The sequence below is a fragment of the Megalobrama amblycephala genome, linkage group LG16 (genome assembly GCF_018812025.1).
Source record: "Megalobrama amblycephala isolate DHTTF-2021 linkage group LG16, ASM1881202v1, whole genome shotgun sequence".
NCBI classification, from domain to species: Eukaryota; Metazoa; Chordata; class Actinopteri; order Cypriniformes; family Xenocyprididae; genus Megalobrama; species Megalobrama amblycephala.
Genome location: NC_063059.1, coordinates 15,198,346 through 15,342,524, shown reverse-complemented (window position 1 = coordinate 15,342,524; position 144,179 = coordinate 15,198,346). Strand labels below are relative to the sequence as shown.

Sequence of the window (144,179 nt, the reverse complement as noted above, 5' to 3'; positions counted from 1 at the left end):
CTGTGTATTTGTACTAGAATTGTCCTAATTTTGCAAACAAACAAAAATGTATCACATTTAAATGCATAAAATAATTAATTTTACATTCTGGCATTAATGTGCTGTTGACTTCTGCATCAGCAATATTTGAATTCAAAAGAGAATACTTTTTCCCCCTTTGTACTGAGTTTAGGTATGATAGAACTGTTGCAATTATTTATTTTGACAATATAGAAAGTTAAACATTTAGTGTTTACTTTTTTGGTTAGTTTTTGAAACAGACAAACTCAGAATTGTTGAAGTTCATTGATTATTCAAAAAATTCAATGAAGGTTGAATAATCTCTGAACTACAGTATGTAGTTATCTGTCTCATCCATGAAGATGCAACAATCGAGAACAAGCTATTGGGGGTTCTGAGAACCAGAATTGACAGAACGAGTTAAAATTTAGCTATAGTGTGAGCCCCTTTATTAATATGCCTGCAGGTGAGGAATGATTAAAAAAAAAAAAAGGTCAAATTCACTCAGCATTCCATGATCTAATTCACTATCTCAATTACAATTAAGTACAAATTAACTGTATTCAGTTGTGTTGTATAGGCACAGTCCAGTACATTATATTCAGACTCATTTTTATGTTGAAATAATGAAGATTTCTGTGCCACCCCGGACTCGTTGCTGGCCCCTGCCTGGCCACCCCTGTGAAAAAATCCTGGCTCCGCCACTGCACGAGTCCCGGAGCTGTTGGGCCATCACGAAGGGCCGGCCGGACTCGCCCAACTCCAGGGAGCGGAAGCGCTGTCTGTGCTGCTCCGGGGTCCAACCGACCCGCTGGATGATGGCCCGCTGAAAAAGAAATGTTAATTAATTAATTAAAAAATTCCATCACAAAAGATGCACATCATAATACACACTGACCATTTTTGGGTCATTATTCTCTATTTGTAGAGATACTGCTAGAGAAACCACTTCTCTTCCTACATCAGTAAAGGACCAGGTCTTATTTTCAGTGAAATAATATGGAAAGAAGAAATGAACTTGGGGAGAGAGGATGCCTTCAAATTATAAACCGCACAAAGATATGACTAATGGCTCTGTCAAAAATGATAATGCTATTAAAACTATTTTGAGGCTGTGTTGAAGTGGAAGCCATAGCTTATTAATTCTGGAAAGCGTTACCAAAAAAACAAAAAACATAACACATGTTATAATTGATTATCAACACGGAGTGATGGGACCGATGCATACAGCTGTTTAACGGGTTCGTGTTGAAGAGTGGCTAACAAAGTAAACTTTTTACATAATGTTCTCTTTCTTAAAATGTAAGAAAGTGTAAATGTCAGCATCATGTTTGTGTAAAGAATGAAGTCTGTCAGGTAAAACAAGAGCTTATTGACGCAGTTCAGTCAAACTCTATTTTATTATAGCAGCAGGAGCAGGATTATGTTCATATTTAGTGGATACGTAGAGTTACGCTTCAACTAAGTTTAATGCTGCAACACAAATATATTTAGTAGCACGTAAGTTGTAACTTTGTGCCCATTTATGCCAAAATTAGGCTACGTTGTAACTTACGCAAAACTGGTGCATTATATAATTAGAATATAAGAAGTGAAACTAGCAGTTCAGTAACTGAAGTATGTGTAACGGAGGCCAGCTAGTAGTTGCTGTGCGAGTAAACCTCACTCCTCTGATCTCAAGAGATGCTCTAGCGACTGACGCTAGAGGTTGCAGCCTTTAGCCTCCTCGTTAGAGCGTCCGACTCCCACACCAGAGACCTGGGTTCGAGGCCCGTGCAGAGCGGGGCGAGTAGGACCTGGGTCAGGGGTTACATATGTGCTCTCATAACTGTGACGTGAGGCCTGAATCCTTTTAGGGTGAACAGAGAAAGATCACACGATAAAAAGAGATGTTTCTAGAATCTCACAACTGGTATCTGGTGGTAAATATCTGCAAACATTTTATTATTTAAAAATAAATGCCTCATGACTTGACATTTCACATTTGGTTTCATCTTTTGGTTTCACACTGCATTTAAACATGCAATAAAACATGTTAAATAATGGCATAAGACAAACCTTGAACCTTGGTTTGACAAAACCTTCACTGCAAGTATAATTAAATATCAATCAATCAAATGACAATCAATCAATCAATCTATACAATACACACACATACACACAAATAAATAAAAATAATAACCATAATAATTATATGCTATTTCAGCTCTTGAGGAATGTGATATGTACAATACATTTTAGTATGTTACATAGCGCCCCCACTGGTTATCAGAGGAAACAAAAAAACATGATGTACTTATTCTATACGTATTGTATTTACAGTAAACTGTTATACATAATGTGACTCCACGTCTTCTGTATTTAAACTAGGATAATAACATAATAAGATAATAATTCCATTTCCATGCAATGTGCATAGTCTTCTTCTTTCGGCTTCCCCCTTCAGGGGTCGCCACAGCGAATCATCTCTCTCCACCTATCCCTATCTTCTGCATCCTCAACACTTGCATCCACTAGCTTCATATCCCAAAGAAAACCTCAACATCTTCAGCTCTGCTACCTCCTAACTCCTCAGTGACACTGTCTCTAAACCATACAGCATTACAGGTCTCACCACGGTCTACTACACCTTCCCCTTGATTCTCGCTGATATTTTCCCATCACACAGAGCTCCCGACACCTTTCTCCACCAATTCCAACCTGCCTGCACTCGCTTCTTCACCTCCTTCCCACACTCTCCATTACTCTGGACTGTTGAGCCCAAGAACTTAAACTCCTGTACCTTCTTCACCTCTTCACCCTGTAATCTTACTGTTCCACTTCCCTTCCTTTCATTCACACACATGTGCTCAGTCTAACTACAGCTGTCTCCAGCGCAAACCTCCACCTTTTCATGTCATCTGCAATGGAAATGTACATAGTATGTTTATTTAATTATTTTAATTTTTGAACAGGATCATGTTGCAATTCACAAGCAAACTAATAATAAATCTGTTAATATAAATGTAGCATTTATTTATTATTGTTTTTCTTATAATACAAAGTTATATCTAATCATTGCTTACAATATACAGATAAACGAATGAAAACAATACTGTGTACAAAAAGTTACATGAAAAGCTCTTTAAAAATCTATATTAGTCATAGATGATCAGTTAAAACAACAAAAACAATCAACATTAGGTCCCACTTTATATTAAGTGGCCTTAACTACTATGTACTTACATCAAAAAATAAGTACAATGTACTTATTGGGTTCATATTGAATTGCAAAACACATTTGCTGCTATTGAGGTGGGATACGGGTAAGGTTAGGGACAGCTTTGGTGGTATGGGTAGGTTTAAGGGTAGGGTCAAGGTGTAAGGGATGGGTCAACAGTGTAATTATAAATGTAATTACAGAAATAAATTACAGATGTAATTACATTTGCATGCAGGTGTTTTTAAAAAATAAGTACAATGTAAAAACATGTATATACACAATAAGTGCATTGTATCAAATGATTAATTTAAATTTAAGTACATAGTAGTTAAGGCCACTTAATATAAAGTGGGACCCAACATTAAAACAAGGGAAATTAAAACTCGTTCTCACAAATCAGAAATTACAGGTGCATCTCAATAAATTAAAATGTCGTAGAAAAGTTCATTTAGACGAAGAGAACATTATTAGAACATATGAATACGAGGTGATGATTTCATTCATTTTGTTGAAATATAACTGTATAACAGCTTTCCTGTAGTTCAGTGGTTAGAGCATGGCACTAGCAATACCAAGGTCATGGGTTCGATCCCAGGGATTGCACATACTCAGATACAAATGTATAGTAAAATGCAATGGATAAAATAGTATAATGCTTTGGATAAAAGCGTCTGCCAAATGCATAAATGTATTATACAGGTTGTGTATAAACACACGACAAAGAAGATACACATCAATAAGTCTTTACTTGATAATCCAAGGGATAAACAGAGATCCAGGCAGGAACACAAAACACAATGAACATATGGGACCCGACAATACACTCAGGAAAGAAGGAACTTATATGCACAGATGATTAATTCAAATGACAGACAGCTGTGATGATTGGGTTAATGTCCATGGTGACTGATTGTGGCGGGAAAACAGAACAAAGGAGAACATGTGATTAATGACAAAAAAGAAGTCTATGTGGTGATGGTGCGTTCAACTGAAGTTCCACTTCTGTTATTACACACACTCATCATGATGCAGAGGACGCAGCAAAGGACCAAGGCCAGGATATAACCCGTTACCTTAATTAAAAAAACAAAACAAAAAAAACATTGAACAAGTCAATAAATTCAAAACAATATTAAACAACTACAATATGCTATAATGTGTTTATGATCACAGGTTTATAAGCACAATTGTTTTTGTCAAAAATATTGAACTATTTCTATTCAGTTTATTCTTGCTTGACAAAACTTGGAATAGAGTGGGGTGAAAAATGCTTGGTACTTACCTTTGATTTGTTGATCATCTCTCTTGTGTAGGTATATTTTGATATATTGTGTAGATTAGATTCAGGTCTGCACCAACTCACACAATTGGGATGGACATCTGTGTCACAGGTGTAGGTTCCATTCCAGTTTGTCAGTCCACATGCAAGATAATCACCATCAATGAGAAACATACAGATCCACGCTAGAGATGGAATCAAGCGAATCATATGATAAGGAATTTGTTCACGCATAGATCTTTCTTTTTTGTTACTCGTAACTTGTTTTGCATTGTCCTGTTTTTCAGACTCTCCACTATCACTCTCTTCTTGAAATCTTAAAAATAGCTGCATCATTACCCCAGCAAAGACAGCAGGGACGATGAAGATTAGCAATGCTATAACTCGGTTCCACCAAACAATGCATGGGCATGAAAATTTCACACTAATAACCATCTGAAAACCCACTAACAATAAGCTCACTGGAGCAGTATTCAGGATAATAGTTTTGTTTTTTTTAAAAAAGATTGGAGACTCCATTTTCTGAGGCTTATACACAGCACAAGATGATCCTCTGGTGATCCTTTGGGTTGCTCCTGTTCCTTCTACTCTATGGAATGTGATCCGGTCCACAGGGTCCCCTGAAATGAACAGAATGCTATCATTACACACTGAACTGAACTGATGAACTTGCCGGACTGTGCGCTGATAGACTTTTTCTGTGAGGGCACTAATCAGCCATTCAAATCACAACTCATTCGTCAGTTTCTGGATTATGCTTTATTGACTGTTGGCTCTTCATTTACTGTGGGTGTCGCGGAGAAATGCGACACCACAGTGAATCATGTAATGGCTGCCGCTAAAGAGAACCCTCACAAAATAGCAGCCACAACAACAACACAAAGTCAAGCCACCGTTGATCTTCCAGAGCCCGCTCCAGCCCGTGAGTCCACTCCAGCCCTGCATGCTCTTCCTGTCAGTCCTGTCATGGCCAAGAGGGCTGTCTTCACATTCTATGTTTTGGCTGTCCTGCGTGCCTGGAAGATGCATTCAAGCTCTTTTGGCCATGGACCATTCTGCCAGCCTGAACCAGCTGTCGTCCCAGAGCAGCCCGCTAATCGCCCAGAGTCACGTCACGTCTCCGCTGATCACCCAGAGTCACGTCACGTATCGCTGATCGCCCAGAGTCACGTCACGTCTCCGATGATCACCCAGAGTCACGTCACGTCTCCGATGATCACCCAGAGTCACGTCTCCGCTGATCGCCCAGAGTCACGTCTCCGCTGATCGCCCAGAGTCACGTCACGTCTCCGCTGATCGCCCAGAGTCACGTCACGTATCGCTGATCGCCCAGAGTCACGTCACGTCTCCGCTGATCGCCCAAAGTCACGTCACGTCTCCGCTGATCGCCCAGAGTCACGTCTCCGCTGATCGCCCAGAGTCACGTCACGTCTCCGCTGATCGCCCAGAGTCACGTCACGTATCGCTGATCGCCCAGAGTCACGTCACGTCTCCGCTGATCGCCCAAAGTCACGTCACGTCTCCGCTGATCGCCCAGAGTCACGTCTCCGCTGATCGCCCAGAGTCACGTCACGTCTCCGCTGATCGCCCAGAGTCACGTCACGTCTCCGCTGATCACCCAGAGTCACGTCTCCGCTGATCGCCCAGAGTCACGTCACGTCTCCGATGATCACCCAGAGTCACGTCACGTCTCCGCTGATCGCCCAGAGTCACGTCACGTCTCCGCTGATCGCCCAGAGTCACGTCACGTCTCCGCTGATCGCCCAGAGTCACGTCACGTCTCCGCTGATCGCCCAGAGTCACGTCTCCGCTGATCGCCCAGAGTCACGTCACGTCTCCGCTGATCGCCCAGAGTCACGTCACGTCTCCGCTGATCGCCCAGAGTCACGTCACGTCTCCGCTGATCACCCAGAGTCACGTCTCCGCTGATCGCCCAGAGTCACGTCACGTCTCCGATGATCACCCAGAGTCACGTCACGTCTCCGCTGATCACCCAGAGTCACGTCACGTCTCCGCTGATCGCCCAGAGTCACGTCACGTCTCCGCTGATCGCCCAGAGTCACGTCTCCGCTGATCGCCCAGAGTCACGTCACGTCTCCGCTGATCGCCCAGAGTGTCACGTCTCCGCTGATCGCCCAGAGTCACGTCACGTCTCCGCTGATCGCCCAGAGTCACGTCTCCGCTGATCGCCCAGAGTCACGTCACGTCTCCGCTGATCGCCCAGAGTCACGTCACGTCTCCGCTGATCGCCCAGAGTCACGTCACGTCTCCGCTGATCGCCCAGAGTCACGTCACGTATCGCTGATCGCCCAGAGTCACGTCACGTCTCCGCTGATCGCCCAGAGTCACGTCACGTCTCCGCTGATCGCCCAGAGTGTCACGTCTCCGCTGATCGCCCAGAGTCACGTCACGTCTCCGCTGATCGCCCAGAGTCACGTCTCCGCTGATCGCCCAGAGTCACGTCACGTCTCCGCTGATCGCCCAGAGTCACGTCACGTCTCCGCTGATCGCCCAGAGTCACGTCACGTCTCCGCTGATCGCCCAGAGTCACGTCACGTATCGCTGATCGCCCAGAGTCACGTCACGTCTCCGCTGATCGCCCCGAGTCACGTCTCCGCTGATCGCCCAGAGTCACGTCACGTCTCCGCTGATCGCCCAGAGTCACGTCACGTCTCCGCTGATCGCCCAGAGTCACGTCACGTCTCCGCTGATCACCCAGAGTCACGTCTCCGCTGATCGCCCAGTGTCACGTCTCCGCTGATCGCCCAGAGTCACGTCACGTCTCCGATGATCACCCAGAGTCACGTCACGTCTCCGATGATCGCCCCGAGTCACGTCTCCGCTGATCGCCCAGAGTCACGTCACGTCTCCGATGATCACCCAGAGTCACGTCACGTCTCCGATGATCACCCAGAGTCACGTCTCCGCTGATCGCCCAGAGTCACGTCACGTCTCCGCTGATCGCCCAGAGTCACGTCACGTCTCCGCTGATCGCCCAGAGTCACGTCACGTATCGCTGATCGCCCAGAGTCACGTCACGTCTCCGCTGATCGCCCAGAGTCACGTCACGTCTCCGCTGATCGCCCAGAGTCACGTCACGTCTCCGATGATCGCCCAGAGTCACGTCTCCGCTGATCGCCCAGAGTCACGTCACGTCTCCGCTGATCGCCCAGAGTCACGTCTCCGCTGATCGCCCAGAGTCACGTCACGTCTCCGCTGATCGCCCAGAGTCACGTCACGTCTCCGCTGATCGCCCAGAGTCACGTCTCCGCTGATCGCCCAGAGTCACGTCACGTCTCCGCTGATCGCCCAGAGTCACGTCACGTCTCCGCTGATCGCCCAGAGTCACGTCACGTATCGCTGATCGCCCAGAGTCACGTCACGTCTCCGCTGATCGCCCAGAGTCACGTCACGTCTCCGCTGATCGCCCAGAGTCACGTCACGTCTCCGCTGATCGCCCAGAGTTACGTCTCCGCTGATCGCCCAGAGTCACGTCACGTCTCCGCTGATCGCCCAGAGTCACGTCACGTCTCCGCTGATCGCCCAGAGTCACGTCTCCGCTGATCGCCCAGAGTCACGTCACGTCTCCGCTGATCGCCCAGAGTCACGTCACGTCTCCGCTGATCGCCCAGAGTCACGTCACGTCTCCGATGATCACCCAGAGTCACGTCTCCGCTGATCGCCCAGAGTCACGTCACGTCTCCGATGATCACCCAGAGTCACGTCACGTCTCCGATGATCACCCAGAGTCACGTCTCCGCTGATCGCCCAGTCACGTCACGTCTCCGCTGATCGCCCAGAGTCACGTCTCCGCTGATCACCCAGAGTCACGTCACGTCTCCGATGATCACCCAGAGTCACGTCACGTCTCCGATGATCACCCAGAGTCACGTCTCCGCTGATCGCCCAGTCACGTCACGTCTCCGCTGATCGCCCAGAGTCACGTCTCCGCTGATCGCCCAGAGTCACGTCACGTCTCCGCTGATCGCCCAGAGTGTCACGTCTCCGATGATCGCCCAGAGTCACGTCACGTCTCCGATGATCGCCCAGAGTCACGTCACGTCTCCGCTGATCGCCCAGAGTCACGTCACGTCTCCGATGATCACCCAGAGTCACGTCTCCGCTGATCGCCCAGAGTCACGTCACGTCTCCGATGATCACCCAGAGTCACGTCACGTCTCCGATGATCACCCAGAGTCACGTCTCCGCTGATCGCCCAGAGTCACGTCACGTCTCCGCTGATCGCCCAGAGTCACGTCACGTCTCCGATGATCGCCCAGAGTCACGTCACGTCTCCGATGATCGCCCAGAGTCACGTCACGTCTCCGCTGATCGCCCAGAGTCACGTCTCTGCTGATCGCCCAGAGTCACGTCACGTCTCCGCTGATCGCCCAGAGTGTCACGTCTCCGATGATCGCCCAGAGTCACGTCACGTCTCCGATGATCGCCCAGAGTCACGTCACGTCTCCGCTGATCGCCCAGAGTCACGTCACGTCTCCGCTGATCGCCCAGAGTCACGTCACGTCTCCGCTGATCGCCCAGAGTCACGTCACGTCTCCGCTGATCACCCAGAGTCACGTCTCCGCTGATCGCCCAGAGTCACGTCACGTCTGATCGCCCAGAGTCACGTCACGTCTCCGCTGATCGCCCAGAGTCACGTCACGTCTCCGCTGATCGCCCAGAGTCACGTCTCCGCTGATCGCCCAGAGTCACGTCACGTCTCCGATGATCGCCCTGAATCATGTCAAGTCTCCGCTAATGGCCCAGAGTCTGAGCGCTCGCTGTAACAATGGCTTCAGCACCTGAACGTTTGGAAAGGAAACGAAATGATATATGGAAGCATTTCTGTTATATGTTATCTGAAGGGAAAACATTGTGCAATGTCACAGAACATGGAGAGAAGCCCTGTGGCTATAAATTATGCAGAAAGAATACCACAAATCTTAAAAGACACCTGAAGGCACATCACCCTACTGTTTATGCAGCCACTGTCATGGTAAGTACACTAACTGTTAAGTATTTTATCCAACTACTTTTCTTAACGTTAGATTAGTGTTACTGGACGTGTCAGCATAGTTAAATTCGCTAGCAAGCCATGTTGGCTTAGCCAAGAAACGGCTTTAGCCTGTTTTTGGCTATAGCCTGTTAACTTAGTTGTAATTGCAAATAGATAGCAAGCTATTTCTAAAATGACAGATTGATTTAATATAGTCATTTATAGTAAATAGCCTACTATAGTGTTTTTGAACCATACTATAGTAAATTGTAGTATACTCTATATATAGTATTTACAACACTTTGTTAACTGACAAACTAATAAATACTGTAGTATACTTTAGTTTTTAGTACAGTAATCTGTAGTGTATATTATAGTGTAATATACCCTATAGTTGTAGAAAACTTAGTACAGTATTGGGTGAAGTAATTTGTTTATATTACTATAGTTGTTAATATTACCACAGCAAGTATAGAATTACAACAAATTAATTCAAGTACTCTACTATAGTATGGTTAAAAAACAATATAGTATTTACTATAGTTTTTTTTTTAATTATATATATATATATACATATATATATATATATATATATATATATATATATATATATATATATATATATTTTTTTTTTTTTTTTATGTGGGGTGCTTATTGGCCACCCTAGTGAAAAAAAAAGTATACTTTATTGTATTTTAAATATATTCCCTTTTTCTATAGTACACTGCAAATATACTAACAAAAAATTTACTATCATTAAATACATAAAAAGTATATTAGTATCATATTTTCACAATACAACTTTTAACACACTTTAAAATAATTGTACTTTAGTATATTTTCAAAAAATATATTTTAGAAAAATATACTTGAAGCGTAAGTTCAGTTTATTTTTTAAAAGTGTATTTACCTGCACTTTATAAAAATATATTTGAGGTATATTTTACTGAAAATGATCATTGTAACAATGCACTGAAAGTATATTTAAAAAATGCATTATGTAATATCCTGAAGTTGTAGTGTATCTAATATTAAATTTGAGTATATTTTTTAAGTTTACTTCTTCATCCTTGGAATTCATTATATTACTTGTGCTTATTTATTTCAGTATGAATGCATTACAAGCCCATTTAGTATATGCAGTGTAGCCTATACAATTTCCAAATATCTGTAAATGTTTATTAAGTTTACACTGGCAGAATCATTTTACAATCGTACACACAAATCTATATTAAGCAACACACCAGCAGCACAAGTAACGTTACATGCGAAAAAATATGTCGAGTGGTTAAACTTATCGGAATTCAAATGTCTCTTCAACTTGGTCTGTGACCAAAGATTTTGTTGCTCATTGCCTTCAGCCAATCAGAGCTGCTGACTTCACGGTCCTCGTTTGAATCCCCTCGCTCAGTCAGTCAGGTGAAGTATAATGTCGCAATGTATAATTTATTTAATAAAACACTGAAAGCGCAATACATCGCTCAATCTTGGGGATTCTGACCAGTTCAATCAAGTGACATCGCAGCCTGACCGTGATGGCGACGACAACCGGCTAATCTAATGGCCTACGCGATCCTGAAAGAACCGGAGAAAAGTGCTGCTATTGGGAGGTAAGTTGTAGTCTACCAGTTAACAAACTTTATTTTATTTTCTTTAACAAACGGAGAGCAATATTTTGGCTTGATATCTCCTTTTTGAGTTTGTGTGTGGTGGTTTATGGCACGTTTGTATGCAGCACCAAAACATTCATATGATTGGTCAAATCGGCCCGTATTCTGTACGATATTAATTCATAAAGTGTTTTATGCTTGACTATATACCGAAAACAGTATCGACATGCCATTCTGATACAGTTCCCTGCTGCTAATCCTCATTTACTGTTCAAAAATAGTATTGGTTCAATGTAGGATTTAGACAGACTATTGTAAACATGAATAAAGAGTTGAACAGGTCTTATATCTTTGGTATATTCTGTCAACAGATGCTGTTCTTCACGAGTCTCTGCGGTCATCATTGTGCCATCAGACACAATGAGAAGCTCATCAGAAAATGGAATATAATGTGTCATTTGTATTTGTGTATAGAGGGTCACCATGGTCCAATATTTTTTTTTTTTCTTTAATGAAAAACATGGTAAGTTTTGCTGAATCTAAGTTTAAATAAAAACTATTGGATTTGTCAATGAAATATGTCTCTTCATTAGTGATGTTGTTACATTTTATTTATTTTAATGGCCTTGAAAACAAATGCATTCAACTTTGGGAAAATGTGTTAAACTGTATTTAAATAGTAGCACAATTATATTATTGTATTATGTGAGATTATGTAATTCAAAGTACAGTAGTCAACATTTGAAGTGGATCAAAAAAGTTCAGCAAAGTTGTCATAAGAAGAAGGTTTTAGGTGATTAAACTTTGGTGATTAAACTTTGATTAAAGGTTTTGATCCGCTTCAAATGTTGACTATATTATACAAAGTATAAGTAATAACAAAGTGTATTGTTATTGTTATATGCAAAGTGTCTACTGTGTTAGTATTTGGAATAAGCCAAAGGTACTGAGCATACAATATATACTATTACCTGTAAAATAATATATTCATTGTATATTGCTTGTGTTTTCTGAAGACACTCGTAATTATTTTGTAATGTACTTAAATCACAAATAAAGTGTACTTATAACACAAAGTGTACTCATAACAGAAATAAAGTATACTTATAACACAAATAAAGTATACTTATAATAAAATGTATATTTATAACACAAAGTATACCTATAATAAAATGTATATTTATAACACAAATAAAATATACTTATAACACAAATTAAGTACACTTTAATATCACTAATCAAGCATGTAATTAGTCCCTACACAGACATATACTTAAAGTGTACTAAGTATACTTGAAGTTGTTCCAATTTAGCACACATAAGTATACTAAATATACATAAAGTTGTGTTTTTTTACAACTTAATTACAACTAAAATATACTTAGTACAAAATTAGTTGTTTCAAAATAGCACACTTTAAGTTAACTAATCATTAGCATACTTGAAATATACTAATGATTAGTCTTGCTGCAAGTATACTTAGCATACTTTTTTTTTCACTAGGATATGTACGTATGCTTAGATAGGTAGGATAGTGTCATCATAATTTTAATGTAAAAATGTATTTTTGTTAAAAATAATTGTACTACTTGTGAGTAATATCTATAATATGTAATTAACATTAGCCTATGTTTAATTTCAATTCTTTTGTAGCTTTTAGGACACATTTTTAGGGAGTAATTACAAATCCAATCTTCTTTCTATTCACCCAGGTCCGAGAGAAGACTACACAAAAACAGAAACTAGGTGCAAAAACTCAATCAACTATCCCAGTGGCATTCTCATCAGTGTCAAAATATAAAGCACATTCGCCAGAAAAAATCTCTAAAGAAAAGATGATTGCCCATTGGATTGGACGCTCTGGTCTACCTGCTCGTACAGTTGAGGATGATGATTTTATCCTTATGATAGAGAGCATCGATAAGAAGTTGGCAGTGCCCAAGAAAACAAAAATAAACAACTTAGTTGACCAACTTTACAATGACAAAAAACAAAAATTCAGAGAACAACTTGCCACAGCTCGCAAAATAAACTTGGGGATGGACATATGGACAAAAAGAGGACTCACAGCATCATTTCTCGCCATTAGTGCATGCTACTTTTGTACTTTTGTAAAAGCAAAGCATATATTGCTGAACCTGGTTCAGCTGTCCCACCCCCACACAGCAGACTGTATAAATACTTGTGTTGACAGGTGCACACAGGAGTGGAGAGTACCAAAAAACAAGATATTAACTGTCATAACTGATAATGGTAGCAACATGGTTGCAGCATTCAAAAATACTCAACAGGATGACCACAGTAGCTGCACAGACAAAGAATCCCAGGAGGACAGTGAAGAACACTCAGAGGATGTCGAAGACCAGAGGTAAGCTCTTTTAGATGCTGATAACATTTTCAGTACCAGCCTACATTCTGTCTGTCAATGAGCTATGGTTAATATATTACTTATTACATTTTGTTGCTCATGGCAATTGAATGTCCTGTAGAGGATTAATAAAGTCTCTGTGTTTATTTTATGTAGGTTTGGAGCACTAGAGAGGATGCCCTGTGTTGTACATACCTTGCAACTAGTGGTCCACCTAATTCAGAAAGAAACAAGTGTCAAACGCCTCCTAGACAGAGTTCGACTACTTGTTAGGCTCTTCCGCAAGTCATCCGTGGCAACAGAGCAACTGCTCCTACCAGATGATAGCACGTCTTATTGATGCAAAGGACTCACTTACTCAAGTAGCTGATAGGATGGGCTGGGATTGTCTGCTGCCAAGTGAATGGCAAAGACTAACTACACTCAGAGATCTGCTCCTCACCTTTGCTGAGCACACCCAGATGCTCCAGAATGACACAATGTCCTTATGTCTGGTGGTGCCTGCACTCCTGGACCTGAGTGCTCACCTATCTGAGTTTCCCCAGACCCAAGGTTCTAGCCACAAGGACATAACTTCTCTGGCAAAAAAAGATGAAGGCAAACCCAGACCAACGCTTTAGCTGCTTCCTTAATCCCAGTGATTCAAAGTTCTCGCCCCTTGCTACTGCTGCATGCTTCCTCGATCCAACGGTCTCAGCTGATGCACTCATTGAAAATGATGACGAACACATTCAGGCGCTACTGAATAGTGCAGAACAGTACATTGCTCAAATGGTGTCCCTGTAATACAGGAGGAAGCTGCTGAAAATGAGGAAGAAGATGAGATATGTGAGGAACAGGAGGAGCCACATGCAAAGCGACCTAGATTTAGATTTCTAACAAAAGCAAGTGCAAAGTCAAACCAGCCATCTAGACCAAGCCACTGCCACAGAAAGCTCTGTGTCAGGCAAGAAATTCAAAAATACAAGGAGCAGCTGTCACAACCCATAAATGAAGAGACTGGCTTTGACTTTTGGGCTGCACATGGCTCTACTTATCCGCTTCTAAAACCCCTGGCCCAAGACCTTCTTGCTGTGCCTGCATCTCAGGCATTTGCTGAGAGAGTTTTTAGCATCACAGGTGACCTGAGTCAGGGCCGTCGGAATCGAGCCAGGTTGATCTTGGAAAGAAGCGCTTTTCTTAAAATGAACCTGCTAAAAGGCTCAAAGTTGTTATTATACTGACATCTTACTATGTCTGTTGTTTGCTTGAAGATGTCACCTCTGTGCTGATGTTAGGCCACTTTGTTGGCATTTGTGCACTTTGTTTCAACTTTTTATTTTATTTTGTAGGTAGCAGAAGGTTAAAGTAAGAGTTAAAGTAATGGGTTTGTGAACAAGTTGCTCACTTGCAAGTTATTACCCTCTGCCAATAACTTTTCACTGGCAATTTTGATCAATGTAGAGTATATAATGGTTACTGGTAGTTGAATAAGTCCAAAATAAGTAAGCCTGTAATTTTTTGTTTAAGATTTCAAATGTTGTTTTGCTTCCAATTTTGTGACCACCTTTTAGTGGTTTTATCACATTGAAATTAACATAACAAGTACTGTCCAAGTACTGTCTAAGTACTGTCCAACCCAGTTTTGGACTGGGGCTGTAGTCGTTAGGTGATAGGGCTAGGTAAATCTGTCTAAGTACTGTCCTCTTAAATGCACTGTCAGACAAAGGTTGTCAGACTCAGGAATATATTCATCAGCCACAGACTGCATCAGATGAACATCTGTGTGTTCTGTTCATTGCACTTTTATTTGAAGTTTCAAATAAATGTTGTTTTTCCATAACAGCCAAAGAAAAAAAGTTTTTTACTTGACTCTTGAGCTAAAATACTACTTTTATCTATTGTTAATGTATGATCCTACATTACAAATTAGCGGAAAGCCCAGATTATAGGCTATCCATAGTGCTACTGCTAAGAGTGCAGTGTCATAAGCTTCAGTTTCATAAGCTTAACTGAATTGGTCTAAAGAGAGAAAAATAATAATGAGTATTTTTGTCTATAGACTAGATATAAAATAGCTACCAAAATTAATGTTGGTAACTGCAGTTTGACTAAAAGTAATGACTAAGACTAAAAATGCAATGACTTTTCATTGACTAAAACTAGACTAAAATATTAAAGACTAAAATGACTAAAATGTGACTAAGACTAAAGAGCATTTTCGTCTGAAGAGGAAGACTAAGACTAATTAAAAATTGGCTGCCAAAATTAACACTGGTTTCAAGTGCTGAAAAAGCCAACATATAAATACAGCTCATAAATGTTTAAGCACAGACTCACCTCAGAAAAACAACTGCAGCTCAGTAATTGGCCGAAATGCTCCGTTCAACTTTTCTGAGACTCTCTACTCTTTCCTGTGGATGGCCTCTGACCTACTTTCTGTACAATCTGAATTTCTGTGCTTTGAATTTACAATATTGAATTTGATGTTCTGGATTTCTTCTTCATCTTGAAAACTTGAAGCTGTATTTTTAAAAACTGGATATTTCCGGTCTAAAATTTCAGAACGAAAAATCTGCTGTTTGAAAATACATGTCTATAAAATTCTGACATGAAAACATTTCAGTTGTGTTCAATTTCAAATGTTTAATATTCAAGTTTTAAAAAAAATCAAATTCAGAACTATTTTAAATGCCACATAATATTCAATTTTATTAAAATACACTTGTCTGTAATTCAAATTTACACAATTCAAATTCAAATAGTATTGTCATAATTCTAGCTCCATACTTTCTGGGCTCATCTGCTCGCATGATCGATGAGGTGTATCCTCCAACATTAGCTACTGTCTAATGCATTAAAACACGTTAAGCACTTCTGCATTGAGCATTTTAGAATCATTAATTTGCAGAAAAACATAAAACATAATCTACATTCTGAATAACCAAAAAATAAAAACTAAGCTCTGTTCTGGGAATGTTCCAACAGAACTAATATTCCCAGAACATCCCATGAATCAAAAATAATTAAATGGGTTTTAGTCGCCTAAAAGTGAAATAAATGTAAATGTAGAAAAGCCAAACCTCAGGAAATGTGTTCCGAACAGCAAACTGAGTGTTTCTGCTGGATAGTATATCAGAGATGTGTCTTGTTTTCTTGATCTCTTTTGATGTATTCTTTTTCCACTAAGTTGTGGGCTTAAAAAAGTGTACTCATGTTACGTAAGATGCCTGTCAGCCAATCAGAAAGGATCTGCATGTTACTGAGATGTCACATGACTCTCAGAAAAAAAACCCCACAGAAGTAATACCACAATTGTTCCATGTATTTCATCTTTCAGTTGTCTGTTTTAATCATTATCTAATGATTTGCAACAGTATCATTTTGTAATGACTATTAACTAATTGTTAATATAAAATATAATATAATAATATTATATGCCGGTGGCATAAATGTGGCTTGAACCAATTGCAAACATGACATACAGTTTTTAATGCCTCCAGGAGATTTTGGTAACATAATTATTAAACTTTTGTGGTATTCTTAGTTGACTGTGGCATTGACACTTACAACGTCAATATGCAAAGGTATTTCTATAAAACAGTCCCACTTCCTGTTTGGTACATGCCCTTACTAGTAATTTCATTTGAGGGTTTTCATGAGGACAGTCTTGAAACTTTAGTAAAATGATAAATGGAAAGTGAATCAGATTAAAACTGCACAAAGGTTCAAGAGAAGAGGTGCAAATGATCAGGTTTCAGATTCATTTGTGGTTCACATGAATGTCAGCCACTGAAATAATGCTGATGCATAAAGTTAATCTAAATTGTGATGAAGCTACACTAAGGCTTTTGGTTTAAAGTAGGATGAACTAAAGTCTCTGAAGAATGTACAAAAGCTGTCAATGAAGCAGCCGCAGCACCATTTACACACTAATATGTACCTTCAACTCTCCAGTCAAGTCAAGTCAAATTTATTTATATAGCGCTTTTTACAATTGGTAATTGTTTCAAAGCAGCTTTACATGTTAGAAGCACAGAAAAAAAAGAGAAGTGGTTATAAATAAGCTGTACAAGCAAGCGTGGTAATATGTAACATATACAAGATGGTGCAACATTAAGCCAATGTCGGCTGACTCCCAGGGGTGGAAAAAACCCCCTAGGAGAAAAACCCAGCGTGCTAACACTGGGAAAAAAGTCCTAGGAGGGAAAAAACCCCTTGGAAGATATATATAATATATGTAAATGGATATGGAGATCAAAATCTGAATTATACATTTTTATTATAGAGATTAAAAATAGATTATATATAAATATATGTAAGCGGATACGGAGATTAAAAATCTGAATTATAGATGCAGCCAGAACTGGATCTGTAGGCCCATTGTCTCCTGGGCTACGTTGTAGTCAGGTCCAGACACAGGTTCTCCATCTGATCTGGATACGGCCTGGATCCAGCACCCGGCAAACCTCAGGATAAGCAGAGAGACTGATATTAGCGTAGATGCCATTCTTATTCTGATGTACAGGTATATCTAGTGTTATAGGAAACGTTCTCGGTTCCGGCCGACCTAATTATTGCAGCGTAACAATCCTTTAACGGATTTGAAAAATGTTAATGTATTGATAATGTGTTATGTGTATGCAAGAGCAAAGAGATGTGTTTTTAGTCTAGATTTAAACTGACAGAGTGTGTCTGCTTCCCGAACAATGCTAGGAAGATTGTTCCAGAGTTTAGGTGCTAAATAGGAAAAGGATCTGCCGCCTTCAGTTGATTTTGATATTCTGGGTATTATCAACTGGCCTGAATTCTGAGATCGCAATAGACGTGAAGGACTATAATGCACCAAGAGCTCGCTTAGATATTGGGGAGCTAAACCATTTAGAGCTTTATAAGTAAGTAGCAAGATTTTAAAATCTATACGATGTTTAATAGGGAGCAAATGTAATGTTGACAGAACTGGGCTAATATGGTCATACTTTCTGGTTCTAGTAAGAACTCTAGCTGCCGCATTTTGGACCAACTGTAGTCTGTTTAAAAGCCGAGCAGAACAACCACCCAGTAGAGCGTTACAGTAATCTAGTCTTGAGGTCATGAATGCATGAACCAACTGTTCCACATTTGTCATTGAGAGCATATGTCGTAATTTAGATATATTTTTTAGATGGAAGAAGGCGGTTTTACAGATACTAGAAACATGACTTTCAAATGAAAGATTGGTATCAAAGAGCACACCCAGGTTCCTAACTGAGGACGAAGATTTAATGGAGCACCCATCAAGTGTTAGAGAGTATTCAAGGTTTTTTCGTGAGGAAGATTTTGGTCCAAAGATTAGGATATCAGTTTTTTCTGAATTTAATAATAAGAAATTTCTTGTCATCCAGTTTTTAATGTCAGCTATGCATTCTGTTAGTTTTGTGAATTTGTAGGTTTCGTCAGGGCGCGAGGAAATATAGAGCTGAGTATTGTCAGCGTAGCAATGAAAACTAACACCATGCTTCCTAATTATCTCTCCTAAGGGCAGCATGTACAGAGTGAAAAGCAACGGTCCTAGTACTGAGCCTTGTGGTACTCCATATTGAACTTGTGATCGATACGACATCTCTTCATTAACTACTACAGACTGATAACGGTCAGATAAGTAAGATTTGAACCATGCCAAAGCAATTCCACTAATGCCAATATAGTTTTCAAGTCTTTTTAAAAGAATGCTGTGATCGATAGTGTCAAAAGCAGCACTGAGATCTAATAACACTAATAGAGAAATACAGCCACGATCGGATGATAAGAGTAGATCGTTTGTAACTCTAACGAGAGCAGTCTCAGTACTATGGTATGGTCTAAATCCTGACTGGAAATCCTCACAGATTCCATTTCTTTCTAAAAAGGAGCACAGTTGTGTTGAAACTGCCTTTTCTAGTATCTTTGACAGAAAAGGTAGATTCGAGATTGGCCTGTAATTTACTAAATCTCTCGGATCTAGTTGAGGTTTTTTAATAAGAGGTTTAATAATAGCCTGCTTAAAAGTTTTTGGCACATATCCTAGTGTTAAAGATGAATTAATTAATTATATCAAGAAGTGGACCTACGACCTCTGGAAGCATTTCTTTCAGTAGTTTAGTCGGCATTGGGTCTAACATACATGTTGTTGATTTTGATGATTTGATAAGTTTAGATAATTCTTCCTCTCCTATAGCGGCGAATGATTCTAGTTTTGCCTCAGGGACACTACAGTGCACTGTCTGAAGCGAAACTGTAGACGGTTGCATGTTTATAATTTTCTCTCTAATATTGTCAATCTTGCAAGTAAAGAAGTTCATAAAGTCATTACTGCTGTGCTCTATGGAAACGTCAGCAGTTGAATCTCTGTTTCTAGTTAATTTAGCCACTGTGTCAAATAAATACCTAGGATTATGTTTGTTTTCTATTAAGAGATTTGAAAAATAAGTAGATCTAGCATTTCTTATAGCCGTTCTGTACTCAATCATTTTTTCTTTCCACGAAAGGCGAAAAACTTCTAGTTTTGTTTTCTTCCAACTACGTTCAGCTTTTCTCACAGCTCGTTTTAGATCCCGAGTGTGCTCATCATACCACGGCGTTGGATTAGTTTCCTTAATCTTCTTTAGACGTAAAGGAGCGACTGCATCTAATGTACTGGAAAAGAGAGAGCCAATAGTTTCTGTTGCAGCATCGAGTTCTTCTAAGTTGTCGGGTATACTAAGGCGATGAAACTGCTCGGGGAGATTATTTATAAAGCAATCTTTAGTGGTAGAAGTGATGGTTCTACCATATTTATGGCTGGGTGGTGGTTTTGTAGCCTTGGCTAACTGTATTATACACGAGACTAAATAATGATCTGATATATCATCGCTCTGCTGTAGAATTTCAACAGCATCAATATCAATTCCATGCGACAGTATTAGATCTAAGGTATGATTACGACAATGAGTGGGTCCTGACACGTGTTGTCTAACTCCAATAGAGTTTAAAATGTCTGCAAATGCCAATCCAAATGCGTCTTTATTATTATCTACATGGATATTAAAATCACCAACAACAAGGACTTTATCCGCAGCCAGTACTAACTCTGATAGAAAATCAGCAAATTCTTTGATAAAGTCAGTGATAAAGTTGGAATTTGTTGGGTTATTATTTTTTTTACCCATGTTCTGTCTTCTTCTAGCACTCTTGCTCTTCTTCATTGTAGTCTTTGTCTATCTCATCTCCGTTGGTGATTTCAACACGTTTTCTTCACCCCGTGTATCCTCTCGATAAGCTCTGTTGTTGGTGACAAAACATTCAGTTCAGTTTCACAACTTTTGCTCTTCTCATGCTGAGTCAAGTCAAATACATTTGCTTCTACATTAACACCATTTTAAGGATCAAGTCTTACAATATATGAATTTAAATATAGTTTTATTTTCTAATATCTACATCCGCTGTGATAAAGTAATTTTATCATTAACATGTTTCAGTTTTTTTATGATTATAAAACTTTCAAAAATTAAAAGCACCAAAGCTTTCATGTTTCCAGTGTCAAATAAAATGGCAGCAGCAACACTTGAGATCGATTCCCATCAATTCCCCTCACAGATCTCAAACTTTGACTTTTGACTTCACAATAATCAGAAACAGTTTTCACTCCAATCATTGAAACAATCACACAAACACATGCTGGAGACAGCAGTTACTAATGCGGCAAGTTCAAACTAGACTGACATTTAATGGATACGGTACAGTCACCAGTTGAAAAATGCCATTTTTTGCATTCATACTTTGGAGCTGTGACGAGAGGGCTATTGCGTAATCCAGTCAGAAATATTTAGATTTTCTAGGAATCTCTGCATCAGGATATGAAACTAGACTTATGCATATTCTTAATAAAGCAGCGTGTTATTCCCCTGAAGCTCTGTTCTCATGATAAGCATGCTTCATATCTGGATTCAACATGTAGTGGATGTTTTTCAGCTCATCAGTGTTTTTCAGCTCAAATAAATGGCAACTGAATTCACATTCAACAAGTTTCTTGGTTTCTTGGCACTGTCTACATATCTTTTCCTTTGGGTGTGTCATGTTCTCTGATATGTATCATCAACAGAATTCAGCCATATCCAGTGGAGATATCTGTCCATCAACAGCAGATCCTGCAGTGACAGGAATCAGAATCAGTGTGCTTAAACACAAGACATTGACATTGGTTTCAAGCTTCCAGTGCATGTACATAAATATACAAGACATATATTTAAATTTAAGAATAATAATATAAAAAAGTATAAAGACACGGATAGGTTTAGTCAGAATAAACATTGTACAGATAATGAACAGTTCTTCCAGTAACATTAAATGCTCATTCAAAGTTTTCTGGTCTTTAATAATGTTCTCAAGAGGTTAGCAATAATGTTATTTACTTTGTATAGAACTTTGTTTTCTGTAATGTTTTATTTAGACGCCCACCTAAAGGGCATTCCTTAACCTTCTGTATGCACTGCACTCTTTCCCTTTTGTAGGACAAACACCTTGATGTGGATATTTTCCTCCACAGTTCCTGCATTCTGTGTTAAATGTGTTAAATCTGTTGGTTTTTTAAATGCCCTCTGCTGCTTTTGGTTGTGATGCTGTGCTTTGACAGCAGCCACTGCATTTTGTTCAATTCCTGCTGCTTGTTGTTCAGAGATTTCTAATCAAGTCAAGTCTAGTGCTTTTTATAATGCAGACTGTGTCAAAGCAGCAACAGGAAAATTATGCAAGAATGTTTGTTTGAGCTGTACAGCAGCTCTAGAAGAAAATATTGTCATTGTCCAGTCACGAAGTTTTGCCTCTTTGTTGCATCTTTGTTTGAAACCCACAATTGCAGTTATTTGCAGAATTATCATCTTTACGTGGGTTGTGTAATGGCACGGCTCCTCAGCGTGGATGAATCTAATGTTTGCGGTCAATCACTACACCGGTGTGGATACTGAACTTCAGAATCACAGATTCTACAACTTGGAAGTATGACCAAAATAAGGATTTTCACTGGAAAATGTCATCTGAACAAGTAAGTATAAATCTTCCACTTTTGTTCTGACCAACTGAGGAAAAAAACATTACAATAAATCATGCTGCCAGTGATGATTAAATCTAACCATCACTTAGCTCGGATCACGTCAAACTGTGCAAATTATTATTACCGTTATACTTTGTTCTCAAATTGTTAATGTTAACAACATCAGCATTGCATGACTATGTGTATTTAGTGTGCATTAACTGTGGATTTCAAATTCTGAAGCCACTCCGCAGGCCGAAGACTTTTGCTTATATCTACGGGTGAATCTCCAGTTGTCACTGATGATTGTCATTTGGACCTTTCAGGATTACAATCCGCCATCAAAATGATAAGTTTAATTATTTAAGCTGCTGAGAGAAAACTTTATAAATGACCCACGACAGGCAGCATCCTCACATGATAGCTAATAGCTGGGATTCCTCCTTTCTGTTTACAGACGTGACATGATGCAAAGACGAACGGCTGTGTGTGAATTTCCAGTGAAAACCCACCAGTACCACTCTTATTATAATCCAGTTTGACTATTTCTTTTCATACAAAACTTCTTAAAGGCCCTGATATACTTCAAGCAAAGTTCTTTTTCATTCTTTTTTTGGGGGGGTAAAATGAAGTATGAAATGTGTGAGGCCACAAGATACTTCAAACGAAATGTGATGTGACGTCATTTCAAACTAAATCAGCCCGAAACGAGTTTTGTTTGGAGTTTGTTTTGGAAGTTCGAAACAGCTTGCCAAAGTGAACACCTTCTTACTGTCATTGGTCTGTGGCAATGAAGGTAGGTGTGCACTTTTCACATGGAAAATCTTTCCCAGGGCTGCGTTTCCCAAAAGCATTGTATGCTCTAGGGTGGGCAAACTCCCAGAAACTCCCAGGAATTACTAAGAAACTACAGGCAGGTGTGTTTGGAGCTAAACTCTGCAGAGCCGTGGCCTTTGCCCACTCCTAAGTTGATCGTAGAACAATTGCCACTAATGGTCTCTACAATCAACTTGCTTTTGGGAAACACAGCCCTGTTCATTTCACCTCACGAGTCTGTGGAAGTCCACAAGTGAAAACATGAACACACTGGAGAGCTGCTTGATATTAGAAAACAAAGTTGTACTTCTGAAGAAATGAGACACTGACACTGTTTTTCATGTTTAATATGGTAAAGCTGCTTGATTTCAAGCTATCTGTTGTGTAAAGTGCTATAATATAAACGTGACTTTACTGGAGGGCCGAATTACAGAATTCATGCAAACAAACATATCCACGATGCTTTTCTTCTGCTTTTCTTCTGCTTTACGACAGCAGTTGCTAATGCGGCAACTAGACTGACGTTTAATGGATACGGTACAGTCACCACTTGAAAAATGGCATTTCGCCACATAAATAATTATCGGGGTAAGAGATATTGATCTGAGATGGAACTGTTTTAAAATCGTACATATTTGTTATAATCCAACAGTGTATAAAACAATAGTCGCAATGGCAGCAGCTGCGCTTGCATGGAACAAGAGAGAGCGAGTCTGTGATACTGGATGACATAATTAAATAAATGTACAAAAAATATTGATTTGACTGAGTTTTAATAGCTCACCAAATGCAAAACTTCGATTAAGAAAAAAACGTTCAACTAGCAAGCGTATAGCGCTGCTGACTTCAGTAACCTGAGTAAGGCCTAACTGTATTTCTGAAGTACATTTGTTGCAAAAAATGTTTACATCAGGCCTCGTGATATTATGAAAGGATCAGATACAATATCAGATATTCTGACTTTTTTTTAAATTCATTATACAGAAAGTGTTTTGAGCTGTTATTTTGACTCACACAAACATCATAAATCAGCATATGAACCCCAACAATGGTGACAATCAACAAAAAGCTTTTTGTGACTCCATTGATGAGGTTCATACACTGAATATTGATGTCTGAGTGTCTACTGATCCTTTCAAAATATTAAAGCAGGGCAGGATTTTATGCAGTATTATCTAGCGCTACAGTAATGGACAATTAAGAAATCTAAATAACGCATTCACAGATCACACTCTGAATGAGATCAGGCATAATGACGTGATGATTGAATCATCACCAATAAGTGACCAACATCATCTGATCAGATTTTTCTTTTTCTTAACTTTTGCTACAACAAATGTGCTTCAGAAAACACACAGAGAAAAACTAATGTTAAAAACTCAAGGGTCAAGATCCCAAATAAAGCAAATGCTTACCTCCATAATGGTGACTTCAAACTTATTATTTTCAACTAAAAATAATACCACAATCAACTAAATAACTAAACCTCAGATAATTCTTAATAAGAAGCTTAGAATGAAATAAAGTCATACTGGATTGTAATAAGTGAGTATGCTGAGATCTAGAGAGATCTGTTAGTGTTTCTGTTATCTGAGTTTTGTGAGGTTATCTTTGTGCTGAAGAGTAGAGCCTGTCGAACCACTGATGTTGTGCTGCTTGTTCTTTTATTTAAAGGCAGTAACTGTGTAGCTGTTGATGCAGTGATACAGTCGTGACATTCGCTCATGCATGTGTGCTGTTAATTACAAAAGATTTACATTTTATAAAAAACGCTTCACAACAATAATCCAAGAGATATCTGTAAATTATGGTTGTTTTTTGAGACATTTTATGGAAAATTAGAATATAAATGAGTATATTTTTCTTTAATTAGACAGATTTTGTTTGGTAGCTGTTTTTGCCAGTCATTAATTGTTTTTTTTATGTTTTTAAATGATCTTTAATGCCATGAATTTCACCCTTTTTAACAATTTTTTTACAGTGCACATTGTCTCAAAAAAGATGCTGCAACGAAAATGAACAGAATAAGAACCAAATCCTTTGTACACCAGAGAATGTCTTAAAAAAACAGAAAAGTACTGTCAGATTAAAAAGATAATGTGTAAAAAAAACACTGTAATTTCACTGCAAATTGCCTCAAACCATTTGTTCAAAAACTAATATTTATATTGTGTTAGTAATGTGAGTACATTTTTAATGTGAAATTATTTGAGTTCACTAAACAAAGAAAATTTTGATACAATTTACAAAGTTGCCAATGTCTAGTGTTTTATAATCTGATCAAATGTTTAAAGTTGTGTAGTGTATCCCAGCCTTTAAAGCTCTAGAGACCAACTAGATTTTTTTCTTTTTCATTAACATTACAGCTGAATAAAATGTTCATACATCTTTTAGGACTTGACTCTCAAGTATCATCTCAGCTATTGTTGTACATGATTTGAACACGAGGACCTAAAGTTTCAGGATTATGATGAAGGCAAATAACATCCACATCATGAGAAAAGAGCCTATGGAACATACACTTTTTTTAAGAATATGCATAAATGCAGTTTCATATCCTGATGCAAACATTCTAAGGAAACCTAAATACAGTATATCTGACTGCATTATTATTGTGACATAAAAAAGCACACTTCCTCATCTATTGCTGTTGTCATCTGGCTGATGCCGTTTCTGATCTTCTCCTCTCATCGTTGATCCTGAGCTCCTGAAGAACCTCACAAAAGGACCACAAAAATCACAGGTTATTAGGAGGTAAAGTAAATTAACATAAGAGGTACACATCAGTGAACAGTACAGTACAGTCATTTTCCCCTTTCTTTATTTTGTTGTTTTGTTAGGACTGTTATGCCTGTTATGTCTCAGATTTCTTGTTGTCTTTCAGCATCTGTTCTTCATCTACTGGATCATCTGAGGGATTTGACTGAATCAAGATGTTGCTGATCACTGAAGCTCTTCTTCTCATTTCAGTTGCCTAGGACAGGTGAGATTGTGATCTAGTATGAATTACAGACATGAACACTGATCATTGATCATTATGATTCCTCTTGCTGCAGGATCACAGAACTGCTGCTGACGGAGAAATATTCCCGTTGGATATGGCGGAGAATTCGGTTGATGACCTTTATGTCGGCTGCAAAAAGAACATGTCAGACCGGGTCAAGACAGAATTGTTAGAAAGGGAACTCAATAACTCACCTGAATTTAAAACAGTCTGGCAGATTGGTGAAACGAATGCCACGATCCCAAATGATAACTTGACAGAGAATCATTCAGTTGCCATTTATGTATACACTAACTCACGTTTCAATCTATATCAGGTTTTCAATAATGCTGTTCGTACTGATAAACAAATTTACAAAGACAAGACATTCACATGGTATTCACTTTTCTTTTTGCTGACAGAAGCGATTCTGAAGGAAACACAAAATGGATGCAAGTTAACTTATCGTGGAACAAATGTTGAATTTAATAAGAATGTTCTGAACAAACAGGTTCGTTTTGGCCAGTTTGCTTCATCCTCTGTTGATCGTACAGAAGCAGAAGTGTTTGGAGATGTATCTTGTTTTGAAATCAGAACTTGTGAAGGTGTTGATCTGACAAAATATTCTAGTTTTCCTGAGGAGAAAAGAGGTGTTGATTCCTCCATATGAGAAGTTTAATGTCATTGATATCAAAACAAGAACAGATCATGAAGATCTCTGGTGTGAAACTGTGTACACATTGGAAAGCACTGGAGTAAGAAGTGACCTGAACTGTGCTTTCTTCACTAATCAAGTGGAGAAACATCAAACAACAGCATTTAACAATAATGTATTTTGCAGATGCATTCATTAACAGCTGCTTACATTGCATTCAAGGCATAGATTCCATCAGTCACAGCAGATTTTAAGAAGTTGCTTTGTGCAACATCAGATGAGGAGACACAGAGTCTATCTCACCGACAGAGAAATTCATTCAGGGCCCTATCCACTGAGGGGATATCGACACAACCCCACCGACAGTGAAATACACTCAGAAATTCACTCAGGGCTCTATCCACTTAGGGGACATCGACACAACCCCACCGACAGAGAAATTCACCAAAATGATCTGAAACGGCGCTGCAATTGGTTGTTGCATTCCCCAGGGATCAACGGTAGAATCCTCACTTTACTAAAGCCTTGCTGTAGAGTCTAAAATACAGTACTAATTCAAAATGTATACAATTTCATTTGATCTATTCCTATTCATTTAAATTCATGTTTATTTGTATTGCTTTTCACAAAGTATTTTTTACAGAAAATGCATATTTCTATGTTACAACCAAGAGTGTCTCGATTTCAAGGTTTTTAATGTCATGGTATGATATTGTGCAGCAGTAAATTTCTTTACTTAACTATATTAACACTTGTTGAATATGTGCTGGCCATATGCAGTCTGACTGAGAACAGAAACAGCTAAGATTATTCAATAAACTCATTTTTAACATCACATTATCTCCTGATTTTTGCTCTTCCCCTGTCTCTGTCTGTCTATTATGCTAATGGAAAATGTTAGCTGATGACTAGTTTTGGATATCAGTCACAATTTTAATTAAAAGGAGAGTTTAATGGTTTTGGGCATTAGAAAAGAAAAAATAAACTGGTTTTGGATATCAGACACATTATGTGTCCCTGATTCATTTCTTCAGTTACATAAACTTTTTATGCCTAGTGGGCTACCTGAGTAAAGTTTAATTCAAATTCACATTCATGAATCAAAACCCACAAGCTCTTCTTGATGATGATCTGAAGAAGAATCACAGTAAGAGCAGCAAACACTGCCATCTCAACAATGATCACAATCACTGCAGGAAACATGCAGGGAGTTCCTCAGGGACAGGGGCTCAAATGTAAAAAAGAAAAAAAGGGGGCAATGTAATATATATTATTTTAAATATGGTTATTTTTCTTACAAAAACGCATCGCTTCGCTTCAGAAGGCATTTGTTAACCCCCGGGAGTCATATGGATTCTTTCTTTTTTAATGCATAGATGCATTTGTTTTGTCTTCAGAATTTGGCCTACTATTCACAACCATTAGGGGAGTGCAGGGCACAAACTAACACGGGGTCAGTTGTAACACGCATGGTTTAAAATACTTCCACACGCTAGCATGAAGAAACTTGGCATATTTAGTAGTTGCCATATCGGCAATCTATAGAGAAACGATTGCGCCAAAATTAAAAATCTTTGGAAGATATCACTGAACATTTATTTAACAATAGCAAAAGTAAAATTAGTTGAAGTAAGAAATTTCTCATCTATATTTTTTGTTTTTATTTAAAATTAGACAAATCTGATATTATTTTAATCTCCAATCTGTTATTTAGCAGCTTGGGTAGTTGTTTAATGCTTCACTAACTATCTGACACTAACCAGGTTTAAATTCCAGTTGCACAGATAGGGTTTTTTGTAACACTGCTTTACAATGTGCCCCGCTATTAGAACTATACTATTCTATACAGTTACGATACAACTAGACACACACAGTAAAATAGGACTCTTTGAATCGGATTTGTTCAGTGTGGATGAAGAACAGCACAGAGGAGCAGAGAGAAAATAATATCTGGGTAAGGGAGAAGAATAGATGGAGGAAAGGAGAAGGGAGAAGAAGAGGTATGGGAGAGGAGGAAGAATGCTGGACTGTGCATCTCTGTTTTTTCCACTTACACGTGTAGAACATATATGAAAGCTTATTTCTGCCATGAATAGAAAATAAAAAAAGTTAATTCTGTGTTTATCTCACAATTCTGACTTTTAAACTCAGTTCCTATAGTTTATGTCACAATTCTGAGGAAAAAAAAATCTGAATTATGAGATGTAAAATCACAATTGTAAAATATAAATAAATAAATAAATAAATAAATAGAATTGTGAGATAAAAAGTCACAACTACCTTTTATACATTTTTTTATTCTGTGGCGATAAAAAAAGCTTCAACAGTAACCAAAGACCATGTCTGTTGGATTTGTTGTTGATCAATGGCAGATATTTCATGTTTTCATTTCAGTAAAAGCTTCATGTAAATCTTTTACTACAACGATTCCTCTACCACTGTTCATATATGCAGAATATGTGGTCTGCGTAGGGCACTAACTTACAAGGGGACACCATCCCACCCTCTATGAGGGCAACATCAACACCACACACCCTCAGAAAGAGATTTCAACCAAGGGGTCAACTGAAGTTCAGCATAGGAGACTCATTTGACCAGCAGCTGCCCTGAGCAATTCTGATACTTTCTTCTTCCTTTTTCTACTGCATAAAATATTGACTCACTTCTGCTGCCAAGAATGCACACATTCAACACCCAACCAAACATGAAGAAAGGCTTACATGCATTATATTATTACTGCAGTAAAAGGAAACTGAATTATAAAAACAATGGATTTCATATTTTCTGCAGGTAGAACTGAAACATGACAAATAAATGCCGTTTTCATAATGCCATCAACTGTTAGTATTTTGACAGCCATTGCGCTTTGATTGACTATATGTTCATGTTGGATAGAAAACTAGTGCTAGTGTTTTGACAGAACGACTCGATTTTGAATCAGGTTTGCTGTATTTTGATAGAGTTAGTATATGTTGAAAAAGGTTTTTAGCATTTTTTGAAATGTAGAGTTTGTGTTTATATAACAAAATATGGTTTTGGGCAGAAAATTAACTATTTGGCTAATTGTGTGATGTATTTGTGTTGCTGTGTTAAGAGTTTAGAAAAAGTACTTTAAGTATTACTAAACGCTTGTTAGCAATTGAAAAAAACTGTAACTTTTATGAATTTCTGCAACAGCTGCAGTGCTGTCCGAGCGGACCAGTACGTGCTTGTCTGACAGCAGCTCCTTGAAGCGGCTCAGTGCAAGACGTACTGCTTGCAACTCAAGGCAATTGATATGAAGGCAGTTGAGGCCCCGTCCACAGACCTGACACTGCATGCCCGTTGTACGTGGCACCCCACCCGGTGGCAGAGGCATCTGTTTGGACCACAGCATGCCTGGACACTTGTGAGTGCTGGGACCTGGCATAGCGGACGGCATAGCGGCCCGAAGTGGGGTCAGACTCCACGAGGTGACAATATGCATGGGAGACGGCACATGGGAGGAGGCCTCGACCATCACACTCGGGACCTGCTGGCGATGTGGAAGGGTGGAGTGGCAAAGCGGGGCCTCGCACTCTGGCAGCCGCGCCCTCTTGTGGCCTGGAGGATTGGGAAACTGCTCTTTTTGTGTAGAAGTGGGTACCGCTGGATTCCAAAGAGCCACGGCGGGACAGACAGACACACAAATTCCCCCCAGCCCTCCTCCGGGGGTGGGAGAGATGGTGTAATCCTGTCCTGAAGAGCAGAATCCTTCCCCTCCAGGTCGCCCATCTCAGGACCGCTTCCTCAATCTCTTGCCACCTGGCTTGGCTTGAGAGGGCAGGGCATTGGGGCAGGGCGCTGGGGACCACACAACCGCACTCAATAACGCACAGACGAAATGACATCTTGAAAAAGACGCATGGTCCGTCAGCTCTGGGTGCCAAAGCACCCAGGGATCAGTCGCGATGTGATCGGGTGCACCACTCCCCGATCACAAAGCAGTGAAACCGTCCCAAATCGAAACTTTTTTTTATATGAAAATAAGCAAGCTGAAAACACTCTTCCTGAAAAAACATATTACTTTTCTATAGCATTAAGCCCCTAATGTCATTGATTTGGTTTCTTATTTAACGTCCCTGTAAAGTCAATTCTGAGAATTGTTTCTAAACACGTTATAAATGTATTGCTGAAACACATTATAAAGACTGTAATTGTGTAGTGCTGAATTGTGAAGTTAGAGTGTTAAACAGTTTTTCATCAATTCTCTGTTCAGGATTTTATGGGCGGAGCTAAAACGGGTGTCCGAGGACGCACTGGAGCCCCCGAGCATAGCCCCGCCCCTAGCGCTACAGCGGTTCACTCGCTCAATCTCAAGTTATACAGCCCCTTTGCACATTTAGCTCGTAATGCCTTCGTCACACAAATGCATATTTCATGGTTGTTATAATATACAATAGAGCTCCTTCTCCTTATTTAAATTTCCTAAAACGATGATATGAAGAAGGGGTGGATTAATTTTGTTTCTAAAGTGATCGTTCTACACCGGATAGTTTTACAAACGTTCATCAGACAGCTGGGATTCACTGATAATCCGCTGTTATTGCTGAATAGGGCTGAACAGACTCGCCTCGGCCTTCATCCTCCCGTCCCACCGACAACTGATGATATGGAGCCGGACAGAGTCTCTCCCGTCCTGGCCTTCATCCTCCCGTCTCACGACGCCGACATCTGTCGACAACAGTCAGCAGTACGCGCCCACCAATGAGTGTAAGTTGCCGAGTTTGCTTATGCTATAATTAGTAGGTAGTCCACAGTAACTCTACTAAAATTTGTAACCCTCTAACGTGATTCTTTTGTTTATATGCATCAGTATGTTTGACTCATTAGACTCAAGTCAGTTGAGGCTGCAGCTCTCGTGAGTGGGTGTGGTTTCAGCGCCGACAGCGGACACGCCCCCAGCGTTTGAGAGCAGAGAATACTGCTCAATTTTTAAGAGATTATGATAACTTATTTCATTTACTTGCCAGTTTTTTTTAATCATTCATATTTGGCTGGGTGGTTAATAACACATTTTTCTGCGGTGTGAGAAACTCAGAACACATACTTTAAAATGACTTTACAGGGGCTTTAAATAAAAAGTAAAAAATATTTGCCTGTAGAATAAAAACACATCTTTAGCACACAGAATAATGTTCTGTAATTAGACTATTTTGTTGTTTTGATTTTTATAAGTGCACTTTTGAATGATTATGTAATTGTGGCATCCATAATTGTAATTGCGATTAGAAATTTGATTCATTGTGCAGCCCTACACATTACTGACTTGCATTATGAGTTGCTGTGATGAACTTAATCCAAGTTGGATCAGGATCAGCCTCCAACTTCAGTTTTTACATTGATTTTCGGTGTGAATTTTAAACCCAGCCATCAGTGTTTTGATGATTTTGGTTTTCATTGACAGTTGTCACTTTGTTCTTAAAAAAATTACAAAATGTATATGAATAAATATTTTCAAATTGAATATTTCATTGAGATCCAATGTGTGATTTGTGTTGTCTTGTTTTTATTGTTTTATTTTTGAGCAGTGTAGATTTTTTGAAGTAAATCTTTGTGTCTGGCATTCTTTTTAAGCTTGTTGCTGAGGTCATATTGAATATACTCACACTAAGCATTAAGCTTTTGAATCTCTACACCACATGCATGTGACAGACATATTATAAAGTCTAGCCTAGGTTCTCAGATACTGGGATTTCCTTCTCATGTCACTGAATTCTCCATTAACTACTCACCTGCACAGTTTGATTTTATATGGTATCATCGTAATCCTCAGCCATCAAAACATAGGGGTAGACATCACCTTTTCTGTGTTACCATGTTCGATTCTAGAGTACTAGTAAAAGTTAGAGTACTAGTTAAAGTACTCAGTAATATAACCACCCAGATGCTTTACAGGTGTAATAACTTTCACGGGATCAGACTGATGAAGCCTCTGTATGACTGAACGGTCTCACCTGTTTCACTTCATCAGTTTGAATTGAGGCACCATCTGCTGGACACTCAACAAACATCAACACTGGAAAGTAGCCTACTCTGAAATACATGTACGGACACTCTAGACCAGGGGTGTCTAAACTCGGTCCTGAAAGTTTAGCTCTAACTTGCCTCAACACACCTGACTGGAAGTTTCCAGTATGCCTAGTAGACCTTGATTCGCTGGTTCAGGAGTGTTTAACTGGGGTTGGATCTGAACTCTGCAGGATGGTGGCCCTCCAGGAGCAGGATGGACACCCCTGAGCTAGACCATGCATTCACACTCTTTTACTGGAGTGACGAGCTCTTCAGGGCAGGACTCAGCAGTTTACATCACTTACACCAAAAGAAACACAGCTTTCACATCCATGAGGTGAGGATTGTGGACAGAGAAAACTAACGAGATGCATGTGCCATTCATGTGAGGGTGGAGCGTCCCTCATTGAATAGAGGAGGGGTTTGAGACATCATGTGACTCACGTATATAACGCTGTCTTAGAAACGATGCCACGGCGCTGTGTGGACGGGTCAGTGTGCTCCACCGCGGGAGGAGAAGAGGCTCTACCATGAGCAGAGGAACACCATCTACTATGTGGTTAACCTAAGTCATGTGACTTCTATTTGTGTGCTGGTCATGTGACTGCAGCAGGTCCTTCACTTCCTGTGTTTTTACAACTGAGGATGGTGTTTGGATGAACACGTCGTTATGTAGTCCAGTGACTTTTAATAAAGAGTTTGTTTGAGCACTAATAATTTGATGATTTTATTTCTATAATTTAACTGCATGCAGGAAATTTAAAAATAAAGAAATGAAACTAACAGTAAATGTTCTCGTGTGCAAAAGTACATCCTTATAGACTGAGTTCAGATCAGATGTGTGTTGAGCCAGTGTGGTTTACAATATGAACTTTATCACACTGAAGAACAAGCTTCACAACCGCTGTCCTGTCAAAGCCTGATCTCTCTAATGTTAGTGGTTATGGTTATGGTTATTGTTATGGTTATGGTTATAGTTATGGTTATGGTTATGGTTATAGTTATGGTTATGGTTATAGTTATGGTTATAGTTATAGTTATGGTTATGGTTATAGTTATAGTTATGGTTATGGTTATAGTTGTGGTTATGGTTATGGTTATGGTTATAGTTATAGTTATGGTTATAGTTGTGGTTATGGTTATAGTTATAGTTATGGTTATGGTTATAGTTATAGTTATAGTTATGGTTATGGTTATAGTTATGGTTATGGTTATGGTTATAGTTATAGTTATAGTTATGGTTATAGTTATGGTTATGGTTAGGGCACATCACCATCAGATGCTCTTGAGGGACATTCCTATTACAGTTTAAATGTGTTGTAAATTACATTTGAGCATTAATGAAAAAGACAAGCAGCACTTCTCCATCATGCACTGGTACAGTGTCACTATATATAAATATACATATATCAACTCTAGCAGGATTTCAACACTTTAGTCGGTCAGACTAGAGGAAGTTCAGACACACAGGAGGAGCTGACAGTGTTTAGAGGAAGAACTGTAACTATATAACTATATAATGAAGAGAAAGACTGACAGAAACAGAAAATGGCTGATCAGTGTGATCTGTGTCTGCTGGGACTGATCATTCTCTCTTCACTTCTCACAGGTAAAGAAATCTGGATTTTCTCTAAAGACATTTAGTGGAATTAGTCTGGAAAGAGTTGATTTGAACATGCTCAGTTTATTCTTGCACACATTCACGCTGTGATCTCAGAGTTGTGTATTGATACATACAGATCATACTGTATTATTCCTGATACTGGACATAGAGTCACTCAAACATCTGATGATCAACAATTATCTTCATATTCAGAGATTTCAAGAAAAACACTTTATTCTGGAGAGTCTGATGATTGTGTTAATGAGGGAAAAAGACTATGATTTGGATCTTCTGCTTTATATGTTGGTATGTTTTACCTTCATTTATTAATATATAGCATTATGATCAGTTAGATGTACTTTTGTTTCAGGGTCCAGTGGAGTGGATGATCCTCATGTGTTCATCAGTTCTGGTGAAAATGTCCATCTGCCCTGTAATAATGCTCTTTCTGACTGTACATCAACTGTATGGAACTATTACAGTTTCAGACATTCAGCAGGAGTTGAACTGATTACTGGAGGGATAAAGAAGAAAGACATAGAGAGACATGAGAGACTGAGTCTGGGGTCTGACTGCTCTCTGAACATCAAGAACATCACAGAAACAGATTATGGATTTTACACCTGCAGACAATATGTGAATAAACAACAACAAGGACCTGATGAACGTGTTTATCTGCATGTTCTTCATGGTGAGTTTATGATTATGTGGTCAATTTAAAAAGAGTATTTTCTCTTTAAACTTTCCTTTATTGTGTCTTGTGTCTTAGTTTCAGTGCCTCCATCATCATCATCATCCTCACAGACTGAGATCAGTCCAGGTCGCTCTGTGACTCTCTCCTGTCAGTTGTATTCTAGATTATCCTGTGATGATTGGGTTCGTTCTGAGGGACTTCATCTGTTGTGGGTGAATCAGGCTGGTGTTGATCTGAAGACAGACTCCAGATATCAGATATTATTCTCATCAGATCACTGTATCATCACTCTGACTACAACACTCCTGAATGAAGATGACAACAGAGAGTGGAGATGTCAGCTTACTCGCAGAAATCAACTCCAGACCTCAGTCAGATACACTGTCAAGTATTCAGGTGAGAAACAACTATTACTACTGTAAAATATGATGTTAATGTCCTACAGATGAACATCTGAACATTCATCTTCTGATTCCAGTCAGCAGCTCAAACTCTGAGAAGAAATCAAGCCAAACTACAGCAGCAGCTCCTACACAAGGTTCATGATCACATGATCACTGTCACACATCATCAGTCTCTCACTTCACTTATATGTGTCATGATGTGTTGAAGTGAACTAACAGACGTGATCCACAGGTCCAGCTGACACAGCATCAGAAACTGAAGTCAGTGTGACTGCTGGATCATTATTCAGAGGTACGACACGTTCATTTCTACTGACAGCTTTACACCATTAAACTATCAGTCAGTCTGTAAATGCTTCATCAATAACTGTTCATAAACTTCAGTCATGTCCAGTTTCTCTTCTTCTTCTTCTTCTTCTTCCACACGTGTTTCCTGCAGTGATTGTGATTATTGTTGAGATGGCAGTGTTTGCTGCTCCTACTGTGATTCTTCTTCAGATCGTCTGTGCAAGAAGAGCTGGTGAGTTTGAGCTTCACACAATCTGATGATTCACACTCATCTGATCTGGATCAATCATGGTAAAAACACATACGAGAGGTCAGTCGATGCTTTTATTTTGCAGGGAGGAAGGACTCGCAGCACCCAGAGGAAATAGAGAAAACTCCCTGAAGAAATAGTGACACCATCAAGTTTAGATTCAAATATCGTTTACCAATAAAAGGCCAGATTTATGTTCATTTATATGGTTTGATGGATATTTTCCTACAGTGTTGAATGTCATTTTCTTGTGCTTCATATATAAACTGCTTTAAATATGATATTAAATCCAGTAATGGACAGACTGTTTGTAAAATCCTCTCTCTGTTCTGTGTGATGAAGATGATTTGCTGATTCTCATATCTTATCTTTTCATTCCTGTTTTTAGCATCTTTTTCATTTTGAATGATTTCTACTAATTTTCTTAATTAAACCTCTCTAATTGTTTAATATGTCTCCTTGCCTGAGATGTTTGTCACAAATATGGTGATTCATGAGCTTGTAAAGTGAGGATGAACAGCAGCAAAGATAAACTAATAGTGAAATGATTCATTCATGTTCGTAATAATTCACATAACTTTATTCTGGTTAGTTCAGAAATCCACTTTGATAAACTGATGACTTTAACACACTTCACCTTCTGTCACAGCCGGGTTACAAGAGCACAGTTATTGGTTTAGACTTGATATGAACTAGATATGAACTAATCATTAACTAATGAAGAGCAATTCATAACTTCTAAAACTGCTATACTTCATTTATTATTTTAGTTACAGAAGTTTTGGATGGATATGAACCATCTTAATATTGTAAGAAAGTCTTGACTCTGGAATAAATGAAAACATCACTGTAAAAAACATTTCATGTTCTCTGCTCCCTTTATAATGTGCTCTCTCTCCTCTTAATGGGAGAAATGAAGCTTTTTAAAGCTTTGAATCAACTGAACCAATTGCTTCACAAATTGATTCATTGTTTGGAAGCGTTCGAATCATCACACCCCTGCTGGTCAGAACAGTGTAAATGCAACAAAAACTCAGACCAAACATGCATAAAAACACCTTTTACAAACCTATTGTAAATGTTTTTACTGAAAGTAAAATTTATCATTTGCAGTTAACAAATCATCTAATAAAATTTAAATATCAAATACTTGATTAAATATCAATATCTGTGTAATATTGTTTACTTTTATCAATTTTGAGGCGTTTGCACTGCAAAAAAATGCTGTTCTTACTTTTTGTCTTGTTTCCAGTCCAAATATCTAAAAATTCTTAGATCAAGAAGCATTTTCTTGACAAGTAAAAATTATTTTCTTGTTTTTAGGACAAAAACTCTAAGTTTTTATATCAAAAAGCATATTATATCACTCCTTGCCTTGCAACATGCCATGGGTGGGTGTTTCTGGCAACTGCATAGTATAGGTTTTTTCCATCTTCTATAAAAGATAAGAAAGAAAAAGACAGAAAGATGAAGTCATGTTGTGGTTGAATAGCTCCATGCAAGCATAGTATTCACACTGTAAAAATAATTCTAAAAATCTAAGATTTAAGTAATTTGAACTGTGAAACTCATGATACAGGTGAATAGTATTATATCAACAATATTCACACTATTAAATCAACAAAATAGAGGACTCTACACATTCACTTTACTCACTCGTGTTATTTTTCATATGAGTAACAGGGCTGAAAGTACCAGGATTGAGTTTAGCAAAAATGATCAAATACATGACATGTGTAGTATATTTTTAAGTATTTTTTTTTTTTAATGTAGTAAGTATAATATCAATGTACTAGTAGTAAACTTGTAAATATCCTGCTTAGGACTAAATTGGCCTGATTTATTATATAAAAAGCATATGTTCAATTATACTATAAGTGTAACAGTAGTAAACTTTAAGTGCACAACTAGTTCACAACCATGTTTCTCAGTTGTACTGCATCTGTACTACAAATTAATGCTATGTATACTAGTACTTTACTATGTTAATACTTGTAGTACATTTGTAGTACAAACCTGATTCCAAAAAAGTTGGGACACTGTACGAATTTTGAATAAAAACAGAATGCAATGATGTGGAAGTTTCAAATTTCAATATTTTATTCAGAATACAACATAGATGACATTTCAAATGTTTAAACTGAGAAAATGTATCATTTTAAAGGAAAAATAAGTTGATTTTAAATTTCATGGCATCAACACATCTCAAAAAAGTTGGGACAAGGCCATGTTTACCACTGTGTGGCATCCCCTCTTCTTTTTATAACAGTCTGCAAACGTCTGGGGACTGAGGAGACAAGCTGCTCAAGTTTAGGAATAGGAATGTTGTCCAATTCTTGTCTAATACAGGCTTCTAGTTGTTCAACTGTCTTAGGTCTTCTTTGTCGCATCTTCCTCTTTATGATGCGCCAAATGTTTTCTATGGGTGAAAGATCTGGACTGCAGGCTGGCCATTTCAGTACCCGGATCCTTCTTCTACGCAGCCATGATGTTGTAATTGATGCAGTATGTGGTCTGGCATTGTCATGTTGGAAAATGCAAGGTCTTCCCTGAAAGAGACGACGTCTGGATGGGAGCATATGTTGTTCTAGAACTTGGATATACCATGGCATCCCAGTTTTCCAAAAAGAACTTCGTCTGACCACAGTGTGACCACAGAAAATTTCCACTTTGCCACAGTCTATTTTAAATGAGCCTTGGCCCAGAGAAAACGCCTGCGCTTCTGGATCGTCATCCGGACTAAAGAGGACAAGGACAACCCAAGTTGTTTTCAGCGCTCAGTTCAGAAGCCTGCATCTCTGATGGTATGGGGTTGCATGATGTTTAGATATGGCTTCTTTTTTGACCTATAGAATTTTAGCCGGCAACGGCAAATGACACGGTGGATTGTGTTCACGACAATGTTTTCTGGAAGTATTCCTGAGCCCATGTTGTGATTTCCATTACAGTAGCATTCCTGTATGTGATGTAGTGCCGTCTAAGGGCCGAAGATCACGGGTATCCAGTATGGTTTTCCGGCCTTGACCCTTACGCACAGAGATTGTTCCAGATTCTCTGAATCTTTGGATGATATTATGCACTGTAGATGATGATAACTTCAAACTCTTTGCAATTTTTCTCTGAGAAACTCCTTTCTGATATTGCTCCACTATTTTTCGCTGCAGCATTGGGGGAATTGGTGATCCTCTGCCCATCTTGACTTCTGAGAGACACTGCCACTCTGAGAGGCTCTTTTTATACCCAATCATGTTGCCAATTGACCTAATAAGTTGCAAACTGGTCCTTGAGCTGTTCCTTATATGTACATTTAACTTTTCTGGCCTCTTATTGCTACCTGTCCCAACTTTTTTAGAATGTGTAGCTCTCATGAAGTCCGTAATGAGCCAATATTTGGCATGACATTTCAAAATGTCTCACTTTTAACATTTGATATGTTATCTATATTCTATTGTGAATGCAATATTAGAATATAGAATAAGTTTATGAGATTTGTAAATTATTGCATTCCTTTTTTATTCACAATTTGTACAGTGTCCCAACCTTTTTGGAATGGGGTTTGTATATTATTATATATATTATATATATATATATATATATTATATTATATTATATTATATTATATTATATTATATTATATTATATTATATTTATTTAGGGCTGTCAAAATAACGCGTTAATTTCAATTAATTAATCTGAGAAAAAATAACGCATTAAAAAAAAATAACGCAGATTAATCCACTCCGTATTGACCTTTGAACCTGGAGCCGTTCTAGCCACCATTCGACTGTAAAATGAAGGAGGGAGACGACTGCTGCGCTGACGGACAGAACGAGCAGAGCTCCTCCCTCGTGCGCGCGAGCTCTCTTTGTCTTCAAAGTAAGCACCGTCTTTGCACTCTCTCTACCTCACACATAATAATCTAAATCAACTGACACAATGCTAAAAGTTCGTAAGACCGAATCCATGTTTCATGAGGCGCATTCGGAGAATGTTTTTCCTGAATAACTGCTGGGTGTGAATAGTGCTCAAAAGAACGTCACCTCAACTTCTCTGACAGGCGCCCTGCACGTGCAGCTGACATAAACCACACTTTCAGTAAACAAAAAGAAAATCCTATCCAGTGGTGAAGTGTTTTCTGTGTTGACAAATATTTTGAGATATCCTTATAGCCTAACAGTCACGATTCGCACGCAACGTGTCAACGTCTGCTAATGTCCGATTTGCGAACTAATGACTCATTTGAACCGATTCATTTTAATGAATCATGACAACAACTGATCTGTCCACAGGGTCTATAATGAATCATTTACTCGAACAACTCTGAAATGAGAACATAAGTGTGATTACCCCATTTAGCAAGAGTGGTTAGTAAAATTAGCCTTAATAATCCACAATATTTTCAGGTTATTTAAATGACAATGTGTAGTAAATTAGGCCTACCTATAAAATCAGTTAGTTTAGACTGGAGTGAGGTGTTGTTAGCTGGTGCATTCAATTGTATATGGTAGAAAATTATATTATCAGTTAATATAAAATGCTACATTTTAATACTTTTTTAGGTTTAGCAAAAAAGCATCTTCTCTTACAAAGCTATAAAATCCCTTTTTTTTTTTTTTTTTGCAAAGAGGGCAAGAAAGAATTAAAGTGAGAGTGACGGGTACTTTATTGTCAGTATCGGGCTCGCAGATCACGTGGGTAGGGCACTTTTTACTGTTTGTGTGGATGACCATGTCTGTCACCACCGAAGACCATTTTTGACCCAGGATTTTATTAATAACAAAAATGCATTTAATACTTTCACAGCAAAAATTATGTATGCAATTAATGTAGATTAATTAATCACAGAGTATGTAATTAATTAGATTAAAATTTTTAATCGATTGACAGCCCTAATTATATTATATTATATTATATTATTGAAGCAAAGAAAATCCAGACTGTATCTGGGCCTGAGTGATTTTGTGAGTGATCTCAGGTCCCCTCACACTGTGCTTTTTGACCCAGAGTGCTCATGGTGAAGAGTGAGCTTTGTCTAGACAAAACTAAAATATTGCTATAATGACACCCTGTCTGGATGGCAGGACAAAAAGAAAACATTTCCTCAGAAGGGGAACTCATTGCAAAATTCAAATTAGGGTCATAAAGTCAGAGATGGCATGGGATCGAAAACGTGGTAATACATGTGGTGTTATATATTTCAGTCTGTTAGCAGTCTCTTAAGTGTATGGTCTGTGATAATGAATTTTCATTGTAATTATGTGTATGCATTAAAATTAGGTATATTCTAAGGAAAATGTTCAGACCCATTCCAAATGGATATGAAATCTGAATGGTGTTAAAGTAGCAAGACATAAAAAAATTCAATAAAGTGATATCACAGACCAGATCCTCCCAACCGATAAAATCAAGGTCAAACATTATATTGATCTACATTAAGAATACAATAACCAGGTTTATGTGTTTAAAACTTACCATGAGCAGCTAACTCTCACCAGAGCAAGAAAAAAATCATTTCAAAATGTGCCAGAGCTGGCATCCAAGTGCCTGCATCGTTTGATCCCGTTTCTTACTCTGTTACAGGGAATTTCTTGCAAGTTTTTGCTTGGAGCTCTGGTGGTGGTCTTGGGCAGTTTAGTCACATCTGTGGTCTTGACCACACGGAACTAGCTCCCTTGACCTACTTGCAAATTAACTACAAGTCTCACAAACAAAGATTCCACAAAGTTGCCAAGGGATGGAGGAAAAATGCACTGAACTGTTGTTATGAGCAGCTGCATGGGCGGCTCTACTGGTGGAACACTGACTTATGCAGAGCAGAATATACGCACAGAAAAAAAGAGCAAAGCAAAAAAAAAAAAAACAAAAAAAAAAAAAACAAGGATTGTCTTTGCCACTTATTAAGTGGAGCATGCTTATCAAATATTGTTAGAAAAACCTTTTTAAAATAATCCTAAGCTAAGTTGATATCTGGCATATATGAACTATCAGTGTTTGCAAATGCTCCACGAGCATTACTTCCGCACTCATGTGTAACGGAGGCCAGCTAGTAGTTGCTGTGCGAGTAAACCTCACTCCTCTGATCTCAAGAGATGCTCTAGCGACTGACGCTAGAGGTTGCAGCCTTTAGCCTCCTCGTTAGAGCGTCCGACTCCCACATCAGAGACCTGGGTTCGAAGCCCGCACAGGGCGGGGCGAGTAGTACCTGGGTAGAGGGGTTACACATGCATGGTTCCTCTGGAAGCCTATGGAAGTGTCGCAACTCTGTTTTTCAACGGCTCTGCGCAGCTTGTTTCCTCCTTCTTATGTAAATCTCATTTGTGCAAAAGACCTCCGGAAAACAGGCGAATCTCAACATAACACCAACTGTTACGTAACAGTCGGGATCATTAATATGTACGCCCCCAATATTTTCATATGCCAGCCCATGATCAAGGCATTAGACAAGGGCAGATGGAGCAATAATAACTGACATGATCCATGATTACATGATATTTTTAGTGATATTTGTAAATTGTCTTTCTAAATGTTTCGTTAGCATGTTGCTAATGTACTGTTAAATGTGATTAAAGTTACTATTGTTTATTACTGTATTCTGAGACAAGAGAGTCGTCACTATTTTCATTTTTAAACACATGCAGTCTGTATAATTCATAAACACAACTTCATTCTTTATAAATCTCTCCAACAGTGTGTAATGTTAGCTTTAGCCACGGAGCACCATCAAACTCATTCAGAATCAAATGTAAACATCCAAATAAATACTATACTCACATGATCTGATATGCTGCATGACGAACACTTTGTGAAGATCCTTTTTGAGGGTTATATTAGCTGTGTGAACTTTGTTTATGCAGTGTTTAAGGCAGTCGCGAGCTCGGGGCCAAGAGCATTTAAAGGGGCCGCAGCCTGAATCGGCTCATTTATAATGATGCCCCAAAATACACAGGTAAAAAGATGAATAAAAAAAATAAAAAAATCTATGGGGTATTTTGAGCTGAAACTTCACAGACACATTCAGGAGACACCTTAGACAAATATTACATCTTGTGAAAAATGGTTCTAGGGCACCTTTAAAGAAAAAAAAAGACTCAATATTTGCCTTTCTTAAAACAGCTACTATAATCGTAGGGCGTGATATCTTCATCGAGTGCTCTACTGATAAAACACCTCAGGATGGAGTGTACATGTACAAACAAGCAGCAGCAAGTAAACAACAGGAAATCTTCTACTTCTACAGACCAAACCATCTTACCTATAAAACAATGAATGAACCCAAAATCAGTGTAAGTGGAGCCCTTCCCAACCTTAACATCACCCTCTTAAAAGCAACTGCTGAAGACATCGGGCTTTACTGGTGTGAATTTAATTTGGAAGAAAAAATTGCCGTTGACGGGTTCACTTGGTTATGGATATGTAAGTGTTTCTTATGTATATCATTTTATTATAAAATGATTTATTATTTATTGTGGTCTAGAATGTACCGTTGGCCTGTGTTTAGTATGTAAATGATGAGAATGGGAACCTTCTATACATGCAAAGATTGAGAAGTACTTATTAAAGCTGCAGTCCGTAACTTTTGGCGCTCTAGCGGTTAATAAACAGGACCAAACTCTAGTCCCAGCAAACATTTGGGCATTTAATTACCATTGAAAAGACGTCATTCCGACACGTCCCGTCATGGTTGAAAAATACTTCCTAAATGAAGTTGACCTGAAGTCTTTGACGTCATGGTGTAACATCATGAAAGGCAATAATGTCTTGAGTTTTAATGTCTTGAAGTTTACAATCTGAACTTGACAAAGGTCCTAAAAAGGTCCAAAATCGGTCCAGTCTGACCTCATTGATTGTCTATAAAGCATTTGAATCACGTGTACATCACAAACAATAACACAGTATTTGTGGACTTAGGTAAAAAATTAGAGTGATCTAATTTGTCAAAACATATTTTATTGTGAATATTACATTTTTCAAAAATGTCCTCCGTTTGTTAAACAGTTATTCAAACAAGAAAATAAAAATAGTAGAACATGGATAATTCTGAGTCTGTGGCAATGGCATTTCAGTTTTACATTAATGTTAAGCAGCCATTAATCAAACAAGTAAACATCACATAACTAATTTTAGAGTCTTAAATGAAAGTAAATGTTTACTCTTATTTTCTTGGTCCATGACCACCAGCTCTTCCAGGAGTGATTCATGTGTTCCACCATTGATGCTGGAAGTCAGAGCTGTGGCAGTACTACTTTTCCAGTCTTGCATCACTGTTAAACAGCCATAAATCAAACAAGTAAACTCTTCTAAACACAGCAGAGTCTGTGTAAGTAGTTTATAGCTTTTTTATATATATATCCAGCTCTTCCCGGAGGGTTCTTCGGGCGTTCCTCCATTGCTTCCTCAATGTCTGAGTTTGTAGCATCTGGGCTCCACCTCTTCACAGCATCTGAGAAAATGATCATTAAAAAAAGGCAAAATTTGAGGTAAATGACATGCACTTTTTTTTTTTTTTTTTTAAATGTCTTTATGGTCCTACAACTAAATTTAAAATACAATGGAACAAGGTTATGTGTCCATGTCATGAATGAAGCATTAGAAAAAGGTAATCAACATGTATTACATGTTATTTTACTGTATAATAATCCTGTGTCAAAATAAGATACATTAAATGTGTTAGATTAGCGAAAAACAGCATGTGTCCCCTCCCTCTTCAGTACCACTGTGGTGCCCTTGAGAAAGACTCTTAAATAAGTGTGTAACTGAAAGTGAACAGGACATTTCTGATAAAGACACGAGGTCTTTTAGCAGGCCCGGTTCTAGGATTGCGTGACTGGGGGTGGCATTTTGAAAACTTAATTAGTCACATTTGATTCGATTTATGATTCACATGTTTCTTTTTAAACTACTGAACTAATTAGGATTGTTTATTGCACCAAAAGAAATTTGAGAAGAACTTTAAATATATGTACTGCAACCTTCACATGCAAGATTGGAGGGTTTAACTCAAGAGATCAAAGCAAACAATTCACCAGGCAGACTTTCAGTGAAGCAAAACTTAACTTTCTTTATTCTTCATAAGGTTTAGGAGAGGGGGATAACTGTAACTCAGGTATTTCCTCTTCTCAAGTTGCTTCTTGTGGCATCAAATTACATCTGGAGAGATGGCAGAAGAGATGTTTGATTAGTCAAGGTGGTTCAGACTACTCACATCCTTCACTAGGCCTCTACCCTCACAAGCTTGTCTTGGTTAGGACTGGTCCAATGCCTGGGCTGTGGCACATTCAGCACTGTGTCTGCTCACCTCCACTGCTTCTGCTCTACTGTGGCTTCTTTCGTTCTCTTTTATGTGGCTGTTGATTGGGCCCAACATCCTGAGCTGAGGCTCCCTGTCAGAGAAACTGTGCACACCTCTGTTGGAGGAGCTATCCCTGGTGCTGAACATCACTGGGTAGCTCTGATGGTGCTTTCCATGGTGCTGAAGGTGACATGCTTCCTTCTGCCCATCACAGTACAGTTGAAGTCACATTGTTTGTTTACAGATTACAGATGTCAATTAATAAATTGAGAACTTTGTATCTTTCCTTTCCTATACTCCCAAAGCTAAGGTATGGCGGATGAGAAATTACTTAAGTATGAATGAATAAATTAATAAATACATAAATGCAGGAATAAATAAATAAATGTGGAAATACATAAGTAAATAAATGAAGAAAAAACAAAAAACAAATTACATGCTGAATAAAGATATGCATAAATGAATTAACACATAAATGGTGTCAAAAGTGTCATTTTTAATTGTGCTATTTTTGTACCATTTGTGCTATACATTTTTTTCTACATTTATTTATTTCTACATTTATTTATTTAAGCATTTTATTATGTATTTCTTTATTTATTTCTTCATTCATTTACTTGAATAAATAAATTAAGAAATGCATAAGTAAATAATGAAAATTTACATTCTTAATTCTTAAGTGTGTGTTGTTACCTGGATGATCAAAAGCTGCAGACATTCACTGATGCTCAAGGCAACACAACACATTAAGAGAGCCAGTGGGTGTAAACCTTTAAACAGGATGACTGGAAATTGTTCTTATTTTATTCAAAGATCTATTTTATAGTGCTTCCCTACAAAAGCTACATAAAATACTTTCCAGTAAAAAAAAATAAACACAATTTACCCCACAATCATCCTGTGCAAATGTTTTGCACGCTGACTTCCCAACCGGGACAAGAAAGCTGAAATCACATCCAGCTCGCAGGTGAACTTTCCGACGGGCAGAGGCCCCATCCTGTTTCCCACGTTTCCTCCTGCGTTTTTGCTGTGTGAAGTCCACTGGCCATCGCCGTAAACAATCCGGAATATCCGATGGAAAGGACCCATATGGTTAGTATATAAAGCAAACCACATCGGTCTTGCTGAAGGCAAGAACAGAGTCTTCAATATCCAGCAGTGTTTGCTGATCATGATCATAGAACAAAAGTGCATAATAATTTGTAGGCAACAGAAATAACAAAAAAAGCAAGCAGAGGAGCAGTGGTAGCAATAAGCAAGGCTGGAAAAGTTAAATGTACATATAAGGAACAGCTGGAGGACCAATTTGCAACTTATTAGGTCAATCGGCAACATGATTGGGTATAAAAAGAGCCTCTCAGAGTGGCAGTGTCTCTCAGAAGTCAAGATGGGCAGAGGATCACCAATTCCCCCAATTCTGCAGCGAAAAATAGTGGAGCAATATCAGAAAGGAGTTTCTCAGAGAAAAATTGCAAAGAGTTTGAAGTTATCATCATCTACAGTGCATAATATCATCCAAAGATTCAGAGAATCTGGAACAATCTCTGTGCTCAAGGGACAAGGCCGGAAAACCATACTGGATGCCCGTGATCTTCGGACCCTTAGACGGCACTACATCACATACAGGAATGCTACTGTAATGGAAATCACAACATGGGCTCAGGAATACTTCCAGAAAACATTGTCGGTGAACACAATCCACCGTGTCATTTGCCATTGCTGGCTAAAAATCTATAGGTCAAAAAAGAAGCCACATCTAAACATCATCAGACGAATCAAAATTTGAAGTTTTTTTAGGAAAACTGGGATGCCATGTCATCAGGTCTAAAGAGGACAAGGACAACCCAAGTTGTTATCAGCGCTCAGTTCAGAAGCCTGCATCTCTGATGGTATGGGGTTGCATGAGTGCGTGTGGCATGGGCAGCTTACACATCTGGAAAGGCACCATCAATGCTGAAAGGTATATCCAAGTTCTAGAACAACATATGCTCCCATCCAGACATCGTCTCTTTCAGGGAAGACCTTGCATTTTCCAACATGACAATGCCAGACCACATACTGCATCAATTACAACATCACGGCTGCGTAGAAGAAGGATCCGGGTACTGAAATGGCCAGCCTGCAGTCCATATCTTTCACCCATGAAAACATTTGCCGCATCATAAAGAGGAAGATGCGACAAAGAAGACCTAAGACAGTTGAGCAACTAGAAGCCTGTATTAGACAAGAATGGGACAACATTCCTATTCCTAAACTTGAGCAACTTGTCTCCTCAGTCCCCAGACGTTTGCAGACTGTTATAAAAAGAAGAGGGGATGCCACACAGTGGTAAACATGGCCTTGTCCCAACTTTTTTGAGATGTGTTGATGCCATGAAATTTAAAATCAACTTATTTTTCCTTTAAAATGATACATTTTCTCAGTTTAAACATTTGATATGTCATCTATGCTGTATTCTGAATAAAATATTGACATTTTAAACTTCCACATCATTGCATTTTGTTTTTATTCATAATTTGTACAGTGTCCCAACTTTTTTGGAATCAGGTTTGTAAAATGAGAATGAGGACTGCCATCAAACTCTGATAGTATTGTCTCAGTCTGTTTGTTGTTGTAGAGCGAGAATCCATTCGGGGTATCAGAAGTTGACTGTTAGAAAAAGATAGATTTTTATAAAGACATGAGATTGTTTCCTCACCTTTTTTACTTGACAGTGTATCTGACTGAGGTATTGAGTTGATTTCTGAGAGTAAGCTGACATCTCCACTCTCTGTTGTCATCTTCATTCAGGAGTGTTGTAGTCAGAGTGATGATACAGTAATATGATGAGAATAATATCTGATATCTGGAGTCTGTCATCAGATCAACACCAGCCTGATTCACCCACGACAGCTGAAGACCCACAGAACGAACCCAATAATCACAGGGGTATACAGAATCCAACTGACCGGAGAGAGTCACAGAGCGACCTGGACTGATCTCAGTCTGTGAGGATGATGATGATGATGGAGGCACTGAAACTGAACACAAATCACACCCAATTTCAACAGTTATTTTCTCTATCCAGTGTAAAACCTAGAAATGTACTGCCTAATTTTCAAAGTTATCAAGACAGTTTCATAATGTAACTTTTTAAACAAACACATTTCAGTTTAAATTACACACAGTATTAAGTTGATGATATGATCAACATTATTTTCAACAGAACTCAGGTTTAACACTCATCCTCTCCTCCCGTACCTGAAACAAATACTTCCCTGACGAGTTTTGGATTATTGTTTCATCAATAGTTTTCTATTTTTAATACTTTATATATATATATATATATATATATATATATATATATATATATATATATATATATATTATTGATAAATATATATATATATAATTATTGATAAATCTAGGTAAATAAAATTATATATATATATATATAATTTTATTTACCTAGATTTATCAATAATTTAATAATATAATTTAAGCACATTCTTCAAATTTTTTCATTCTAATACAAAATAACTTGCTAAGATTTTATTAAGCACATATTAATGCCTTATTCTGCATGACTTTATTCAACATTCTTAATACTACCCAATACCTGAACTTATTAACTAAATTAGGAAAAGTCGTAGTTAATAGTTTATACGTGTTCCCTATACTAAAGTGTTACCGGAAAGTGGACAGCAGGGGAAAAACAAAACAAATTAACAACAACAACTAAAACAAGTAAAACCTTTGAATAATTTATTTGAAAGTGCTCATTTTAATTTAGATATAAATAAAAAAAAGCATATTTTGCATTTGTGTGGGGTGTGTTGTGCATTGTAAATGTGTTCAAATCTAACCATTTCATATCTGTGTGCAGTCTGCAGTGTGACTAAGTAATGCATTAAAATATTTAATTACGCCCTAAAAAAGTAACTAACTGCTACTTTTCAGGGAAAGTAATGCATTGTTACTCTTTTTCAGCTGGGCTCACATTCACACCTGTACAGTAGAGGGCGCTGCTCAGATGTTTAACTAAAGTAATTTTGGTAATTCATATGACTGAACTGGATCATTAATAAAGGTCAGCAGGAAAGACATTGGTTAAATACATAAAGTATATTTGTGTTATTCAGCATAACTATTGCAGGTTTGTGTAGTATGCTGAGTTTGCATTTCTATGTTTTTATTCATTTTGAGGAATACTGAATGTGTTTTTGTGCAAGTGAGGTGAGTGAAAGAATACACATGTTTGACACAGGCCATTTTATTATTGACAAATAAAATATAATATTACAAGCATTGCTGAAAGCAGCTGCTCTGACAGTTAATTAACCGCTGGAGAAAATACATGATTTAATGAAAATGATCTGAGAGAGTAAAAGTGATCAACAAGCAGACAGAAACTATACAAAAAACATGCTGAACTGAGAAAAATAAGCAATAACTACAAATAAATCAGAGCATCACTTGGGTTTGTTTGTGAACATGTAAAAGACATTGAAAGTATTTATAATGGCACTGAATGACACCATTAGGACTCAGTTCTGTTAGATTCATATTCTTCTGCTCATGTGGTTTTTGTGTCATTATTTGACTGATTTGTGATGGTTCTTGTTCACAGAGGCATAAAGTTCACTGCAGTTTTCCTGAGATCCAGCTTTTGCTCCTCTGATGGAAGCATAAGTCACTTTATCATCACAGCGAACCTGAATGAACATCACAGTTATTGTTTCAACACACAATTATTACAGCATGATGTTTGAGCTCAATTCATGACACAAATTCAGAAGAAAACACAAACTATCATGTTGAGAGAAGCTGGACAACATCAAGGAAGTGTTTCTCACCTTCTTCTTTTGCTCTTGGTTTTTACTGTACGCAGTGACCTCAGCATAAGTCACATGATCATCTGTCTGCTCCTAAACACCAATGGAAATATGACAAACCAAGATATTAAAGGCCGTTCCATCACTTTACACAGGTGCTGCAAATGTTTCAGGTAAAATATGTGTAAAACGAGCGTCATGTGACAACTTCATCTACAAGTTTAGATTAAATCTATTATTCAGACATGACTGTAGTAGACTGAGTTCAATTCTGGCAGTTCCAGTTGTGTCCTCTAGGGGGTGTGTGTGCTTATGTTGAGTGTGAATTTACCTGTTGAGGAAGAGTGTTATGTCCTGTTGGATAGACAGGTCGTGTTTGATGATCCTGTAAAAAGAGCAGTTATTAGTAAAATCCTCCTCCTGCATTCTCCTCTCTTGTGTGGTTTATTGATGCCAAGTTTCACAATGACGTTATGATGACAGATCCTTGAGACATGAATGGATGTTACAGGAAAATCACCACAGTGTCAAATATACACAAATATACACAGATTACTGAAGATGAATCATATTGTTCACTGGCAGTAGATGAATGTAAATGTTGATTGTGTCGTTGGTTCATCATATTTATTCTGATCTGTGAGTTTTAGAGCAGAAACAGTTCAAATACACTAACCTGTCATTATATAATCTGACTAATACGAGTGTCATATTTCAGGATCAGAGCTTATAAACACTAATAACTCATGGATCGACCTACAATACTCACCTCAGAGTCATCAGTTCCTCTTCTGTTATCTGAAACATAACGTCAAGAGAATATTGATGATCAAACACATAATACAGTCTCCAATTAAACTGATTTTAGAAGAACTCTAGTGCTGTAGAATAGAAACATTAAACTCTGTCTGAGAGGAATTCTGTCTAAATTACACGTTTATTTTATCAGATGTTTTGGACTTTTTGTCTGTTATATAATATGAGAAACTGTAAAAACTCACCGTCTCTTTTTCTGCGAATCATCCAGAGAATAAGAGCAGGAAGGAGAACAGCGAATGAAGCGACAACAATCACAATCACTGAGAGAGAGACGATATTACAGTCATATTAATACTGATGTCCACTGAGCTCATTTTCACTACAATGAGTTCATTTAGATCCTGATTCTAGAAAAACTCCAGAGTGTGAAAACAAGCACTGAAATGAGGAGGATCTTCATACACACCTAGAGAGGTTGGGATCTTCTGATTCTCTGTACAAATGAAAGGATGGATGAATTAAAGCCAGTGTGAACCAGTGAAGTGAGAGACTGATGATGTGTGACAGTGATCATGTGATCATGAACCTTGTGTAGGAGCTGCTGCTGTAGTTTGGCTTGATTTCTTCTCAGAGTTTGAGCTGCTGACTGGAATCAGAAGATGAATGTTCAGATGTTCATCTGTAGGACATTAACATCATATTTTACAGTAGTAATAGTTGTTTCTCACCTGAATACTTGACAGTGTATCTGACTGAGGTCTGGAGTTGATTTCTGAGAGTAAGCTGACATCTCCACTCTCTGTTGTCATCTTCATTCAGGAGTGTTGTAGTCAGAGTGATGATACAGTGATCTGATGAGAATAATATCTGATATCTGGAGTCTGTCTTCAGATCAACACCAGCCTGATTCACCCACAACAGCTGAAGACCCCCAGAACGAACCAATTCATTACAAGTTATGTCATTATCTGAATACAACTGACAGGAGAGAGTCACAGAGCGTCCTGGACTGATCTCAGTCTGTGAGGATGATGATGATGATGATGATGATGATGATGATGATGAGGATGATGATGATGATGAAACTGAACACAAGACACAAATCACAGACTCTTCAATCATCATGTGAGTTTAAAGGGAGAATCTGCTCTTTTTAAATTGATCACATGATCATAAACTCACCATGAAGAACATGCAGATAAACACGTGCATCAGTTCCTTGTTTTCCTCCATTCACAAATTGTCTGCAGGTGTAAGATCCATAATCTTCTTCTGTGATGTTCTTGATGTTCAGAGAGCAGTCAGACCCCAGACTCAGTCTCTCATGTCTCTCTGTGTCTTTATTCTTTATCCCTAATTCAATCAGTGCAACCGTTGCTGAATATCTGTTACTGTAGATCCATGTAGTTGATTTACAGTCAGAAAGATCATTATTACAGGACAGACGGACATTTTCACCAGAACTGATGAACACATGAGCATCATTCACTCCACTGGTGCCTGGAACACAGTATATTTCAGTGATCAGTATGATATATTAGGGGCAGTTGTGGTCAGATTTACTAACAGCTTGCTCCAGCACAAACCCTCTTTTGGTGTTACAGTTTTTTACAGACGCTAGGACACATTTCTCAATACTTAGGTCACTTTTGCAAAACTCTTCACACAGTTCTCCTAACCAACTTTCAGCTTGGCAAAGCAGTTCATTTCACATTCAAAATGCACTACAACTACCAAAACACTTCATTCATGTCTCAAATCAACTCATTCTTCCAGAACACTAGCAAAGGTTGACAGCCGACAAACACACTTTGTCACCCACAAAACAATGACCTAAAAAACACTAACAACATGTAGCATTATACAATGTTTTCTTGTGTAAAACAAGGACACATCTCTGTTTATAATTCACTGCAATATATGTTACTGGAATGAATCAGACATGATGCAGAATTCACCAATATTTTATGTTGTCTCCTTTTGTAATATAATTGAAAGAGTAACACCTGTGTAGATGTTCATCTACAATGAGAATCAGCTGTGGCTGGTCCAACTGTCCAATTGTTTTTATAGCATTTAATTTTAAGATTTAAAATATATTTCTTTAAAATATTACTGTAGGAATGTAGCAAATTGCTCTTATTCAGTTTTGTATTGTGCTATTGTTTTGAACATAAGTTTAACAGTTTTGAAAACAGTATGTAAGCATGTGCAAATTGGCCTGTACGTACAAAGAGTTTTGGCAGTTGTTGTGTCTGAGTGAGAAAAGAATTCATGAAATTTGAGAGATGTAGTCATTGAATGCATTTTGTGCCAAAGCAATGATAATTGATCCTCAGTTTAGCCCACATAGACTTCTGTTGTGCTCACTGTGTGAAGAGTTTTGCAAAAGTGACCTAAGTATTGAGAAATGTGTCCTAGCGTCTGTAAAAAACTGTAAAAATCAGGATTTACTAAAGACACACAGTGAGAAATTAGCGCTGAAAAGGTGTGGACACAGTTATCTTTGCAGCTGAGCTTATTGAATATGCATTTGTAGGAGTTTCCCTTTCAGAAGCCCTGTTCAGTAAATCTGGCCCCTAATGGTTAGAGAGTCTTGTAACCTGAAGGTCACAGGTTTGAGTCTCAGTACCAGCAGGAATGTAGGTGTGACGAGTGAATGAACAGCGCTCTCTTACACACAACTGATGTGTTTTTGAGCAAGACACTGAAGCCCCAATCACTCCCCAGTGCCAAAAACAGCTGCCCACTGCTCCAGGTGTGTGTTCACAGTGTGTGTGTGTGTGTGTGTGTGTGTTTCTTCATTACTCACTTTTTTAAACTCAATGAAAACAATACAGACACAGAGATTATTATATTTGATCTACTGACAAATAATTTTAATCTTGGTCCGCTGGTCTCGTATAATAAAACAGTGGTGAAGAATCTGAGTGTTTTATTTGACAAAGCTTTTAAATTTGATGAGCAAATAAATGCTGTTGTCAAATCCAGCTTTTTCCACTGGAGACTTCTGGATAAAGTCAAGACGTTTCTCTCTTTTAAGGAGCTTGAGAAAGTCATTCATGTCTTTATTTCTTCAAGTCTTGATTATTGTAATTCTCTGTATAGAGGAGTTAGTCAGACAGCGTTGTCACGTTTGCAGCTGCTTGATGCTGACAGGGACGTGAAAACAAGAGCATTTTACCCTGATTTGATCTTCTCTTCATTGGTCACCAGTTCGTTTCTGAATAGAATTGAAGCTTTTGTTGTTTGTTCTCAAATCTTTAAATGGGTTGGCACCACCTTACCTCACAGACCTTTAAAACAGCAGACATCTTCTAAATATCTTAGTTCCTCTGATCAGCTGCTTTAATTGACCCTTCGCCGGGTTTGATTGACAGGTGATCTAACCAATCGTAACGCCGAAACCGACATTTTGTGTGTAATGAGTGTACTGACATCTTTCTGTGGTTGAAATGTGGTTCATTCCTGGTTATTTGATGATATAAATTAACTAGTAAGCAGAGATGATCGGTTCATGAGCCTCTTGATGAGCGATCTGTCACGACACATTAAAGAGCCACAAATGGTATTTATTGTTTAAATTTCTTAAAAGTTACAAAATTTGAAATGTGAGACTTTGTTTGATATCAAAAGTAACCTGCTCTGTCTTGTCTGTCGGTGCGTTGTCAGTTTCCTCTTATTTTTCACTGTGTGAGATCATGATGTGTGTCGAGAGAGTGACATGGCTTATCAGACATAGCAACAGTAACTAAAGGGGGCGGGTCTTTGTGAAAGGTCAATCGTCTCTAGATTAAGACTCAGGTTTGACCTGGTCTTCTCGGTGACTATGGAATCGACCTGAAGGAAAATGCTAAATCTGAATGTCGGTCACTCGATATCTCTCTCACAATACTCTTCTCCATAATGCTGTAAGCTTCAGTTAATAAACTCAGACATATGGTTATGTTGCTAAGAGTGGTTGCTAAGACAGACGCAGCAACAAACAGTACACACTTACTGGCACTGAACGCAGCTCAACCAATCAGAGTCAAGAGCCGGAACTATCCGTTTATAAACTCAGTTAAACTCATTTATCATCTCAGGCTTTTAATTCTACTGGGGATTGAGGACTGTTTTACTTGAATTTACCTCTGTATTTTCTGTTTTATTTGTATCTTTCTACAGCACTTTGGTCAACTGCTGTTCTTTTTAAATAAATAAAAGAATATTAGTATGAAAATATAAATATAATATTTTGCATAAAAAGCAGATGATTCAAATACCGTGAACACAATCATCAGACTCTTCAGAATAAAGTGTTTTTCTTGAAATCTCTGAATATGAAGATAATTGTTGATCATCAGATGTTTGAGTGACTCTATGTCCAGTATCAGGAATAATACAGTATGATCTGTATGTATCAATACACAACTCTGAGATCACAACGTGAATGTGTGCAAGAATAAACTGAGCATGTTCAAATCAACTCTTTCCAGACTAATTCCACTAAATGTCTTTAGAGAAAATCCAGATTTCTTTACCTGTGAGAAGTGAAGAGAGAACGATCAGTCCCAGCAGACACAGATCACACTGATCAGCCATTTTCTGTTTCTCTCAGTCTTTCTCTTCATTATATAGTTACAGCTCTTTCTTCAGACAGGAAGGGCTGGTCGTGTCTAAAGAAAGAACTTCCTCTGATCTGAACTGAGTGTAGTTCTGGTATATAGTTGTTATTTCGTGACACGATGCCAATGCATAATGGAGAAGTGTTGATTTGTTCTTCACTGATGTTTAAATGTAATGTACAGTACACTTCTACTGTAACAGGAACAGTCCCTGAAGATCAACTCATGGTTGATGTTCAAGAGCACAATGGTAACAGCTCAGGGAGTTTAACCTACAGTCGTTCTGTTTCCACACAGACTTTGACACGACAGCAGCTGTCAAACATGTTCTTCAGTGTGAGAAACTGCATATTATAAACCACACTGACTCAACACACATCTGATCTGAATACAGTTCATAGGATATAAGTATATGTAAAGTAAAGAAAGTTTTGTATAATCATGCATTTTTCAACACTATAGTGTGTCTCTTTGGGTGATAAAGTTTCTTGAACAGTTCGAACAACACTAGCTGATTGTCATGATTACCGTCAGTTCCTGGACTCCAATTAGTCGTTAGGCTGAACTGCTCGCACAACAGATCTTGTGAGATCAGTACTGAAATGCTGAACAGTATCAGTACTGAACAGATCTAGTACTGAAATGCTGACACTCAAACACAAAGTGTAGAAAGAGTCTGTGTCGAGGTAGAAAAAACGTTGAAAAAAGCTCCTCCTGTGTGTCTGAACTTCCTCTAGTCTGACCGACTAAAGTGTGAAATCCTGCTAGAGTTGATATATATATATATATAGTGACACTGTACCAGTGCATGATGGAGAAGTGTTGCTTGTCTTTTTCATTAATGCTCAAATGTAATTTACAGCACATTTAAACTGTAATAGGAATGTCCCTCAAGAGCATCTGATGATGATGTGCCCTAACCATAACCATAACCATAACTATAACCATAACCATAACCATAACTATAACCATAACTATAACCATAACTATAACCATAACCATAACCATAACTATAACCATAACCATAACCATAACTATAACTATAACCATAACTATAACCATAACTATAACCATAACCATAACCATAACCATAACTATAACTATAACCATAACCATAACTATAACTATAACTATAACCATAACCATAACTATAACTATAACCATAACTATAACTATAACTATAACTATAACTATAACCATAACTATAACCATAACTATAACCATAACTATAACCATAACTATAACCATAACCATAACTATAACTATAACTATAACCATAACTATAACCATAACTATAACCATAACCATAACCATAACTATAACTATAACTATAACCATAACCATAACCATAACTATAACTATAACCATAACTATAACCATAACCATAACTATAACCATAACCATAACTATAACCATAACCATAACCATAACTATAACCATAACTATAACCATAACTATAACTATAACCATAACCATAACTATAACCATAACCATAACTATAACCACTAACATGAGAGAGATCAGGCTTTGACAGGACAGCGCTTGTGAAGCTTGTTCTTCAGTGTGATAAAGTTCATATTGTAAACCACACTGGCTCAACACACATCTGATCTGAACTCAGTCTATAAGGATGTACTTTTGCACACGAGAACATTTACTGTTAGTTTCATTTCTTTATTTTTAAATTTCCAGCATGCAGTTAAATTATAGAAATAAAATCATCAAATTATTAGTGCTCAAACAAACTCTTTATTAAAAGTCACTGGACTACATAACGACGTGTTCATCCAAACACCATCCTCAGTTGTAAAAACACAGGAAGTGAAGGACCTGCTGCAGTCACATGACCAGCACACAAATAGAAGTCACATGACTTAGGTTAACCACATAGTAGATGGTGTTCCTCTGCGCTCATGGTAGAGCCTCTTCTCCTCCCGCGGTGGAGCACACTGACCCGTCCACACAGCGCCGTGGCATCGTTTCTAAGACAGCGTTATATACGTGAGTCACATGATGTCTCAAACCCCTCCTCTATTCAATGAGGGACGCTCCACCCTCACATGAATGGCACATGCATCTCGTTAGTTTTCTCTGTCCAGAATCCTCACCTCATGGATGTGAAAGCTGTGTTTCTTTTGGTGTAAGTGATGTAAACTGCTGAGTCCTGCCCTGAAGAGCTCGTCTGTGCTGATCCATGTGTCCATAAAGTGGCTGTTTTGTTTCCCGTATGGACAGATCCTTGCATTCCTCACTGCACTTAAAGTGTTAGTTCACCCAAAAATGAAAATTCTGTCATTTATTACTCACCCTCATGTCGTTTCACACCCGTAAGACATTTCATTAATCTACGGAACACAAATTAAGATATTTTAGTTGAAATCCAATGGTCAGTGAGGTCTTCATAGCCAGCAATGACATTTCCTCTCTCAAGATCCATTAATGTACTAAAAACATATTTAAATCAGTTCATGTGAGTACAGTGGTTCAATATTAATATTATAAAGTGACGAGAATATTTTTGGTGCGCCAAAAAAAACAAAATAATGACTTATTTAGTGATGGCCGATTTCAAAACACTGCTTCAGGAAGCTTCGGAGCATAAATGAATCAGCGTATCGAATCTGCTGATCAGAGCGCCAAAGTCACGTGATTTCAGCCGTTGGCAGTTTGACACGCGATCCGAATCATTATTCGAAAACAGAGTACTAAAATAAACTGTATTTCAACTTTCTGTGCACTTTTTTCACATGGGAAGTCAAAGTGTGGATCTAAACCACTCACAAGTACAAATAAGACTTTAAGACTTTTATGGCCTTAAATTTGAATCTAGCCTTAACTTTTAAACTAGTGGATAATCCAAGGCACTCGAATCAAGTAAAAAATTATTTTAAAAAGCCTTTATTTCATCTTGGCTAATTCTTAAAAACAGGTGACACGTACAAACTGCACACGTTTGCGGCTGGTATTGCCTTCGTCAGGGTGTGAGTAACAAACACATCTGAGTTCATTTTGAGCAGCAGTTAATTAGTCTAATGACATTCACCTGATTGAGCTACACAAGACAAACAGAAGTGAGGAAACTGAGGATTACATATCAAATTATATCAAACACAGTATAATCAATATATTAGTAAAGACTCCACAATTCAATGAATATAATCAATAATATACATAGTATAACTTAAATAACTGAGGAAAAAAAAAAGTCATAATCACAATTTTAATGTCGCATGTCACAAATCAATAAACATTGTTATTTATATTTCAAAAGAGGAAAAATATTACAATTTAAATAATGTCACATCACAAATCAATAAACATTTATATATATATAGACTTAGACTTTGTACTTTTTTTTGTAATATTTTCTCAATCTAACATATATTATATATATATATATATATATATATATATATATATATATATATATATATATATATGTTAGATTAAGAAAATATTACAAAAAAAAAGGTACAAAGTCTAATTCCCCATTTAAGCCTGGAAATTTAGTTGCTTTGATTGATTGATTACTTTATTTCGAGCCATAGAAATACAGGTATTTTTCACAGTAAAATATAATATATTGCACAATTTTATGCATCATACCCACATTGGGTAAGAAAAAAACAAAAAAAAAAAAAACAAAAACAAAAGAAATGCTCAGAATAAATGTATCTATAAATATATTTCAGACAAGTTCATGGTTTATATATTATTATTATTATAGCTCGAAAAGGAGTGGGAAGAAGACAAACTTATTTAACCCCACCCCCCTATTCATCTAATGACTGGTTACCAATATAAAGAACAATATATTTATATACAATATCTGACCTATATCGTACCTTATAAAGAACAATATATAGAACATTATACATTACTACATTATTAACAACGTTACGTACATTATATAGAAATATATTATTATATACAATATCTGACCTATGTCGTACATTATATAGAAATATATTATTATATACAATATCAGACCTATGTCGTACATTATATAGAAATATATTATTATATACAATATCAGACCTATGTCGTACATTATATAGAAATATATTATTATATACAATATCAGACCTATGTCGTACATTATATAGAAATATATTATTATATACAATATCTGACCTATGTCGTACATTATATAGAAATATATTTTTATATACAATATCAGACCTATGTCGTACATTATATAGAAATATATTATTATATACAATATCAGACCTATGTCGTACATTATATAGAAATATATTATTATATACAATATCTGACCTATGTCGTACATTATATAGAAATATATTATTATATACAATATCTGACCTATGTCGTACATTATATAGAAATATATTATTATATACAATATCAGACCTATGTCGTACATTATATAGAAATATATTATTATATACAATATCAGACCTATGTCGTACATTATAAAGAACACTATAGAGAACAATATAAAGAACAATAGAATTATATACAATATCAGACCTATGTCATACATTATACCTATATACCATGTAGATGTTTCTTTCTATGCTATGATACTTGTCAATATAAATATTACCGTTATAACTCATATTACCATCATATATCATCATATATCAATATATTAGTTAAGAATTGTGAGTAATACTTTCAATTATGTCTAATATACTATATCTTACTATTTAAGCATGACAAATAATTATGATGGCTTAATGGTGTTGATGGTAATAACACTTAAATTGTGTGTATAGTTCATTAATGAAGGCCAGGTGTTCATTGTGCACCTGCTGTCAGAGAGAAGCAAACCCCTAACAACAGGACCACCCTTCACCTGTATGTCTATGCTGTGCATTAAAAGAGACAAGACTTTGGCGAGTCAGCTGCCAGGAGGGGGCGCTATCCAAGCAACAGAGCCACCACTTGCCAGCCCTGATCTAACAATTATGTTATATGCAATAGATTTAATTACTAAAATATTTATAATTGATTTTCCCTGTAATTATCTCTATATTTATTACCGTCAACACTGTCACCACTGTCTTAAATTGATTCAGTTAATGCTCCTAATCACAAATTAATTGTTATACAATATATTGATATATGTTATATATTGATATAATAATAATAACAATGATAATCACAACAGCATCAAATATCAAGCCTAGACATTATATAGATAATAAGTTGATCATATGCAATACCCACATTACTCACTTATGCCTACACTGTGGGTTATATCATTATCCTATTAAAATGATATTATTATTAATATCAAATCTGACTACTATAATAAATTCATATCCATTACAATATATTCGTGATAAACAGTCAACTAAAATCACAGTATGCTTACAGAGACCAGTATTATAATATAATCATATTCATTCATTGTATAATATATATGTATACATCAATATCATATCTACTTTGCTATTTATAATGTATTATAAATTTCCATCAATTAATTATTTACTTAAATATAAATTATGACCTTACTGTAGTAATAATACATAACCATTTTTATTAATGAATGACTAATTCCATTAAATCTTATAATACATATGAATACTCATAATAGTCAAACACCACCTTCCTCATTCATGTAGTGTGACAAAACCATTTCCTTATATCTAATTTTAAATTGACGAATATTTGGACATTGCTTTAACTGTAACCCCAATCGATTCCAGAGTTTAATGTATAGATCCAGAAAGACTCTGTTTGTAGAAGCTTATTAACCCTATCTCCTCCTCTGATTGACCTAGGATCATGTTCTGTGCCGATTATCTTCAATGTTCCTGGGCTACCATTCCTTATAATGAAGAGCCATAGGATATAAAGGGTTACAGACTCGAATTGCATTCTTATGTTCTGCTAATCTAATCTTTAATTTCCTAGTAATCATCCCTATAAAAGCAACCAAATGGACACTCCAACCGATACACCACAAATGAAGTATTACAATGATTAAATGATTTTACTTTAAAATCAAAGCCTGAAGTTACATCTTCAAACATGTTAGTCTTAACCAAATTGTCACAGTGATTACAATTGCCACATCAGGCATAACCAAGAACTAGATTTCTTAGAGGGAAGATGACTTCTCACTAATTTATCTCTAATCGTAGATGCTTTCTGAAAGGCAATGGAAGGAGACTTAGGCATGACTTTCCTGAGATGAGGATCACTCATAACAATTTCCCAATTATTTTTTTTAAATTTTCTTAATTCTGTTCGCTTCTGTACTAAACTGTGTAACAAAATAAACAGAATTGTCAAAATCTTGTGGTTTGTGTTTTTGTACTAGTAACTCATCTCTACTGATATTTCTTGCTTTATCAAAAGCTTTTGATAGTTTGATAGCTGGTTTGTACGTGTCCTGTCCTGTTTTTAATGAAATAACGGCTTTAATTTAAAACTTTTTAAGGATCCGTAGGAACCCTACATAATTTAGCCTCACTTTTCAGGACATGTACAGCACGATTTTTCTGAACACACAGATCTCAACTTTCTTGTTGGTGTGAACAGGAGTTAATGGATCCCAATTAACTAACAAAATGACTTGTACATAAGACATATTTTGTTGTTCAGCACATAAAGATGAACTTCTTATCATGATCTCAGACTGTGGTGATGTGGTTTCTCCACTGCATGGATCTTCATGTGTATCTTCAGGTGACTTTTAATAGTGAAACTCTTTCCACACTGATCACACGTGTGCATCTTCTCTCCAGTGTGGATCATCTCATGTGTTTTCAAATCTGCTGACTGACTGAAGTGAACATCATAAAATTGAGACTTGCTGTGATAGACAACTGCTATAAAACATTCAGATCATTTTGATGCATTATTATAAATTAATTTCATATGTCCCTGAAGCTTTCTATGAATGCGGTACATTAATCTTCTGATTGTACAGAATCAGCTGTTGGTCCACTGACAGAATCCAGCGGTTTGGGTGAAGGTATAATGCGTGTACGTCATTTCAGCGCTCCTGCTAATCTGATTTGATAGGTTACATTATCTGTTGTTACTTTATCATCTGAGGTATTTGACAGGACTTTTGTGCATTGGACTTTTGTATGAATAGACATATGCTGTGTTTAGATAAATCATTCAGATTGACCTGTATGATGATGTATGATGCAAAATTGCGCTTTGGGTGGAACCACTTGAAAGGCGATCATTTGTGTTTATAAAGCATATATAGTTTTTTTTTTTTTTTTTTTTTTTTTTTGAAAATGACCAATGGTTTCTCTAGATAAGACTCTTATTCCTCGTCTGGTATCATTTAAAGCCCTTTGAAGCTGCACTGAAACTGTAATTTTGACCTTCAACCGTCTGGAGTCCATTGAAGTCCACTATAAGGAGAATAATCCTGGAATGTTTTCATCAAAAACCTTCATGTCTTTTCGACTGAAGAAAGAAAGACATGAACATCTTGATTGACATGGGGGTGAGTAAATTATCAGGAAAATTTTACTTGAAAGTGAACTAATCCTTTAATTTACAGTTTCTCTCATTGGACTGTACAATTTGCACTTTTCTCTTTGACATTGTTTTTCATTGTTTTTTTGCAGTTTGGTTTCAAAAATAAATATTCTCATTATTTACTCACCCTGATTCCATCCAGTATATGACTTTCTTTATCAGAACACAAATGCATATTTTTAATCTGGAGGAAATTCAAGCTTTGTAGGATGCATACAATGCAAGAAAATGGAAACAAATCAATAAGTAAAACATTCTCAACTTTAAACTAGTGCTTCTCACCAGGGCTCTGATACTGATTCTAAAAATGTTTGTGTTCTGCTGAAGAAAGACAGTTGTGGGATAGCATCAGGGTAAATGAAAAATGACAATTTAATTTTTGAACAAATTCAAAAATATTTGTGTTGGTTAAAGCAAGTGCTATTTTGCCTTTTTTTTAAAGGGTTAGTTCACCCCAAAATAAAATTTCTGTCATTAATTACACACCCTCATGTCGTTCGATGAACGAAAGCCTTACGGGTTTGGAACAACATGAGGGTGAGTACTTAATGCCAGAATTTTAATTTTGTGGTGAACTAACCCTTTAACTTATTGTGTATTTATGCTGATAATCAGTTTGGGTCAGTTTCAGCCAATTTGTCAATGCCTTTTTTTGCCTGTTTTAATAAATAGCAAATGATGCACCACAATCTATTTCTTCTTTATTTATTTTCTCTCCATCTAGTGAAAAGTAGTTTGACATGTCTGTTTGCAGTATACTGTATACTACATATACTAGAGATTTGTTAATTATGTATTGTTTTAATTTTTCTTTATTGTAGAATTATAGCTGTAACCATTGCTGCAAGTACAATGTCAAACAGTGTTGAAACCGTAAAATTACAGTAAGTGGCTGGAACCACAGCTGCCAGTATTTTACTGTGAAATTACAGTGCAGCTGTAAAATGTAAAAAACGGTGTATTTAATGGAAACAAAATAAATCCTGCGTGAAGTTGGCCCCCCACCCAACGCAAAACGTCGGCAAAATAGTCTCAATCGTTTGTGCTCCATTTGTGCTGGTTTGTGCCGTAAAAATTTTAGTTTGTGCTGCTTTGGTTTTTTAGATATTAAAAGAATATTTTTAGGGCATTCTGAGGTCACCCAGCCCCCCCACATGCTCCAAATTCACCGAAAATAGTCTCAACCGTTTGTGCTTCGTTTGTGCTGGTTTGTGCCGTAAAAATTTTCGTTTGTGCTGCTTTCGATTTTAAAATATTAGACTTTGAATTATAGGTGATGACGTCACTCAGCCCCCCACAAGCTCCAAATTTGCCCAAAATAGTCTCGTTTGTTTGTGCTCCGTTTGTGCTGGTTTGTGTTGGTAAAAGTTTTGTTTGTGCTGCTTTGGTTTTTAAAATATTAAAAGAATATTTTTAGGTCATTCTGAGGTCACTCAGCCCCCCGCATGCTCCAAATTCGCCCAAAATACTCTCATTTGTTTGTGCTGGTTTTTGCTGGTAAAAGTTTTGTTTGTGCTGCTTCGGGGTTTTTTTTAGATAGGCCTATGCCTATTAAAATAATATTTATAAAATCTCAGGTCACTCAGCCCCCCCGCATGCTCCAAATTCACCCTAGATAGTCTCGTTTGTTTGTGCTTCGTTTGTGCTGGTTTGTGCCTGTGAAATTTTCGTTTGTGCTGCTTCGGTTTTTAAAATATTAAAAGAATTGGCAATTCATTCTGAGGTCTCTCAGCCACCCACATGCTCCAAATTCACCACAAACAGTCGCAATCGTTTGTGCCGATAAAAGTTTCATTTGTGCTGCCTCGGTTTATAAATATTAGACATTGATTGCATTGAATTGAATGACACTGAACGGCTGCAAATACAAATCTCACATAAGAGCATATTATATAGGCTATTAGGCTATATACCAAAGCATATACATTTAACAGAAATAGTAGGAGCAATGTGATTTCAAATTAAGTCTCTGTTTGCTTTTTTTCCTTTTCAGCAACATGCGCGCGTCAAAAACGGCAAAAGCTTCAAAAAAGCTGCATCAGTACGTGTAATTCCTTCAATTAATTAGCCTACGTCGAGAGAAAAAAACGACTTATTTCGTTGTCTAACTAAACCAAATCGAAAAAACAAATAAAGGCATTCGTTTAATTAGATTTTACTTGAAAATAAACAAAGACAAATAACTTATTTTTTTAGGCCTATATAAGACTGAATAAAGAGCTTTAAGAGGTTTTTTGGTTTATGGGTTAAACTTAAAGTAGTTTATGCTTTAAAACTTGTTTCGAATGTGTGGGTGGCCCCTAAAATACTCATTTTGGCTTTATGTGGTCTAAAACAACATTGAGGACATTTTGATTTATTTGTATTTATTTTATTCCTTAAAGGCCTAAGTAAAACCTAATGATGCAACATGTTTCATTCGTTATTACAAGCAGTTCCCTTTCATGGGAACATCGACGCTGCGTAGTCGCTTTGGGAACGCCTCTGCGTGATTACGTCTTGAAGCACTTGTGTAATCGAACCAATAGTGTAACGGGACATCAGAGCGGGTGACGTCACGGACCAGGAAACTATAAAGCACCCCTGAAACAAAGAACGCTAGCTTCTGCGTCTTCAGCAAGCGCTCTGTGTATTGTGTGTCTTATTTGGTGTTGTTTGTCTGTTATACAGCTCGAAAATATCTCTTAGTCCGAGGGCAAGAGTATTTTCAGTCCACCAAGCACTTATATATATATATATATAGAAAGACACATTTGTTATGGCAGCAGAACAAACAGGCAAGCAGCAGTTTATTCAGTGTGCTTCTCCCTGCCCTTGCTTCATCACGGGCGGGGATACACACGAGTTGTGTGTAGGCTGTTTGGGAGTGGAGCATGCCCAGGCAGCTCTTGAGGGAGCTGTCTGCGTGCACTGCGAAAAGTTAACGCTCCGTACACTCCGTTCACGCCGGGCGTCGGGGATTACCATTCTTTCCCGACCTCCACACCGAGGTGACGAGGTCGTGGAAAAAGCCAGCACAATATTGTGTGTATAACCCTCAAACATCTATATATTCCAACATACTGGGGCTTAAACAACATGGCTATGGGACGATGCCTCGGGTCGAAGAGACGCTCGCGAGCTATCTCTCGCCCGAGTCCGCGTCGTCCCTAAAATCCCTGACGCTGCCCACCAGACCACTAAGAACAACATCAGCTCTGGTGGGCAAAGCATATGCCTCAGCAGGTCAGGCCGCAGCGTGTTTACACACAATGTCTGTCCTTCAAGCATATCAGGCTGACCTGCTGGGGGAGATCGATGAGAGCGGTGAGGCGAGCTTTGATGTAATTCAGGAACTTCGAAAAGCCACTGATCTATCTCTCCGTGCCACCAAGGAGACGGCAAAAACAATCGGTCGCTCTATGGCAGCCCTGGTGGCAACAGAGAGGCATTTATGGTTAAACTTATCGGACATAAGAGAAAGAGATAAGAGCATCTTATTGGATGCGGCGCTGTCTCCCCTGGGCCTCTTCGGCGATTCTGTCACTTCGGTCGTCGAGAGGTTCCAGGAGGCAAAAAAGCAGTCAGCGGCCTTCCAGAAGTTCCTCCCTCGCCGCTCTCTCCCGTCCGAGGCTGCTGAGCGGGAGCAGCCTCGGGCGTCTAGCAGCTCCTCATCCACGCAGAGAGCGCAACAAAAACAGAGTGTTGCTGCCCGTGCTCCCCCCGCAAAGAGCTTGGGGACTGGGACGGGCAACACAGTCGAAGCCTTCCCGGGGTAGAACAGATCTGAGGACTGTTATTATCACCAGGAAGGCTTCGAAGAAGTCCTGACGCCAGTGGCCCAGGACTTCCGAAGGTAGCCCCCTCCGGAGGGGGTCCTGTATTAAAATCTATAAAATTAACTCCCCTCCGGCACCCTCAAGGGGCCGTCCTGCCAACCCTGTCACCTCGTGTGCTTCAGGGCGCAGCGGTCCCCACCGACCCTCTGAGGGGGGGTCGGCCAGTGCTTGATTCGGCTGCTCCCTGCCGGTACGCCGCTCCAGGGCGCCGAGCCAAGTGCTCAAAAAACACCAGAGGCCAGTCTCGAGAGACTGGTTCCTTTAGTGAAATTTCTGGAGGAATGGAAACGTCTTCCCAACATTTCTCAATGGGTACTGCGTATGATATAAAAGGGTTACAAAATACAATTCAGGTTTCGCCCGCCCCGGTTCAATGGGGTCCTCCCTACAGTGGTGGGCCCCCAGCAGTCTCTGGTTATGGAACAAGAAGTTATGACACTTTTGCAAAACTTTTGCTATAGAAAGGGTTCCTCCTCCCAGCAAACAGTCAGGGTTTTACAGCCGTTACTTCATCGTTTCGAAGAAGGATGGAGGGTTGCGTCCCATAATAGATTTACGTATGCTAAATTGTTCAGTACAAAAACTCAAGTTCAAGATGCTAACACTCAAACAGATCACCACTCAGATCAGGTCCGAGGACTGGTTTGTGACAATAGATCTGAAAGACGCTTACTTTCATGTGTCAATCCATCCTTCACATTGGAAGTACCTCAGGTTTGCTTTCAGGGGCGAAGCTTACCAATACAAGGTCCTTCCCTTTGGCCTATCCCTTTCACCCCGCACCTTCACAAAGTGCGTGGATGCAGCCCTGGCTCCTCTGAGACTCCAGGGCATCCGCATACTGAACTATATCGACGGTTGGTTGATTTTAGCTCAATCAGAGCAACAGGCAGTTCTACATCGAGATGTAGTTCTGTCACACATGAGAAGGTTAGGGTTGAGACTCAATGCCAAGAAGAGTGTGCTTCTACCAGCTCAGACTACCAACTATCTAGGGTAGTTTGGGATTCTACTACGATGCAGGCACGTCTGTCTCCTGCTCGGGTGAATTCCATTCTCTCAGCCGTGAAAGGGGTGAAATTAGGCCAGTCACTCACTGTAAAACAGTTTCAGAGACTGTTGGGTCTGATGGCAGCGGCGTCCAACGTGATACCTTTTGGCCTGCTGCACATGAGACCCTTACAGTGGTGGCTCAGGACCAGGGGGTTTTCTCCGAGGGGACATCCTCTCCGCATGATCAAAGTCACGCGGCGATGCCTTCGTGCTTTATCCATGTGGAAGAAGCCCTGGTTCCTGTCCCAGGGTCCTGTGTTGGGAGCTCCTTGTCGTCGCGTAATGCTAACGACGGACGCATCTCTCACGGGCTGGGGGGCGATCATGAGTGGTCGCTCGGCTCAGGGTCTTTGGGAGGACCATCAGTTGGAGTTGATATGGAAAGAATTCGGTCGCGCAGAAATCGACTTATTTGCCTCGAAAGAGACGACTCATTGCCCGCTGTGGTATTCACTAACTCATCCATCCCCCCTGGGGTTGGATGCCATGGTACAGACGTGGCCGAGGCTGCGTCTGTACGCCTTCCCCCCGATTGCTCTGCTCCCTGGAGTTCTGGAGAGGGTTTGGCGGGACGGGGCCCGTCTCATATTGGTAGCCCCGTTCTGGCCAACCCGAGTATGGTTCGCGGACTTAGTGTCCCTTCTAGACGGCTCCCCCATGGAGATTCCAATCAGGCAGGACCTTCTGTCTCAAGCGGGCGGCACAATAATTCATCCCCGCCCGGAGTTATGGAAACTGTGGGCTTGGCCTCTGAGGGGGCCGAGCTCATAGAATCTGGTCTCCCAACTGAGGTTGTGGAGACCATACTCCACTCCAGAGCTCTGTCCACGAGAAAACTATATGCATATAAGTGGAAGCTGTTCACTACTTGGTGTAGCCAGTCTCAAGTGGACCTGTTCCACTCCTCTATCAGTCATGTACTGCAATTTCTCCAAGAAAAATTCTCGGATGGCCTAACTCCTTCTACATTGAAGGTTTATATAGCAGCAATCTCCGCTTATCACGCTCCTTTGGAGGGTGTTTCTGTGGGAAGAAACCCACTAGTCATACGTTTTCTCCGTGGCACCCAGAGGCTGAGGCCGGTTGTGCGTACAAAGACTCCGTCCTGGGACTTAGCTATTGTACTCGAAGGGCTGTCTGCGGCTCCCTTTGAACCTTTGGAGGAAGTACATGAGAAGTTCCTCACGCTAAAAACCGTATTTTTGCTGGCTATTACATCTCTTAAAAGAATTGGAGATCTTCAGGCACTTTCAGTTGCTCCTTCATGTTTAGACTTTGCGCCTGGAATGGTCAAAGCTTTCTTGCATCCTAGACCTGGGTATATACCCAAGGTCCCTACTCATGTCCCAGGGCCTATTGTACTGCAGGCCTTTTGTCCTCCACCTTTCACAAATCAGGATCAGGAAAAACTGAATCTGCTCTGCCCAGTGAGGGCTTTAGACACCTATGTCCACAGAGCTGCCCTGTGGCGAAAAACAGAACAACTGTTTATATGTTACGGGTCCCCTAACAAGGGAGGTCCCGCGTCTAAGCAGAGAATGAGCAAGTGGGTGGTCGAGGCCATCTCTCTTGCTTATAAGTCATCCGGACAGCCCTCGCCTTTGGCCGTCCGGGCACACTCTACCAGGGGTATGGCTGCCTCAAAGGCTCTGATTTCGGGGGTTCCCCTCAATGATATCTGTGACGCTGCTGGTGGTGGTCATCTCATCATACCTTCGTTAGGTTCTACAACCTTGACTTGGGCTCCACTCCAGGGTCCTCAGTACTGTCATCCTGAAAGATGATTCAGACAGGCATTTGGTCTTATGTCCTAGTTGGGATAGCGTTCCCAAAGCGACTATGCAGCGTCGATGTTCCCATGAAAGGGAACGTCTTGGGTTACGTTTGTAACCCTGGTTCCCTGAATGAGGGAACGAGACGCTGCGTAGCTTAGCCATACTCCCTGCACGCCTGTGAGCGCTTGCTCTATCCATATCAGAAGCTAGCGTTCTTTGTTCTCAGGGGTGCTTTATAGTTTCCTGGTACGTGACGTCACCCGCTCTGACGTCCCGTTACACTATTGGTTCGATTACACAAGTGCTTCAAGACGTAATCACGCAGAGGCGTTCCCAAAGCGACTACGCAGCGTCTCGTTCCCTCATTCAGGGAACCAGGGTTACAAACGTAACCCGAGACGTTTTTTGTTGTTATTGTTTGTTTGTTTGTTTATAAATAATAACATAATTTGTGTTTCATTGGAAAAACCTAAGATATCAGAAAACAATGGAAGGGATCACGCAGGCGCCTCCGCGGTGAATTTGGAGCATTTTTTTGGAATGAATTTGGAAACTCAAGTTCAAGATGCTAACACTCAAACAGATCACCACTCAGATCAGGTCCGAGGACTGGTTTGTGACAATAGATCTGAAAGACGCTTACTTTCATGTGTCAATCCATCCTTCACATTGGAAGTACCTCAGGTTTGCTTTCAGGGGCGAAGCTTACCAATACAAGGTCCTTCCCTTTGGCCTATCCCTTTCACCCCGCACCTTCACAAAGTGCGTGGATGCAGCCCTGGCTCCTCTGAGACTCCAGGGCATCCGCATACTGAACTATATCGACGATTGGTTGATTTTAGCTCAATCAGAGCAACAGGCAGTTCTACATCGAGATGTAGTTCTGTCACACATGAGAAGGTTAGGGTTGAGACTCAATGCCAAGAAGAGTGTGCTTCTACCAGCTCAGACTACCAACTATCTAGGGGTAGTTTGGGATTCTACTACGATGCAGGCACGTCTGTCTCCTGCTCGGGTGAATTCCATTCTCTCAGCCGTGAAAGGGGTGAAATTAGGCCAGTCACTCACTGTAAAACAGTTTCAGAGACTGTTGGGTCTGATGGCAGCGGCATCCAACGTGATACCTTTTGGCCTGCTGCACATGAGACCCTTACAGTGGTGGCTCAGGACCAGGGGGTTTTCTCCAAGGGGACATCCTCTCCGCATGATCAAAGTCACGCGGCGATGCCTTCGTGCTTTATCCATGTGGAAGAAGCCCTGGATCCTGTCCCAGGGTCCTGTGTTGGGAGCTCCTTGTCGTCGCGTAATGCTAACGACGGACGCATCTCTCATGGGCTGGGGGGCGATCATGAGTGGAGAATTTGGAGCATGCGGGGGGCTGAGTGACCTGAGATTTTATAAATATTATTTTAATAGGCATAGGCCTATCTAAAAAAAAAACCCGAAGCAGCACAAACAAAACTTTTACCAGCAAAAACCAGCACAAACAAACGAGACTATTTTGGGCGAATTTGGAGCATGGGGGGGGCTGAGTGACCTGAGAATGACCTATAAATATTCTTTTAATATCTAAAAACCAAAGCAGCACAAACGAAAATTTTTACGGCACAAACCAGCACAAACGAAGCACAAATGATTGAGACTATTTTCGGTGAATTTGGAGCATGTGGGGGGCTGAGTGACCTGAGAATGACCTATAAAAGTTATTTTAATATTTTAAAAACCAACGCAGCACAAACAAAACTTTTACCAGCACAAACCAGCACAAACGAAGCACAAACGATTGAGACTATTTTCGGTGAATTTGGAGCATGTGGGGGGCTGGGTGACCTCAGAATGACCTAAAAATATTCTTTTAATATCTAAAAAACCAAAGCAGCACAAACGAAAATTTTTACGGCACAAACCAGCACAAACGGAGCACAAACGATTGAGACTATTTTGCCGACGTTTTGCGTTGGGTGGGGGGCCAACTTCACGCAGGTCAAAATAAATGGTGATTTAACAGGAAAATAATGGTAACACTGCTGCCAGTTGTTTCCTGTTTTTTTCTGTGATTCACAGTAAATTCCTGTTGAAGAACATTACGGGGAGTGCACTGTAAAAAAAAAAAAATTAACAGGCATTAACTGTTAAGATAACAGGAAAATAATGCTGCCAGTTGTTACCTGTTATTTAACAAGGAAATAATTAACAGTGCAGGATGTATTTTAATATAACTCTGATTGTGTTCGTCTGAAAGGCCTTGAGGGTGAGTAAATCATGGGACAATGTTATTTTTTCGGTGAACTTTATCTTTAATGTGTAGTGAAGCTACCTTGAACTGAAAGGCAGTTAATAATAAACCTGTACATTTCCCCTAAAGGTGTCCAGGGCGTGTACTGTAAATACTGACAGAAATAAAAAGGCACCTTCAAAAAGATGAGACTTGTGGTGGCAGGAGCAGAGAAGACTTGATGAACGAGACCTGCTTTTACATCTCTCTATCTGACAGCTGAAGAAACAGCAGTCTGAACCAGTCCAGAACATAAGTATGAAGTTTAGCACAGCTTTCAGTGTTGTTGGAGTTATATTTCTCAGCATAGCAGGTAAGATCTTACACAAATCTGTTAAATTAGCTATATGTTTAATTTTTAATGGCTTCCTTGAAATGCAGTTGTTAGGGACATTTGTAACACAAATCAATAATCGACTACAAACACAAACACTACCAACTTTACTGAATTTGTGTTTCTCATAATCTCAAAATACTTTTTGATCTAAAGCCTTATGCTCAAATTCAAGAAACTTGTTTTAAGGATAAATATTCAGTATGTTGTGCTTTTAGTATGAATTTATTTATGTATTTATTTATATCATTTTTTATTGGATGAGTTGCATATGGATTTATTCAATACCAAATACACAAATTGGTTGGTTGAGTAAATGAAGCTAAATTCTTCTCAAATATGGAAAACCGTGATAATAATAAAGTATGAGTATCTGTCTATTTTACTACAAGTTTAGTACTGTAAATACTAATAATATTAATGATTTAATAATAAATATTTCATGTAAAATCAGAAATGGGAGTTTGGGGAGTGCACAGCGATGCCTAAGAAGAGCTGGTTCCCCAAAGAACCTTTCAGTGAACAGTTTTTAAAGAACCATCTTCTTTCTTAATGTGAAGAACAGTTTAATCATCTAAATAACATCTAAAAAATAGGGATGCACCGAAACCATTTTGTAAGGACCGAGTACGAGTACCGATCCTTTTTTTCTAGTGCTCGCCGATACCTATACATTTATTATTTTTTATTTATTTATTTATTTATTTATTTTTTGGTGATGTTGCAGTTTTCCAAGCATAACACAGTGAGACTAATGAATGGACAGCTGCTTTATTATTACTCTAATGAAAAAAGTAATCATTTTTATGTGCTTGTCACAAACTTAAAGAACAAAAAAATTCACCAATAACCTTTAAAGGGCATAATTACCAATATATATTGTTGTTATATAAAAAGAAATTCACAAACAAATTACAAACAATACAACAAATACTATAGAGATACAAATTAAATTAACTTGTTTTTTCAGATACAGTAGGTTTATTTACTAAGTATAAATTTATTTAACATAGAAAAACATAGGCTACGGTCCCTTTAAGACTGAATCCATGTTTATGTCCACTTAAGCCATATTTTTATGAGTATGAGTACAAGTACATGAGCTTGGTATCGGGCCCGATACCGATCGGTGCATCCCTACTAAAAAACATAAAGAACTGCAATTGTAACATCTCAAATTACACCATCAGAAACGAGACAGAACCATGAAACTCATTGTGCATGTGCTCTGTGGAGATCCCTCTCTGTATGCCAAAGGTCAAGCTTCTGAATCATACTTGGTAAAGTTTTTTTAAAAAGACTCATTTTTGAGGTCTCATCTACAATATTTTCTTCTTACTGTCTTAACCATTAATGTCTATGAAACTAAATCTGTATTGTTTTGATGACCATTCTGTTGTCTAACATTTGATATCTTTGTCAAACATTAGCTTCATTGTTTCTAGCAGGGTAACCTGACACGGGGTGGTAAAGTCGGGGCAGTTATAACACTTCATTAAAATTGCCCCAGACACCATCAAAACAGTGTCCAGCTTAGTGAGGACATCAAAATAGATTATTTCTTTTTCAAATAATTTAAAAAAAAGTGTTTTTGCCTCTCAATCTGGGGGTCCATTTTTCTGAGTAGGCCCTGAACAGCATGTCTAGGTTCAGACCAAGGAAACAGCAAGGGAATTGTTCTGGATAATATGGATGTAGTGGATATTGAATAGTTTTAACTATATCCATATTCTCTGGAGTTTATTGTGGTCATTGGTATTTACATAAAGGTATTATATGTTTTGTTACAATTCCTGCATGTGGTGCAGATGTAACATTTGACTTCCAATGTTTCAATCCATACTCTAACATTGCTTGTAAAAACATTTGATAACTGTTAACAAGCAGAACACAGATACAAGTTACTGACATAAAAAAAACGTATCCAAATATTTCAAAAGGTTTTTGAGTAATGACGACATGACCAAAATTAGTTACAATTGCCCCCGGTCTCCCCTGGTCCAAGATCAAAGTGTGCCATACCGATATGTGTAAATACTGCAGATCACTGATTGGTCAGAGAGAATCGTCACTACCAGCGTCATTGGATTTGAAACACGAGACACCAAACCTGCTGGATTTAAAGTAACAGCCACCGCAGTATTATTTGTTCACAAAGCGACTTGATTTAAACTACCGTCGCACACAACTTGAAAAAAGAAATGGCTGTATTGTGGTCAGTATACGAGGAGCGAATCCACGGCAGTAGAGGCTGTGCAACTATGACGATCAGTCTATAATCCCACCCACTTTGAAGCGGTACTAAACCACAGAGGAAAAGCAATAAGAAAGCAAAGGGAGCAGAGCCATACCGAGCAGAGCAGAGCCGAGTTGAACCACGCAGTGGAAAAGCGCCAAATGATGCCCTCTGTTGGTAGGGAATAGCAATATTGCCGCTCGAACACTTCCAGTGGATTTGATGGAAGTTTAAAACTATATGAGCAATCAAAGTCAGTTATATAGATAAGCGGTCCTAATGTGTAATAAATCAGGTGCCCTTACCAGTGCCGGATTTGTACTGATTCACAAGATCGGGAGTTATAGGAAGTTGATTGAGATGCACCCAAAAACTGAGCTGCACATGAACGGTGTGTACGGACATTAGAAAACACTCCTGATGATGAAAATCACGTGACGAGGACAGTGTACTAACCATCGCAGAACACGGACAGTTGAAGTATACTTTGGGTTTGAGATTGCAGGCTACAAACCCGTTTATCAGTTTCATACGTGTTCATCTAATTGTTTGGTCTCTGTTTCCCAGGTTCTCTCTGCCAGTTAGATGGTAAGTTATCATACTCTTAACGACCATAAGACTTTTGTTCCACAATCTTTTTAATTTTAATTGGGAATTTCCTCATTGTCTTTCTCTCATCAGTGTGTGGTCGAGCCCCTCTCAATGTCAGGATTGTTGGAGGGAATAATGCGACGGCAGGAGAATGGCCGTGGCAAGTCAGGATTCGTGTCCATAAATATTTGTGTGGCGGGACTCTGATCAATAAAGACTGGGTTTTATCTGCAGCTCACTGCTTCGAGTATGTTGAAAGCTTAAATAAAACTAAAGATACAACTGAAGATTGATAATAGTGGAATTAATGCAGACTTCCTCTATTTACAACCAGGGAGTCTAGTAATGTCAGTGATCCTGTGATGTACTTTGGGCGTCTGAAACAATCCGGCTCAAACCCTCATGAGATAATCAGAACAGCGAGTCGATTCATCACCCATCCTAACTATGACAGTTCTACTTTCAACAACGACATAGCACTGATCCAGCTCTCCTCTTCTGTGAATTTCTCTGATTACATTAAGCCGGTCTGTCTGGCAGCAGCTGGTAGTGTATTTTCTGCAGGTACAGAGAGCTGGGTCACTGGATGGGGCAGGCTACAATACAATGGTGAGTGAACATGAATACAAAATGAATACAAACAATACTCTAAAACTCAATAATTTACCTAGAAATGATTTTAAAAGCCATAAAATGTGTCTTCTGATCTGTGTCACAGATACCAAGGTTACTGATACACTGCAGGAGGTGATGATACCCATTGTGAACAACAGTGACTGTGATAAAGCTTATAGAGGGCGCATCACAGGCAATATGATTTGTGCTGGATTGTTAAATCAGGGAGGAAAAGGATCATGTAAGGTAACACATCAGTCATTAATTTTAACACCTTTTAATCCAAAGCAATTTACAAGACACTACTCTCACCAGTTTTGGTCGCCTGCAAACTTTACACTGCCAACCTAGTTGCTTAATTAAGCCCCGTGTTTACTCTGACTGATTTTTGATGACTGAGTTCAAGATCATTTGTGATTTATAGATTTCACATCTACAGAAAGGCATACGCTTGTTTTCTGTGTGTACATTCATTCTATGAATCACATCTGAGAAATGATCGTAAGATCAAATTTATGATGGTTTCTGCTCAACATTTTATAAACGAGGTCCGGGATGAATTATAAACTGCATTTTTCCGCTCTTGAAGGACACTGCTGAAGAGGGAAGGCCACACAAATATGTATATCAACACCGTGAACAATTACTCCATTACTCTCTTGGTTTTACCCAAAGTTGAACATTGTTCGAAACACACTCAGCACTCTCACTGCAAACAATTGAAAAAGGTTTGCTGGCCTCAGAGGAGGAAAGTGCTTTGGTGGACACATGGCCGGCATACTTTTACCATTATATCTGTAACAACTGTTCACTGTATAATGTCAGAGATATAAATGCTGAATGTTTGTGAATACAGGGAGACTCTGGAGGTCCAATGGTCAGTAAGAAAGACTCCCTGTGGATTCAGTCCGGCATTGTGAGTTTTGGAAAGAGCAATGGATGTGCTCAACCCGAATATCCCGGTGTGTACACCAGAGTCTCTCAGTACCAGGACTGGATCGAGACTTACATAAGTAGCAACCCACCTGGATTTGTTGAATTCAAATCTGATGTACAGCAGTCACCTCCAACTACAACTACAACTCTAACATCCAACTCCAACTTCAGAAGTGTGCCCAACCTCCTCTTATCTTCCCTTTCTCTCATGTTCTCCATCAATCCTTTCACCTTCTCCCTCTTTCTCTCTTCCTAAAGATTGTTTGAACAGAAATTCTCTGGGTTTCTTTGATGAAGTGGACAGTTGTGCTGTACATGTCATTTATATGGTCATTTATTCTTTATCTTTTTAAAAATGTGTGATTCATGAAAAGCTCTCTTATTGACATTATAAGAGCATACACTAATGAAGTTCCTGCTTCTGCACTCTGAGATTCAGCATGTTTTCATAAATAGTAGAGATGATCCAATATTGATTTTTTTTTTTTTTTTTTTTTTTTTTTTTTTTTAATAACAATAATGTCTGATAACCAGCATAGGGTCTTGTAAGAAAAAATGATGAGGACTGATTTAGGGTCTGGAGCTCTGTAGTACATTGGATCATCGGAGTCGGAATGAACCCAGAACATCCAAATATCAAACCTTTTATCCTGTTACAGTTTACCACCCTTCATGTAAATGTAATTTCTCATGTTTTACCAGCTGTGGTCTGTATGTTAATGAAGTTGTGACACCTCATTGTCTGAGATGGTTCTCTGTGTCCCACACCCATTCCCATTCTACAATTGATGACCATTTGATCAGGATGTGATCAACCCAAATGGGACATATCTAATGACTTTCTTCTTCTCTATGATGAATAATCCATTTTGGGAATGAGCTCATTCTAAAATATACCTTGGAGTGGAATCTGGGTAGAGGCAGACTACAATTTCTTACAGTCTGGAGCTCTGCATTGGATCCCACTTGTTGAAAATGTAATATTCACACTGTCTAAGCAGAATAAACACAAAAGAATGAACTGACTTTGGGAATGATCTCTCTCTCTCTCTCTCTCTCTCTCTCTCCATACTGTCTTAATGTTTTTGTGTAAACCCTGATACTGTATTTTCAAGATTATTTGATGAATACAAAGGTAAAAAAAAAAGTTTAAAAAAGGTTTGAAAGTTAAAAAATCTTTTGTGACATTATAAAAGTGTTTCCTGATGAGTGTTTCTGTCCGTCAGAAGAATCTGGATCATTGGATCATCTAGATCAGGGGTGGCTAACGCTGGTCCTGGAGAGACTCATGCTGCGTCCCAATTCGCCTACTTATACTACGCCCTAAAAGTATGTACTCTTTCTGTGAACAAAAAGTACTTACTTTTGAGTGTGTAGCAAAAGAGTAGACAAGCTTTGGGACATACTAACATGTCATACAATCGCGTCTTTTCTCTCTGTCGCATCCTGTCACCGTAAACTGGCCTGTCAATCATCTTACATCCTCCACATTTCATTTAGTTAATTTCCTACCGTATCGGAGAGAAATGCAGCACGTTGATCTGCAGTCGCGAGTCTTTCATGTGGAGAACTCTCCTCATATTAATCCATAATGATGCATTTAAAAGTTAATGGCAATCAGATCTTTATAAAAGTCCACATTGGTATTTGCAGATGAAAAATAACACGGGTAACATTAAATATATATTTTCTATCAGGTTAAACTGATTATTAGTCACTCAAATCTCTCAGCGTCGATCGCGTATATCCGCCATGTTTTGTAGTTTTTAACACTTTTTACTCGTGTTTGTAGTTCTGAACTGAATCCTCATACAACGCACAATGGGTTGTGGGCAATATTAGCCTTTATAATGTGCACGGATCCACACTTCGAAAATAAACCGGAAATAGTAGACCATCCGGGGACTTTTGGCATACTCTTTTCAACATACTATGCTTTGGGACCAAGCGGCAAGCTCCCCCAGTTTCTCGTGAAGCCAATACGGAAGTAAATTAAACTGCGATTCATCGCAAAAGGGAGCAGAATCTCATTGACCATAATGTTAAAACAGCCAAGTTTACAGCAGAAAAAAACATGTTTACACTCTGGTTCACATTGTGTTGTGGTCTATACTGCTAATTTTGTCCTTCATGACAACTCTGAGGGGGGTGGATTTTTTTATAACTCATCCGTTTAAATTATATTAAGCCTTAAAGTTCTGCATAATTAAGGGCGTGGTCACTTGAGTGACAGGTGGATCGGCACTGCTGTCTGTGAGCCGTCATGTTACCTCAGCTAATTCCAGCCGCTGAATTTGGCATCTCAGCCGTGTTTGTGCCTTTTTTCTGGATTATTTTATACAATATATGGCTTGCTGCATACTCGAGACAGATATCAGTCTGTGTACATGTGCTCGCATGCGGAACACACGTTGTTGGATCGTCGTGGCATTGGCTAAAAGCTTTGTTCCTGAGATTTACTACAATGACAATACCAGGAGGATAAACAACTCCGACAGCACTGCTTGTATATTATAACTAAAACTGCTGCACTATTTTGAAAAATTATACTTTGGACACGTGCTCATTAGTTTGAGAGAACATTTGAGAGTTATAGATATCTGGTACCTATATATGTACGTATAGAGTTTTACATTATAAACGATGTTTTATGTTTTGAAATGGACATTTTACCCAAGTGCAACGGATTGGATTCATCTCGCGATCTCTATTTCATTAAAGGTATGGAGTCCAAGTTGATTTTTTTGTGTTATTTGCACACCCCACACAAATTAATTAGCCTACTGGTGTTAGAGCATCTATAACGTTATCTTAAAAAGCACCGTAGATTGACAGTAAACCTTTAGTACTTTCTAATGATATTGTTATCTTTATTAATATTTTAGATAGTATCTAAGATAGATATGCTAGGCGGGCGTGGTTTCAGCAACAAGTCGCATGGGCTCCAACTACGTCCCGCCTCTTTGCCCATTTTCAGTTATCCGTGAGTGACGTGCGGTCACGTGCAGCTAAGATGGCCGCGGCCTCATTTTTGCGTCAAAACTGCTGTTCAGAACTCTATGGGTGACGTCACGGACACTACGTCCATATTTTTTACAGTCTATGTTTGGGACACACTTATTCTAATCTCACATACTATTTAGGATGGATAGTACGGACATTGGAACGCAGGGACAGTCCTGCAGCTCCAACCCTAATCAAACACACCTGAACAAGATAATCAAGGTTTAAAGGTTGCTAGCAAGCCATAGGCAGGTTTTTATCAGGGTTGGAGCTTAACTCTGCAGGACTGAGTCTCTCCAGGACCAGGGTTAGCCACCCCTGATCTAGACTGGAGCTGATCGCTGAAAGAGAAAGATAATATGGAGTATGATTGTAAAATAACAATCAAAACAAAGAGTATTGAGATTCTCCGGGTTCAGAGAAAAGCGACAGCAGACATGAACTTAAAATGTCACTAAAATCATCAGTAGCCTACATGAATATATTCATCAACTCAGTGTGAAGCTGGATTGGATGGATTAATACAAACTCAAACTAACAAAATGCATTTGTGTTTATTGTTTAAAGCGTGTAAAGTTTCAGAAGGTGCATCTCCGGACGCCATCTTCACTGTATCTGAACACAAAAGCTCATAAAGACGGTTTCTAGAAACCAGATAAATGAAAACTATCTCAGTATTTTCTCGAAATGATTCATAAAAACACAGCGCTGTGTGGAATATAATCTCACAGGAGTCGAGCTGCTGCTCAAGTTTGTTCACTTTCACTTTCGGTTCCTCTCAGCTACGGTGACGTCATCAGCAGCAGCATCACGTGATCCTATAGAGGAGACGCCTGATATTCTGGATGTGCCTTTATGACTAAAATCTCGTCATCAGTTTGAATGGAGATTTGGCGCCATCTGCTGGACACTCAAACATCAACTGGTTAAGTGTACCGTTTTTGTTGGTGTAATTGTGGCCCAATGCTGGCAGTTTTGGCATTATTTCTTTTTTCAGTATGTCTGAAATAAAATTAAACCCATGATATTTGTTTATTTTGTGACGTTTTCTCATTTAGGGTCATGAACATTAGAGCTTAGATTCTCTGCCCGAGCGATATTTCCCGCCACCGTCCTCGGGCCGGGTCGGGCCCTTGATAAAGTACGTCACATGTCATGCGCAGCGTCTCGTCCACGCACGCGTGACGCATCACACCTGCTGTGCATGCTATACTATTCAGTAGCTTAAGTGCAACATGGAGCTTGAAAAAGCAAAGAAAAAAAAATTAAAACAGGAGAATTAACTTTGATTAAGTTTGGAGGAAAATCGGAGGTAAGAAAACATTTTAAACTAGTCATGGGGAGTGACAACATATGTGTTGGCTTTGTCTCCTGCATTAAATGCGGCAGGCTGCTCGCCTATGACAGCAAAAAAAAAAAAAAAAAAAAAAAAAAAAACGGGGGCTTCTGAATAAACAAACAACGCAAATTTACAAGCTTCTTCCTTGTCGTATTATTCATTAAGAAAATAATTAATAAATGCACGCACAATTATGAACTTGATAAATGTTACAGATATGTTTTACTATGCACAAACAAATGCCCTTCGACTTGCATGTGCAAAATTCAGAATTAAATGAATGTGCTGCAATTTGTACAAAAAGAGAGTCTGTAGTAGCCTACGTGTTTTAGCCATTAAATAAGCACATATAGTTTCAAGTTTGTTAAGTTTTGTTTTGAAGAAAGATTTTCTTTAAAGTGAATTTCGTTTAGTATAAATTTTATCTTAATTTTAATACATTTTTCATCAACCAATTGCCTGGATTTAATACATAAAAAGCAATATAGCAGACAATATAATAATGACAAGGAGGCGCCGGCGCACCGAGGTCATACTTACACCATTTGAAACTCGTAACACACGCTGTCACCGAATTTACAAATGCTTGGTTGTTGAATCTTGCTTGTTGCTCACACACATATAATGTTGAAATAACAATATGTTGAAGTAACATTAATAATAATTAATCTTTAAGAATATTTGATTGAATGCTGAATGTTGTGCTTGTTCAATTTAATAAAATTAAAACTTTAATTATGATAATTAAAATAATTGAATATTTAAAATTGAGTGACCAATTTTTGCTCATTTATTAATAGTTTTTATATTATATATATATATATATATATATATATATATATATATAACTGCGCAGCTGCCCCCGTAGCCTAAATGATCTAGCACAGCAGCACCTGCGTTAAAAAAAAAAAAAAAAAAAATCTGGCGCAGCCCGTGCTTATAACGGCCCACATATTAAAAATGGTCGGGTTTAAATCGGGCTCGGGCTCATAATTTCGGTGAACGTGTCGGGCCGGGCCGGGCTCGGACACAACGTGCTCGGGCTCGGGTAGGGTCGGGCTTGATTTGTTGGGCCCGATCTAAGCTCTAATGAACATGCATGCAAAGTTTCAACACGCTGATGTGTTGTGAGATGTGCACAGAAATTTGATACGTTCTTACTGTTCGTAAAGCCATATAGAAAACCATTCAAAAGCATCTGTACAGACCCAAAATATAAAACACTCTCATGTTGTGTCAGAACTCCTCAACTCTAGTAGTGAAGTGCCAGTGTCTTACTGAGATTAACAACTTTCTATTTCAAAGTTTGTGAAAATAAAAAAAGTTGTTTTACCTGTTAACTGTCTGTCAAAAAAAAAAAAAAAAAAAAAAAAGACTTTACCAACTTAAATTGTTAAAAATCTTGACTTCAGAGCACAGACATAAGTTTGGTATATATTTTTTAAAGGCAAAACGTCACAGATTATTGCAGAAGTTAAAAAAAAAAAAGGTTTATAAAAGTTTAAATTGATTAAAATTTTAAATATTTTAAATATATATATTTTATTTAACTCTAAAACTTCAAGAAAATCAGAGCTAAATAACTGAAAATTTTAGGTTGATATCTCAAAAAAAAAAAAAAAAAGGCAGTACCAAACTTTTCCACTAGATGACATCCAGACTCCACTATAAGCACTCTTTGATTTCCATATATGGTTTGAGTGATCTGAACCATATATTTTTTATAATTTTCAAAATATTTATGAACTAGTAGTTCATAAGTAGTTTTGGCAGTAATGTTAATATTTGATTTGAATTCAATCCCTAAAACACATAAAAACATACAGAAAGAATAGTTTGGCACCACATCACAAATGAAGAATCTATAGCTATCATTTATTTTGAAAATCAGCCAGCAACTATGAAAACTAGAGTCTGAAGTTTTGAAATGACAGTTTGTCAAGATTGTTTTAGGTTTAGATTAAGATGTTGTTGTTATAAATGTATAATGGCAAATGTCCCACGGATGCGGGGAGGGTCTTAAAAATAAATAAAAAAATTTTTATACATCATAAATTCAGAAATGTATTATTTATATTGTTTTAAATGCATTGATATTAAAAGTTAATTATTTGTACTTGATTGAATGTTTTTTGTTTTTTTCATAGTGTGATTTTTATATAATCAATTTGACCCAAACCATACAGGCTGTAACCAGAAATCGAACAGTGCATGAGGGTTAAGTGACACTACTATGGAAAATAGTGACATTAAGTTTTCTGTTTATTCTCAGTACATCTTGCTGATCTCTTTCTATCGCTATGATGAATTAACCAATCACAAGCTTCTAGAAGAATGTGCTTGGAGCTTTAGCCCTGCCTTTCTGTGTGAGGAGCAAACACAACGAAGCATTATCATCAGTTTTCAGCATATCAGACATCAGGCGAGAGTAAATGTTTGTATGTTGTGAATCATTCCAGACTTTTCACTCATCTGTGAAAATGATAGACTTACACTTGAACATGGTCAAACTTTTGACTCTCACATCATTCCAAACCCATGTGACGCAGTGTTTTAATAACCATACAAATTTCAGCTCCACAATTTATTGAAATTTTGTGTGTGTGTGTGTGCGTGTGCGTGTGTGTGTGTTGTCCTGCTAGTATAAGCCTGACAACACCTTGACACAAATCACCTAATGCTAAAGTTTTTAGGCTGGGTAACATCAAATCATCAAAAGACAGATTTGCCCTGATAATGTGCTCAGGGTATCTTCTGTTCTTTCGTTTTTTGAGGATTTCACATTTGGATAAATTGGATAAATTAAAGTTAAACTAGAAGTCTTGGAGAAAATACTGATGAATGAGATAGCATTGAATAAGAGATAAGCTCTTTACAAATAAAGTTGTGTCATCTGCCAGTTTTGATATTTTAATTTCTTTACCAACAATTTGAATTTGTTCATTATTAACAATACCAATGGATAATTCAGCTGCCAACAAAAATATAAAGGGGGGAATTGGACAACCTTGACATACTCCACGGCTGATGTTAAATCTTTTAGAGGTGTGTACATTTCTGAAATTACAATATTTGGACAGTCAACTCTGATAACACATCACTGTAAATTGTAATGTAATTGACATGCACTCTCTGTAAAGCTGCTTTTCACATACATTGAAACCATATGTATGTGAAAAGAGCTATATAAATGTGAAATGAACTGAACTGATTGTTAATAGTACTAAAATGAAAAGACTACTGTCGTGTTTCTGCACCAAATGTTCTCATTACTTTATCACAATGATCTTGTGTTTGAAACACTGATTATGTGGACTGAAATGTGTATAACTGTAATGAAAGCATGAGATCAGGTTTTGAAAGAATGACTAGCTGCTTTTTAATGTTTTTCCTCTTGGCTTTTGAGATCACTTGGTCTAAAATTTCATTTTTATGCAAATGATACTCAGATCGACATTCATTTTAAACCTAATGAAACTGTGCCTGATGATTTTCTTTCTGAATGAATGTATCATAAGATGAAAGAGGGGATGACAGACACAATTTTAGTTGTCTTAACAGTGAAAAGACAGAGATTATGCTTGTTGGTTTATTATTATTACTTGTGAAAATACTACCAAAGCGAATGAAAAAAAAAAAACTGCCATTTGATTAAGAAATAAATAACCATGTCATAACTATGTTCATTAATATTGTTTTTATTTTTTTTTATTTTGTCAGCACTTTGAGATTTATCTGCGGAGGAAATCATACATCTGTAACTAATTTATAGCTTCCACTGGGGGGCGCAGGCGAGTTTCATCATCACGTGACTCACTTTTTTACTTTCGGTTTTGTTGGAGGTGAACAGAAAATGGCGGAGAATACAGGTAAAGTTTTATGAACAACAAATTATGTATATTAACATGTTAAACGTTTGTATGATATATCATAATCAGATCTCTTCCTACTTAAGGAATGATTTATTTATGAATTATTAATTTCAAGGGGCGTTTATAAACTGAGAGTATGGACAAATACACATGAATGTTTTTTGATGCGGAAGTAGGCCTACTGCATGCAGTGTTTTTGTTATATCGCTGTAACTTAAAAATAAATAGTCTCAAAAACAACACTGAAAAATATCAGGCCTTGAATTAAAAAGATGAAATCTGAAGTAGGCCTAACATCTGAAATATTCATTATGATTCTGACAATCAGGTCGCTCTTTCCTTTCAAACATTCATATCAAATCTGTAAAATCAGCTTTATATAACACTATTTTCATCCATTAGTGAAATGTTGTAAAGCTTGTTTACTGTGTGTGTGTGTGTGTGTGTGTGTGTGTGTGTGTCTGTGTGTTTTGCAGCAGGCAGAAGGAGTCTAGTTTTTGAACCCCCCAACTGTAAGTTGATCTGATTCTTACTGTGAAACATTTATCAGTTAGTTTAGTTTACTAATGTTTTATGCTATTAAATGAGCAGGTCGTCAGTTTGGTTTTCATCTGTTTTGTCTTGTGTGTTAGTGTTATGACCGTCTAGGGCCAGCCTTAACATAAATGAATGCTAACTCGATGATAAATTTTCAACAAAGGTAAATTCATTAACACAATATAATGAAAATAAACAAACAAAGGGATTAAATTCAGGGGTGTATTCCAGAAAGCAGGGTTAATTTACTGTCACATATACCCTGAACTCTCGGTTGATTAACCCAAACCTTGCTTACTCGTGGTATGCTGGTTCCAAAAATGCGTCCGGGAATAAGTTCAGCCAACCCAGAGTATCGGTTAACACACAAGACATTCTCAACAGAGCGACGAATCGATGATTCACCATGGAAACAGAAGCTAGCCCTGCGTTCCATTCGGAAGGGCTCATCCTTATGCCCTAATCCCTTCAAAGGGTTTACCCTCCGGAGTGAGAGCTTCGAAGGGATGAAGGGTGTAGGGGTCAAAAAAAAAAACTCTTCTTTTGAAACGCACTTCTGCGTCACCTTAACGAGACAATCAAAGAGGAGTAGATTTTGTGCAAGCTGTGCCCTTTGTTTAACGTTAGTTTTTATATTTATTTATTTTAGGTTTATCACACCATGTATATTGTATCTATGTATTTGAAACATTTGAATGGACTGATAAAGGGAGCTGTAAAGTATTTTTGTTGAAGTACAATGTCATTTTGACCATAATAATGTACCAAATCTAGCCTCCTGTTCCCATTCTGTGACGTCAAACAACTTCTCTGTGCAAAGGATCATGGGGGCCCGAAGTGTCCATCAGTTGTACCCTTCGAAATCCTTCATTCCGAAGGGCCCTTTGAAGTGGCCAGTTTTGAGCACTTCAGTTTGGAACGACCCTTCAATATGGTGGCCATGTTTATTTTCACTCCGAAGTGCTCTTTGCACAGCGATATATCCCATTTGGAACACACCGTAAGAAAAAGCGCGCCATTCTACTTCATTCTTCTTTTGTTTAATGGCGATTTACATAACCTACTTGGTGCACATCACCACCTATTGGGTGGTTGTGCAATCATTTTTGAATCTTAATGTTTGTTTGATGCTAATTATTAAATAAGATATCACATATATGATATGTATGTTATTATAGAAATTATAGCATAGAAAATGTCCTGTTATAAAGGATAAAAAGCAGATCCATGTGTGAGATGACAATAAAATAAATTCATATATTAGAATTGAATAAACATTTATATATTGTATAATATAACATTGTGTATATAACTGTAACTATATAACAAATTTAGATACATTAATATAACCATATTGATAATATAACATGCATCTGAATTCCTCTTAAACTAACTAACCCTTTAACATAACCTGCTCCAGAGCTGGTTATGTTCAGAGAGCAAGTTGCTATGGTTACTTACATACCCTAAAAGTTACCTCCGTTTTTGGAACCGAAAGTTGAGGTTATCCGCTTACTTACTCTTAAACATACCCAGGTATGTCACATAACCTATTTTCTGGAAAACCCCCCAGGAGTGGACCAGGCCAAAATAACAAACAAAAATAACTAATTTAAGTACCTTCTAAATTCCCTAAAACAAACAAACAAACAAAAACATTAAAGAAAATTACAAAGTAACTTCCCTAACTCCCTTAACTCAAAACAGAGAATAAAGATATATGCAAAAAGAAATGGCATCACACTCCCTACTTCCCTTAGAATATTTACAAATAATATTTACATGAGGTAACTGAAGGCAAAAGCAATACTGAAAATTATAACTCGAACTGAACAAAAACAAATTCTACAAAGCACACACAAACACAACAGAAATCAAAACGAAGCAACAAACAAAGTGGCAAGTCTGCCTCGATAAGTTGTTTGGGGTGGTCCTTATATCATCACAGCAGGAATCAGCCAATCGGGCCCAGACCGTATGTTATGAGGACACTACTACAGGATTATGCTAGAGCAGAAGTTAAATGTAGTGAATGAAATGCACATGGTTGATTTGTGTCCTCAACATTAGGGTTGTTGATGTTTCTGTATTCATAGTGAATATCTGATGAAATTCAATATCATGTAGCAGTGCAAGGATAGCCATAATGTTCAGCAGATTCACTTACAGTGTGTTTTACTGTCTTGTTTTGCAGTGGGTGAAGATTCAGATGATGATCAGCCCGAAAGTAAGTCCATCTGACAGAAAAGTGTGATATATTTTAGTTTAGTCACAGTTTGGAGCCCTGATTCTGTGTTAATAATCTCTCATTTGTGTCAGGAATGGTGCCAGTTTATAATTAAATGTGATTTCCATGGAAATTGGTAAAATAGTTTATTTCTGTGACACTGCGGTGATGACAGTCTATTTGGGAATAGGAAGTTGTTTTTTCGGTTTGTGTCAGTTTTTCTGCAGTGAACTGTTATCTGAATTGAACTCATTGTTCTGTCCTGTGGACTCTGACAGAGTTCGCTCTACATTAAAAATGTGCAGACTGTTATTAAATTACGCAGTCGCGGGATCCACTTGTTTAAGCAGCAGTGGAGGGAAAACAAGAGAGAAATTTCAAAAAGGAGAATTAAAAACAAAAAAGGAAGTAAAGTATGTGCAGGAGATTAGAGCCATCATTTTGGAAAACACTTTTATCAGAATAATTTTCAACACCCTTGTGTAAATTTTTACATAAATTGCAGTTTTTTAATTTTGCTTGGTTTAATGGTTCATGAAAAAACATGAAGAAAAAAAAAAAAAAACATTGATACAATAAAAATTGATAACCGAAGATTGGGCTGATCTGCTTTTCTTTTCCATCCAATCCTAAGAAAAGTGTCCTAATTTTTTGGAATAATTTACGAATCTCATCTTAGCTTTAGCATCTCATTGCATATTTGTTCTTCTTACATGTACTATATTTGAACCACAAGATTTAGTTTTTCTTTTCAGTAAGTTAGTGTCTCATCTTGGGGATAAACAAACATGCATCTGTCACATTCATGTAAATTAGAAAATGGATGAACAAATATTTAATGATGCACATGCAAAAGGCCCCCATTCACCAATAACAGTGGATTATCAGTGAATCCCAGTTGTCTTTGGTGAAAGATTGTAAAAGTATCCAGTGTAAAATGATCACTGCAGAGACTAAATTAATCCACCCCTTCTTCATATTATCATTTTAGGAAATTTAAATAAGGAGACCAAGCTGTTTTGTATATTATCACAACCAGGTGTGTGACGAAGGCATTACTAGCTAGAAAAATGTAGGTTGTGTAACTTTACAAAATGACACTCAAGATTGAGCAGGCCAGCCGCTGTAGTGTTAGGGGTGGGGTCATGCTCGGGGGTTCCAGTTCGCCATCAAACCCGTTTTAACTCCGTCCAAAACGCTCTAACTACACAATTCAGTACTACATAGTTCCAGTATGTATATATATCCTCAACAAAACAGTTGATTATTACGAACGGAAGCTCACAGAAACGTGAAAATGCTCTCATTTGAAAGAAAATATCCTAAGCTGAAAGATGATATAGTGTGACTGATTGAAGCAGCCCTTATCAAAAGTGCGGGAGTCGATTTCTGTCTTTTCAAAACTGCGGGGGTCCCGACCCCCCCGTCCCCTGTGTCAACAGCGCACATGATCATTACTATGGCATTCATCTTTATTACTACTCTCATAGTACACTTATCAATTCATGTACTTAATTCGAGTGTATTTGGGTTTATAACGGGTCTGATTCTCACCTTATTGATGATCAGGAATTGTAGTTTGCGAGTAAAGCTGCAAATTCCTCCATTAACGTCAGCTGCTGTAATAATCCTCTGATACATGCAAGTGAAAATCGCTGTGTGGCATAAATAATAAATCTACTAGGCAGTATCTTAGCGAAAGTCCATTTCTTCCTGTTTACTTCCATTCAAAAAGTTGCATCGTATATGACGCAAGCGTGCTTCGGCCCAGAACGTTAAGTGCGGTGTCAGTGCAGGCCAGCGGGGGAGTGGGGACAATCACGCTCGGGCTCGGTTCAAGGCAACCGTGCCTAGTGTGAGTACACCCTTATATAATTACCTGTCTTTCACTGAACTCATGATTGCAGAGTTTTGTAAGCCATACTGTGCTGATCGCTGACAGCCTGAAGAAAAAACTTTTTAACCTGATACAGGCTAAGTTATGATGATCCCTTCCTAACACATAGTCGGGTAGATTACTAGAATGTGTATGTGCGAGTTCTGTTTGGCAACGGCTTATCTCATACACTATGTTTTACCTGTTTATTTAAGGTCATTTAAATTTTCACTGGAATGATGAAGGTCTAGCAGAAGAAGAAGAAGAAGAATCAGAAAGAGCTTTATTGCCAGGTATGTTGTTTACACATACTAGGAATTTGTTTTAGTGACTGAAGCTCCACAGTGCAACAGAGTGACAGCGACAAGACAAGACACAGATAATAAAAAGAATAATATACAAATATACAAGATAGACAAAGTGCAAAAAAAGCAAAAAACAATATATAATATAGATAATTTGTATGTACAGTTATGATGTGTGCAAATTTGAGATATAAATAAGTGTTGTAAGTAAATAATTGAAGACACATTACATCACCTCTGTATAAGGGACAAATACACTTATGTTAGTACACTGATTCAGTGTTTCCCTGCTGTTCCTGGAAGGAATTAAATATTGTATGTCTCTATTTATTTGAAAGATTTGTTATTAAATTTGATATTATTTTTATTAATAATACTTGTATGAAATAATTCAGTATAAAATGACAGCGTGATTTTGTCAAAATGATTAAAGGTATAATTTTGTATAATTCAATTGTATAATTTAGATGAAAGCAAACTTTAAAAGCACAAATGGAGGCTGTCGTCTGCTCGTGCTTAATAAAATGTCATCTTTCAAACACAGCTAATTAAAGTGACGTGTTCTCTTTCACAGAGCCTGATGAACAACATGATTTAAACGATCTGAGGATTGTGCTGCTGGGAGTCTCTGGTGCTGGAAAGAGTCCAACAGCAAATGCAATACTGGGTCAAGAGGCTTTTAAGGAGAGCAGAACGATAGAAAGTGAGAGACAGAGAGGAAGAGTAGAAGACAGAAACATCTCCATCATCGACACTCCAGGCTTCTTCAACACTCACCTGACTGATGAAGAGCTGAAGAAGCAGATGATGAAGAGTCTGGATCTCTCTGATCCTGGTCCTCACGTCTTCCTGCTCGTCATAAACCTGGAGAACTTCATTGAGGAGCAGAGGAACGTTGTGGAGCAAATCCAGGAGAACTTTGGAGCTCAAGCTAAGAGGTTCACAATGGTGCTCTTTATTGGACGAGAAAAAATATCCAGAAGAGAATGGATTCAAATCACTGAGAGTGAAAAATATAAAGAGCTGCTGAACTACTTTGAGGGAAGATATCATGTGATAAACAGCAAAAATGAATGTGATCCCTACCAGATCACGATGCTCTTAAAGCGTATTGATGAAATGATGAAGAACAATGGAGGACAAAACTACAGTAATAGACTTCAACTGAATCCTGGAGAGAAGGATGCTGCAGACCAAGAAGATCTGGAAGAGATTAGAGGACTGATACGGGAGATTGCTAAAGAAAGATTGCGCTTTAAATTGGGTAAATATTTAATGATTTGTGGTTTCATTTCTTTTAATTCTGAGAGATTTTCTTGTAAAAAGGTAAAATATATATATAGATAAGTGATAATCTATGGCTTTGTTGCATGAAGTGGAGGTAAACAAAAAATGTGATATGGAGGCAAAGAATCTTTTAGATCTTTTCTAGAAATCACTTTTAAAAATGATCTGACCTCTTACAGTATATCCAGTTTTTTTCAAAGCAGCAGGAACCCAGGTTATTTGATGGGAAAAAACATTGTTGAGAGGGTAAATTTAAAATAATGTTAGTTAACTTATTTTATACTTGTTCTGTCTTATTTTAAGTCATCTTGAGGCCCTCTATTGAGCAAAGACAAAGTTCTGAATTATTATCACAAGTGTAAATAACATTTTTTAAACTTCTCTTTTGCAGATCAGAGGATTGTGCTGTTGGGTAAAACTGGATCAGGAAAGAGTTCAACAGGAAACACCATCATCGGCAACTCTAAGTTTAATCAAGGTGTTTCCTCTAAGTCTATTACTAGACGCTGTCAAAGACGTGTGACAACAGTGGAGGATAAAATCATCTCAGTGATCGACACTCCAGGACTATATGACACATCAATGAGTGAAGAAGAGCTGAAGAAAGAGATCAAGAAGTGCATCTACATGTCTGCTCCTGGCCCTCATGTGTTTCTGCTCGTCATCAGACTGGGTGTGAAATTCACAGAAGAAGAGAAGAAAACAGTGAAATGGATTCAGGAAAACTTTGGACAAGAAGCTTCTCGTCACACCATCATTCTGTTCACTCACGCTGATTATCTGAAGAAGATTTCATTAGATGAATACATCAAAGAAAGTAATGATCTCAAGGCTCTTGTTGATGAGTGCGGTGGCAGATTTCACTCATTCAACAATGAAGACATGATTAATCGCTCTCAGGTCACAGAACTGCTACAGAAGATTGATGAAATGGTGAAGAACAATGGAGGACAGCACTACACTAATGAGATATTTAAAAAAGCCCAGAGAAAGATTGAAAAAGAGGTTTCAAATCAAAAATGGTGGGACTATGGAGAAACAATAGGAGTAGCAGCAGCAGTAGGAGTAGCAGCATTAGTAGGAATAGTATTCGCAAAATGAAAATAAGGAAAGGAAATGAATCTGATTGAACAATGGCCAGATCTTCATATACTAATTTCTAATTCAGTTTTCTAAAATATGTAATGAGAATTGGATTGAGATTTTTTATTAAGATTGCCTACTATATGGTATGTATATTGATTAGATTATTTTATCTGTTGTATTGTGATTGTCAAAACCTGGAAATATATCTCTCATTTTCTTCCTCATCAGCCTAAACAAAAGTGCTATTTCAGTCTCTAAGAAACTCTCAACTAAGATACCAAATTAATCTGTACTGTTCCTACATAATTTGTAACACAAGCCAGTGGTGAAATATCTAGTTAGAAATCTTAGACCTTTCCAGTGATATATACAGTAGTCAACATTTGAACCTTTCATCAAAGTTGTCCTAAAACCTTCATCTTAGGACAACTTTGATTAACTTTTCTGATCCACTTCAAATGTTGACTTCTGTAGTTTGTCATGATTAGATCAGGATTTAATTGTATATAGTGAAGAAAACATAGGTGCCCCGCTGAAGGGACGGTGACAGTTAAAGCAAATAAACATACCCGGAAGAACCGATGCACTGCTTCGATGAGCACTTCCAGTAACCAATTCTGCTGTGGTAAAGGTCCATAACATTATTTATGATGCACTTTGAGCTTTACAACTTTGCAGACTGTTTACATTTACATACAGCTACATTACACACTGCATGAAAGGTACAATGATCAGAAATCCATAATAGGGGCACAATAATGAGAAAAAATGATAATAAACTATTTAAGGGCGGATTAGAACCCAAACCTCTGACACGATTAACAAAAGTTCTACCACCAGACCATTTTCATGCGGATCTACGTATTTTTTCACTAATGTATATACTCTCTGGACTAACAATATATTGTATTATAGATGGTGTAAGGATGAACACATTAAACATAAGTTCTTTGTCAATAAATGAAAATGTGTGAATGGTGTGATGATGTAAAACTATTAGCCGATGTCTTGCTCTGGAGGCGGGCATATGCAAATGTATTTTGCCCATGTGTTGTCAGTCACAGATCATATAATATCTAGGGTTGTTCCGATTCCGATACTAGTATCGGAAATACCACCGATACCACAAAAATTTCTGGCATCGGTATCGGCGAGTATTTAAACTCACGTACCGATCCGATACCATTTTCTTAAACAATACCTAGTTGTGCCCGCTATCTTTGCTTAACGCAGCAAATCGGAAATCAATTCTTCTTCGCGGCTCAGAATGCAAACACAGGAAGTTGTGCTGTGTTGCCACAAGCAACCACTGGTTAGAGCAGCGAAGAAGTGAAAACGCGCTAGCAGTATGTCTGCTGTTTGACAGTATTTCAGACCAGTAAAACGGCGACATGTCTCATATGCAATGCTGCAATTTCGAGTGGCACAAGTATTGGCAACTTTAACACAAATAACTTAATAAAGCATTTGAAGACGCGTCACCCCGCGCAACACGATGGTTACATAAAGGCTAATGCTGCGTTCACACCAGACGCGAATGAAGCGATAAGCGCGAGTGATTTACATGTTAAGTCAATGCAAAGACGCGAATTGACTCCCAGCGGTGCGATTCGCTTGAATGACGCGGTGCGAATTGAGCGATTCGGGCGTTTGACGCGCTTAAGATGGAGAAGGATGAGGCGTGCCAGCTTCATTCAAACAAAGAGAAAAGTTTTCAAAAGACAAATAAAGATAACCGACAAAATTGTCGGGTTTATTGTTCTGGGTGACCAGCTGCTGTCAGTCGTCGAAAACGTGAGATTTTTATTTAACAAAATTGTTTCTGGACTTCAAGTTTTAAAGAGATTATTTTCTTATATAGCCTAATTATATTCCTAGATTTATTTGTTGCACTGTTTTTATAGTTATATTGTTAAACTAATATACCTTTTTCAGTTTACAGTGTTAAATTTGTGGTTGCATTTGAAGTTCTTTTTCACTTAAAATAAATAAATAATATAACTGACAAATGTATGTCAGATAATAAAAATACTCTAGTTCACTGTATGTTTTTGTTCTTGTTTTATTAAGGGATAAGTCTGAAGCACACCATAAATAATTCTATCAATTCATACAGGGCTAGTAGTATATATATATACAGATACACACCCAGGTATCGGATCGGTACTCGGTATCGGCCGATACCCTGAGCTCAGGTATCGGAATCGGTATCGGGAATGGAAAAGGGGTATCGGAACATCTCTAATAATATCAAAACAAGATTGTTTTTGAAACTTGATAAAATAAAGGCTTTGTATAGATAATGAGGAGGACATTTCAAGCTGTGAAACTTGCAGGATGTTTTAATGGTAAAAAGACCTCTTATATATGTCAAAAGATCAAAGCAAATTTGATTTCTCATGTCATGACCCCTTTAACTCCCATAAACTGCTGCTGTAAACTCGAGATGCTTCAGTCGCAGATCTTAAAGATGACAGATAATGGTAGGTACACAGTTCTTGAGCACTTCACTGTCATGTCTCTTTCACATATTGATCTACAGTCTCTCATTTCTGATTATGTTTGTGATACCACTGAATCCGGATGAGTTTCTTCATTTGCCTCCTGATGTTCATTCTCCATGAGAGCTTTCATTTCATGTGATTCAGAGTTCTGGCTCTGGTTTGATCCACTGACTGGAGGTTCATCAGATCCTGCTGCAGTCTGTGTTCAGAACAGGACATGTATTTTAAATATCTTTCTGCTGTGGGATGTCAGTTTAATATGAAGTAAATAGTCTCAGGTCTCAGACTGAAACTTTATAAGGATGCTCATCTGAGGACTCTGATTCAGCTGTGTGGAGTTTGAGTATTACTCTCTGCATTCTGAGCTCAGAATAAACTCATGAAAGTACATTATTATAAATAAAACATACTTATATACAGTGGGTATGGAAAGTATTCAGACCCCCTTAAATTTTTCACTCTGTTATATTGCAGCCATTTGCTAAAATCATTTAAGTTCATTTTTTTCCTCATTAATGTACACACAGCACCCCATATTGACAGAAAAACACAGAATTGTTGACATTTTTGAGATTTATTAAAAAAGAAAAACTGAAATATCACATGATCCTAAGTATTCAGACCAGGGCTGGGCAAACTCGGTCCTGGAGGGCCACTGTCCTGCAGAGTTTAGCTGCAACCCTGATAAAACTCACCTGTGTGTAATCCTGAAGACCTTGATTAGCTGGTTCAGGTGTGTTTGATTAAGGTTGGAGCAAAACTCTGCAGGGACAGTGGCCCTCCAGGACCGAGTTTGCCCAGCCCTGATTCAGACCCTTTGCTGTGACATATATTTAACTCAGGTGCTGTCCATTTCTTCTGGTCATCCTTGAGATGGTTCTACACCTTCATTTGAGTCCAGCTATGTTTGATTATACTGATTGGATTTGATTAGGAAAGCCACACACCTGTCTATATAAGACCTTACAGCTCACAGTGCATGTCAGAGCAAATGAGAATCATGAGGTCAAAGGAACTGCCTGAAGAGCTCAGAGACAGAATTGTGGCAAGGCGCAGATCTGGCCAAGGTTAAAAAAAATTCTGCTGCACTTAAGGTTCCTAAGAGCACAGTGGCCTCCATAATCCTTAAATGGAAGACGTTTGGGACGACCAGAACCCTTCCTAGAGCTGGCCGTCCAGACAAACTGAGCTATCGGGGGAGAAGAGCCTTGGTGAGAGAGGTAAAGAAGAACCCAAAGATCACTGTGGCTGAGCTCCAGAGATGCAGTCGGGAGATGGGAGAAAGTTGTAGAAAGTCAACCATCACTGCAGCCCTCCACCAGTCGGGGCTTTATGGCAGAGTGGCCCGACGGAAGCCTCTCCTCAGTGCAAGACACATGAAAGCCCGCCTGAAGGACTCCAAGATGGTGAGAAATAAGATTCTCTGGTCTGATGAGACCAAGATATAACTTTTTGGCCTTAATTCTAAGCGGTATGTGTGGAGAAAACCAGGCACTGCTCATCACCTGTCCAATACAGTCCCAACAGTGAAGCATGGTGGTGGCAGCATCATGCTGTGGGGGTGTTTTTCAGCTGCAGGGACAGGACGACTGGTTGCAATCGAGGGAAAGATGAATGCGGCCAAGTACAGGGATATCCTGGATGAAAACCTTCTCCAGAGTGCTCAGGACCTCAGACTGGGCCGAAGGTTTACCTTCCAACAAGACAATGACCCTAAGCACACAGCTAAAATAACGAAGGAGTGGCTTCACAACAACTCTGTGACTGTTCTTGAATGGCCCAACCAGAGCCCTGACTTAAACCCAATTGAGCATCTCTGGAGAGACCTAAAAATGGCTGTCCACCAACGTTTACCATCCAACCTGACAGAACTGGAGAGGATCTGCAAGGAGGAATGGCAGAGGATCCCCAAATCCAGGTGTGAAAAACTTGTTGCATCTTTCCCAAAAAGACTCATGGCTGTATTAGATCAAAAGGGTGCTTCTACTAAATACTGAACAAAGGGTCTGAATACTTAGGACCATGTGATATTTCAGTTTTTCTTTTTAATAAATCTGCAAAAATGTCAACAATGCTGTGTTTTTCTGTCAATATGGGATGCTGTGTGTACATTAATGAGGGAAAAAATGAACTTAAATGATTTTAGCAAATGGCTCCAATATAACAAAGAGTGAAAAATTTACCCACTGTACATATTAAGGATCCTGACTGTTGCATCACAGTCGGTTTTATGTTGAGATTCACCTGTTCTTCCACCACAAATCAAATTTACTTAAGAAGGAGGAAACAATGGTGTTTGAGACTCACTGTATGTCATTTCCATGTACAGAACTCTAATTATTTAACTATGCCGAGGTAAATTCAATTTTCAATTCTAGGGCACCTTTAACATTAGATTTACAGTAGAGGTCACAACAGTGTTTAAAGTGTCATGAAGTGTCCTGAGACTGCCTTGTTTTCCTGGCTGAAGCCTGGGGATTAATCTGCCCCAACGACGTAGGTTAGCCACTAACTAGAGATCCAGTCTTTGTGGTGGTTTCCGCACTCTAGTCGGATAACGATGAAAAGGAGGCACAGGTTGCATTTTTACTAGAGTGTCTGTAACAGTCACTGGTGTAGCAGGTATAGGAGATGTATTCTCAGAAGGAACGGTTGCCCAAGTTTCACTAGTAGGTGGTGTGGGAAAGATTTCTGGTACGACATCCTGACCAGGGTTGATGGACCAGGGCTCGTGAACAAATACCTGAGACTTGACTTGAGACTTGACTTGGACTTGAAGACAGTCACAGTGAAAGTCTTTTGGCGTGACATTCCCGCCATTCTGGCTCCATACACCTATTTACTATCCCACACGTTGGCACAAAACATCACATTTTACTATCTATTCATTCCCAAATATGTGCTGCAGCAGCGAATATCACAAATCATCTCTAAACACACCAAGCCATCGAGCGCGTGACGCATCTGAAGGCACGCAAATTCATCACCCATTAGAAAACAAATAATAACAATAAAGCCATGCCTTACCTTACGATAAACTTTGTCATTTAATTTGAAAAACAATCAATTAATCTGAAGGGAAGCTGCGACGTTGCACAGCTGCAGAGGCTTGCTTGTGGTCCATTTTCAAGAAGTACGTCCTTTTTAATTTTTTTATTTATTTTTGCCCAAGTATTTGATAATGCATATCCAGATTTACCATGTGTAAATTACCATGTGTAAATTACCATGTGTAAATTGTACCATGTGTAAATTGTATTTGGTTAGAACGAGCACTTCCATGCATGTGCATTTTATGACCCTGTCCGTCCGACTTTTTTCCGACTTTTCGGTTTATTAAGTCACAGTGTGTTATTATATCGCCTTATCCAGAGATGTTCACGAGTCTTTTATCTGGAGCCTGAGTCAAGTCTGAAGTCTTTAAGCTGGAGTCCGAGTCAAGTCTGGAGCCTTTATCACTGGAGTCTGAGTCAAGTCTGAAGTCTTTTGTCATGAGTCCGAGTCGAAAAAAAAAAAAAATCTCATAATCAAAGCCTATATGTTATCCTAGTTATATTATATAGACAAAATTATAGGATCTTTATATATTTCTATAATAATATGATGTAAGGGATAATGTACATCCATCTTGTTACTTTATAATCCATTACAATGTACAACACAGTCCTCCTGGCAACACGAGTAGTTATTTTCAATACAGTCGCTAAATGGACACAAGATGGCGCCAGTGAGTCACGGTTTGTTATACAGCAGTTTGTTATACAGCCTCGTTGTTATTGACGACATTCATTATCTGAAAATATCAAACCTTGGAATGTTTAAGAATGTCAGTAGAAAACTCTACACATGCTGATTGTGATACATTAAAATATGAGCTTTAAGTAATAAATGGATTAACATCTCTTTCTATTTCTCTCTGTTATGGCACATTAAGAAATAGAAAAGCTGCAAATAATACAAAGATTGATAAAACGTACTGCTAGGTTTAAAGTCTCATTTAGTCTAGTCTAAGTCTAGATTTTTGTTAATATTTTAACAGGCTGGCAATCCAAATGAGCAGCTACACCACAGTATAATAGAGTCATTCTACGAAACGGGTGCCGTTTCCACTTTGCATTTTTCAAAATTTTCTTTATGAACAAACATTTTTTTAAACAAACCTACAAATTGAAAGATATGTTAATCCTCCAAAAAACATATTTTCCCACCTCAGGCACAAAATCTTTATTAATATTATCCTTTTTATTCAGGCAAGGAAGCCATTCTTGTACCACCCCGTCACGGACAATATGTATGCCATTGGAGTAGTAAACAAGAGATAGATTTTTAAAATCTAATGTTTTCCCAACAGTAACATGTCCCTTTTTTGGAAACCATCAATAGAAAGTCTGTAATTTATTATATATTCTTTTATTCTTAGATTTTTAATCTTGAAACATGAATTTGATGTTTCAAAGGCCTCATTGTTTATACTGAAAAAAATGAATTTACTTAAAAAATACAAATAAAGTTACATTTATTTGATCAGTCCACACAACAAGAACATCATTCAACATTAATTTATGTAATATTTGATTTTTTTCCATAAACATTTAACAAAATTACCCATGACGGGGTGGTAAATGTGACGGGGTGGTATGGACAAAGTGTTTCTCTATATGATCTGCTGGTTTTAAACTTTAAAAACTGGGGGAGGGAGACATTCAAATTGAGTAAAAAGTGTGTGAGTGATTTAGTGAGTGAGTCAGTGAGTGAGTGAATAAGTGAATTAATGAACAAAACAGTGTTGCCGAGTCTGTGTTTTTCCTGCGAAATTGGGCTAGGCTAGGGGCAGTGCCCCTGTGACAACAAGCTTGGACCCCCTTGTGGCCCCCCTAAATCTGGAGTGTGAAATAATTTTTGAGCAAAGAAGGAAATATAGAGGTGAGTAAAGTTGTTAATATGTTGTATTTGTATTAAATGCAATACAGAAGTAATGCATATGTAAATGCATAAAGTTAGAACAGCTAATCTTAACCTGGCCGTTTGTTAGCTTGTGGCAGTTTGAAAAGGGATAAAATATATGATCAACAAACTCATGGTTCTGAGTGTTTTTACTCGGTAAACGAGTTGTAACATTAAATGTTTAGACATAGATAGTTACCTAGCAAGTCAGTTATTTTCAGTAAATTAATTCATAAGTTTCTTGGTCCCCATTGCTTTTGCTCTATAGTTCTCACCAAAATGAAGAGAAAGAAAGACATCATGTCATTCTTCCAAAGAAAAGATAAGGTAGGCAGTGAGACAGAGCCATATGGTTCAGGTGTGGAGAGAGCAAGAGAGAGCAGAGAGCCTGCAGAGAGAGAGCATGAGGAGTTGTCCATTGGAGAGACTGAGAGTGAAGGAATAGTAGAGGAGGAAAGTGAGACAGATGGAGAGACTGAGGCTGAGAGTGATACACCAACAGAGGAGCCTTGTGCGTCCACTAGCAGTGGACCATCAGGTTTGTGCTGTTAAATACATCTGTAAAGCAGTGCAATAAGTCAGTTTATATGGTGTATAGAAATTAATCAGTTTGTGATTGAAATTAACTCTTATTTAACATGCTATGAGCTTGTGATATCAGATGGATTTCAGAAGTTGCCTGATGGCAATTGTATATCTAAAATTAGCCAAATACATACTTTTTATGATTTATATTTATTTTATTATACATTCAAGGTAAAAAAAGAAGAAAAAAAGAGAAGAAAAAAACCCAGTAAACAAATAAATAAACAGGCATAAGTAATCATAACAGTAGTAATAACAACAAAAAGACATGACAAAGAGTAAAAATGAAGGTGGTAAAATAAATATATAAATACATTCTCATCAGCAAATAATGGAAAGCTGAAAAATACTAAGACAGACAAAGTAATAAGTGCACTTAAAACTTAATTCTCAATATTTATGTAAATAAAAACTATTTGCTGTAACGAAAAGGGTATACATACTTTTATTATTTATATATATATTTTCTTTGGCAGATATCAGCAAATCCTGGGGAGAACCACCTGTGCAGCCAATGATGAATATATACGCAAGAACTCTGATGGGGGACCGGAGGAGGAGCTTCAAGGCAGCCTGGTACCATATCCACCCCTGGCTTGAATATTCCAAACAATCAGACTCTGTGTTTTGTTATGCCTGCAGGCATTTTAGCCCTCCCAAAGTCTCAGAGACGGTATTTGATTCAAAATTGGATTTTAACAATTGGAAGAAGGCAACTTACAAACAGGGGGGATTTGCAATTCATGCAAGGTCTGAGCGGCACAAAGCAATGATTACATGGAGAGACTATCAGAAAGCTGTAAAAAGTAATGCAACACTGGTAAATGCCCTAAACAAGGAACACAACAAACAGGTTCAAGAAAATCGGGACTATATTAAAACAATAGGAGAAATACTACTACTTACAGCCACACAAAACATTGCACAAAGAGGATACGGTGAGTCTACAGAGTCAGATAATAAAGGGAACTTCATGGCAATCTTAGAAACAATAGCTAAGCATGACAAAACTGTGCAAAAAAGGTTGACTTCCATTCATAATGCAAAATATACCAGCAAAGGGATTCAGAATGAGGTTCTGAGTTGTTTGGCAGACATGGTTCAAACAAAAATTATAGAAGAAGTGAAAGACAGTGAGGTCTATAGCATAATGGCAGATGAAACAAAAGATGTAAAAAAAAAAAAGGAGCAGATATCTCTAGTACTCAGGTACTATTTCAGTGGAGCTGTCCATGAGAGCTTTCTCCACTTTGAATCGGCTGATCGACTAGATGCAGCAGGGCTTACTGACAAAATCATTCACATATTAGAAAGTCATGGTCTTGAATACAAAAACAACCTAGTAGGCCAAGCATATGACAGTGCTTCAGTTATGAGTGGGAAGCATTCAGGTGTCCAGGCACGCATTAAAGAACAAGCAAAGCATGCCTTTTACATCCACTGCAATGCACACTGTCTGAATTTAGTTTTAGTGGACACAGTCAAAGCTATCCCTGAGATAGGAGAGTTCTTCTCCTTACTAGAAAGACTGTATGTCTTCACATCTGGGTCATATGTGCATCAAAAATGGCTTAGCATACAGAAAGAGATGTACCCAGGTGCACCGGCTAGAGAGCTTCAGAGGCTAAGTGACACTCGCTGGGCATGTCGATATATGACTCTACATACTATTATGGATAGATTGCCTGCCATTAAGCGAGTCCTGCAAGACATAGTCCAAGAACACAGTGGTGACAGATCTGTTGAGGCTAGAGGTCTGCTTGCACAGATAGATTTACAGTTCATTGTGTGCCTTGTTACCCTCCATAAAGTGTTTGGAGAAGCAACATTTCTATCAGATATGCTACAGTCTTCATCACTTGATCTGTCAAAGGCTGTTGATTTAGTTGAAGCCTTAGTTCAGACTTTGAATGACTACAGGGATGAGTCATTTTTTGATGACCTATGGAGTGAAGTGTTGAACACAGCTGAGCAATGTGATACTGCAGTACAGCCCCCTGCAAAACAACCAAAAAAGCTAAGCTCTCAATTTAATGCAGACTGTGTGCTCAGTACAGTGGGTCAGAGGTCAGATTCAGAACGAGAAAAAGATAGTTTTCGTACAACCCTTTTCTACCCTGTTTTAGATCAGATGCTCAATGAGCTTAACAGAAGGTTTTCTAGCAAAAACTGTGAAATAATGACTGGCATCCAAACTCTAAACCCCACATGTGATGTGTTTCTCAAAGAAAAGTCCCTGTTTCCATTTGCTAGAATGTATGAATCAAATATTGAGGACTTGGGGTATGAACTACATCAGTTCAGAAGAATTTTAGAAAGGCAAATACAGAGTGGCATGCAGAAACCCTCCAGTGTAGTAGAGCTGGCATTATTCATTGAACCGTATAAAGAAGTTTTCTTTGAGCTTTTTAAACTATGCAAGATAGCTGTTTCAATCCCTGTTAGTACTGCTTCTTGTGAACGGAGTTTTTCTGCACTAAAGCTGGTGAAAACCTATCTCAGGTCCACAATGTCAGATGACAGATTAAGCAATTTGGGTGTTCTAAGTATTGAGTCAAGGAGGGCAAAGGCCTTAAATCTAGATGAATTTGCTGATCTTTTTGCAAAAAAACACAAAAATCGTAGAATACAGTTAATGTGACTGATACTGAATATGTAATGCAAATGTAAAAATATAATGGAAATGCAATTACAGTTACTGTGACTGATACTGAATATGTAATGCAAATGTAAAAATATAATTAAAAATCAAAACTGTGACTAATACTGAATATGTAATGCAAATGTAAAAATATAATTAAAATGCAAATCGTTACTGTGACTGTTGTGGAAATTTTAATTTTTCATATGCTTTTTACCTGTATTCTTGTGAAATATGATGCTTATGGAACATGGTATGATATTGGCTTAAGTGGTAATGTTTAACATAGTGTTAACATAGAAGTTAGAAATAGAAAGAGCAAGATATGGTAACATGTCTGTGCTAACAATGTGTGGAAAGTTACAGCCACTAAGAGATGTTCCTAATATGGTAAAAGAACAGAGGCTTCGGCCTTGGAGGTTAGAGATATAAAAGTGAGGAGAAGCTTTCGTTCTGGGTCTTACACTCTGCAGCTACTTGTGTTTCTGTATGACCTGTCTGACCTTTCTTGCAAGAAATAAAAGCTTTAAAGACAATTGGACGTGTTTGTCTCTTATGCAGTAGAGTCGGAGTTGATTTTTTGCCACAACAGATTAATACTGAATATGTAATGCAAATGTAAAAAAATAAAATTGAAATGCAAATACATTTTTGAATGATTATAAACATTGTATTTTGCCTGTTAATGCCTGCAGTGCAGTGCAGAAAATATGACAACAATAAGGTCTAAATATAACTGGCCCCTCTAACAGTACAACTGGCCCCAGCTTGGCCCACCCAGTTGAAATGGTCTAGAACCGCCACTGGTTCCGGTGTCTTTAATTGTTATCGCACATTCTGTGCGTCTAGGTGATCTGACGTGATAATAAACCCAAACGAAAGAACCTATGGCACGGTGGCTCCCGTCATGTTTCATGAGACTCTTATTATGACATTTCAGAGTTTATGAGCACAGACATACGTAATCAAACTCTATGACAAGAGTAAGGAAATATATGTGACACAGATATTATAAAACCATTTAAACACAACACAAATTCTTTATTTATTATATCAGTAGTTAAGGGTTTTTTTTTTTACATTTCCGAGTCTTTTGTGCCAAGTTGAGTCAAGTCTGAAGTCATTTCAGGCCGAGTCCGAGTCCGAGCCTAAAGTCTGTTTAAATGCGACTCGAGTGCGTGTCTCTAACTCGAGTGCCCATCTCTGGCCTTATCACAAACAAGACACACAAAAGGACATACTGTTCGTCGTGTTGTTTACTGTAACACTTGTCTATACATAGGTTTTGTTACCACCGGCGCTCACTGGAAGACTACATTTTCCAGCATTGCTTGAGATCTACAGCAAACTACGGCAACTCATATAGCTCAAAATACACAGCACTTTTTTCCTTGCAGTGGTTCGAAAATGGTATAATTTTGTATAAAGTTAGAAAGTAATAAAAAAAAAAATACGTAGTATTTTGTGTGCTTTATTAGACAATTTTAAAGTAAAAGTTATCTGTTTTGATATTTAAATACACTGTTAATTACAATAACAACTAGCTGAAAAAAATAAAATAGAACAAAGACTTGACTTGAGACTTGACATGGACCCCTAGAGACTTGACTTGGACTTGACCGCAGGGACTTGTGAACTGGAGATTGCTGAAGACAATAACTGGTCAACATGTCTCCTCCATGTCGGATTGTCTTTAGTTGCAACAATGAAATGCAAGAATGGTTGCGAGTACACATTTTGCTCCCTTTCCATAATTACGAGCAAGTACGCGGTCACCTCTGTTGAATCTTCTAAACTTCGCCTTACACTGCCTCTCCAACTGCATTCACTGTTGTGACAAGACAGTCTGCTTGGTATTAAGTATTGGTAAAATTTCTTGACAAAAAGCATTTCTTAAAATTTCTGGTAGTGTGTCCGGCAGAGGCAACCTGGACCTGCTGCTCGGATCTCCTGTACTTGACGTCATACTGATGTGCTGACAACAACAGTGCCCAGCGCTGCATGCGATTTACTGCCAATGAGGGAATGCCGGTTTGGGGAAGGTAAGTGGTCTGTGGTCCATAAGTAGAGTAAATCTGCACCCAAACAAGTAATGGTAAAATTTCTTGACACCAAATATGATTGCTAAGGCTTCTCGTTCAATTTGAGCATAATTACTCTCTGCTGAGTTCAGGGTCCTTGACGCAAAGGCAATTGGCCTTTCTTCACCGGATGGCATAACGTGTGAAAGTACTGCGCCAACACCATACGGTGAAGCATCACATGCCAGCATGTATCCATAGTGAAGGGTTTTAATAAGTGAGGACCGTGGATTGTGTTAATACACTGTAAGGAAAAAGGAAGCAAAATTAGCTCAAATTAAATAATTAACTTATAGGGAATTATAAAGAATCGTTTAGTTTAAGACCGAGCAACTGAATCGTCCAGCGTTCACCTGCTCGAGCCATAATAAGCTCCTTTAGCGGATATGAATATCCAACAATCGTGAAAACACTGATTAGAGCACGGTAACTTGAGATCGACAGTTTAAGTATAGCAGTTTTTCACTATGAGCTCATGTTGAAGTAACTATTAATTCGGGTATAAGTTCATGATTTTTCATGTATTGTTATTGTAAAGTGTTACCGAAACATGTTGGGTGTGATAACTCAGTTAGTTTAACCACATCGAGCAGTGGTCATCTCTGAACCAGTTTATACTGATGAAGGGGTGGATTCTTAATCATTCTGATGTCACTTCCTCTTCTTTCTTTACATGCTGCATGACACTCATCTCTATCTTTCAGTTAACAAGTCTAAACCAATAACTGTGCTCTTGTAACCCGGCTGTGACAGAAGGTGAAGTGTGTTAAAGTCATCAGTTTATCGAAGTGGATTTCTGAACTAACCAGAATAAGGTTATGTGAATTATTATGAACATGAATGAATCATTTCACTATTAGTTTATCTTTGCTGCTGTTCATCCTCACATTACAAGCTCATGAATCACCATATTTGTGACAAACATCTCAGGCAAGGAGACATATTAAACAATTAGAGAGGTTTAATTAAGAAAATTAGTAGAAAGATATGAGAATCAGCAAATCATCTTCATCACACAGAACAGAGAGAGGATTTTACAAACAGTCTGTCCATTACTGTATTTAATATTATATTTAAAGCAGTTTATATATGAAGCACAAGAAAATGACATTCAACACTGTAGGAAAATATCCATCAAACCATATAAATGAACATAAATCTGGCCTTTTATTTGTACAAGATATTTGAATCTAAACTGGATGGTGTCACTATTTCTTCAGGGAGTTTTTCTCTGTTTTCTGAGAAGAAGAAAATCAAACAATGAACAATTCTCTGTGAGTTTGTGCTGTTTTAAAACACCTGACCTTTAACTGTTTCATGTTATAGGACTTCTTAATAAAGCAAAATAACAGCTTTTAAACTGCCAGTTTTATCTGTCGAACTATTTCGAACAATAAATGTTGCTTAAGTGTGATTGGTCGCTGTAACTGTCTATTACTAAATATTCTTTGTGATCAGACTTTACAGCAAGGAGAAAAATTAATAAATTTTACCCTAGTGAAAAAAAAGTATGCTAAGTATACTTGAGCTGAAGAGACATTTGAATTCCAATAAGTCTCAAGTTCAACCACTCAAAATATTTTTTCCGCATATAACGTTACTTGTGCTGGTGTGTTGTTTAATATAGATTTGTGTGTACGATTGTAAAATGATTCTGCCACTGTAAACTTATTAAACATATTTACTCATATTTTGAAATTGTATAGGCTACACTGCATATATTAAAAATGGGCTTTTAATGCATTAGTCATACTGTAATAAATAAGCACAAGTAATAAAATTAATTCCAAGGATGAATAAGTAAACTTTAAAAATATACTCAAATTTAACTTTAATACACTACAACTTCAGGATATTAAATAATGTATTTTTTAAATATATTTTCAGTGCATTGTTACAATGATCATTTTCAGCACACAGTTAAAATATACCTCAACTATATTTTTATAAAGTGCAAATAAATACACTTTTAAAAAATAAACTGAACTTACACTTCAAGTATATTTTTCTAAAATATATTTTTTAGAAAATATACTAAAGTACAATTATTTTAAAGTTTGTTAAAAGTTGTATTGTGAAAATATGATGCTAATATACTTTTTATATATTTAAAGATAGTACATTTTTTGTTAGTATATTTGCAATAAAAGGGAATATATTTAAAATACAATAAAGTATACTTTTTTTCACTAGGGTAATGATTAAAACATTAGTTGTTTGGTGGTTCGTCAATATTACAGAACCTGTTTCAGTCCCAGTCTCCCAGATATTACTGACATGATTCCACAGGGATATTTGATTGGCCTTCTGCTGCTGATGCGTCATTTTACACCAATATAAAACTGATACTCAGCCTTTCTGTGTGTGTGTGTGTGTGTGTGTGTGTGTGTGAAATAAAACAAAGTAGCCTACAATAAAATTAAATGTATATAGAAGTCACATAAAAAGGATTGAAGGGACTTCAACAGATTAATGTAACATATATGTACACAACTTTAAAAAAAAATCACATAATGTAAATAAGTTAAAATATTGATCTTTTTGTTGTTCTTGTTTACAGAAATGAAGACCTAATGTTTCAGATCTAAATGTGACCCTGGACCACAAAACCAGTCATAAGGGTCAGGTTTTTTTTAAATTAAGATTTATACATCATATGAAAGCAGAATAAATAAGCTTTCCATTGATAGGACAATATTTTGACCTATACTTCATATTGTTGGCTATTGCTACAAATATACCTGTGCTTAACTTAAGGGGCCGTTCACACAGAACGCGTTTTTCTATTCCAATGCGCTACTTTCCCATTGTTTTTCTATGTAAACACGCGCTTGACGGACGTGCATGACCGTTACACTCGCGTCTCGCGTCTTTTGCAGCGCCTCTCACATGAGCGCCGCGTTTTTAAGACGCCGTGTCAAGTTAAAAGAATTTCAACTTTTACACGCAGCGCAGCTCATCAATGTCAGTTCCAAAACAGTGGACCAATCAGAAGAACTTGGAGGCAGGGCAAGCGTTGCAAGTTGGCATGACAACTGTTTTATATAATGGCAACATGGCGGAGGAGGCGCTCATTATTATCTTATTTTCTTTTTTTTTCAATGTCAAAACTTGTATCTGTCAATTCTGCTGTTTACCTATTTCTATTATTTCCGTTGTTGTCGTTATTGCCTCACGTCTCAAAAGCGCGTTCTACGCTGTGCTTTTTTTAAAACCACTCCTGAGCGCTGCGTCTTTAGACGCAAAGACGCGTTCTGTGTGAACGGCCCCATGACTGGTTTTGTGCTCTAGAGTCACAAATAGTAAAAAGCCTTTGCTTCATTTGCTTGTGTAACTGCAGCAGCTTATGTATCAGAATGAGGATTTATTGTCAATAAACACACAAAGGATTGGTTTAAGAGACAGAAGCTTCCAGTGCACAGATAGATAGATAGATAGATAGATAGATAGATAGATAGATTTTTAGTTTTATTGCACAGTGGGATAAACTTGAAGGTATTTCAATGTTCATGAGATTGATGGCCAGAGAAAAGAAGACTTTTGGATTTCATTGTGATCTGAGCCGGACAGACTGAAACAGCTCAAAGCAGAAGTGGTCTAGATGTGAGGTCCAAAGTGTTTTTTTTTTCAGCCCTCTTCCTTGTTTCTGAAGGGTGGGAAAGGCAGTAGTTATATTCTCTCAGCAGTCCAGACTGTCGGCTGTAGTCTTCTGAGGTCTGATTTGATATCTGAGCCAAACCGGACAATAAGAGAAGTGCAGAGGACAGAAGCAGCTCCTGCAGCAGAATCGAACTGAAATGTGTAGAGTGTGCTAATGATGTGAAATCTGATGAGACACAATTATCACACCGGATCTGGACTGCAGTGATCCCTTATACTGCATATGAAGACCACATTCCCTGACCTGACAAAAACACCCTTTTGTAATAGTATTTCACCCCTGTAGCTCATTTCTAATGGGTTAACCTGAATGCTTCAACATTCCCTGACCTGTCTTATGAACTTTCAAGATTTTCAGGACAAAAGCACCCTTTAAGTTCAGTCTAGTGTTTGGCAATTCAATAACAAGATATGACAGAATTAAGATTCATAAGGAGATCTTACAGGTTTCAGAATGAACACTAAAAGGTCTCAATCAATAATATTTCAAATGTAAATATCATTAAGATGTAGTATTTCTCCTCTAAAGATGGCTCAGTATTGCAGACTCTCAGACGCCAGTGCTGACGCCAGTATCTCAGATCCCAGCATGAACGTTTCTCCTGGTGTGATCAGTGAGTATAAACTTCACACTCAATTTGAACAACATCAGTTTAATGTTGGCAACAAAAAGCATCAAATCTCCCATAGAAACCACAATCTGATGGCAATGATAGACCAGAGTGGACCAGAGTCAGAGGACTGAAAAATGCCTCTCTTCTTTCATGTTTTCTTTATTAAGTTGAAAATTAGAATATATTTCAACGAATTTCTGATAACTTACAGGTCTGACAATACTTGTATGTTTCTGCCTCATTAGACACAATTGACATTTATGTTGTAACACCTAATCATTTTGTTGTTGTTTATTGTAATGCAATGCCAATGCCATTGAAACCAATGCAGATATTCCAGAAAATGAAAAAGTGCCACAGGACAAACTGAAGTGGAAGGTCAATCAGATCAGATTGAGTCTGGATACACAAATAATTAGATTTGGAGTGACCGTGAATGAATAGTTAATTGTCTCCTATAGAGTGCCTCAGGGATGACGCAATTTTGTAGGCAAAACCCGGAAGTGAGTTAGCATTTTAGGGCTTCCGGTTCCAACGATGTAAAGTCTATGGTTTTTTTTTAATGGGTTTTTGCTAAATCGCCTGAAATAAGGTCTGTGGTTAACAAAGCCTCTAAATACTTTCAGGTTTTGCTCTATGACATAAAACACACCAGTTATAACCCACTTGTGATTTTTTAAACTTTTACTGTGTCTTAAAATCGGCGGTTGCTAACAAATTGCTAAAAGGGACTACTTCCTTTGGCGGGGACTTTAGACGTCATCATTAAAAACGGGACATTTGGACAGCATTTCTCATGAAAAAGTGGATAAGTATTAATAATAGCGCAGATCATAATCAGCGAGCGTGTTTTTAAATAAAGTTGTTTTCTAAATACAGTTTGAGGAAGTTTGGTGGTGACGACGTTGATCCGCGACCATGGTGTGCTGTAGTCCGTTTATAGCCTACTGTTAGCCTTTTATATCTGACAAATTTATTTAGGCTTCAAAATCTATAAATGTTGTGTTCACTTGTAAAGATTATCTTGATAGACAGAACGTGTAAGTGTCATAACCCTTTGTTAAACACAGAGCTTATTTTCTGCGATTTTCCAAAAGTCTATGGGAAAAATGCATAGGCTTTCAATCGAGGGAACCCGTGTGCCGCTAACTTCCGGGTTGGCCTACAAAAACACGTCATCCCTGGGGTACTCTATTAGCCTAGTATACTGGCCCCCATAAACACACAAAACAAACCCCACAAATAAATGAAATAAATGATTGAAATATAATATCAATAATATTTTGTGTTGATTGCATTTAATATATTACACATTCAAGAAAATATTTGCAGTTATTTTGTTTTCATTGCATTTACACAGTTTTGACCAGCAGGTGTTTTGAGCACTTCAAATAATAATAATAATAATAATAATAATAATAATAATAATAATTTAGCAAAGCAATTGGTTCAGTTGATTCAAAGTTTGGAAAATCTTTGGTTCTCTTATCTCGATGGAAATTATTCTGAATCTTGATTATAGAGGTGCTAAAAGAACATGGATACACCATGAAGAAAGAACTTGGACGAGGGGCTTCAGGAATAGCGTTTCTGGTGGAAGACACAGACGGAGATTTTATGTGGTCAAACAGATGAATTCCAGAGATGTGAGCATTTACTGAATCTTACTGAAGTACTGAGCACAAAAGTGACATCTTTTTCTCTCCAATAAGAGTGTTGCTTAAATAGAAGGTTTCTTCTCCTTCTTCTTCTTCTTCTTCTTCTTCCTTTTAGGGGGATGAGCTGGATACTGTCAAAATGGAAGCTGAGATCCTGAAAACTCTGAACTTTGGATATATTGTCACTTATGTGAATTCATTTGAAGGTTTTTTTCTTTTTACACTAAAGTTCCCTTGTTCAAAATAGCGACAATGAAGAACAATTAACTTAACAAAACATCAGTATAGCTTTTGGAAAATGAAGCTATTTTAATACATTCAGAGTTAAATTATTCTCTGACAGGATGTTCTTTTATTTAGATAAAGAAGCGGGACGCATTTATATTGTGATGGAATATTGTGAAGGAGGTGACCTTTCAAAAATCATGGAAACACAGAAAGAAGAAGGTTTTTTTGAAGAAAAACAGGTGAGTTTCTTATGCAGACATTCATACATACTGTACTTTCTATTCTCTATCCTTTAAACAACCCTCACATAAACTTCAATATTTTAGATTGAAAAACATGATTTAGTATGATATGACCCCAAAAATGCAATTATTGTGGGGAAATTAACACACACACACACATTAGGTTTACATGTCTTATGGGGCCATTTAGATGTAATGTTTTTTATACTGTGCAAACTGTGTATTCTCTCCCATTATACTAACACTACCCCTAAACCTACCCATCCCACAAAACTTTCTGCCTTGTTCAATTCTCAAAAAATATAATTATGCATGATATATAGGCTTGTTTCCTCATGGAGACCAAAAAATGTCCCCACAAGGTCAAAACTGATCGGTACTTGTGGGGACATTTGATCCCCATAATGTAGGGAAAACCAGGACCACACAAACACAATCACTGACTCACACACTGGGATTTCTCCATGTGTGTAGATCCTCGACTGGCTGGTTCAGATTTGTCTTGCTCTGAAGTATCTCCACGAGAAGAAAATTATTCATAGAGATATTAAGCCTCAGGTACGCACTGATAAAGCTCAATAAATCATATCACAAAGTCAAATCTGTAAGACTCATGAGATTTCTGTTATCATTGTAGAATGTCTTTCTGACTGAAGATGGTTACGTCAATCTAGGAGATTTTGGATGCTCAAAAGCATGGAAAGGTAAATAAAAAACAGTAATGGGAACAAAATGAAAAATTCTTGGCCAAAAGCAAAAGTCCTGAACTGAGTTTACATTGTTTTTCCTTTGCAGTGCTGATGAATATGCTACTTCAGCTGTGGGTGCAAGGCTCTACGTCAGCCCAGAAGTTTATGAGAGTAAATATAATTCTAAGAGGTATGCTTTTGGATAACTGAATGTATATAAAATATTGATATGTTCAGAATTATAAAATCGTAATCAAAATGAGAAGGTCTTTTCACGAAGGTTAATTATTTTAGTTGTCTAAAAATGTAACAGTTATGTACAGTACACTTAAATAAAAAAAATGAATCATGGAATCATATTTTTTAAGTAGATAGCACATAACATGTTCTACAGTGTACACATACTTCTTGATTTTCATTGTCATGCATTGGCTGTTTTAGTGACATATGGTCATTGGGATGGTTGCTCCATGATCTCTGCATGCTTAATGTGTGGGTGAGTATCTATTTATTTTTTCAAAAAAGCACCATATTAATTTAATGTTTTAGTCCGATGATGATGAAATGTCAAAAGGGTCAAATAATAAAAGACTGATTAAATAACTCAAATCAGGAAATCCAAACAATGAGTAAACTCCACAAGTTGTGCACACATACAGGACCCTGAACAGATCAAACTGAGGAACTAAATACACAGAGATCATGAACAGGACTAACAGGTGTGATGATCAAATTGTGTTCAGATTGTGGTGGGAACTTAGAACAAAAGAGACATGTGACTGAAGAGATACAAAGTCTGTGAAAATGACACTAAACACGTAACTGTGACAGAATGCTCTCCTTCGAGAAGGTGCAGCCTCGCAATGTAAAATGGCTGAGCAGGTGGTTCTGGAGGTGGATGAAGGACTGGTGAAGGAGGAAGGGCTGGTGGAAGGGACCAGTGTGGTGATGATGGTGGATGAGACCAGGGAGGCAAGAATGGGAGGAGTGGCCAGGTGCTTCAACAGAGCACAGCCAGGATGCAAGCCCATGATGGAGTCTTGGCTGATGACAACCAGGGGACGACAGACGGAGAAGAAGTCATTGACAGTAGAGCCCTAGGCACAGACAAAGAGCCAATAGGACCAAGTGATACACGACATAGCCACAGCGAAAAATGTCCAAGGTAGTAAAATGTGGAAGGCTCTTGAGTCTGTGGCGCAGACAGGGTGATGGTTGACGAAGGTGGAGCCGTAGGGACAGGGGAGCCTGGTGGAGCTGAGGGAGGGTGCAGCCAAGGTGGAGCCGACAGGTTGACTGGTGGAGTGATGGGACCAGCAGCCGGATGAGGAGCTGGGAGATCTACTTGCTTGGGCGAAGCTGGCAACCCGAGGACCCAAGGCTTAGCATCAGTTGAGATGATGGGTTGGAGGAAATCAGCAAACATGAGCCTGAAGGACTGGCTAAATCTGGATGAGGAGAAAGGAGAGGAAGGCCAGTCAGGATTAGCAACAACAACACAATCTCAATACAGGGTGATGAAACAGGCTTTATGCTTGGCAGGACCAGCAGTGATGATAGCACAGGAGAGGGGCAGGCTGGGGAACATTACCTTAGTTTCCCAATCGAACAACCAGTCTTCATTATCTAGATGCACAAAACTCCCACAGGAACAGATGTTACTGGCTCACACACTTATTCAGACTCACTGTGGGATTTCAGCTCTGGGGAGATGGCCAGCCCTGTTCTCCTCGCAGGCTCTAGATCATTCATCGCAGCAGATGAAAGCTCCCTGTCTGCGGTGGGCTCTGCTGTCACTTCCATACCTGGCTAGGCTCTAGGCAAGGCTGCATGGTGGTTTGTGTCGTAGGATGGCCTGTTTCCATGTTCCCATCCTCATATCCATCTGAAGAACAAAATACACAGATAACAAACTTTAGGACTAGTGCGATTGTCTATGACAACAGATTGTGGTGGGGACTTAATAAAAGAGACATGTGACTGAAGAGACACAAACTAAAAGTCCATGAAAATGAAACTAAAGAATGTGATAATTACATCATACAAATACAAAATACAAAAATATAAATTGATGGGTCTGTTTCAGATACCTTTATAATCTATAAATGCAGAGCTCAGTGCTTTTTCATGGTACACAGCAAAACCCCCAGTGTTAAAGGGTTAGTTCACCCAAAAATGAAAATCCTATCATTAATTACTCACCTGTAATTCCACACCTGTAAAACCTTCAAATTAAGATATTTTTGATGAAATCCGAGAGGTATATTCTCGTCCATATGTAGAAATTTAACTTGCTATGGATGAGTCAGATACCTCTCAGATTTCATCATGATACCTTAATTTGTGTTCTGAAGATGAAAGAAGGTCTTTGATTATCTGGTTCAGGTGTGTTTAATTGGGGTTGGAGCTGAGCTGAGCTCTGCTGGACAGTGGCCCTCCATGAGCAGGACTGTAGATCAGGCGTAGGCAACATCGCTCCTTTTTTTTTTTTTCATTATAAACTGCTTGTTGTCATATCAAGCACTTTTGTTTTTTTCTTTTTTTTCCCTTCAATCCCTAATGACACTAAGCAGATTCTTGTTTTATTGTTTTCCTCCACAGGCCGATAACATGCAGCGCCACATACTTCATGCTGTCAGTATGACAGGAAACTCCCCTCCCATCTCAGAGAGATACTCAGAGGAACTTCGTGAATTAATCAGTCAAATGCTCAGTCGTGACCATAAAGACAGACCTTCAGCTGAAGAGATTCTAGCTAAACCGTTCCTGACAGATGCAGTAGACAGAAACAGCAGAGCTCCAGAGGCACTGCTACAGAGATTTAAGAAGTCTATCACCGCCTTTGATGAGACCTACGACAAGCACTATAAAGACATTGAGGTTTTAGTTAGTGAGTGGGGAAGAATAACAGATTCGATGGAGTCTGCACATTACAGCGCCACAGCGGGGAGTCTGTCAGGTTCGGTGATCGGAGCAGCTGGAGGAATCACTGCATTAGTGGGTTTAATTTTGGCACCGTTCACTCTTGGGGCGTCTCTGATTGTTACTGGTGTTGGTGTTGGAGTAGGAGTTGCAGGTGGAGTAACAGGTGCTGCATCCACCATTACTAACACTGTACAGCAAAAATCATTCAGAGAGAGTCTTGAACAAATTCAGCAGAAGTATGAATCTGTAAGCGAACCAATTCTCACACCACTGAATACACTGAGAAAGGTTCTGAGTAAAATCTCAAAGTTCAGTGTTTTTTTCAGCAGCTCAGCTTTTGACAATGTGCAAATATCATGCAATTTAGACAGAAGGGATGTTTTGTGTGCCACACAACTCATGAATTTGGGTCTGTTGGCAAATGTTAGCAGAATTGCTACTCAGACTGCAAGAGTAGGGCGAGTTGTAGCAGAAGCAGTCTCAGGAGTGTTAAGTGGACTGTTAGTCTTACTTGATGTCGCCTTCATAGTGAAGGATTCTGTAGACATTCACCAGATGAGACAGGGAAACGTAGATGATCCAGAAAAGGTCCAATCCAGTGTGCTTAAATCCATTGCAGAGATGAGGAGAACACATAATGAGCTTTGCAATGTCCAGAGGGATATACAAACAACAAGAGAGGAACTAAAAGGCTATATAGAATGGGCCAGGGGTGACAGAGAAATAGACAATGATTTAAATAGTTTAAACATACATGCATGATTCCAGTCATAGAATCAGGCAACATTATACATGAACATGAGTGAAGGGAAAAAATTTGTTTTTGTAGAAATCAATCTAAATATTTAATATGTTGCTCTGAAACAACCAGAATTCATGTGTATATAGTGCTTTTCACAATACCGATTGTTTCACTAAAATTATGCAACAAAGTTTGTTTTAGTTGAACAGCTTTAGAAGAAAATAGTGTCAACTAAATTAATAAAATCCATTATTAATTTAGTTAATTTCATCAGTACAGCAGCTCTGGAGAAAGGTGATGTCATTGTCCAGCGCATTTCAAATCTCATACAATATTGTCAATGCAGGCGGATCAGTAATATTGTTGAAGATTAAGTGTCCCAGACCAAGCAAGCCAGAGGAGACAGCAGCAATGAGCTCAAACAGCTGACAGAATGGACACACACACACAAAACCTATATATCACTGATATATACATACACTGTATACATCCATTATACACAAGTGTTTTCTATTAAATATGAGGTGTAGGGTTTGATTATGAAATAATCAGTCTGGTTAGTAATAAGTAAAGATGTAATGCTGTTTGTGGAGTTGTTCAATCCTCCTCTGCTGAGATCTTGAGAGATTTAATGTATTTTATCTTCAGATGATTTCATCTAATGCTGTGGCTGAAGAAAGTTATAGTTTCTGTGTTTCTCTTTTTTCTGTTCTTGTTTCTCTTTCCTTCAGTGATTCAGGTGTTCATAACTAATGCTCAATCATCACTTAATTAATCACTTAATTTCTGTATCTTATTAACTGCAACTCTGCTTCAGGTGGTGTTATTTAACAATCTGTAGTGAGGACATAACAAAAGGACCAGTACTTTTAACACTGAGGGTTTTGCTGGGTGGCTCTTTAATGGTCTTTCTTGACCACACCTATGATTGGTCATGGTCTTGGATGTCCGTGTCTGCAGATTCAGCGTTGCTTGTTGGTTGATTCTTGTAAGGTGGTTTACAAAGTTTAAATCAAATCAAAAATATTATATAAGCCATAAGTAATTTGTAGTGACCTCTGACTCACTAACTCCTGTCATTTTATGGAATAAATTTCAATAAATTGTGGAGCTGAAATTTGTATGATTATTAAAACACTGCGTCACATGGGTTTGGAATGATGTGAGAGTCAAAAGTTTGACCATGTTCTAGTGTAAGTCTATCATTTTCACAGATAAGTGAAAAGTCTGGAATGATTCACAACATACAAACATTTACTCTCGCCTGATGTCTGATATGCTGAAAACTGATGATAATGCTTCGTTGTGTTTGCTCCTCACACAGAAAGGCAGGGCTAAAGCTCCAAGCACATTCTTCTAGAAGCTTCTGATTGGTTAATTCATCATAGCGATAGAAAGAGATCAGCAAGATGTACTGAGAATAAACAGAAAACTTAATGTCACTATTACAGTGTCACTTAACCCTCATGCACTGTTCGATTTCTGGTTACAGCCTGTATGGTTTGGGTCAAATTGATTATATAAAAATCACACTATGAAAAAAAAAAAAACATTCAGTCAAGTACAAATAACTAACTTTTAATATCAATACATTTAAAACAATATAAATAATAGATTTCTGAATTTATGATGTATAAAAATGTTTTCTTTTATTTTTAAGACCCTCCACGCATCTGTGGGACATTTGCTATTATGCATTTATAACAACAACATCTTAGTCTAAACCCAAAGCAATAAAGTTTTTATGTGTTTTAGGGACTGAATTCAAATCAAATATTAACATTACCAAACTACTTATGAATTACTAGTTCCTAAATATGTTGAAAACTATGGAAATATATGGTTCAGATCACTCAAACCATATATGGAGATCAAAGCGTCCTTATATGGTCACCGGTGGAGTCTGGATATCATCTAGTGGAAAGGTTTGGTACTGCGCACAAAAAAACCTTACTGAAAGTTCTTTTTTGAGATATCAACCTAAATTCTTTTATTTTTAGCACTGAATTTCTTTAAGTTTTAGAGCTGAATGTGTTTTGTTAAATATATATTTTATATAATATATATTTTTTTTAATATTTACAATTGTAATCAATTTAAACTTTTATAACTTTTTTTATTTTAATTTTACAACTTTTTTTTTTTTTACACCTGCAATAATCTGTGACGTTTTGCCTTTAAAAAATATACTAAACCTTTTTTTCTTTTTTTTTTGCTCAAAAATACTCAAAAAATGGGACAGACAGTTAACAGGTAAAACAACTTTTTTTTTTATTTTCAGAAACTTTAAGTAATATAGAGCTCACTACTACACTTCAGTACTAGAGTTGAGGAGTTCTGACATACAACATGAGAGTGTTTAACATTTCTGTGCACATCTCACAACACATCAGCGTGTTGAAACTTTGCATGCATGTTCATGACCCTAAATGAAAAAAACGTCACAAACTAAAAAAAATATCATGGGTTTAATTTTATTTCAGACCTACTGAAAAAAGAAATGATGCCAAAACTGCCAGCATTGGGCCACAATTACACCAATAAAAACGGTACACTTAACCAGTTGATGTTTGAGTGTCCAGCAGATGGCGCCAAATCTCCAAATTGATGACGAGATTTTAGTCATAAAGGCACATCCAGAATATCAGGCGTCTCCTCTATAGGATCACGTGATGCTGTGCTGATGACGTCACTGCAGCTGAGAGGATTAAATGACGATGAACCGAAAGTGAAAGTGAACCAATTTGAACAGCAGCTCGACTCCTGTGAGATTATATTCCACACAGCGCTGTGTTTTTATGAATCATTTCGAGAAAATACTGAGATAGTTTTCGTTTATCTGTTTTCTAGAAACCGTCTTTATGAGCTTTTGTGTTCAGATTACAGTGGAGATGAAGACCGGAGATGCACCTTCTGAAACTCAGTTTACACGCTTTAAATAATAAACACTAATGCATTTGTTTGAGTTTGTATCAATCCAATCCAGCTTTACACTGAGCTGATGAATATATTCATGTAGGCTACTTATGATTTTTAGTGACATTTTAAGCTAGTTTCTGCTGTTGCTTTTCTCTTGAATTATAAAAGCCTAAAATGCCATTATATTACTATATTTTGCTATTTTGTTTTTAGTTTTTGAACGCAGAAAAAATGTAATGTCTTTAGTTTTGTTACTTTTAGTAATTTGTGTTATTTATTTTAGTTTATTGTTAAAAAACAAGAAAACATAATTTCCTGTGTTAAAATCAAAATCTGAAATATTTCATGGAATACTTCAATAAATAAACAAGATTCATTATATAAAACTATTTTATTTTGATTGTTTTAAATAAAGTAGTATTATATTTCATATTTTCTGATTTTCATAATATGAATTTCATTATTTTACCATTAAGTGACATATCAACCATTTGGTAGAGACTGATATTTTAAAAATCATGGGATGTGTTGAAAAAAAAAAATACATTGAGTGTGGTAACTAGTGACATAATGAGATAAAAAAAAAAGCCAAAAAAAAAATGAAATGCCTTTTTTTCTTGGTGGAGCAGTTAAAGTTTAAGATTAAACTTTTTTGAACGTTGTATTCATCAAATAATCTTGAAAAAAACTGTATCAGTGTTTACACAAAAACATTAAGACACTATGAAGAGAGAGAGAGAGCATTCCCAAAGTCAGTACATTCTTTTGTGTTTATTCTGCTTAGACAGTGTGATTACAACATGGTGATTGATTAGATAATTACATAAAGATAAAGAGAAATAAAGATAATTACATTTTCAACAAGCAGGATCCAATGCAAAGCTCCAGACTGTGAGAAATTGTAGTCTGCCTCAACCCAGACTCCGCTCCAAGGTATATTTTAGAATGAGCTCATCCCCAAAATGGATTAATTATCATAGAGAAGAAGAAAGTCAACTGGTATATTGTTGAAACTACATTTACATGAAGAGTGGTAAACTGTAACAGGATAAAAGGTTTGAGATTTGGATGTTCTGGGTTCATTCCAGTAAATCTGCTACATTATGTGATATTAAAGAATCATTGTTCAATATCCTGATAACAAATTCATCATTGTTAATGATTTCAAGAGTAACATTAACCCTTTCAATAATAAACTATGTGCAATCAAGTTTTGATTCAGTAATAACATCCAAATTCAATATAATGACACTCTAATAATGATCTCACAATTCAAACTGCATTTCTCAATAATATAAGGCACTATGACAGTATACTAGTGTTGCTGTCATTGGTTTCTTATTAAGATGATATTTTATAAAACATTTATTGTGATATTTAAGAACCCTTTTGCCCACCGTATGTTTGTTCAGTGTGTTTTGTTGTGATGTATTTAGTGAATGTCTTTCTGCAGACAGATGAAGGTGGTTTAATGTGTCTTCAGTTTCTCAGATCTTTATAGTCAGCATTTAAACACAAGATGTCTATGTAGGGAGTGACGAACATCACTAGACTTTGAAATAGAACCATTGAGTCCTGTGAAATAAATGAAAGTATCAAAATACTTTGTGGCATGATTGTTTAATTTCCAAAGCATCAATACATACAATAAAAACAAAAAAACATTATTGAATGACGTTTCAAATATGTGCTTTTGTTACTGGGTGGTGTTTTTCAGGAAGTAAAATAATGCAGTCTTTATGTCCATGTTAGACTTCAGCAGATTCTATGGCTTTTAATGAGGTTTGGCTCAATCTTTGTAAGTTTTCTGATCATCTGTCTTCAGCTAAGTAAATATAAGAACAAAAGTATGAAACCAAAGTATGCAGTAAAGTTTCTTGCATCAATGCGTCACACGTGATTCGCCCCTGTTCCCTTATTGGACCTTCATGCCTTCACTCACAGTCCATCTCTGAGCTCTTTCTCAATGCTGACGCTCAGTCTTTTTGCCACTCAGTGGGTGTAACCACAATCAGTCCGGCCGGCGGTGACGTCACTCACATACCCTCTATATAAAAGCTGCTCAGTGCGGCTGATTGTTCATCCAAATCCAGCAGCTCCAGCACTTTCATTCTGTTCTCTCTATCATTCATCTGCTTAAGGTATGAAATAGCTCTGTTTAATACATATGCATGCATACAAAAAAATGCTTGAATATGATTCTGTTTAAATGCAGTTTGACAGTAATCCATTTTGATGGTTAGTAGGTTTAGTAGGTAATATATTTAGTCAAAACAACTCTTAAGTATCTCATTATAAGGTATCTCATCACAAGAAAGTATTTTGAGAAAGTATCTCATTATCTCATTATTTAAAAAAAGTATCTCATTATTATTACAAAGTATTACAATAAATGATACTTATGTCATTATTATTAGAAAGTATCTCATTATCACAATGAAGTATCATTACGAGAAAGTATCTCATTATTGTCTGCTGGAATGTTAAAAAAATGTTCAGTGTTAAATAAATATTTTTAAAATGTAGTATGTGTTACAACAGAGACACGGAGGCAGAGGTATAAACAATCCAGGTAAGTTTTATTCACATAAAGCAGAGCACAGGGTGATGGTAAGCAGATAATGGGTTCTTGAGAGATGAAGGGAATATAATACTGTCCTGATTTTGTCTTGCAGATGCGGATGAAGAGATGAGATGGAAGGAGCTGGCGGAGACACTCACACACACAGGCAGGTAGGCACACAAGGAGAACAGGAGACGAAGGAGATGGAGGAGACGACTGGAGCAGGTAAGTATGGCGTTTGGAGTCCTTAAGGTAAGCATACATATGTTGTAGTGCAAACAAGACCGGACAGTGAGTGTGTGTGAGTGTGGTGTCTTTGTAGTGGTGGTGATTGCAGTGCTGATGAGTCACAGGTGGCAGTGATCAGTAAGCTGGTGATTGAGTGCGTGGGTAAGGGAGTGAGGTGGAACCTGACGTGTCTGTGACAGTACCCCCCCTCCCACGGCCCGCTCCTGAGGGCCGCGGACCCCGACGTCGTGGTGGTCTTCCTCTAGGGCGTGGGGCAGGTCTGTCTGGGTGGTTGGCGTGGAAGGTCTGTAACAGGATAGGATCAAGGATATCTTTCTTGGGAACCCATGAGCGTTCTTCGGGGCCATAGCCTTCCCAGTCGACGAGATATTCAAGCTGACCACCACGGCGCCGGGAATCCAGGATTTCGTGAACCACGTAAGCTGTGCCGTCCTCCAGGATGAGTGGAAGGGGGGGCTCGGCAGCTGCCACGTCAGGTTCTGTGGAGGGAACAACAGAAGGGTGGTGAGGCTTAAGCAGTGATACGTGGAAAGTTGGATGGATTCTACTGTACTGTGCTGGGAGTTGGAGACGGTAGGTGACGGGGTTGATCTGCCGGACGATGGTGAACGGGCCAATGAAGCGGGGACTCAGCTTCTTGCAGGGCAGACGCATCCTGATGTCCCTGGTGGACAGCCAGACCTTCTGCCCCGGTTGGTAGACAGGAGCTTCGGAGCGCCGAAGGTCGGCTGTCATCTTGCGTCTGCGCAGGGCTCTCTGCAGTTGGTGATGAGCTGAGTCCCAAACCCTCTCGCTCTCCTGGAACCAGTAGTCGACTGCGGGGACGTTGGAAGGTTCCCCATCCCAGGGGAACAGTGGGGGTTGGTAGCCGAGTACGCACTGGAAGGGTGTCAGTCCAGTTGTGGCTTGGCGGAGGGAGTTCTGTGCGTACTCGGCCCAACCCAGGTACTGGTTCCAGGAGTTCTGGTGGCCGTGACAGAAGGTACGCAGGAAGTGGCCTATCTCCTGGATCTTGCGTTCCGTCTGCCCGTTCGACTGAGGATGGTATCCAGATGACAGGCTGACGGTCACACCCAGGAGGGAGAAGAAGGCTTTCCAGACGTGGGAGACGAACTGGGGTCCTCTGTCGGAGACTATATCTTCAGGTATTCCATAATGACGAAAAACATGATTAAACATCAACTCAGCAGTGGCCATGGCGGTAGGTAGACCCTCCAGGGGTATCAGGCGGCAGGACTTTGAGAAGCGGTCTACCACCACCAGGATGCACGTGTGACCGTCAGACTCAGGGAGATCGGTGACGAAGTCCACTCCCAGGTGTGACCAGGGTCTCTCAGGAACGGATGGGGTTCACAAAGATGGACTCTGGCAGGGTAGTTTCAGGAACTTCAGGCTTTTCCTCAGGGGAATGGAGGCGAGAAAGGGCGTCAGCTTTTGTGTTCTTTGAACCAGGACGGTAAGAGATGGAGAAATTGAACCTTGAGAAAAACATGGCCCAGCGAGCTTGGCGAGGGTTGAGTCTTTTGGCAGCCTTCAGATATTCAAGGTTTTTATGATCAGTGAGAACTTGGAATGGATGAGTAGCCCCCTCCAACCAATGCCTCCACTCCTCGAGGGCAAGCTTGACGGCCAGGAGTTCGCGGTCACCGATGTCGTAATTGACCTCCGCCGGGTTGAGCTTGCGGGAGAAGAAGGCGCATGGATGGAGTCTACTTGGTGTCCCCTGCTGCTGCGATAGGACCGCTCCCACTCCGGTGGTGGAGGCGTCCACTTCCACGATGAATGGGAGATCTGGGTTAGGGTGGACGAGGAGGGGAGCGGTGGTGAAGGTTCTTTTGAGGGTCTCGAAGGCGTTGGTGGCTTGTTGGGACCAGGACAGAGACTTGGGCTGATTACGGAGTAAGTTGGTGAGTGGACTGACGATGGTACTGTAGTTCTTGATAAAACGGCGGTAGAAGTTGGAGAAACCTAGGAAGCGTTGGAGTTCTTTGATTTTGGATGGAGTGGGCCAGGACTGGATGGCGGAGACCTTCCCCTCGTCCATCCGGATGCCACTGTGATCTATCATGTATCCCAGGAATTGGACAGAGGGCTGGTGAAAGGAGCACTTTTCAGCTTTGAGGAAGAGATGGAATTGCCGTAAGCGTTGGAGGACCTCCGCAACGTGGTGGCGATGTTCGGCCAAGCTCCAGGAGTAGATGAGGATGTCGTCAATATACACCAGAACGAACTTGTGGAGAAACTCCCGGAGCACCTCGTGTATGAAATCCTGGAATACGGAGGGGGCGTTGACCAGGCCATACGGCATGACGAGATACTCGTAGTGTCCGGTGGGCGTGACAAAGGCGGTCTTCCACTCGTCCCCCTCGCGTATCCGGATGAGGTTGTACGTGCTGCGGAGGTCCAGCTTAGTGAACACAGTGGCACCACGGAGATGTTCCAGGGCCGCTGGGACGAGGGGAAGTGGGTAGCGGAACTTGACAGTGATTTTGTTGAGGGCACGGTCATCAATGCAGGGCCTCAAGCCTCCGTCCTTCTTCGCCACAAAAAAGAAGCTTGAAGCAGCAGGGGAAGTAGACGGGCGGATGTAACCTTGGTTGAGGGCCTCTTTGATGTATTCCTCCATGGCCTTCTCCTCCGGTATTGACAGGGGGTAAATACGTCCCCTGGGCACTGGTTCACCCGGTAGCAGATCGATGGCACAGTCCCATGGCCGGTGTGGAGGAAGCTTGGAGGCGCGTTGCGGGCAGAAAACGTCACTGAAGAGGGCGTAGTCCGGGGGAACATCCACGGAGCGCTTCTCTACAGGGCTTTCGATAGAGGTGGCGTTGATGGAGAGAGACTTGGAGAGTGGAGACTTCGGAACAGGAAGCGCCGGGAAGCAATCTGGAAAGCAGTGGTCGCCCCACTTCAGGACTTCGCCCGTGCGCCAGGAGATGGTGGGATTGTGTTGTTCAAGCCACGGGCGCCCTAGAACCACGTCAGCGGTGGACTCCTCCAGAACCAGCAGATGTATCTTCTCTGAATGCAGGATGCCAACACAGAGTTGAAGTGGTCCCACACAATGACGGATGTTTCTACGGCTCAGGGGTTTGCCCGTGATGGAGTGGATTTGATAGTTAATTGGAGATGGGGAGACTTTGAGCTTGAGTTGTCGACAGAGGGCGCCTGAGATGAAATTTCCTGCTGACCCTGAGTCGAGGAGCGCCACCACTGGAACAGAGGTATTTGCAGCAGTAAGGATTACAATAGTAGTGAGTGGTTTCATTTTCTGAATGGAGGGAAAAATAGCACTCACCACGGGCCGAGGAGGACGGGTTGGGCATGTGGAGATGACATGCCCCGGAGATCCACAATATAAGCATAAGTTCAGGGTCAGCCTTCTTTGTCTTTCACTTGAGGTGAGACGTGAATGGTCAATTTGCATTGGTTCGGTGGCTGGTTCTGGGGAGCTGACGGGTTCGGACCGGCGGAGGAGGTTGGTGGTAGATGACTGGCCCTGGTGCTCGAGGAGACACGACTGCATACGAGAACCCACGCGGATGGCGAGTTGGATGAAGCGTTCGAGTCCCATTGAGTCCTCGTATGCAGCGAGATGCAGCCGCACGTTGGGTTCCAATCCCTGACGGAAAGTGGTGATGAGGGCTTGTTCATTCCATCCGCTGGTGGCGGCTAGCGTTCGGAACTGCAAGGCATATTCATTAACAGAGAGATTTCTTTGCTTTAGATTATAGAGTTTCTCACCAGTGGAAGAATCCGTCAGAGGTCTCCCGAAGACCTCACGGAAGTGAGAGACGAACGCCGAATATGACTGGACAACAGGGCCTTTCTGGGTCCACGGGGAATCTGCCCATTGCAGGGCCTTACCTTGCAGTTGCGAAATGATGAACGCTATTTTAGCCGTGTCGGTGGTGTAGAGGTGCGGCTGCATCTCCAGGACCAGTTCGCATTGGAGAAGGAATCCGCTGCATTCCTCCGCCGATCCTGAGTAGGGCGCCGGTTTGGCCATGGGACTGGCGGTGAATGATGATGAAGGAGCGGTGATGGAGGGTGCGGAAGTTGCAGCGTTGGAGGGTGATGATGACGATGGTTGTGGTGTGAGTGCTCGGCGCAGTGCGTCCACGAGCTCTTGAAACGGGTCGTTGGTGCTCATGCTGTGAAGTTGTTATGGTCCGGTCTTCTGTTACAACAGAGACACGGAGGCAGAGGTATAAACAATCCAGGTAAGTTTATTTACATTAAGCAGAGCACAGGGTGATGGTAAGCAGATAATGGGTTCTTGAGAGATGAAGGGAATATAATACTGTCCTGATTTTGTCTTGCAGATGCGGATGAAGAGATGAGATGGAAGGAGCTGGCAGAGACACTCACACACACAGGCAGGTAGGCACACAAGGAGAACAGGAGACGAAGGAGATGGAGGAGACGACTGGAGCAGGTAAGTATGGCGTTTGGAGTCCTTAAGGTAAGCATACATATGTTGTAGTGCAAACGAGACCGGACAGTGAGTGTGTGTGAGTGTGGTGTCTTTGTAGTGGTGGTGATTGCAGTGCTGATGAGTCACAGGTGGCGGTGATCAGTAAGCTGGTGATTGAGTGCGTGGGTAAGGGAGTGAGGTGGAACCTGATGTGTCTGTGACAGTATGTAATTGATTTTTTATTTGAAAAGCAAGACAAAATAATAAAAAGCACATTCTGACTATTTAATTTATAAAAATTTTTTGATGAAAAAATTGGCAAAATAAATCGGAAAAAAATACGGAAAAATCATGTTCGGTATTCGGCCAAGTGTTTCGTTATATTTGATTTCAGCCAAGAAAGCACAGAAAACAGTGCATCTCTACTCATTATGATTTTTATACAAGCACATGACATGGCTTAAGGTTGAGCTCTGAGTATGAATAACTTCTATAATTTATAATAAATACATCAGTAACTGTTACGTGTTCAGATTATTGCCCCCTCCCTTTTTTTCGCTTGCTTGTTTGCTTCCTTGAATATTTGTTACAGAGCATGTCTTATCTGAACTGAAAACTTCATCAGCCCGGAGATCAAGAAAAGGAAAGAATGTCACGTGACTTACATCTTACAAACACGCAGGATTGACTCTGTCTAGACACATTAGGGAAGGAGCGGGAGCAACCTTATGTAAGTTTTGTTTAATAGTTAGTGAAGCTTTAGTTATGGCGTGAACGCCGAAGATTTCTTTATTTTCTGGTTTTGTTTTTAGTTAGTTTAGAGGGAATTAGTTATTGAATGTTTTGTTTTGTTCTTTTCGTTTGTTTAGCGCCGCTCATTTTCTTTTTCTCCGTGGCTTGTTTCAATTTATTATAATTTCTTTGCTTTGTATATAGCTGTAAATAGGGATTTTTGGTTGGTGTTTTCATTTGTGTAAACTTATATTCTGTTGTAAATAAAGCGAACCACTTTTTGTTACATTGTTTGTCCTTGTGTCACTCACCCACAGTACTTCCCAGAGACCAAGTTTATAGGTTGTTTTAAATATTTATTATGTGCGTCTCCCCCATACCTCTACGCCACCAGGGGACGTAACAGTAACTATAAATCTGATTTCGCTTGAATTATGCGTACAACCCTGTGAGCCATTCTGGAAAGTTAATTTACTTCATTACTGTTTACTCCTAAAAACAAAAACATAATGTAAACTATATTGAAAAATGTCTAAAATTATAGTAACATTGTTGCAAATTGGAAACCATATATTAAATACATGTAAAATAAAACAGTAAAAATAATATTTAGTTTGACTTGATGTTGACAATCAAATCATTTAAAAAAATGCTCAATTTAATTAAAAAAATTACCTGTACTTTAACTATTTTTCACAGTTTCATAGTAACTGTTTCTCTAAATGTGCAGAAGAGCTTGAATCTTTCTATCATGAATGTTGTTCAGCATCATGAATGAATGAAGAATAAACACCAACCTCTTTGTTCTTCAGTATCTTCAGTGTGTTTCATTCTGCAGGGTTCTGGATCACTCATGTTCTCACTGTCCTCTTTAATAAACTCAGTCTTTGCAGATTTCAGCTCTTCCTGATGCTCTGATGGGAATATTCCAGCATTTATTGACGAACTGCAGTGGGAGGAGCTTCACTGATGATGTGATTGCAGTGGGAGGAGCTTCACATTGGTGTGTTCATTTAATTTAGACAGAGATGTAACAAATCATACTTACAGATTGTGATTCAGATGAGCAAGAAGCTGGTCCACATAAACTGGGTACTGACCCATCCTTAAATAACAACCGGCTTGAAAATCACTTGTTGAATGCATTTAGGTTGAAGAAGCAGACGTCAGTATAATGGCGGGAACCCAGCACAAGATTGGGGTTTCAAGTTTTCTCTGGCGTCTGCGCCAGTGGGCGGGCAATATTCTAATGTTTCATTTTGACCTCATAATGAAACGGCTTGGGATTCATTTTAAAAATTACTCATTTAATTGACCCTGAGTGGACTCTTACTTTTGAGAGACAATAACTTTATATACGGTGGACTTTCGGATTTAAAACTTTGCAAGATGTTTTCATTCACTTAGAGCTGTTAAACCCATCATTTAACAAAAATCCATCATAGGAGCAATTTAATATAATTTCTTAATGCATTAAGCCACATTAAACATTTTCCTTAAGAGTTTTCTAAATGCTTAACGCAAAAGTCTAATTAAATGTGTTTCATTCATATTATGGGTTCATCTGCTTGTCTATACATTGTATGCTTTATTAATATTAACAAAGTTTCACATTAAGCATTTTTCTCCCATAGATAACCATTATAAAGAAACTGCATAGTGTGCAGTGTAACGTGTTGCATTCCTCTAGTGAGTGTCAGTGAGTTTGGTCTTTTTATAGCCTATATGAATTATGTTTTTTAAACAGTGAATTTAATGATTTTCAATGGCAATGCATTTTCAGAACTGCTTGTTTGTTATGTGGGCTATATAGTGTTGTGATTGTATATCAATTTAGTGTATCTTATACTTAGTTTGATCTTTTATTATTGTATTAGTATACCATGTTAAGTGTTTTCTTTTTAAAATGTTTTTATAGGAAACTTTGCATATTAAGCTCATATTCTTACTGTATCTGCTTACCTGGATATAGTTGTAAGTATAGTAGTAAGTGGATATAATGTAAGCTAAGAAATCTAAACAGCCAAGATGTAATTCCTCAGCATTCCTCAAATGTAATGTATGATCTAATCTATCAGCATCGGGTGGGAAAAGCATTATAATCTCTATCGCATTATGTCACGATCCAGCCGTCTAGGGCTCGGTCGGACCGGAGACAAAAGTAAAGAAAAACCTTAAAAAGCCTCAAGCGGGCAACGGTTCCTGGTCTCCTGTCCCAGCTCACAATAACCACAAATTTCTCAAAATCACAGTTCTTTTTATTATGATTATTTTGTATGAAACGATAACATTTTCAGGGTTTCATCGGAAGGGGTTACAGGCCAAAACAACAAACAAAAGGAGGGCTAACTAAGGGTTTAGAAAATACTAACTTACCTGACCAAAGAAAACAACAAATAAAATACAAAGAATTTACCCTGGCTCCCTAACTAAACGTAAACAGGAGAAAACTAGATTGCACAAAGTAAAAGTGGCACTCCCCGACCCAAACGTAACCAAATAATGAATAACAAAACTACGCTTTTTCAGAATGGATTAAACAAAGGAAAAACAGCAGAAGGTCTCAACTCTTAAGTGATAAATTAAGTAAGTGATCTCCGTCACACAACAATTTTAGGAGATAATGCTTACGTAACTGACAATAACAACGCTGGTCACACAGCAGCACAATAACTCTTTTAGTTGTCTGGGGCAGGGAACAGGATATAAAACACGCGTGGAGCTTCACGACGCGGCAATACGGCTCACTCCACCGTCCTTGTTTGCTGCCTTTAAGCGCTCCCGCTCTTCCACCTGACTCGCAACACCTGGTCCCAATCAAGCGGCGCTACCAGAGAGCGAGAGAGAGAGAGGGGAGAGAGAGAAAGAGAGAAAGACAAAGCAACAGCGTGCACAGTTACAAGATCACATTCTACATTACAATAGGCTAATGTATACACTTATACAGACGTAACACCCCCACCCTTAGTTACAAAAACTAATTTGTAACAACTTTAGTTAAGATACAACAACAGTTTAGTCATCACCAGCATACGCCCTGGATAACGCATCGGCTACCATATTTTCTGCACCCTTTTTGTACCGTATGTCTACGTTAAATTCTTGCAAGGTCAGCGCCCACCTCATTAATCGCTGATTGGAGTTTGACATGCGAGACAGAAAGATAAGGGGATTATGATCGGTGTACACCATTACTCGATCACCAGAGTTTAGGTAGACTTCAAAGTGTTGAAGAGCTAATAGTAGTGCCAATGCTTCTTTTTCGATGGTACTATATTTCTGCTGACATCTGGTGAACTTCTTCGAGAAGTAACTGACGGGATGTTCAATACCAGCATCATCAGTTTGCAGCAGGACCGCACCGGCACCACGAGCACTTGCGTCAACCTGTACACTGAATGGCAAATCAAAGTTTGGGGCAGACAGGATTGGAGCGTTACACAGCAGATCTTTTGCAGAACAAAAAGCGGATTCACATTCATCACTCCATGTAAATTTTCGTTCCGTTCTTAAAAGATCAGTAAGCGGGGCGACCACCATGGCAAAGTTCTTACAGAACCCTCTGTAATATCCGGCCATTCCCAAAAAACGTTGTAATTCACGTTTATTGGTAGGCGCAGGAAATTCGACAATGGCTTCGATTTTTGCATTTATCGGCTTAACTTGCCCCCGCCCAACCAGTTTTCCAAGGTAAGTAACAACAGCCTTGGCGAATTCACATTTACTTAGGTTCAGCGTTAAAGACGCGTCAGCCAAACGTTGAAGGACAAGCTCAAGGGTATGTAAGTGGTCCTCCCACGACATGGAGTACACCACCACGTCATCAAGATACACTTCACAATTCTGTACTCCAGACAATACTGTTCGCATCAATCTTTGGAATGTGGCAGGTGCGTTGCGCATCCCGAAGGCCATTACTGAATATTGCATAAACGCATCAGGTGTCACAAAGGCAGAGATCTCAGATGCGCGCGGTGTCAACGGCACCTGCCAATATCCTTTCAGAAGATCTAATTTGGTAACATAACGTGAAGAACCCACTCGGTCAACGCAATCTTCTATCCTAGGAAGCGGAAAGGAGTCAGGTTTAGTCAAACTATTTACCTTGCGAAAATCAGTACAGAATCGGAGTGAGCCGTCAGACTTGGGCACAAGTATACAGGGCGAACTCCATGGGCTTTGACTGTCTACAGCAAAACCGTTACGCACCAGATATTCAACTTCATCTTTCATAACTTGGCGTTTGTATGGGTTAACTCGATAAGCGTGCTGTTTAACGGGCGTGCTTTGACCTACATCGATGTCGTGTACCAGCACATTAGTTTGTGAGGGAACATCGTTGAATAATGCTGGGTATTTTCTGATCAGAGCAGTGATATCATTGCGTTGCTCCTCAGACAAGTATGAGAGATGAGATGACAGGGTGGACAGAATGGCAGAATTTAAAAGCCTTCCGCAAGATATTTGAACATCTTTGTCGATCATATCATCTTCAGACACATCACTAGAGGGCAGATTGTCAGAAGTTACAAGAGACACATCTTTGATCACAGAATTTCTGTTTTTCTGTTACACTCATCTCTGGCAAAGTATGCTTTGAGCATATTCACATGGCAAACTCCCTGGGACTCGGGATGTGAGGTGCTTGATAACTGATGTTCAACTCGTAGTTCTTTAACAAGCTGTTCGAACAGATGCGATGTGAAATTTGTACCCCGATCCGTTTGAATCGTTTTTGGCAGACCGAACCTGGAACAGAACTTTACTAGTTCTTTAACGATCACCTTCGTCGTGATAGAACGCAAGGGCACGGCTTCTGGGTAGCGTGTAGCTGCACACATTATAGTGAAAATATATTGATGACCCGATTTTGCCTTAGGCAAGGGACCTACACAATCGAGTATGAGTCTTTCAAAAGGCTCTCCCATCACTGGAATGGGTTGCAGTGGCGCTTGGGGAATCACCTGATTAGGTTTACCAGCAAGTTGGCAGATGTGACAAGATCGAATAAATGCAGACACGGAGGACTTCATGTTGGGCCAGAAAAAGTGTCTAGCAATACGGTCATAAGTTTTCGTAACACCAAGATGTCCCGAACAAATATGCTCGTGGGCCAGCTTCATTATTTGGGTTCTATAACCGGAGGGAAGAACGATCTGATAAACCCCATCAAGTTCAGAATCTAACGGTTTCCACCAGCGCATCAGCACACCCTCGTCCCAAAAATAACCTACCGTCGATTTTAAAACCTGTGCCTTGTCAACTGCAGCATTAATACACTTATTCAATGTTACGTCAAGTTTTTGCGCAATTATTAATTGTTCTCGGCCTACTTTCAAGGAAGTTTCATTTTCAGCGTCATTTGAGTGTGGTTTCGGCTGAACAAGCAATTTACATTCGGTGTTCTCCGGCGACGACACTAGGAATGAACTAGAAAGATCAACTACATCTCTGAATTTCTTTTCTTGCGCGCGCGTCACAGCGCATGACGGGAAAACAGAGGATAGATTTACAAGGGGGTCATTTTGGTCGTCAGCAGCAGGCTCTGCTGAGACAATCGGATACGGGAAAACTTTGGTTCCAGCCAGATCATTCCCTAAGATCAGACTCACACCTTCCACTGGCAATTGTGAATAAACACCAACGCTGACAGGACCAGAAATCAGTTCAGACTCCAGATAAATCGTGTGCAACGGCACTGAAGTACAGCCCATTCCCACACCACGGATGAGCACGTTAGTACCCGTATAAGACTTTGACGAGAACGGCAGCGTACCATCTAGAATCAATGATTGAGCAGACCCCGTGTCTCGTAACATTACGACCGGTTTAGGATTAGCATCATCAACAAGTGCTATTGTTCCCATTTGCAGGAACGATTTAAAAGGTGAATCGGATTTTAAATTCACGCACTCAGAAACCGACGTAAGCGCTACTCCTTTTGACTTCGCTTTCTGCTGCCACGCTTTGCAATTTGAAATTAAGTGGCCAGGGTCAAGACAATAGAAACATACTCTCTTTTGATCGGACCGTTTTGGAGCGTTTCTAGACGCATTAGAAGACCGGGGAGAATGGTTATCCTTTTCCTTCCCTAAATCCGCGGCAGGGAATAATTTAGGCGCGCGTATGGGAGAAAATACGGTTTTGTGCGTGAGCACAAATTCGTCTGCTAGGATTGCAGCATCTGATAATTTGGAAACTTTTTGCTCATTCAAATGCACCACAATACCTTCCGGTAGCGAGTTCTTAAAATCTTCGAGCAAAATTAGTTCTTGCAATTCCTCAAACGTAGTAATTTTGGTAGAAAGACACCATTTTCAAACAGCGCTCTCTTTTCACGCGCAAACTCCACGAACGTTTGCTTGGCTGTCTTTGAACAAGTCCTAAACCTTTGCCTATACGCCTCCGGTACTAATTCGTAAGCTCGCAAAACAGCCAATTTAACAATGTCATAATTCAATGAATCCTCCACTGGCAAAGCCGCGCACACCTCCTGGGCTTTGCCAACGAGATTACATTGCAACAATAATGCCCACATGTCTCTAGGCCATTTTAATTTAGCAGCGACGCGTTCAAAGGCTACGAAGTATGAGTCAACTTCGGTTTCACGAAAAGGAGGTACCAACTTAATGTACTTACCTACATCGAAGTCAGGTTGCCCAACCTCAGAAGTACTGGAAGGGGGTCTGACGCGCGGTGATGGAACTGGCTGGTTACGCAGCCTTTGGACCTCCAACTCCAGTTTACGTAATTTAACATCCCGATCAGTTTTTAATTCTAGCTCTTTCAGTCGGAGTATTTGCGTTTCGTGCTCCTGTTTTTTTAACGCAAGATCTAATTCCTTTAGACGAACAGTCACCACCGGATCTACAAACTGAGAAGACTTTCTATCACTTACCGAATCTGCACCATCAGACGCGACTTCACCCTCAGTTTCCGCCTCGGAACCTCCTGCTACACGTTCAGGCAAAATACCCATTTCGACTAACTTGGCATACAACTCGTCTTTTATGACATGCTTCCTTTGCTCTTTAGAAACCAAGATATTAAAAAACTCAGCTATCACGATCAAGTCTTTTTTTCTGCAGCGGTCGAATTCCTCTAGCGTGGGCGAAAGAGTAAATTTAATTAAATCGAACTCCATCTTAAATCCTACACTTCCTTCCCCACCGAAAATTCAAAGCAGCCAAGCAACGTTCCTAATATACGGGAGAAAAAAAAAAAAAAAAAAAACGAGCGGACGAGCCCCTAATTGTCACGATCCGGCCGTCTAGGGCTCGGTCGGACCGGAGACAAAAGTAAAGAAAAACCTTAAAAAGCCTCAAGCTTTTTAAGGTACACAGGGAAACCATGAAGACATAGAATTAAACGTAAACACAGTTTTTAAATATTCATCAAATATACTTGCTCCATTTCTGTAAACCAGATTTTGTGAATGAATGACTTGCTCTAACTGTTGCTCTGGTCTTCATCAACACACAGTTGCACCACCTGCTGGTCCTCATGACCAACAGCAGATGGAGATCATGCTCGGCACTCTACTGCTATTCCTGTAGTTCCTGGATGTACTTTGTTGAATATTCTGTCACATTTGAGCCACTGAATTTAAAAGTAAAAAAAAAACACCTTAAAAAGCCTCAAGCGGGCAACGGTTCCTGGTCTCCTGTCCCAGCTCACAATAACCACAAATTTCTCAAATCACAGTTCTTTTTATTATGATTATTTTGTATGAAACGATAATATTTTCAGGGTTTCATCGGAAGGGGTTACAGGCCAAAACAACAAACAAAAGGAGAGCTAACTAAGGGTTTAGAAAATACTAACTTACCTGACCAAAGAAAACAACAAATAAAATACAAAGAATTTACCCTGGCTCCCTAACTAAACGTAAACAGGAGAAAACTAGATTGCACAAAGTAAAAGTGGCACTCCCCGACCCAAACGTAACCAAATAATGAATAACAAAACTACGCTTTTTCAGAACGGATTAAACAAAGGAAAAACAGCAGAAGGTCTCAACTCTTAAGTGATAAATTAAGTAAGTGATCTCCGTCACACAACAATTTTAGGAGATAATGCTTACGAAACTGACAATAACAACGCTTGTCACACAGCAGCACAATAACTCTTTTAGTTGTCTGGGGCAGGAAACAGGATATAAAACACGCGTGGAGCTTCACAACGCGGCAATACAGCTCACTCCACCGTCCTTGTTTGCTGCCTTTAAGCGCTCCCGCTCTTCCACCTGACTCGCAACACCTGGTCCCAATCAAGCGGCGCTACCAGAGAGCGAGAGAGAGAGGGGAGAGAGAGAAAGAGAGAAAGACAAAGCAACAGCGTGCACAGTTACAAGATCACATTCTACATTACAATAGGCTAATGTATACACTTATACAGACGTAACTTATACAGACATAGAGAAATACAATAAAATAGATTAATGACCATGATATCATGTTATTATAATAGTTAAATAAATGATTATAACTACAAGAATTATAACTTTATACTTGTCACCTATGCTACCTCATTTAGCTGATTATTTAGCCTACAGGCCTTTCAAGGACAATCTCACTAAAACAACCCGGGGTTAATGATTTTAAAATGTGAGACTTCTTTCAAAAACATGTAAAAATCTTACAGACCCAGAACTTTTCAACAGTAGTGTACTGAATGATTGAGGTTTTGCTTACTAGTCATCTGGTTCATGGCCTTTGACAGGAGGTCGCTCAGCTCTGCTGGGGTGCAGGAGGCCATCAGCATGGAAGGATCTACGAACATAACATGCAATTTGTCACAGAGCCAACAATATTTAGTATAAAATGCCAGGTTTATTACAAGGAACCAAGCTAGAGCAGAGGTGGAAAGAATAATATACATATTAAAAAATATATATATTACTTAAGATAACAAAATGTATATTTTTAGATTTAGAATTCAGTATTGTACATGTAGTGTCACTTACATTTGGATGTGAAAGACTTCTTAACTAATAAATTAAAAATGTAATAATAATTTTGCAAAAGAAAACTTTTAAGAAAATGTTTAATGTATTTAATGAGCTTTCTCAGTTCACCTGTGTTTCCTCCTTCTCTGTCAGCTTCCCATTTGTTGTAGAGGGGTTTTTCTGTCGACCCTGAAACTGCAGGACATGATTTATCCATATCTGTTTACCATTAGAGATCAAAAGATGTTTGAAATAGTTTCAGTTCATTTTCGCGCTCATGCAAGTGACGTCACCGATTAACGGTACAGCAACTTTTAGGTTAAATAAATTAGTTTACTATCATCCATTAACAATTTGCCAGCAAAACCTTTACAAAACTATTATAACATCTCATCTACACATAAAGATGCGATTAAAAGCCAAACTTTCATTAAACAAGAGCTCAAAATATAGAGTTAGTTAGCCAACCGCCTCTGAAAACGGTTGAGATGCTAACGGACTTTTTCAAAGACACTAAAACATTTCTTTGAAGTAAATATTCAACAGAAGTGTGTCGATTACACCTAAGAAAGGTATCAGGAACAGTTATATATATTAATTGTGTGATTTTATGGACTAAACTTAACTAAAATCAGTGAAAACAACAGACGGAGTCTGGGAACCAGGCTGGGAGACCAGCTTGACCAGCTAAAACCAGCTATTTCCAGCTTAAACCAGCTAAAACCAGCCAACCAGCTTAGGCTGGTTTAAGCTGTTTTTTTCAGGAAGGTTTCGGGCCGATTTTCACGTCATAGCTCAGAGGCGGGCCGGGCCTCGGGCCTGTTTTAGGCTTCTCCTCCTTTTAATACTTTAGACATCCATTAATTGAAATAAACCATGAGAAGCTGATGATGGTAAAACAAACACATGCATAGATATAGTGCTGTGCTGGCGGAAACATGATGAGACTATAGCTGCGTCTCATTTCTGAGGCTGCGTGTGCGCGTCCTCATGTTTAGTGTAGCAGAGAGTGCACCTTCAGTGCAGCAGATTGAAGAGTGAGAATTGGATTAAAATTAGGGATGTTCATTTCGGTGTGACCCATTAAAAATACCAAAATGTTATTTTCAAGGCTTTAGTTTTATACATGTGCAAATATGGCATATAAAACAACAGAATATATAGAGTATTCACACGTCACGTACCCACAGCGCTTGAATGGAGAAATCGCCTTGTGCACCTTGTGCACATACACAACATAGCCTATTTATTATCAAAATAAAATACAGTCAATCAAAGTTACACTGCTCAATGTATATAGGATAGTCTGTACAATCTGTGGCGTTCAGCCCTATACTATCGACTCACTTAAAAAGCACATGTGAAGGATGTATTGTTGGAACGCGAGCGAAGTACAAAGCCTATAATTTACATAATAATAATAGTTTAGCATTCAAATACTTCACGAATATGGAAACATTTAGATTTGTGCCGAATTGGAGAGGTAAGCGACATGTTCTTTTATTTTTCGTTATGGTTCTGTTCAGAATAGGCTACCATTTATAGGATAGGCCTATGTTGTCTATAGCTATATGTTTATAGTTTGTTTTCTTTTTAAACCGTCTAACCGATAGTATTAATTGGTCAAACTTCTTGGTTAACAGTTAACTAGTCAATTATGAGCATCCCTAATTAAAACTTTCCAATGCGGATGTCGTGCTTTTTCTCTTATGATTCTCTTTCTCTATGAGAGTGTTCTTCTGGCTGTAACATGTTGTCTCGCTTTTCATTTGAAAATAATATGACCATGTTCAGTGGTGAAGATTTGATTTTGATGCACAGCTGTGGTGTAAGGTAAGACAACCTGTAAGTTTGTTTTTAAGCCAGTTTTGTTTTTGTTTTTTTCACTGTTATGAGCAGCAGAGCAGCCTGCCTCAGCTTGAAAAAAAGCTGTTTTTACTGGTGGTGCTAATAAACGTTTAAACTAACATTGTGATATGTTTATATTAGTGTTTTATATCTATGGCTTTTATTGAACAAGTGTTGATTTGAGAGTCTAAATCGATCAAACGTGCTCAACTCACTGTCGGCCGCTGCGGTCGTCACTTTAAAAACAATCTTTGAATAAATAAAGAAGTGCTCCAAACATTTTTCTAAATTAATTTAATAAAGAAACGAAAAGGATTACAACTACTTTGCAATTAAAAACAAAACTGAACATTTTAATGGCTGCAACAAAGGCTGCGTTATGGAGAGGATTTAAAAAAACCAAAAAAAAACCATAACGGGCTCCAGTCAGGCTTGGGCCGAAAATTCTGACAAACTGACGGACACGGGCCGGGCTAAGGCCTGAGCGTCTCGGGCCAGGGCCGGGCTAGGGCCAAGATTTGAGGCCCGTGCAGGGCTCTACTGGAAATAGCCCTTTAAATTGTTCGCTGGATGGCGGCAGTAGACTCGCTGAGAAGGCGGCCGGTGTTATGAAATATTCGGTGTCTGAGATTTTCGGTGACACTGGGCGGAGCTTACATGAATATTCACGAGTTTCCTGTTTTGAGTTAAAGCGCCACTGAAAATGTTAGTGCACGCTCTTCGGCTTACATTAAAGGTAATTAGCATATGTTTCAGCGTTAAACGATGTCAAGCTTATATTCTAACTGTTATTGATGCACAAGATTTTATATATAAGTTATATTGTTTTATGTCGTGTCATGTGTTAGCTATGTTTGATATGAACACAGCCAATGATTCACCAGAGGTGTCGTTAGGATTCGCTAAACGAGCCAATAGCGTTTTAAGTAGCCTATTTTTGTTGTTTCTGTATTACCTTGAGTCTTTTAAGCATATAGTTTTGAAAGTTTGCCAAATGGTAGCATAATAATATTAATTGTAAACTCCTGTGGTGAAGGCAGCAGTAAACTTTCCTAGTTTGCAGAAGCACTTCTAATCTGGGTAGACTTGAATTTCTATATGTAATATGTTTCAAAAATTGCACACATGCTAGAAAACATGTTAATGTACTTTATATATAGTTTATTTATTATCCAAATAGGCCACAGTGAATTACGCATGTGATAACTAATATAATATCTATAGCCAATATTCTTTCATTCCCAAATAGGACTTTTGCCAATAAATATCCCTGTACACCAGATAAAGCAGACACTTTTATTTTTCACTTTGTTTTGAACATGACAGTGTATTAAAAATTTTAATAATACATGTTTGTTGTAATGTCATTTTATTATATATTTCAGATTGAATGTGTCAGTAGCAAAGGCTGGTATCACAAGAGCAGACCAAACTTTTATTTGTCTGGGATCCCAAGACCCTTTGTAAAGTGTGTTTAAATACAAGTGTTTTTGCTAATTAAATATGTCATATGTCGTGACTTATTCTCATTTGTGAATAAAATACCAACACAGAATCAGTTGCTGAACACAGAATCAACACTGTGTGAAACTGAATCCTGATTCACAGTGCTTCATGTTTTTTCCACATTAAATTTTTTTTTGTCAATGAAATGCATCATTTTGTGGGAAAAAAGATTGAGAATGTTTCCTAATAATATGAAAAAAAATAACACTTAACTTTAGGATTTAATAAAGTCTCTTTAAAAATATTTACCAACTGAGCAAGCAATTAAGAAATGACAGAACAATCACAGTAGTATGTATATATGTCTGATTATCCACATAACAAATATTCCTCATACTCCTCATACAATTGTCTTCTCCATATAGCCTAAATATTTTTAAATAAAACCTGCATTAGTAACTTTTAGTTTTGATCAATTTAACCACTTGTAATTCAATTTTAACATTTTAATTGTTGTGGAAAGCGCATTAAAATAAAACCTTGTGAAAGTGCTGCAGGGAAGCTAATATCACTGTCTCATGTTTCTATTCATAGAGAGCATTGTGTGTTTTACAGAAAAAGGATAAAGAAGGTTTACATTAATTAATGCATGTCAAAAACATAAACGGAACATAAATCTAACTCTCAATGTGTTTTAAAAATAATGTCTGGTTAAAGTTATGCAGGCTATCTGAGAAAGCAATAGGGAATGACACAATCACAACTGAAACTTTTATTATGCAACCAACGATACATTTATACAAGTTATCTTCTCAAACGAACTAAAATCAAATCAAAACAGTTGTAGCCTACTAAAACAAACAAACTCGATGTTGGCTCATTCCCTAACGATAGACCACCAGTGGCCGTAATCAATACTAAAGTATATCTCACGACACAATGTAACTTACAAACTATTGAGCATACATAAACGTTATTAATAAAAAAAAAAATCATAAATTCATTTGACGCGGAAACTAATCACGTTACAGAAAACGGTTATGTGATCCAAGGACAGTCCACTAACATTTTCAGTGGCGCTTTAATTCAAAACAGGAAACTCGTAAACATTCATGTAAGCTCCGCCCAGTGTCACCGAAAATCTCAGACACTGAATATTTCATAACACCGGCAGCGGGAAGCGGGCGGCCGCCTGCGAGGGCGCCGGCGCTGCAGGCGTTCGGCGATCTCAGCTAGTCTGCTTCAGTGCCTCTTCAACGGCGGGAGAGCTCGTTCCATGCAGCGAAGGTGTTAGCAAGGAGATCCAGTGAAGAGAAGTCGTCGCTGAAGGAGGGAGATCTGAAATCCTATGGCGAAATGCCCACTTATATTGCCATAAGCCCTGCCCGTTTTGGCGCGCTGCATCGCCATAGGCTCTCGCAGCTATGCCGCGCCGTCAGTATCCAGATAAACAGTCCAAGTCAATACACAGGCAAGCAGAAAGGTAGTAAACGCTCAGAAATGACAACCGGGGCTAATCAAGACTTTGCACTGAAGCGTGAGTGTCTTTTATATGAGACTGAGTGGATAGCTGTGTCTGAAACTGCCCACTTCTTTACTATTTAGTAGGGGAAAAGCAGTAGGCAAGCGAATAAGTATGTCTGAAGCCTTAGTACTCAAAAAAGAGTAGGCGAAAATTACCTGGGTGACGTACTAATTCTCGCGAGATTCGGACATATATATATATATATATATATATATATATATATATATATATATATATACACATATATAAGGACAAAAGCAGTAGTCAAGTGAATAAGTATGTCAGAAACCTCAGTAATCATAAAAGAGTAGTCGAGAAGTTCCCAGATGTAAATAAACAAATGTGCAATTAACTAGACATAAGTTATCTATTTTATTTGGTTGTTAGTACTGTTAATAAAATAAAGAACATTTGTATTAAATAAAAAGTGAATTAACACATCATCAACTACCTCAACATATGTAAATGTAGATTTGAGCACATAAATCTCAGAGGAAACTTGAATCTTGTCTAGATGTTACAGGGGCAGATGATCACATGTGTGTTTATCCAGTGGAGAGAGGCTGATGAAGGAATGGTGCTATCAAAGGCTTTGAGTGAGTATACTACAGAAATTAATACAAAGTCTATTTAAATCTTAAGTTGTAGTTTAATTTAATAATTGTAATTTAAACAGAGTTATGCTGCAGAGCTTTGTGGTGGAGCAGGACCTGCAAGGAAAGGTGATGGTGGCAAAAACAAAACAAACGAACAAAAAAAAAAAAAAAAAAAAAAAAAAAAAATTGGAAAACCCAAAACAAAAATTTAAAGTAAGATCATTTTGTTACTTCTAATACAGAAGTCAAATGACACTGTGCTGTTAAAATTACTGCTTTTGTATTATGTTTGTGCATTTTTGTAGGATCTGAAATGTCCTCAGACTGGTGTGAGCACTGAGGATAGAGAGCCACAGCAGATCCTGGAAATGGTGTAGAGCCATGGATGAGACCCTCCATCACTCCACCTGCCCTTACTGCCTCATCTGGACTGATGTTGATGTGATTTCTTCATCCTCAATGAGTCCAGAGCCAGTGAGAACATCTAGACAAAGACCAAAAGACATTGAGGATGTTTGTTCTGCTGGTTTTTGTTCATACAATGGAGCTTCAAAAGCATCAATGTCATGAAGCTTCTTGAAGTCAGGCTACATTGATGAACAGAAACTAGCAGGAAAAATTTGACAAATCACATTTTGTGTTCAGAAAAAAAGAAGGGATTGAACAGCGTGAAGGCAAGTAAATAATGACTGAATTTATATATTTGGGTGAACTAACCCTTTATGAAATATATGTATGTATCTATATTATAGTAGTGCCTTGAAAAAGTTAACTTTATGAAAAAAAGCAGCTTTAATTAGCATTTGTGCCCCAGACTGTAACAAAAATCTAATTTAAATTTGTACATTTGGCAGATGCTTTTATCCAAAGTGACTTACAGTGCTCTTATTACAGGGACAATCCTAATCTGGAGTAAAAGTGTCTTGCTCAAGGATACACTGGTGGTGACGGCTGCGGAGACAGGAGAGCACATGGCACAAAGAAACACATGACAAGTCATGTGCTCACACCAAACATAAACACAAGCACGACATGAAAGCATGCAGCAAGAAATAAACACAAAGACAAGACTATATAGGAGTGTCAGAGCTCTGTCACAAAACCAAGAAATTACACTAGACAGAAGTGACAGAACCCAGACAGGTGGGGATGAAGACCAGGACAAAGTTTCATCTTTCGACCAAAATGTAACCATAACCTCAGCTGGCCCCTCATCATCAGAAGATTACTGCTCATCTGTTGTTTCAAGGTCTGTAGCATGGTAAGTGGTGCCTCCTTCTTCTGATACATCTTCTAATAATCCTTCACTGCAAGATTCATCCTGCATTGTCTCATCCTCACTAGTAGTGGTTAAATGGATCGTTGTTGATCCGTACAGACCAAGGCCCACAGTTCGGGACACGTGATTCGCGGATCAGTTGCAAGTTTAACCACAATAGAGTGAAAGGTTATCATTTGAACGTGTTTTGTCTTGCTAGTTTACACATTAAATAGATATAAAACCATTCCAGTGCGCTAGAAGAGGCAAAAGAGGATTTAATTCAAGCCATGTGCTCACACCAAACATAAACACAAGCACGACATGAAAGCATGCAGCAAGAAACAAACACAATGTCAGGAATGTGAAGAGAGAGAACTCAAACGCAGAGGATTCGTGCAACAGTTTATTAGGCACAACAGAAAATCCAATAAACATCCAACGTGTGTAGTGACACACACACGAACAGAAAACTGGTCCAGAGCCGTCCGTACAGAAACCTGCGCACACAGGCTGTGGAGACCACCACAGGTGCAATGCCCAACAGGACAAGGAATGAGACTGAGGATAGCGGGCACACAACTAGCTGAAGGACTCCTCGTCTAGGCATCCTGAGCACAGCAGCGGAAGAAGGTAAGACACAAAGACACACAGCACAGGGACAACAGTACATGAACAACAGCATGAAATCTACTGACAACAAGGGGCAGACACAGCAGAGAATAAAAGGGAGGAAGGGAACAAGCGACAGGTGAGGGCAATCAGCTTCTTCACCATTCTGCTGCCACAAAATGAATGACAAGCAAGCAAGAGACTGTGAGGCATTTATGTGTTTGTGCTATAACAGCTATATTTCTAAAGTTTTGTGTGCTTCTATGTGAGAACACCAAAGTCCCAAAACACAGTGTCATAATATTTTGTCTGGAAGCTGCGATGAAACAAAGAACATGAAAGAAAGATTCTTTTGAAGCAGAGTCACTAAGACCAAGACCTAAGCCAGTTCGCGCATACGTGTGTGTGTGTGTGTGTGTGTGTGTGTGTGTGTGTGTGTGTGTGTGTGTGTCGAATATGGTAATGTCAGATGGATGTATGGATATTAGATCATGGTAGGATAAAATTCATGTCTGTGGAAAGAAAAAAAAAAAAAAAATTGTGTGTAATACTCAAAATAGTCTTTGTGTCTTTGTGTATTTGTGTGTGTGTGTGTGTATGTGTGTGTGTGTGTGTTCATGCCTATGTTTGGGTAGGGTGTGAAATTAGTTCCGCCGAACAGAACCCATCTCTGGCATCATGTATCATTTTTACTTCTAAAATGTTTGTTAAATGATTTTAAATGTAGGCAATATTTTTAGGCATGGCAAAAACTATATAAAATAAGCGATAATAACTGTGTCAAAAATAAAGCTGTCATAAACTAGTGGTTGTGTGGAGTATTTTACAAATGTTTAGATCAGTGATTCCCAATTGGGGGTACATGTGTGTGTTCCAGGGAGCAGTGGCGCCTACCATGAGAGGGCACTAAATAATGCCGTTTTTATTTTTTACATAATTTTTAAAATGATTATTAAAATCTATCTTTATACACTCATGACATATTTCACGAGTTCACACTTGCAAATAAGTCAGATAAATAAATAGTATGCATATTTGGCGTGCTGTCCGAGGAAAGGGCACCGAGCTCGGTATTTGGCCCGAACCCAGAGTACTCCCCCGTATTCTGGTTTAGGAAGATAACCAGGCGAGTGTGAGATTTGGGTGAAGAGAAATCTGATTGGCTTGTTTAGTTTTGTTGCTTTTTTCACATGACAAATGACATTACAAATAGTTAGCATTTAAAAACAGGCTCAAAATGAGTAAATGGTCTCTAA

The 144,179-nt window shown here is 38.5% G+C and overlaps 5 protein-coding genes and 1 pseudogene across 5 annotated transcripts; 5 read left to right on the top strand and 1 right to left on the bottom strand.

Annotated features, from left to right (window-relative positions):
* Positions 1-26,322: 26,322 nt before the first annotated feature.
* On the top strand, positions 26,323-27,230 carry LOC125248241 (ecto-ADP-ribosyltransferase 5-like; the record flags this gene model as incomplete). Its single annotated transcript, XM_048159969.1, is given in 2 exon segments — positions 26,323-26,901; positions 26,903-27,230. Coding segments are annotated over 2 exon segments (789 nt in total), but the record flags the coding sequence as incomplete, so codon positions are not given.
* A 6,978-nt stretch (positions 27,231-34,208) lies between these two features.
* LOC125249291 lies at positions 34,209-36,287 on the top strand (annotated as a pseudogene).
* Positions 36,288-49,718: 13,431 nt separating this feature from the next.
* LOC125248240 (cell wall integrity and stress response component 2-like) lies at positions 49,719-52,575 on the bottom strand (the record flags this gene model as incomplete). Its single annotated transcript, XM_048159968.1, has 9 exons — positions 49,719-50,165; positions 50,307-50,378; positions 50,617-50,670; positions 51,055-51,083; positions 51,287-51,364; positions 51,511-51,537; positions 51,631-51,690; positions 51,773-52,129; positions 52,227-52,575. Coding segments are annotated over 9 exons (1,146 nt in total), but the record flags the coding sequence as incomplete, so codon positions are not given.
* Positions 52,576-72,161: 19,586 nt separating this feature from the next.
* LOC125249294 (tryptase-like) lies at positions 72,162-77,233 on the top strand. The gene is made up of 6 exons (XM_048161560.1): positions 72,162-72,367; positions 75,192-75,212; positions 75,306-75,462; positions 75,550-75,824; positions 75,934-76,076; positions 76,687-77,233. The coding sequence occupies exons 1-6, from the start codon at positions 72,313-72,315 to the stop codon at positions 77,020-77,022; spliced, it is 987 nt and encodes a 328-aa protein (XP_048017517.1). The 5' UTR covers positions 72,162-72,312; the 3' UTR covers positions 77,023-77,233.
* Positions 77,234-84,949: 7,716 nt separating this feature from the next.
* On the top strand, positions 84,950-93,241 carry LOC125249289 (GTPase IMAP family member 8-like). The gene is made up of 6 exons (XM_048161556.1): positions 84,950-84,977; positions 85,457-85,492; positions 87,712-87,744; positions 89,836-89,913; positions 90,500-91,189; positions 91,604-93,241. Exons 1-6 carry the CDS (start codon positions 84,962-84,964, stop codon positions 92,311-92,313), a joined length of 1,563 nt encoding a protein of 520 aa, XP_048017513.1. The 5' UTR covers positions 84,950-84,961; the 3' UTR covers positions 92,314-93,241.
* Positions 93,242-109,187: 15,946 nt separating this feature from the next.
* Positions 109,188-116,463, top strand: LOC125249296 (serine/threonine-protein kinase ppk11-like). The gene is given in 10 exon segments (XM_048161563.1): positions 109,188-109,327; positions 110,850-110,939; positions 110,942-110,973; positions 111,101-111,191; positions 111,346-111,452; positions 111,930-112,013; positions 112,093-112,151; positions 112,242-112,334; positions 112,586-112,640; positions 114,746-116,463. Coding segments are annotated over 10 exon segments (1,782 nt in total). The 5' UTR covers positions 109,188-109,242; the 3' UTR covers positions 115,832-116,463.
* Positions 116,464-144,179: the final 27,716 nt, after the last annotated feature.

Bases quoted from the DNA above. Each gene is read 5' to 3' on its own strand.
- LOC125249289 (XM_048161556.1), top strand. The intron at 87,745-89,835 runs GTAAGTCCATCT...TGTTTATTTAAG, and splicing joins AGATGATGATCAGCCCGAAA to GTCATTTAAATTTTCACTGG. The intron at 91,190-91,603 runs GTAAATATTTAA...TCTCTTTTGCAG, and splicing joins AAGATTGCGCTTTAAATTGG to ATCAGAGGATTGTGCTGTTG.
- LOC125249294 (XM_048161560.1), top strand. From the start codon at position 72,313: ATGAAGTTTAGCACAGCTTTCAGTGTTGTTGGAGTTATATTTCTCAGC. The intron at 75,463-75,549 runs GTATGTTGAAAG...ATTTACAACCAG, and splicing joins TCTGCAGCTCACTGCTTCGA to GGAGTCTAGTAATGTCAGTG. The intron at 76,077-76,686 runs GTAACACATCAG...TTGTGAATACAG, and splicing joins GAGGAAAAGGATCATGTAAG to GGAGACTCTGGAGGTCCAAT.